The 123,697-nt window shown below is 35.5% G+C and overlaps 1 protein-coding gene across 1 annotated transcript; it reads left to right on the plus strand.

Annotated features, from left to right (window-relative positions):
* Positions 1-13,774: 13,774 nt before the first annotated feature.
* Positions 13,775-115,929, plus strand: POF1B (POF1B actin binding protein). The gene is made up of 17 exons (XM_007992193.3): positions 13,775-13,801; positions 13,945-14,267; positions 29,281-29,355; positions 36,704-36,784; positions 44,177-44,278; positions 49,097-49,279; positions 64,037-64,167; positions 75,534-75,561; positions 76,765-76,839; positions 88,879-88,971; positions 89,814-89,927; positions 90,758-90,910; positions 91,246-91,365; positions 92,686-92,814; positions 93,667-93,749; positions 115,308-115,471; positions 115,805-115,929. The coding sequence occupies exons 2-16, from the start codon at positions 13,986-13,988 to the stop codon at positions 115,444-115,446; spliced, it is 1,788 nt and encodes a 595-aa protein (XP_007990384.3). The 5' UTR covers positions 13,775-13,801; positions 13,945-13,985; the 3' UTR covers positions 115,447-115,471; positions 115,805-115,929.
* Positions 115,930-123,697: the final 7,768 nt, after the last annotated feature.

A 123,697-nucleotide genomic window follows, 5' to 3' on the forward strand; every position in this document is an offset into this window, starting at 1 on the left:
TCTTCATGCTTTATTTCATTAAGTTGACAAAGACACAATGTACCAGAATCTCTGGGACACAGCTAAAGCAGTGTTTAGAGGGAAATTTATAGCACTAAATGCCCACAAGAGAAAGCAGGAAATATCTAAAATGGACTCCCTAACATCACAATTAAAAGAACTAGAGAAGCAAGAGCAAACAAATTCAAAAGTTAGCAGAAGACAAAAAATAACTAAGATTAGAGCAGAACTGAAGGGATAGAAACATGAAAAACTCTTCAAAAAAATCAAGTAATACAGGAGCTTTGTTTTAAAAGATCAACAAAATAGATAGACTGCTAGCCAGACTAATAAAGAAGAGAGAGAAGAATCAAACAGACACACAAAAAAAAAATGATAAAGGGGATATCACCACTGACCCCACAGAAATACAAACTACCATCAGAGAATACTATAAACACCTCTACGCAAATAAACTAGAAAATCTAGAAGAAATGGATAAATTCCTGGATACATACACCCTCCCAAGACTAAACCAGGAAGAAGTTGATTCCCTGAATAGACCAGTAAAAAGTTCTGAAACTGAGTCAGTAATTAATAGGGTAGCAACCAAAAAAAGCCCAGGACCAGACGGATTCACAGCCAAATTATACCCGAGGTACAAAGAGGAGCTGGTACAATTCTTTCTGAAACTATTCCAAACATTAGAAAAAGAAGGATTCTTCCCTAACTCATTTTATGAGGCCACCATCATCCTGATACCAAAATCTGGCAGAGACACAACAAAAAAAGAAAATTTCAGACCAATATCCCTGATAAACATCGATATGAAAATCCTCAATAAAATACAGGCAAACTGAATCCAGCAACACATCAAAAAGCTTATCCACCACAATCAAGTCGGCTTCATCCCTGGGTTCAACATACACAAATCAATAAACGTAGTGCATCACATAAACAGAACCAATGACAAAAACCACATGATTATCTCAATAGATTCAGAAAAGGACTTTGATAAAATTCAACATTCCTTTATGCTAAAAACTCTCAACAAACTAGGTATTGATGGAACGTATCTCAAAATCATACGAGCTGTTTGTGACAAACCCACAGCCAATATCATACCAAATGGGCAAAAGCTGGAAGCATTCTCTTTGAAAACTGGCACAAGACAAGGCTGCCCTCTCTCACCACTCCTATTCAACATAGTATTGGAAGGTCTGGCAAGGGCAATCAGGCAAGAGAAAGAAATAAAGGGTATTCGGCCGGGTGCGGTGGTTCACACCTGTAATCCCATCACTTTGGGAGGCCAAGACAGGTGGATCATGAGGTCAGGAGAGCCAGACCATCTTGGCTAAGACGGTGAAACCCTGTCTCCACTAAAAATACAAAAATTAGTCGGGCATGGTGGCAGGCACCTGTAGTCCCAGCTATTCTGGAGGCTGAGGCAGAAGAATGGCATGAACCCGGGAGGCAGAGCTTGCAGCAGTGAGCTGAGATCGCACCACTGCACTCCAGCCTGGGCGACAAAGTGAGACTCTGTCACAAACAAACAAACAAAAAACAAAAACAAATAAAGGGTATTCAATTAGGAAAAGAGGAAGTCAAATTGTCTGTTTGCAGATTACATGATTGTATATTTAGAAAACTCCATTGTCTCAGCCCAAAATCTCCTTAAGCTGATAAGCAACTTCAGCAAAGTCTCAGGATACAAAATCAATGTGCAAAAATCACGAGAATTCCTATACACCAGTAATAGACAGAGCCAAATCATGAGTAAACTCCCATTCACAATTGCTAAGAAGAAAATAGAATACCTAGGAATAAAACTTACAAGGGATGTGAAGGACCTCTTCAAGGAGAGCTACAAACCACTGCTCAAGGAAATAAGAGAGGATACAAAGAAATGGAAAAACATTCCACGCTCATGAATAGGAAGAATCAATATCGTGAAAATGGTCATACTGTCCCAAGTAATTTATAGATTCAATGCCAACCCCATCAAGCTACCATTGACTTTCTTCACAGAAAAAAAAAAAAAACTACTTTAAAGTTCATATGAAATCAAAAAAGAGGCCATTTAACCAAGACAATCCTAAGCAAAAGAACAAAGCTGGAGGGATCACGCTACCTGACTTTAAACAATACTACAAGGCTACAATAACCAAAACAACATGGTACTGGTTCAAATTTTTTATTTCCTAATATGATTATTTTGATTCAAAGGCTATTTATCAGTGTTTCTCTTGATTTCCAGGTATATGTGGACATTTATTCATCTTTTTTGCACTGATTTCTAATCATATTTTAGTCACAAGACAGAATCTAAATTATTTCAATTTTTTTTTATTATACTTTACGTTCTAGGGTACATGTGCACAATGTGCAGGTTTGTTACATACGTATACATGTGCCATGTTGGTGTGCTGCACCCATTAACTCGTCATTTACATTAGGTATATCTCCTAATGCTATCCCTCCCCCTTCCCCCCAAATAATTGCTATTTTCTTTATTACCCAATAAACAGTAAATTTTTAAAATTACATATGTCCTTTTAGGAGTGTGGTATTCTGCATATGTGCACTAGCCAGGTGCTAGGGTTTGGATATGATATGTTCGTCCCCCTCAAAGCTCATGTTAAAATTTGATTACCATTGCGACCGTGTTAGAATGTGGGGCCTACTGGGACGTGTTTGGGTTATGGGGCAGATTCTTTATGAGTGGCTTGGTGCTGTTCTAGAGGTAGTGAGTTCTTTTTCTCATGAAACTAGAGGCTGGATTAACTCTTTTGGAAATGGCTTAGTTCCCATGGGAGTGTGCTGTGATAAAACCACAATGTTTCTCATTTGTCCCTCTCCTTGCAGGTGCCCACTTCTTTGACTTTCTCCACCATGCTTCTTGTACAGCCCCCAGAACTGTGAGCTAAATCTCTTTTCTTTATAAACTACCTGGCCTCATGTAGTATTTTATAGTAACACAAAATAGGTTAAGACATCATGTTTATTAATTGTGTTGTTCAAATAATCTATGTCTGTGCTGATTTCTTCCTCCCATATTTGTTATTGAGAGAGATGTTTTAAATACCTTGCACTATGAGTTTGTATTTGACCATGCCATTTTGCCTTGATCAATTTTTGTTTTATATACTTTTAAACAGTATTAAATGAACATAAATTTAAAATTGTCTGTCTACTTTGTGAACTGAAGTTTTGTCCTCATGTAGTGATCACTGGGTCTCTAGCAATGCTTTTTATCTTAAAAATCAATTTTGTCTTATATTAATATAATTACTTCAGCTTTCTTCTGATTTGTATTTGTAACTTTTCTGTATCCTCATATTTAATATAATTCTTTTTAAACAGCATATTCTTGGATTAAAAAAATTCTTTTGGAAAAACTTTTTAACTATATTTTAATAAATTTGTATTTAATATGACTACTGCCATATTTTGTGTTTAAATCCACCATCTTATTTTATGATTTTTACATGTTCCAACTATTCTTTGTTTTCTCATTTTATTTCCTTCTTTGTATTGACATTGTTGTTATGACTTCATTTTTCCCTCTACTAGCTTATTTCACTCTGCTACTGTGTTTCTATTCATTTTGTGGTTATTCTTGAAATTGCAGCATGCACAGGCAACTTGTCAAAATTTAAAAATAACATTTTAAATTTTAAAAATTTAAAAATAACATTTTAATTTTTAAAAGTTTAAAAATTAAAAATTTAAATTTACAGAAAACATTTACCCTTATCCTAGACGGTAAGATATTTGAGAACTCATTTCTGCCTTCTGAAATATATATTACTATTGTCATGTATTTAATTATATTTATATATTACTCATTAACTCTGCTAGACATTATCATTGCTTTATCTAAAGTTCATTTACATGAACTTCAAATACCTACTGATTTGCTCTTCTTTCCTTGTATCAGGCATCACCTCCTTTAGATTATGGTTTATTATTAGTTGGCAATGACCTGTTTTTGTCTGAAAATGTGGCTACACAGATTGTATTTTTCAAAGATGGATGCAACAATATGTCTCATCCCACGTTCTGCTGTTAAAGTGTGATTTTCACACTCTTCCCATAGATTAAGGTCTACTTTTCTTCCCCCTTAACATTGGATGGCTTTTATGTGACCTATTAAAATAAAAACTTCAGACAAATTAAATTTAATAGTTTAATGGAGCAAAGAACAATTTATGACTCAGGCAACCTGCAGAACTGCAATAGGTTCAGAGTGACTCTGGGGCTGCCACATGGTCAGACAATATTTATGAACAGAGAAAGGAAAGTTATGTACAGAAATAGAAATAAGGTATAGAAACAGCTGGACTGGTTACAGCTTGGCATTTGCCTTGTTTGAACAGGGTTTGGATAGTTGGCTGCATGTGATTGGCTACAAGAGCAGGTTATAGTCTGTTTACATATCCAGTTAGGTTATAGTTCATTCTATGGAGAAGTCTTTAGGCCACACTTAACATAAGTAAGGAGGCAGTTTTAACTTAAATTTACAGACCTAAGGAATTTGGTAGAAGTGATATGTAATTTCTGAGGCTAAGTGATAAAAGTTGGCGAAGCTTTATTTTGTTCCCTGTAACTTTCACTCTTGAAGCTCTCAGCCATTAGGGAAGCAGTCTGACTTCCCTGAAACTTCTTTGCTATAAATAAGCACAATCTAGCCTATGTGAAAAAACTTGATGTAGAAGTCCTGACACTTCATGAAGAGAGATGCAAAGTCAGCTCTGACCTGCTCCCACCTCTCATTGTTCCAGTTCCAGCCACTCTGCAACTGCATGAGAAATCTCAACACAGAAATACTCCAAGTTTATCTTACAGAAACTGTGAGACATAATAAAATGATTGGTAGTTTAAGTCCTTAAATTTTGAGGTAATTTTTTACACATCAGTAAGCAATTAAACCAAGTATCTTTCATTCACGAAAGGCATTTTCACTAGGAATAAAACTTCAGGTTGACAGTTATTTTCTCTGAGCACATTGAAAATGTATCTCACGCTTTCCTTTTATTATGTGGCTGTACAGAAGTCAGCTGTCATTCTAACTGTTGATCTTTTATGTGGTTCTGTCTTTTCTCTGAGTGATTTTAATTGTTCTGTCTCTTAGGTTTTCTTCACTTGCACTTTATATCTCAATATTTATTTTTCTGTATGAAATTCACTAGGTGTTTTGATGCAGTAGATTCATGCCTTAAATCAGCTTTGGAAAATGCTAAGTAATATCTTTTTAATATTACTCCTACTCCATTCTCTCTTCTCCTTCTGGGACTCAGAGTAGAAGTTGATTAAAACTTCTCACATTGTCCACCATATTACTTAATCTTTTGTCCATATTTTTCATATTTGTGTCTCTTTCTGATGTGTTCTGAGCAACATTTTCTTGTATATACCCTAGATTATTAGTTCTCTCTTGAGCTGTGTCGAATTTGCTATTAAAGTCATCCACTAAACTTTTCATTTATTTTTATTTTTTACTTTTAGAGCTATATTTGTTCTTCTACAAGTTTGCTATATTGTTTTTCTCTTTCTCTGAAGATGTAATAGTTTGACACAAGCATACAATGTGTAATTATCAAATCTGGGTAATTGGGATATGCATCACCTAAAACATTTATCATTTCTTTGTGTTAGGAACTTTCCAAATCTCTTCTGGCTATTTTGAAATATACAATAAATTATTGCTAACTATAGTCACCCTATTGTTCCATCATACACTAGAACTTATTCCTTCTATCTAACTATATGTATGGATCCATTAAACAACTCCTCATTATTCTCCAATCTCCTAACATTCCCAGTCTCTGGTAACCACCATTCTATTCACTATCTCCATTTTATTAGCTTCCATATATGAGTGAGAGCACGCTATATTTGTTTTTCAGTGCCTGGCTTATTTCACTTAACATAAAGTCCTCCAGTTCCTTCCATATTGTTGTGAATGATAGAATTTCATTCTTTCCTATGAATGAATAGTACTCCATTGTGAATATTTAGCATATTTTCTTTAACCATTTATCTGATGTTTTAAATTTATTTTTAAAAAAATGTGTATCTATCTCGCTTTTTAAAAGCTTTTATTTTAATTTCAAGATCAATTTAAAACTTTTATTTTAAGTACATGTGCAGGTTCGTTATATAAGTAAACTAGTGTCATGGGGGTTTGTTGTACAGATTATTTCATCACCCGGATGCTAAACCTAGTACTCATTAGTTATTTTTCCTGATCCTCTACCTCCTCCCACCCTCCACCCTCTGATAGACCCCTGTGTGTTTTGTTCCCTTGTTCCCATCTGTGTGTTCTCGTCATTTAGCTGCCACTTATAAGTGAAAACATGTGGTATTTGGTTTTCTGTTCCTGAGTTAGTTTGCTAAGGACAACGGCTTCCAGCTCCATCCATGTTCCTGCAAAGAACATGATCTCATTCTTTTTTATGGCTACATAATATTTCATGGTGTATGTGTATCACGTTTTCTTTATTCAGTCTACCACTGATGGGAATTTAGGTTGATTCCATGTCTTTGATATTGTGAATAGTGCTGCAATAAACATGCGTGTACATGTGTCTATAATAGAATGATTTATATTCCATTGGCTATATACTTAGTAATGGGATTGCTGAGTTGAATGATATTTCTGCCTCTAGGTCTTTGAGGAATTGCCACACTGTGTTCCACAATGGCTGAACTAATTTACACCCCCACCGACAGTCTATAAGTGTTCCTTTTTCTCCACAACCTCACCAGCACCTGTTGTTTTTTTAACGTTTTAACCCATTTATGCCTGAGGTTGCAATTTTTTGAATTTTTGCCGTCAGACCTTGGCGATGACTTGAGCAGTTGGATATAAATAACTCCAATAATGGAACGCTAAGCATAAATGTGTTAATAATAGCCATTTTGACTGAGATGTTATCTCACTATGATTTTGATTTGCATTTCTCTGATGATCAGTAATATAAGCATTTTTCATATGCTTTTTATATGCATGTATGTCTTCTTTTGAAAAGGATCTGTTCATGTTCTTTGCCCACTTTTTAATGGCTTTTTTTAAAAAATTCGTTTAATTCCTTATAGATGCTGCATATTAGATTTAGATTTAGATATTAGATTTTTGTAGAATGAATACTTTGAAAAACTTTTCTCCCATTCTGTAGTTTGCCTGTTCACTCTGTTGATAGTTTCCCTTGCTGTGCAGAAGCTCTTTAGCTTAATTGGATCCCATTTGCCAATTTTTGTTTTTGTTGCAATTGCGCTTGGCATCTTCCTCGTTAAATTTTTGCCCATTCCTGTGTTCACAATGGTATGGCCTAGGTTGTCTCCCAAGATTTTTATAGTTTTGTGTTTTACATATAACTCTTTAATCAATCTTGAGTTGATTTTTGCATATAGCGTAAGGAGTGCTCCAGTTTCAATCTTTTGCATATGGCTAGCCAGTTATCCCAGCACCATTTATTGAATAGGAAATCCTTTCCCCATTGATTGCTTTTGAAAACTTGGTCAAAGGTCAGATAGTTATAGGTGTGCGGCCTTATTTCTGGGCTCTCTGTTCTGTTCCATTGGTCTTTGTGTCTGTTCTTGTACCAGTGTCATGCTGTTTTGGTTAGTGTAGCCCTGCACTATAGGCTGAAGTCTAGTAGTGTGATGCCTCCAAGCTTTGTTCTTTTTGCTTAGGATTTCCTTGACTATTCAGCTCATTTTTTGTTTCATATGAATGTTAAAATAGTTTTTTTTTTTAGTTCTCTGAAGAATGTCAATGATAGTTTAATGGGAATAGCATTGAATCTATAAATTGCTTTCGGCAGTAGGGCCATTTTAATAATATTGATTCTTCGTGTCCATGAATATGGAATGTTTTTCCACTGCTTCGTGTCGTCTCTGATTTATTTGAGCAGTGTTTTGTAGTTCTACTTGTACAAATTTTTCATATCCCTGGTTAGTTGTATCCCTAGGGTTTTTTGTTTTGTTTTGTTTGTGTGTGTGTGTATGTGTGTGTGTTTGTGGCAATTATGAATAGGATTGTGTTCCTGATTTGGCTCTTGACTTGACTGTTGTTGGTGTATAGAAATGTTAGTGATCTTTGCACATTGATTTTGTATCCTGAGACTTTGCTGAAGTTGTTTATCAGCTTAAGGAACTTTTGGGCTGAGACTATGAGGTTTTCTAGATATAAGGTTATGCTATCCCCAAAGATGATTTGACTTTCCCTGTAGTATATGAATGCTCTTTATTTCTTCTCTTGCCTGATTGCCCTGTCCAGAACTTCCCAAACTCTGTTGAATATGAGTGGTGAGACAGGGCATCCTTATCTTGTGTCTGTTTTCAAGAAAAATGCTTTCTGCTTTTGCCCACTCTGCATAATTCTGGCTGTGGGCTTGTCATAGACAGCTCTTATTATTTTCAAGTATGTTCCTTCAATACCTAATTTATTAAGAGTTTTCGACATGAAAAAGTGTTGAATTTTATCAAAAGCCTTTTCTGCATCTCTTGAGACAATCATGTGGTTTTTATCTTCAGTTCTGTTTATCTGAGGAATCACATTTATTGATTTGCTTATGTTGAACCAAACTTGTATTCCAGGGATAAAGGCTGTTTGATTATGATGAATAAAGTTTTTGAGGTGCTGCTGTTTTTGGTTTGCCAGTATTGTGTTGAAGATTTTTACATCAATGTTCACCTAGGATATTGGCCTGAAGTTTTCTTTCCTTGTTGTGTCTCTGCCAGGTTTTGGTATGAGGATATTGTTGGCCTCATAGAATGAGTTAGAAATATTTTTTGATATAGTTTCAGCTGGAATATTACCAACCCTTCTTTGTACATCTGGTAGAAATCAGCTGTGAATCCATCTGGTCATGGGCGTTTCATGGTTGTAGTCTATTTATTACTAACTCAATTTCAAAGTTCTTTATTGGTCTGTTCGGGGATTCAATTTCTTCCTGCTTTAGTCTTGGGAAGGTACATGTGTCTAGGAAATAATCCATTTATTCTAGATTTTCCAGTTTACGAGCATAGTGGTTGTTGTTTATAATGTTATCTGATGGTTATTTTTATTCTGTGGCATCTGCGATAATATCTCTCTTGTCATTTCTGACTATGCTTATTTGAACCTTCTCTCTTTTCTTCTTTATTAGTCTAGCTAGTGATCTATTTTATTAATTAAAAAAAAACCCAGCTCCTGGATTTGTTGATCTTTTTAATGCTTTTTTGTGTCTCAATCTCCTTCAGTTCAACCTCTGATTTTGGTTATTTCTTGTCTTCTGCTAGCATTGGGATTTGTTTGGCCTTGGTTCTCTACTACTTTTAGTTGTGATGCTAGGTTGTTAACTTGAGATCTTTCTAAATTTTGATGTGTGCATTTAGGGCTATAAATTTTCTGCTTAACACTGTCTTAAATGTGTCCTAGAAATTCTGCCATATTGTATGCTTCCTCTCATTAGTTTCAAATAACTCCTTGATTTCTGCCTTAATTTCATTATTTACCCAAAAGTAACTCCGAAGAAGATTATTCAATTTCCATGTAATTGTAAGGTTTTGAATGAATTTCTTAGTCTTAATTTCTAATTTGATTGTGCCGTTGTTCAAGAGATTGTTTGTTATGATTTCAGTTAATTTGTATTTACTGAGGAGTGCTTTACTTTGAATTATGTGATCAGTTTTAGAGTATGTCCTATGTGGCAATGAGAAGAATGTATATGAGATTGTTTTTGGATGGAGAGTTCTGTAGTGAACAATAAAGAAACAGAAAGTCAAATGTCGTGTGTTTTCCACTTATAAATGGGACTAAATTATGTATACACATGGACATAGAGTGAAATAACAGACATTGGAGATTTGGAAGGGTGAGAGAGTGGGAGGGAGGTAAGGGATGAGAAATTAATGGATACAATGTACATTATTTGGGTGATGGTTACACTAAAAGCCCAGATTTCGTCACTATGCAGTATATCCATGTAACAAAACTGCACCTGTACCTCTTGAATTTATACAAATTTTAAAAAGAAAATGTATTGTTTTTCCTTAAGTATTTGGTGGAATTCCGCATTTTTCTTCTTGGAAAGTTTATAACTATGAATTCAATCTCTTCTGTTTATATAAGGTTATTAAGTTTATCTATTTCTTCTTGGACGAGTTGTGGTAGTTTGTCTATTTCTCACTATGAATTGGTTCATTTCCTAGTGAAAATGGAATTGGTCCTTTTCATCTAAGTTGTAGGATGTATGTACATAAAATTGTTTATAAGATACTCCATTATCATCTTAATATCTGTGGAGTCCTTTCATTCATGATTTGGTTATATGTATTTTCTCTCTTTTTTGGTCTATCTTGCCAGAGGATTATCAATTTTACTAATTTTTTTCAAAGAACCATCTTTTGGTTTGATTTATTTTCTCTATCACTTTTCTCAATCTCAATTATTTCAGTTCTTATTTTTATTACTTCCTTTCTTCTTGCTTGCTTAGAGTACTTTTGTACATATATTCTAAATTAATGAATTACATTTAAGTTACTCTTTACAATTTTTGTCCATTGCAAAACAGACACCTAAAAGAGATATCACAGGACTTTACCTTCAACTAAAGTCTTCCATCACAGCCAAGCATTTTAAATTATAAATGACTGCCTTTGCCTTTCACTCAAACTTCATTCTACCTTTTCCTTTTTGGTAAATTGATTGAGCCTTTTCTGTGACTATGCCATTGGTCATTTCCCTACCTCTGTTTGTTTTCCCTTTTCACAAGTAAGGCCTTCTTATATGATATGCTCTGCTACAGACACTTTTCTATCTGCAAAATCATGGCAAGCCCTTTCTTCCTTTACCTCAAGGCAGACCTAGAGCATAATGTTAAGAATTTCCATTTGTTGTTCAGCTACTAGGTACTACACACCATGCTAAACACTTCACATGCATTTTATCTAATGGACACACCAAATTCTTTGTTAGGGGCTATTGTCCATTTCATTGAAAAGCAACAGAAGGTCAGGAAAGTAACATAGTTTGTTACGCCATAGAGCTAGTACATGGTAGACCAGAATGTAAATCCAGGTCTATCTGACTGCAAAACTACATTAATTAACACTACAGTGTACAGCTTTCTGGTATACTCCAATAGTATCCTCTTTTATTTTTATTGCCAGAATACCTTATATAGCTATAATGTACTACACTATAGTTCACACCCATTTTTACTTCTCCATATATGTAGAACATGTTGACTCTTATCCAGGGTCCTAGCTCACTTCTACTTGCATGCACACTTCTAGTCAACTATTCTTGAGCTGCTTACAATTTCTTACCTAATAGGAAGTCTATCTTTCTGCCACTACTATCGTCCTCTTTTGTCAAAATCTGCCTCCATTATATTGATATAGTTCAGGGATATCCAAACCTTAGTATACATCAGAATCACCAGGAGAGCTTTTTAAAACAGATCATTGGTCCCCACCCTCAGAATTTCTTACACAGTAGGTCTGGGGTGGGGCTTGAGAATTTGCAATTCTAAAAATTTTCCCGATGAGATTCATGGATCTCTCTTGAGTATCACTAGTATAGTAACGTGGCTGATCAAATGGTCTTTGGTATGTTTTTATTATAGAGGTAGAATTACAAACTAGATATGAATTCTTACTATATGAGTCTAGTCAAAAGCATGCAGAAGAAAAAAATCAGAAAAACACAAAATATGACACACAAAATCTATTTTATCACCAACAAAACTTGAAAAACACTGCATACCATTGATCCATTTAGAAGATCATGGTGCATATCGGCTTAGGAAAGGATAGAAGTATTATAGCAATAAAGCTATTCTCAGATTGTATTTAACCAAGTATTTCCAAATATTTCTTAAACTCATTTGATCACAAACATTTTTTTCCAGGTATAGGATCCTGTAGAACTAGTGTTATTCAGGACACGCTTTGAGAAATGCTGCTTTAAAGTTATCTTTTTTTACAGGAGAGGTCAGTTATCCCTGGGGATTTTCCAGGATCATAGAGGCTTGGTTCCACTGCATTCAAATCATACTGAGGATTTATTTACTCTGTCTAGAATCCAGATACAATTTTATCTACTATGGTTGTTGGAACACAGGGATCAATTAGTTCAGAACAAAACTGTGCCACTGGTAAAATTGACTTTAAGGGAGATATTCAGAGACCATGAAGCAGGGATACCAAAAGTCTTTTGGGGATCACCTATCTCTACTCTTGCTGCATGTATCATCAGACAATTTACAGTCTGATATAGAATTTTGACTTGCATTGATGTCAGACTTAATTACACACTTTGTAAACTCTGCCATTCATTTTTTCCAAATCAAGAGAGATATTTTTTCATATATTATATTCCAAAACATACCCCAGGTGTGTGAGGGTTATTTCCCTACCCAACTAATAAATGATCTAGCTGTAAAATAGAACAATTTGAGAATTTATCTAGCTGTATAATATACCAGATAAGAACTTAGACTCTAATAAGAATCTCCATATGTTAAAATGCCAGGCCCACCATTTACAGGTTATTTAACTTTGGAAAGTTTTCAAACTTTCTATGTCTGTGCCTCAGTTTCTCACCTATAAACCCTCATAAAGTCAATTCAGTGGTGAAATAATGATAATCCACATAAAACCCCTTGAACAGTACCTGACACATAGTAAATAGTAAATCATAACACTTTGTTCACTTGGCAGAAAAAAAACAGAACAAAACAAAACAACAACAACAAAAAACGCTGCTAGCCCCTTGCATGACATTCTCTTTCTCTCTAGAATGGTGGTGGTATGCTAGGTCCTATTGCACATATACACATTAGGAAGATACTTTTCACTAAAGTCACTTTCAATGAGTATTCTGGATTTAAGTGGTGCTGAAGTATATTGCATAGTAAAATCTGAGGGTAAGTAGGCATTATGATCAAAATTTCAAGTAGTAATAAATGTAAGTTGTAAACACATTTAAATCTCATTGTGTCAGTTAAGTCACCTCTCAGGACTTGCAGCTCCCTTACTAACTAGATATTAAAAAGTCAGTCAAACTCAGTGTTTCCTAGGGCACATATAAGGGCAGGAGAAATTCCTTTGCATAAAAGAAAAACAACAGATGTGAATGCCAAAATGCAAAGCATTTGTGGAATCTTTAGGTTTTTCTTGACCATCCGCCTTCCTATACAGCAATTCAATCATTTAGACAGATTTCCTTCAATGTATGATAGAAAAGAATACAAAGCTTTGAGTAAGATAAAGAAGTCCATATATTAGACAAAGTTACTGGAAAGAGACCCCTTAGTAATCTTCCTTAACTGCAATTATCAGATGGGTTTTGCAGAAAATGCAAATTTATCCGTGAAAATTGGGGTATTCCTAGACTAATACTCATTATTTTGGTATGGGAATTTGGAGTGATAATACTTATGCTGGTAACTACCTTTGCTAAACTTATGAACCATAAAAAAGACACTTTCATATAACATTTGTGACTTTTTTTCTCTAGCAAGTTTTTTGCATCTTCATGTCTTTGTGAAGTTTTAAGCCCATGCGCTTGGAAGCTCTGGCTTCATCCCTGACATTCTGCATTTCTGCTCTTCTCAGACTCCTTTACCTACTGGGCAGCCTTGTAGCTATCTCCGTGGCAAGGCAGGGCCTCTCCTGGCATGTAAACCTGCTAGGTGAATCCGCCCCTCAAGGGCGTGTCAGTACCATTTCCTGGAGCAATGTCACAGGGTGGCTCCATTTTCCATTTGAGCTCAAATATTTTGCTGCTTCATCTGCAGCTGCCAGACCTGCTCTTGCTGGGGCTCAGGTAGCTTTCTTCTCTTCCCTGCACCCCTATTGGCAGAGGTTTTTGATAAGTGGTTTCTACACGTGTGTCGTGTGTCTGTATGCCTGCCTGCCTGCCTGCTTGCCTGCCTTTCTTTCCATTATATTTCTCTGTTTGTTCCTTAGGTAGAGCATCTGGGAGGTCCCTTGCTGACCACTGGAAGAAGATGAGCTCGAGCTATTGGAGTGAGACGAGCAGCAGCAGCTGTGGAACCCAGCAGCTTCCAGAGGTGCTGCAGTGCCAACCCCAGCATTACCACTGCTACCATCAGTCAAGCCAAGTCCATCAGCCTCCAGAAAAAAATGTAGTGTATGAACGAGTGAGGACCTACAGTGGGCCCATGAACAAGGTGGTGCAGGCCTTGGACCCCTTCAACTCCCGGGAAGTGCTCTCCCCTCTCAAAACCACCTCCTCCTACCAAAATTTGGTTTGGAGCAACCATTCTCAGGTACGACAAAGACAGTTACGCCAGGCTAGTGGAGAAGAGCAATCTTCAACCTGATTTCTCTTCCTTTCTGCTTCTTTGCCTCTATTCTACAGGATGTCTTTTGGTGAATTGCAGTTATATATGCCTTGGACAGTCACCCAAATTCATCTCTTGGCTGTTATTTCACTTACTAGTGTCTGTGGTTGTTTGTTTCCGGGTTTCAATGATTTTCATAATCTAACCATAATACAGGAAGGCTCATTTTCTGTTTGATCTGACTGAAAGATCTGATCCGAGGAATACCTTTGCCCCTACTGCAAAGCAGTTCTCAACTTGAGTACAGTAGATTTTTATTAGAACAAGTTCCTACTGATTCATTTCATATCAGAAGCAAACAGGATTTTTGGTATCAAATATGGTGATACAGGTACTGTGGTATGTCTGAGTGATAAGCAATTATTTGTGCTCAGCAAAGAGTATAGCTGCTACAGGATAAGTAAGAGGTGTAGATGTCTGAATTGTCATATGTGTTTCATCTTCCAAGAATGACACACTTTTTATTGTACAGCCTAGGTGAATAATTTAAGGAATACTTGTAGAAAGATTACTGAAAGAGTGGATATAGGATTGAGGAAGGCAAGATGTAAGCAAATGTTACATGAAAGCTACAAAAGATGGAACTCTAAGACATCCCATAAAATGAAATACATTGTTTCTTAAGAGTTATTTTTAGCACCAATACCTGTGTTAATAACCTTCCCAATAAATGAAAGGTAATACTGCAAGACTACGTAAAATTAGCAGCCTTATGTGTATTTTCATCCTCTGACACCTTTTACATTAAATTTGCATGTTTTAAGTTTTCTGGAAAATTCTGTCCAAACTGAAATTATGTTTTTAAGATACAAAAATCTCAAAAAGCAGTCATTGGGATATGATGCTATGTTACATTATTATTACCAATCAGGAATAATACATATTATCTTTCTAAAACCCAAAAATTTAAGTAGAATATAAAGTAACATTTCTCAACTGGTTGAGAAAAACTCCACTTATACTGAGGTCAAGGAGAAGAAAAATATAAAGGTCAAAAATACTACTTTGCATGAGTGATAAAAATAATGCAAATGTACATTCCAATATTCATATTGAGATGCTAATGAAGAACAAAATGAATGCCACCTTTGTTTTACTGTCGCTCAAAAACAATAATGTGAAGGTTAAAAACAATTACTATTATCATAGGAATGCTAAAATCATCCTATCTGCCATAGTTATTTAAACATATTTAGACCCTTTTTTGGTTAACTTGCTAGTAAAAGAAAGGTAAATAGACATTTAAAAACTGAAATTTGACAAATTATAAATATTTACTACAGAACAATTTTTAGGAGTATGTTTTATTATTTACTCCTTGGTTCAACTTCCCCTTTCAATAACTCAGGATTAAGTTGGCTGAGCTTTTTACAAGATTTTCCTTATTTTACCCGGCATTTGCCAAAGTGATCCTTAAAAATGGACTATCTCCATCCTAAAATGTAGCTCACCTAGAGGAGTTTATGAAGAACCTAGGGGTAGAAAGTGCAGCTGCAGAAACTGGGATAAAAGATCAGAATGGAGAGCTCTGTGAAGTCTGGAGTTATTTGTGATTGAAAAGAAAGAAAAGTAAGTGCTGTTAGAAAATGAGAAAGGTGAAAGTTAAGCTATGCGGTAAGGGGAAAAAAAGAAGTATTAATTCCTTAGTGAAACAAGAAGAAAGAATATTTGACTATAAATTTTCAAACTGAGTTGGATATCAAAGGGCATTCACAAATCCACTAAAAGAGAATTTGACAAGACAGCTTTTAGATAGCTGCCACAAAGAATATGACTAGGAAACTCTTCTGTTTTATTTTCCTTTCTCCCTGTTTGTTGATGGAATGGCACTGTGGAATCGTGTAAAGTAGGACTTAGATTTGATCTGAAATTACCTTTATGCTAATGAAATGAGTATAATGTGATGGTATGCATAATGTACCATGACAGGCATGAGCAAGCAGTACTTATTACTCAAAAACATTTAATTCACTTTATGTTTAAACAGAGTCTATCCTTAATAAACCATGTGTCAGATGAGTTGATGTGTAGCAATTAGTCTAATACCAGAGTTGGTGACCATGGCAGCTAGAAAAATGGATACTACAATCAATGGTTGATCATCACGAATTCAGTTAAACTTTTACTTTGTTTCTGTTTTGTTTTGTTTTTTGCCTTTTGGTTCTTGGATGACATTCAGGGAATTCATGAGATTTTAAAATAAATATTACCAGTAGTAAAATATGTTGCCTTTGAGAAACCAAACTTGATGCTACTCTGCTTTGCTTCCTGAATCATAATTTTAGGTCATGTAGTAGGCTTTTTCGATTTAATCAAATTTTTTTTGTAGCACTTTAGTAGTTTCCATTTCTAGCTTTTGAGTACATGCTTTTCTTCTCTTAACCTCTTGTGCACTAAAATGGTGTTTATGGATATAAACATATTTTAAATTTCTCCAGACATATAATATTACTTTGTTTCTTTAATTAAACATATTTTATGTTTTTTGGTTATTATTTTGTTTGATTGATAGGGTGTTTCTCAGAGAAAATTAAATGTAGAAACCAGTTGCTGGCGAAATTTTCTAAATTAATGGTAGAATTAAAATTACTGGGTTTATCTACATGAACAGATATAGTCAAACACAGGTATAATCAAGATCTCAGATGTATTTTAGACTGAATGTGGTCTTGCAAATAAATAGAGTTCTAGAAGCTTAAAGTAAAACAACAATTCTTAGTTCAATCTTTTAAAAAGCTTAGCTGTTAACCTACCATCATTAACTCAAAATGAAATGCCTTAAATGAGCAACATTGATATGAATTACTCATTGGGCTTACATTCTTTCCTTCCACTAATTAAGGTTTTCATGAAGTTCAAGATATTTTTCATGTATACAGAGCAGCTGTGTTGTGAGAGAGAAAAAATTGATTAAAATATTTTTAAATACCAGTCATTCACTGAATACATGTTTATTAAGTGCCATTTTTTTAGCAAACACTGTGATTTTCTGGATAAATATCATTGACCTGTCCAGGGAGAGTTCATTTTTAGGACAGACATACAGAGCCTGGTCTGTAGGTATCCCATGTGTCTATCTATATTTCATTTTAAAGGATTATTTTGTGTTGTGACCATCAGTATTTTATCAAGTAAAACATGCTTTTGTGAGAGAAGGATTATTTTAGTGTATATGTTATAAGGGTTGCCATTCTTTTGAATTTGAAACTTGCAAACAAACTCTAGAGAGCAGCCTGGGGGAAAATGTGTGTTTATGAATGACCTTTGTTCTCAACAATTATTCAGTTGGAGCTTACCTTTGTTTATATGATTTTTTTGTGTGCTTTTTCTTTTGTTGCAAAGATTGTGGATAACTCTTCTACTCTTCCAGGATTTCTATACACTATCAGAAAAGTTTCCTGTTCTGTGGGGAGCGGTGCGCTGCTTTGATAAATTGTTGTTCAAGGGCGTAGTCACTAAAGGGAATGATTGTTCAGGGAAGTAAGTTGCCTGAAAAAAGAATGAAGTCATAGGATAAAGGGGCTGAATTTTCAGCTTTGGTCACCTTTTTTGTGCTTACAATTAAATGAAGCTATAGAAATTGGAGAGTGCAACTAATTGCTGAGTGAAAATGCCCATGGCAATTGTATCTTGTTTAAGGGAGGTCTGATAAATTGCTGGGCCTGTTTTCAGTCAAAGGCACTTATAAGCTGTCACGGTGTGTGTGTGGCAAGATACGGGGGTGGCAAGTGGAAGAGAGGGAAACTGTCCTTTCAAGTTTTTTTTCTTGACAATTCATGACAAAACAATTGGGGAATTTGCCATGCTCTTAAGCCCTATTTAAAAGTTAAAACTTTTACAAGTAAATATATTTCAGCCAACATTTTCTTCACACCAGGAGTTATCCCAGTAGAGATCCTTTTTTGATTTTGAATAAAGTATATATACTCATAATTTTTAAAGACAGAAAGCATGCACTGCAAAAAGACTGTATATTTTATTTTCTCTCTGTCTTCTAGTTTTCTTCAGAAAAGGAAGAGAAAGAACCCAGTATGGACCTCTTAAATGAGGGATTTGGGTTGGAGAGAAGGAGAAGCAGGAAGTAGTTCTATTATACATTCGGTTGCTTTCTTTGTATGACAACAGAAGCACAGATTTTATCCTAAATAAAAGAAGTGTTTATTTCATCTAAAGATAGATTATTATAAATAACATGTTTCTTGCTGTATAAGTTCAGTATAACATCTCAACAATAACCTCAGACAGGTGTTTAACTATGTTACATGGCTTTGAAAGATTCTAACAAAAACATCTCCCATAGTATTCAGGGAATGTATTCAAATGGATGTTTGCCTTGGCAAATTCTGTCAGCATGAATGTCAGGTGGTTTTTAAAGATACTGCTTCCTTTGAAACTGTTCAGCCTAGAGTGTTTGTAACTCACTATTATTACCTTCAGTGTTTCTCATAGTCATTGGGAATAACAGGAGCATACACAAGCCTTCCATGGTTTTCCTTTGTGGAATATTATACTGTATATTAGTCTTTACGTAAAGTTTTAAAATTCAAATTAGACAACGTAAAAGATTACACTTTCATGTTAACAAATTTCCAAATATTTAGAAACAAAGCCTGCACTACTTATGTAATATTCTCTATGATCTAATTATCATTGCCCTCAGTCTCTCTTGTATGTCTCTTGTATGAGCTCTTTGACCAGAGCTATCAACAGGAAAATGAAACCAACAGGTCTTGACTGAAGAGGTTCAGACGTTGCAGTCTAAAGACTAATTGCAGAGAAAATTGTATGAAGAAAATGCCCAAACAGGTCTATGTGGAATGTCTCAGGAAGAGCTGTAAATAAATATGCAATGATGAGGTGGACTTTGGCAGAATAGAACTACGAAGCAGTCTAGTTGGAGTCCCTAGGAATGTACGCTTAGGTTTCAAACTTCTTGGGTTTGTTTAATCCTTGCTTTAAGAACTTGCTAGCTGTATGCCTCAGTTGCTTTATTCGTAAAATGGGGCATTAATAATACCTAACTCATAGGATTGTTGCTAGGTCAAATATGATATTACATGGAGGAAAACACATGGCAAAGTGCCTGACATATAGGAAGTGTTAAATAATGTATTTCCTTGAATAAATCACTTGGCCTCTCAGGACCTCAGTTACCATATTTGTAAAGTAGGGATAATAATACCTTCCTTCAAAACTGTTGTGAGTATTGAATGAGTTAACATGTGAAGATGTCCAGCACAATGTCTGGCGTGGAGTTAGCACTCAATTTTCTTTCCTTTACTTGCATTATTGATATCTAAAACTGCAGTCAAAAACTCCCCTTGCTACACAGACAAGATAATAAGCTAAATGAATAGACCCTAAAGTAAAAGTTCCTTTGACACTGGAAAGATTAAGTAAACACATATACTTGAAAGGCTTATTAAGGCTCTACTAGCTAAGAAAGGCTGATGAGGAAAAGCATGAAAGCAATTTTCTAAAACCTGTGGTATGTGATCAAAAGACTGAAATAGTAGGAATGTATTTATAATGTTTATAGGAATAAGTATCTTTAGAAGAGGAATTTGGAAGTTCTTATGCTCTTATAGCCTTTGAAACTGAACCCCAATGTTTGAGATGAAATTTTTAAAATGTGTTTTTTTTTCCTTTTTTAAATGTGAAGTGACACCAAGCATTAAAGCTTGCCTACAGTCTACATCTTCCTTAATTTTTTCTTTGGAGATGCACTTCCGGTATGGTAGTCACTGGCCACATATGGCTATTTGCACTTATATTTAAATTAAAATCAAATAAAATTAAATATTCAGTTCCCCAATCATGCTAGCTTCATTTTAAGTGCTCAGTAACCATATGTGGCTGTGGTTGTATTGAGCAGCACAGAATAGAGCATTTGCACCATTGCAGAGAGTACTATTGGACAGGTCTATACTTGTAACCACTATGCTATAGTGTATATTTCTGGCCTACACAACTGACTCTTATTTATATTACAGTCTCCAAATTGTATTTCATAATCATTTCCTTGTGCACACTCTCATAAACACCCTAAACTCCTTTGGTACATAAGCCAGGCCATAAATAAGTAATATAAAGGAACATTTCAATGTTTTTAAAATATTTTATTTACCAAGAAGGCAGATTATTTTCTGTTCTTCAGAATTTTTAAAATATTTTTCTCATAAATGTTACTGATTATTTTGTATTCTTTTTAAAAATATTTTTCTCATAAATGTTACTGATTATTTTGTGTCAAAACATAATGTTCCAGCACTGGGCAGCAAGTTGATTAATTTTTAGTTATTTAGAGTCATAATGTTTCAAGAGAGATTTGATAGAAATATGACAAAGAAATAAAATTGCTTTGTACCTTATTATGCATGATCTCAGTGTATGATCTCAGCAATAAAATGGCATTTGATTTGTAATTAAAAATCTTTTCTAAAACAGTCATAATTAGGTTCTGATGTTAGGTTCAAACTCCTTATCTTGATGATGTTAAAGGGCCTCCTTAGGACAGTCCAATCCTACTTTTACAATCTATCTCCCATTACCCACCTCCTTCCACCTTGTGTTCCAGACACTACAGCACTCTATTTCTTGAACAAACTGAGCATTTTGCCTCCCTCCCAAACCCTCCTTTTATTCATGCCATCACCCACTCTGGCAACATCCACCCTTCCCTCATATCTTTGTTGGAATCCCACCTATCTCTCAAAATTCATGTGGAAAGTCGTCTTCAAAGTTTTCTCAACCCTGAATCTTCTCACCCTCTCCTCAATGTAGTGCTCCAATCCCACCTCCATTCTGGATATGGTCTCCTTTTAAAGCTAGTATCACTTTGCATTATTTAAATATAAAGTGACACAGGTACTTATAATACTAAGTTGTATGTCAGTGGTGCTTCCTCCACACCACCATGGACTGTACACGTCTTGAGGGTTGAGGTTTTTTTTTTAAATTAAAACAAATGTTTGGGTAATATAATGCAACTGGAAATTACATGTAAGTTTTTCTCTCTCTCTCTCTCTCTCTCTCTCTCTCCCCCCTTTCTCTCCTCCCTTTCTGTGATTATGGCTTCCAAAAATGCTTAAATGTGACAACCAGCAGTGACTTTAGGAAAGATATATGACTTAACTAAGATTGTTTGTTGGTTTCACACTTCTGTGCCCTCTCTTTGAACTGAAAATGGAAAGTAAGACACAAATAGCCTCTGTGAAAAAAGAGAACACATAAAATAAACATAAGGACATTATTTAATAAGTTGATTAGTTTACTATTCTAGTTCTTGGGCCCCATTAGGCATCTTGATCTGACTTATTTTTATTTGACTTATACTTTTTTCCCTTATGGACAAATATTAATCATTAATTACTGTGGCAAATGTTGTTAAAGGAGCAGCTATTCTGATCTGTCATTATATCATTTCCCTGGAATCTTGTGACTTCCTTTAATCAAATTACCTTGAAACTGCTAATTAGTCTGCTTATAGAGATACTCCCTTCACCTCCCATGCTGCTGAATTACTGTCTGTGTGAAGTATTTTTATTTATTGTATCTTACTTAGTTACCTTGTAATTCGTTTAGCGTATCATATATGTGCTTAGAGATTCCTTCATAAAAACTACTGCAGGGTGAGTATTTCTTATCTAAAATGCTTTGAACCAGAAGTGTTTCAAATTTAGGATATTTTTTCAGATTTTGGAACATTTGCATATACATTATGAGCTATCTTAGGGATGGGACCCAGGTCTAAGCACAAAATTTAGTTGTTTCATACGCACCTTATACACACAGATCAAAGGTAATTTTATAAAAATTTTTAGTAATTTTTTGCACAAAACTTTTGACTGCATTTTGACTGGAAACCTGTCAAATGAAGTCAAGTGTGGGATTTTCCACTTGTCGTGTCAAAAACTTGAATATTGGAGCATTTCATATTTTGGATATTTGGATTAGGGATGTAACCTTTACTACTGTTAAATACTCACCCATACACCAAAACAAACACATTTAGAATTTACCAAGGAAAGGGCTGGACATGGTGGTTTACTCCTGTAATCCCAACACTTTGGGAGGTCGAGGCGGGCCGATCACTTGGGGTCAGGAGTTCAAGACCAGCCTGGTTGACATGGTGAACCCGCCCCCATCCCCACTAAAAATGCAAAAATTAGCCTGGCGTGGTGTCTCATGCCTGTAATCCCAGTTACTTGGGAGGCTAAGTCAAGAGAATCACTCAAATCTGGGAGACAGAGTTTGCAGTGAGCCGAGATCGCACCACTGCACTCCCACCTGGGCGACAGAGTGAGTCTCTGTCTCACAAAAAAAAAAAAAAAAAAAGAAAGAAAGAAAGAAAGAAAGAATGAAAAAGAAAGAAAGAAAGAAAGATTTTGGGTTCCTGCATGAATTTATTTTAAAATCTTCACAAATTTAATTACACCTAAGAATATGTTCTCTAGAAAAGTTGCTTAAATTCCCTATACACATCCCATATCACTCCTCTGCTGCAAAAACCTTCAATAACACTAAGCATCTATAAATTGCTTAGTCTGACTTTCAAGACCCTCCATGATAGGGCTCCTGTGGAATTTCCTGGAACTCTCCTTCTGGTGTCCTATGTTTTAGCTAAGTGGAAATCATTGTTCTCTAAATAAAGTCCCCAATTTTCCACAGCTATGTCTTTCACTCCATTGGTTTTACATCTGAAATGCCCCTGCTCCTCACCCTCACCAATCTAGACACGCTGAAATTATACAAATTTTTCAAGCCTTTCCTCAAATGTAACCTTCTGATCCTCTGATCGTCCCAGGTTGAAGTTAGCTCTTAGCCCTCAAAACTCACCTAGTGAACTTCTTATAGGTCTTATGATAGTCTACTTAATTCCTATTTGTACTCATAGTGTTTATCCTCTACATAATTATAACCATGGGAGGGTAGAGATTATATTCTACTCATCATTTATATCTCTTTCAATGTCACTACACAATCAGTAGTGAAGAAACTGCAAGTTAATAACTTAGTCACATATATAATCAATCCAGTAAAAATAATATTTCATATTAATATATGGGTTTTTTATTTTTCACAACTCTTCCATGTATATGAGTATCTAGTAAACAACTTGCTAGAACCTCAAAAATTAGGTAAACAAGCATTGTTATATTTATTGTACAAATTGAACAATGTGTGAATAAAGACAATATTCATCGTGTATTATTTGTCTGTTAAACAAATAAGGAAATTGAGACTCGAATAGCTCAAAATAACTTGTCTATTTAGTACAACTGTTTAGTGGATGCCCTGAGTTTAGAAACCAGCTCCTGATATTTTCATTACATCACCTATCTCCCTTAATTAACTTTAGATATTCATGATTTCAGTTTAAATTAGTTCACATTTTTTATTTCAACAAAACATTTGATGATTACCCTTACTGTATATTTTCCCATTCTAATGTTCTAATATCAGATTGGAAAATAACGAAAATATGTTAGAGGACAAAAATAGTTTTCCCTCTAGTTTTCAAGGTCTTGCTCTGAAATAATCCTAGAATTCGGGGTAAATATTAAGTTTGTAACATTTTCCTTTTATCAAAGGAGAATAACACCTTTCAAGCTTCTGCTTTCCCTTCTTTCTCCACTGCACTGAGCTACTCAAAAGCATTCTCGCTAAAGTAAATAACTGAGACATTTAGGCCATTTGCACATCATCTGATTTAACTCTGAAAACAGCATATATATATATGTGTGTGTGTGTGTGTGTGTGTGTGTGTATACACACACACACACTTTAAGTTCAGGGGTACATGTGCAGAATATGCAGTTTTGTTACATAGGTATACACGTGCCAGGGTGGTTTGCTGCACCCATCAACCCGTCATCTACATTAGGTATTTCTCCTAATGTTATCCGTCCTCTAGCCCCGACCCCAAGACAGGCCCCGGTGTGTGATGTTTCCCTGAAAACAGCTTTTTAAACAAATAGTTGGAAATAAGATATACTTTTGTGAATAATGAAATCTCTAGGGAAACCAGAGTTTCCTAGCTCCGATTTAGGGTGTACAAAGGTATGGACAGTTATCTCAAGAGAGGTAATGAAATTATACCCAAAACAGACTGATTTTAATCTACTTTGGTCTTAAAATTGGTAATGCCCTATGTACTTTATAAAAAGTAAAGAATGAATAGGAGGAAGAGAGCTGTTATAACTTTCCCAAAATTGAAAATCATTACTTGAAGCAGTGCAGGAAAAAAAGGACCTAGATATATTAGAACTAAGCCCACATAATTATAAACCAAATTCTTTTTCTTTTTCTTTTTTCTTTTCTTTCTTTCTTTCTTTCTTTCTTTTTTTTTTTTTTTTTAAAGCTGGAGCCTCACTCTGTCTCCCAGCCTGTAGTGCAGTGGCGGAATCTCAGCTCACTGCAAGCTCCGCCTCCCAGGTTCAGCCATTCTCCTGCCTCTCCTGCCTCAGCCTCCCAAGTAGCTGGGGCTACAGGCGCCCCCACCACACCCGGCTAAAATTTTTTGTATTTTTAGTAGAGACGGGGTTTCACCATATTAGCCAGGATGGTCTGGATCTCCTGACCTCGTGATCCGCCCACCTCGGCCTCCCAAAGTGCTGGGATTACAGGCGTGAGCCACCGCGCCCGGCCCCAAATTCCTTTTCACCAGACTCTACTTAAAGTTGCAATGAGGTATAATGTTTGTGTATATAGCAAGTCTGACCCACAGGAATAAATGACAACAAAATGCTCAATATTTTATGAGAAAAAGTAAGGTCTTCCTGCAAAATTGAAGAGATTAGATGATATGAGTATTAAATAAAAACTCAATGGTTTATTGAGTTTTAGAGGCCTGTGAATACACTCCGTAAATGTATCACGCATTTTACAAACAAATTCTATTGAGTTTATGGAAGCTTAAATTATCTAATCAAGGCTGTTCTCTCACACAGCCACTTTTGGGTGGGTGTCTTATTTTCAGGCCTCCAAAGTTGCTTTTGACAGTGAATAATTTTAAAAATCCCAGTATTTGACCTGTTATATGCACTAGTCAAACCTAACCATATAATTAGGTTACACAACTTGAAAAACAGAAAATATAATGAGACAAGCAATAAAAGTGGCAAAGTATAGTGATTAAGAGAATGAGTTCTGGAGTCATGCTAACTGAGTTGGAATTCCAGCACCTTAGCATTAGCTATGTAATCTCCATCTGGTTACCTATCCTACCTCTGTCTAACTTTACTTCTGTATATAATGGGGTCATAATAGTATCGTCTTTATGGGGTTATTTTGAGTGTTAAAGAGAATGATCTATGTAACATGTTTGGCATAGAAAGCTATTAATAGGTGTTAGTTATCATTATAATCATCATCAAAGGAAAACAAGACTGACAAGTTTTAAATTTTTGAAATTGTTTTGTTTGTGTGGAAAAATAAGCTGGGAATGGTCTCTTATACTCACAGAATGTCAGAAATAGAAACAAGCTTAAAGATCCTCTAATCCACACTCGCCCACACCCATGTCCCATTTCTCACACGAGGAAAAAATCTCAGAGAGAGAACACGAGTTGACCAATATTACAAAAGTGGCTAGTAGTATAAATGGGAATAAAATCCAGGGCTCCTGGCTCCAAGTCTAGCACTTTTTCCACTATGTCATGATAGCCACCACCACCCCATTATCGCCTTCAATTATTTGGTCATCAGGAATGTGGGGTTTTGTCACAAAAGGCATAAAAACAAAAAAAAAGTGACTGTTCATTGAATTTAATAGTTTCAACATGAAAGATTTAGGTAAGCGATATACAGATGAGTAACAAAATTAAACACTGACTGATACAGGTTATTAAGAGGGAGATTTGGATTGTTATTCCTGGAGTGCTTTTAAAACTAAGATCTCCTTTTCATTCATTCATTCAAAAATACTTTGGATCACTTTCTATGGAATTGTCAATTGCTATTTATGGGATGCCTTGCTGCAATCTTGCCTGGATCTTGATGCCATTGGAAGTACCTTTCAACATCAAGATTTTGTTTATTTTGGACATTTACTCACACCATATTACCTAATTTTGTAGACTTCCAGGGAAAAGGGTTTTTCTTTAGCAAGTCTTTCTGGAATTAATAAACCTATGTTCAGAGAGGTTTTCCCCCTTGTGATCAGCCTAAATCCATGCTGATGCAATTTAAATTCATGCTGGTCAATACCATATGTCTAAATATCTTTGATTCATGTTAAGCTACATCTTAATGTTGTAATTTTTGAACGTCCTACATTTGTTATCTAATGTTTCCATGAGGGTTGTATGGGAAAGTCACATTTGTCTAGATGATCAATTCTAATAATGAAGGATGAAGTAGGGCTAAAAATAATTGAGTATATTATAATCTATGGAATTGATGTTCCACCTTTCCACATATAAGAAGATTAAAGAATTCCTTCATTTTAGGGCAAGACTAGTCTTTGCTCAAATACAACCATTTGCCCTTTAAATATCTATTATCTCAGCATTTGAATAAAGTAATTCTGACTATGCTAGCATAAATAAATGTCTTTATCTGTGATGTGTGATATGTGTGTATTCCTATTTGTTTAAATTTCTGCAGATTTATAAAACTTCTTAGTACACTTTTGTATCTTAAAAGATAGTCCAGTTGGCTAGTAAGGTTTGCTATGTTTCATTTGCTAATGCCATCATATTTGAATTGGTTACAAGAAGGAGGAGAGAGGTATCATTTCTACAACAGCTACCAGATACTAGCCATGTACGTAATTGTCTTCTCAGAATGATACTAGCATAATATTATTAGCCCCAGCCTAAACAGACCAAACATCCTCTAGTCATGAATACCTTCACACACTGCTGGTGGATGTATAATTATCATAGTCAAATTTGGGAAATTAATTGGGCAGTATCTGTTCAAATGAGTAACACACATACTCTATGTCCCAGCAATCCCAATTCTGTGTGGAATTCTAAAGAAACATGTTGCACAAGGATGCTCATTGCGGCATAGTGGAAACCTGGAAATAATCTGAATGTTAATCGGTAGGAAAACATATAAACAAGCTGAATACTATTAATTTAAAATAATGAGTCAAAACATGTATCTAGTTCATAATACAAGAGATACTGTTTGGTTTAAGTTGTAGAACAACAAAAGCAATAATATTACTATTTATACATAGGTATTTATGTAGACACCTTAACTGACAACAATGGTAACTTCTGGGTAAGTGAGTGGAGGGAAGATGGTCAAGAGAAGGTCTTTAACCTTATCTATATAAATGTTTATATTAAGAATGTGTTCGTGTATTATTTCATAACTAAAGAGCACCCCTCTTTTTTCTTGTCTTCTTGAATCTGCTCCTCTTGGGTCTGTGGGCAAAACCTGCCTGCACATGGTTGTATTTATAACCATTTTCCTAAACTGGATAATGTGTACCTGTTTTGTCTAATATCTGTAATTCTCTGCATTTGTCTGAGCAAGTCTTCTCAATTATTAGCAGAAAATTTGGGAACATATGCAAAAGATTCCTAGAAATACTGAGCCTGCAGTACTGCTGTTGATATAAAGGGTGGGGGAGGATGAAAATGTTATAAGTTTGATAAGAACAACAACAAGAAAGAATGCAGAACATTTGACAGTTTGAGTAAATGCATAGTCCTGTTTTAAGAACACATGTAATACCTACATTATAGCCATAGTTCTGTATGTGTCTGACAGTGCTTCCCTTGTAAATTAATGATTCTGATTTTTAATAGTCCCATTGTTCTAAAGAAGAAATATTTATACTTTTGTAGGAAAATATCTTGGAGTTGTGCCAATTGATTGTAAATTATGGTAAGGTATGGGGAGATTGTGTAATGCCATCAATTCTTTGCACACTAATGAAGTGATTGCAGTTTTGTTGGTTTTGAGGAAATATGTAAACAATGCCAGTGTGATGGATAGATTGATCATTTTATTGGACCATTTAAAAAATTATATTATTTCACTTTTACAGATTATTTTTAACAATACAGCCTACTCTTTGAAATTAGACTAGAAGCAGAATAGACAAAGCATAATTAAGAGTGAACTTGAATTGATTTAAAATGAGTTACTCTTAGTTGAGTTTTCAAAGGTAGTTTGAAATTTACTCAAGTTTATTGTTCAAACTACCTTCTTCAAAGGTACTTTAAAATTTATTCTTAAAATTACTCTTAGTTGAGTTTTCAAAGGTAGTTTCTTATATTGGTTTGAGAACTATTTTTTCTAAGTTTTATTTTATTTTTAAAATTTTGGGCACATAGTAAATGTATATATTTATAGGGTGCATAAGATATTTTGATACAGGCATGCAATGTGAAATAAGTACATCATGGAGAATGGGGTGTCTGTCTCTTGGTTTGATCATTATTAAAGTTTACATCATTTGATGAGAAATTATTTGATGAGTACAATGTACACTATTCGGTTGATGGTCACTCTAAGAGCCCAGACTTCATCACTATGCAAAATATCCATGTAACAAAACTGTACTTGTACCCCTTAAATTTGTATGAATTTTTAAAAATAAATAAAACAAATACTGAAAGAAAAATTTTGTTTGATAAAATATTATATCTTGTTAATTGCAAACATATAATAATAATAACATTGGGGTGTATATGAATGCAGAGTTCTTGAAGCAGAAACAAAAAGAATGCAACCTAACAGTACAAGTAGAATGTATTGCTATGAAAGCACTCTAGAAACTCTTTTATCATTGGATTATGTGAGAAGACAACAAAGTAATTTAGTTCTTTGGAAAGATGGACATTATCTAAGAAAGCACTAAATAATGCTCTTATTTCGTACTAATCAGATTATTATAAAAATAAAGAAAAAATACCATGAGAACTTAAGACTTTCAAATAATTTCTGAACTCCCTTTTGTTTCTCTTAACAGGAACTCCATTCTCCAACTTTAAAAATATCTACATGTGGCCCAAGTACTCTACATATAACCCAAAATACTGAACAGGTAAAAGAAGTTGTGAATTACATTAGATTTGTTCCTCTTTTTTATATGGAAGTCTTCTTCATGTATGTAAGCAATCTTTAGATCCTCATAAGACTTTACACATTCACATCATGTGAGGATCATAAAATATGAAAGAGGATTCTCACATATGAGAATCAGCTCAGCCCAGAAAAAGTAATGTGAAACGAGTACTATGAATCAGATTCTTCTGTTTCATTGCCTATTCAATCTAACTACTTTTAGTTTGAGTGCAGTTTAGTTTAGCCAAGGATCTCCTAGTGAGTGTGGATGAAATACCCAGATCTCAGATTGATTGAAGACTTGGCTTTATGAGTGATTGTATTATGAGTTCATATTCAGAAAGAATAACTTATAGGGTCATAACTAACTCTTCTTATAGGTGTATGATTTGAAAGACACACAAGGGTCTATTTCCTTAGTCTTTATGGCTAATAATCCCACTTTTAGGATTATTCTTGAATCTAGGTATTGTGTATCCAAAAGGTAGCTATAATAATAAACAGAATATTAAAATATATGTTTCATTAAGTAATTGCCATATATAAAAAAGTAAATTCTAAGAAAGTAAAACATAAAGCACACTAAGTTTGTTGTTACATGAAAGAGGAATAAAGGGGTTATGGGATTTAGAAGGTAGGAAGGCGGGAGATGCTGTTTTAAGAAAACAATCTGACCCAGTGTGGGGTCAGGATGTGAACTTGGATAGTGAGGAGACAAATGAACAAAAACTGGTCTTTAGTCCTTGAGTACAGCAAGGAAAATATGATATTATGCAGAAAAATAAGAAGATTTATTAAAGAAAAGTTTCCCTACCACTTCTCAGTTTGGTCTAGATTAGAGTTAGGTCAATTGGAGTAATGCACTTACTCAGCTTACATTTGCTGAACACCAAGTATGTGCCACATATTGCACCAAGATAAATTAGATACAATCACTATTTTCAAGGAGCTCACAGACTAGCACGGGCCACATACATAACAAACCACTGGACAGTGGGATAAAGGTTATAACTGACTTAGAAATGTAGCCCTATAGGATTTTGTTCTCATTGATATATAAGAACTCTCTTTATATGGATGATATTAACTCTTTTCCCTGCCATGGAACCTGTTGCCTGCTCATTACCAGGCAGGGAACCCCCGGCTTAGGCCTACAGCACAGAACCTCCATCCCGGGCTGATAGCACTGAGTGATTGCTGACCTGTATCTCCCTGGGTGGAGCCCCCGGGAGACAAGTAAAAGACCTTTGACCACAACCGCTGCTGCCTCCAAGTTGAGGAGAAAACAAACACTGATATCACCATAGAGCTGTAATGGCCATCCCTGGAGTGCCAAGCCACAATTTACAGCCAGCACTCAAGTGGGAGAGGAGCCCACACTTTCAGGGCATTGAGAGGAAGCATAGCTGCAACCGTGAGGAAATAACAGAGGAGCAACGGGACTGCAGAAGAGACTACCAACAGATTGCTATGCCTAAGCGCCACGTATCGGATCACAACCCAAAGCTTCAACAACAATACCTCACTAACATAACTCCCTGTGAAACCAAAGACAAGAAGTCAGCTATTTAGACCCTGCACAAAATCTCAGCCCTGTGAAAACATCCAAAAAAGAAGTCTACTGACTGTGTTCAACCTACACTGCAGTTAAAGGAACACCCACACACAGAGGTAAGAAAGAACCAATGCAAGAACACTGGCAACTCAAAAGGACAGAGTGGCTTATGTCCTCCAAATGATCACACTTGTTCTCCAACAAAGGTTCTTAACCAGGTTGAACTGGCTGAAATAACAGAAACAGAATTCAGAATATGGATAGAAATAAAGATCATTGAGATTTAGGAGAATGGCAAACCCAATCTGAGAAAACTAATAATCACAATAAAATGATACAAGAGCCGACACATGGAATAGCTAGTGAAAAAAGAACCTAACTGATCTGATAGAGCTGAAAAAACACACTAGAAGAATTTCACAATGCAATCACAAGTATTAAAAGAAGAATACATCAAGCCAAGGAAAGAATCTCAGAACTTGAAGACTGACTCTTTGAAATAAGACAGTCAGACAAAAATAAAGAAAAAAAGAATTAAAAAGAATGAACAAAATCTCTGAGGAATATGAGATTATGTAAACAAGCTAAATCTATGAATTATTGGCAACTCTGAAAGGGACAGGGAGAAAGCAAAACCTTGGAAAAACATTTTAGGATACAGTCCATGAAAACTTCCCTAGCCTTGCTAGAGAGGCCAACAGTCAAATTTAGAAAATACAGAGAACCATGCAAGGTTCTACACAAGAAGATAATCCTCAAGACACATAATCAGCAGATTTTTCAAGGTTGAAATGAAACAAAGTATGTTAATGGCAACTAGAGAGAAAGGGCAGGTCACTTACAAAGGAAAACCCATCAGGCTAACAGTGGACTTTTCAGCAAAAACCCTCAAACCAGGAGAGATTAGAGGCCTGTAATCAATACTATTAAAGAAAAAAATCATCAAACAAGGATTTCATATCCAGTCAAACTAAGCTGCTTAAGCAAAGGATAAATAAGATTATTTTCAGATAAACAAATGATAAGGGAGTTTGTTACCATCAGACCTGCCTTACAAGAGATCTTGAAAGGCGCACTAAACATGGAAAGTAAAGATCATTACCAGTCAATAGAAAAACACACTTAACTGCACAGATCGGTTACATTATAAAGCAGCCACACAAACAAGCCAGTACAATAACCCGTTAACAAAATAATAACAGAATTAAATGCACACACTTCAATACCAACCTTGAATGTAAATGGCTAAACACCCCAGTTAAAAGGCACAGAATGGCAAGCTGGATGAAGAACCTAGACTCCCCCCAAAAAATGCTGTCTTCAAGAGACCTATCTCACATACAATGATATTCGTAGTCTAAAAATAAAGGGATGGAGAAAAATCTACAAGAAAATGAAAAAAGAAAAAAGCATGGGTTGCAATACTAATTTCAGACAAAACAGACTTTAAGAAAGATTAAAAAAAAAAAAAAAGACAAAGAAAGGCATTACCTAATGGTAAATATTTCAATTTAACAGGAAGACTTAACTATCCTAAATATATATGCACCCATCACAGGAGTACCAAGATTCATAAAGCAAGTTCTTAGAGACTTACAAAGAGATGTAGACTCCCATGCAATAACAGTGGGAGACATCAACACTCCACTGAAAGTATTAGACAGCTCATCAAGGCAGAAACTTAACAAAGATACTCAGGTCCTGAACTCAAGATTTGACCAAATAGATCAAATAGACCTCTATGGAACTTCTCCTCCCCAAAACAACATACTATACATTCTTCTCATCATCACATAGCACATGCTCTAAAATCCACCAAACAATCAGATATAAAACAATCCTCAGGAAATGCAAAAGAACTGAAATCATACCAAACACCTTCTTGGACCAAAGCGCAATAAAAATAGAAGTCAAATTTTTAAAAATCCCTCAAAATCATGCATTTACGTGGAAATTAAACAACATGCTCTTGAGTGACTTTTGGGTAAATAATGACATTAAGGCAGAAATCAAGAAGTTCTTTGAAACTAGTGAGAACAAAGACACAATATGCCAGAATCTCTGGTACACAGCTAAGGCAGTGTTAACAGGGAAATTTATAGCATTAAACACCCACAACCAGAAGTTAGAAAGATCTCAAATTAACAACCTAACATCACAACAGTAAGAATTAGAAAATGAAGAGCAAACTAACCCCAAAGCTAGCAGAAGACAAGAAATAACCAAAATCATTACTGAACTAAAGGAAATTGAGACACAAAAAAACATTCAAAAGATCAACAAATCCAGGAGTTCGTTTTCTCAAAAAATTAATAAGGCACATATGCTACTGGTTAGACTAATAAAGAAGAAGAGAGAGAAGATCCAAATAAACACACTTAGAAATGACAAAGAGGATGTTACCACTGATCTCACAGAAATAAAAATAACCATTAGAAACTGCTACAAACACCTCTATGCATACAAACTGAAAAACCTAGTAGAGATGAATGAATTCCTGGACACATTTTTCCTCCCAAGATGGAAGCAGGAAAAAATTGAATCTCTGAGCAGACCAATAATGAGCTCCAAAATTGAATCAATAATAAATAACCTAACAACAACAACAAAAAGCCCAAGACCAGATGGATTCACTGCCAAATTCTACCAGATGTACAAAGAAGAGTTGGTACCATTCATATTGAAAATACTTCAAAAAAAATGAAGAGGTGGGATTCTTCCCCAAATCATTCTATGAGACCAGCATCACCTTGATACCAAAACCTGGCAGAGACACAACAAAAAAAAGAGAAAGCTTCAGGCCAATATCCCTGATGAGCATTGATACAAAAATCCTCCACCAAATACTTGCAAACTTAATCCAGCAGCACATTAAAAAGCCAATCCACCACCATCAGATAGGTTTCACTTCTGGGATGCAACACTGGTTCAGTATTCACGAATCAATAAATGCAATGCATCACATAAACAGAACTATAGACAAAACCACATGATTATCTCAATAAATGCAAAAAGGCTTTTGATAAAATTTAACATTGCTTCATGTTAAAAAGTCTCAATAAACTAGGTATTGAAGGAACATACTTTAAAATAATAAGAGCCATATATGACAAACCTACAACCAACACCATAGTGAAAGGGAAAAAGCTGGAAGCATTCCCCTTGAAACCCTGCACAAGACAAGGATGCCCCCTCTCTCCACTCCTATTCAACATAGTATTGGGAGTACTGGTCAGAGCAAACAGGTAAGAGAAAGAAATAAAGAACATTAAAATAGAAAGAGAGGAAGCCAAGCTATCCCTGTTTGCAGTTGACATGATTCTATATCTAGAAACCCCCATAGTCTTAGCCAAAAACTACCTTAAGCTGATCAACAACTTCAGCCAAATTTCAGGATACCAAATCAATGTGCAAAATCACTAACATTCTTATACACAGACAACAACTATGCCGAGAGCAAAATCAGAAATGCAATCCCTTTCACAATTGCCACACACACACACACACACACACACACACGAAATACCTAGGAATACAGCTAACTAGTGAGGTGAAAGATCTCTACAATGAGAATTACAAAACACTGCTCAAAGAAATCAGAGATGACACAAACATGGAGAAACATTCCATGCTCGTGGATAGGAAGAATCAATATTGTTAAAATGATCATGCTGCCCAAAGTAATTTATAGATTCAATGCTATTCCTATTAAACTACCAAGGACATTCTTCACAGAACTAGAAATAAAACTATTTTAAAATTCATATGGAATGAGAAAAAGAGCCCAAATAGCCAAGATAATCTTAAGCAAAAAGAACAAAGCTGGAGACATCACGCTACCCAACTTCAAACTACTACAGGGCTATAGTAACCAAAACAGCATGGTACTGGTACAAGAACAGACACATAGACCAATGGAACAGAATAGAGAGTGCAGAAATGAAGCCACACACCTTACAACTATCAGATTTTTGACCAAGCTGTCAAAAACAAGCAATGGGGAAAGGACTCCCTATTCAGTAAATGGAGCTGGGATAACCAGCTAGCCATATGCAGAAGATTGAAACTGGACCCCTTCCTTACACCATATACAAAAATCAACTCAGGATTGATTGATTACAGTCTTAAATGTAAAACCCCAAACTCTAAAAACCCTAGAAGACAACCTAAGCAATACCATTCTGGACATAGAAACAAAATGTGAAAAGCAATCCCAATAAAAGCAAAATTGACAAACAGAATCTAATTTAACTAAAGAGCTTCTGCACATTAAAGGAAACTATCAATAGAGTGAAAGGACAACCTATAGAATGGGATAAAATATTTGTCAACTACACATTTGACAAGTCTAATATCTAGCATCTATAAGGAACTTGAACAAATTTACAAGAGAAAAACAAACAACCCGATTAAAAAGTGGGCAAAGGACATGAACAGACACTTCTCAAAAGAAGCCATACATGTAACCAACAAGCATATGAAAAGAAGCTCAATATTACTGATCATTAGAGAAATGCAAGTCAAAACCACAATGAGTTTCCATCTGATAACAGTCAGAATGACTATTATTAAAAAGTCAGAAGAAAATAAAACCTAACAGATGCTGGTGAGACTGTGGAGAAAAGGGAAAGCTTATACATTGTTGGTGGGAGTGTAAATTAGTGTGGCAATTCCTCAAAGGACCAAAAATAGAACTACCCTTTTACCAGAAACCCCCTTACTGGGTATACAACTCAGCAATCCCATTACTGGGTATATATCCTAAGGAATATAAATCATTCTACCATAAAGACACATGTACATGAATGTTCATTGCAGCATTGTTCACAAAGGCAAAGATATGAAATCACTATGCCCATTAATGACAGATTGGATAAAGAAAATGTGAGAGATATATATATGCACCATGGAATAGTAGGCAGCCATAAAATAGAATGAGATCATGTCTTTTGTGGGAACATGGATGGAGCTGTAGGCCATTACACAGCAAACTTACACAGGAACAGAAAACCAAATACCGCTTGTTCTCACTTGTAAGTGGGAGCTAAATAATGAGAAATCCTGGACACAAAAAGGGGAACAATACACATTGGCCCACACTTGAGGATGGAGGGTGGGAGGAGGGAGACGATTAGTAAAAATAACTACTGGGTACTGGGCTTAGTCCCTGGGTGATGAAATAATCTGTACAACAAACCCCTGTATCATGAATTTACCTATATAACAAACCTGCATATGTCCTCCCGAACCTATAATAAAAGTTAAAAATAATAAATAAATTTACATGAACCCCCTAAAAAAACTCTTTTCCCATCAACATTTTACAATAATATCTATGGTCCTCTCTTTCCAGTACACTGAAGATTTATATGTTTAACTACGCACACATACACGTTTTTCTCTTTGTGTCTCTTTTCATTTTTTTTAAGATAAGATGTCTTTTCCAAACCAGAGGTTTAATTCATCACTATTGAGGTATTATTTTCTTGTAATCATTTATAATGAAACAAGCATTTTAAAATACTTGTCAAATATAGTTTGGAATGTGGGTGAAATACCATGAAATGAGTATAATACAAGTACCCAGTAAAATGCTGGGCACAGAACACATGCTTTTATACATGTTTCTGAAATTAAAATTAACTAAATCATACATCATCATTCATGCAAATAACTAAAAATATCACACTGGAAATTGTTCCCTATTGTTATTGATAGCTCCAAGGTAATTAAATAACTATGATTATATCCAGCTTTTATCTTTTCTTTACAGGAACTTCATTCTCCAACAGTGAAAGTTACTACTTATCCACAGACCACTATTAGGAAATATGTAGTACAAAATCCTGAACAGGTAAGACACAAACTTTTCCCAAGATATAATTCTTTAGAAGTTAATTGCTTAAACAAAAAGGCTTAATCAGTTACCAGATCCTTAAGATCAGATTGTTGGACTTTCTTACAGTTACAAAGTAAATTGCTGATTATCAGTATCAATAAATGTCATCTTTAATGCCAGACAACCAGGCGTCTATATATTCTGACTCAGAGATGCAATACTTCCAAGCAGGTTGGAAATTCTTGGGTTGTAAACATTTTCCTCTTCTATAGTACCACCCTTATGCTACAAAAGACTTTTATGCACTTTGAACGAAAGAAAAAAGGGACAAAGTTCTTTTACAGGCTTCACATAAAAGCTCTGTCAATTGCTACACCAGGGGTTGGAGTTTTCAGGCTATTTACCTTTGCCATGGAGATATGGACTAGGAAGATGAAAATTAAAGGTCAAAAGTTAAATAGTGCCCCTATGCCTGTATTGCCTGTGGTGTGTGAACTTTTGTGCCCAGAAATGAGTTTTTTAGAAAATTACATTATTATTGTTTACTGAGATATAAATCCTTACATTTCACAAACTGAGATTCCACTATAATAAGCCATCTTCAACACATGCATTTACATTCATGCACACACACCCCTTTTTTAGCTGCAACAGGAGGCTCTAGGAGGTTGTAAGGACATCGGTTTCACAATTGGCAACAGTATGATCCAGAGAGGACTACAATAATTCTTTGCTTTGCTCTATTTTTCTGCCATGATGTGAAGCCATCCTGCCCTTCCCTTGTAAGATAAACTATTTACCTCAGCTGTGGAAAGGAAAGGGTTAGATTAGGGTCCTGCTTCCTACTATTCTAAGTGAGTGAGGAAGATGTACTAAGCTTCTACTAATATCTAAACCCTTTCTTCTTCATTTACTTATTTATTAAAAATAATCTCATGGCTCCTTAGCTAGGCAGGCTGCTAGTTGTGCATGTGTGTCGGTATGAACCTACGAGGCTCTGAGTCGAGGAGTGATTGTTTTGGACATTTGCTTGAGTTTTCATACATCCATGTAAATATTGAAAGGGCATGTTATTACAGCTAAATCAGTTGCCTGTTCCTCCTTTTGCAGAATCAAATATTTATGCAATGAATCTGAAAATGATGGAGGTAGGGAGGGAGAGGTAGGGAGGGGGAGATGGAAAGGGCCTGGGAGAGGATAGCATATCTTTTTCTGTTACTTGGCCAGTCACTACACACATTCCTCTTCTTCCTTTCCCTCTCTCTTTTTCTTTCTTTTTATACATAATCTGGGGGATATGCATACTTGGATGCATATTGCACTTGATACTCCTGGCTTTCAGAGTTAGTTCTAGATACCCATTATTTTCATAGTGTGAGAATTGCTGTGCTTGCCTAGGATATATCCAGAGAGATTTAAAATGTCCAATCATTTGGATTCCAATCCACTTTGCCAGCAACTCTTACATGACTTTGGATGAATCCTTATTCTTTAGTTAATAGGGAAAAAAAAGAATTAGTAACTATTGGGTATATACTCTGTGCTGGGCAATTTCAATATTATATCCTGGTTAATCCTAAAAAGGTGAAAAAAAAATGGAAGCAGAGAGAAATTCAGTCATTTACTCAATAAATATTTATTGATTGCCTATTGCATTCCAGAAATTGCCCTAAGAACTGGAGGATAAAGCAGTAAACAAAACAAGGTCCCAACCTTCTTCAACTTAAGTTCCTAGCTAGTGCAAAACCATTCAATTACAAAGGAGCAAAATTGGAACTGAAATTGAACAGTAGAGAGATGGGAGTGAAACATTTGCAAATGAAGGACAATTGATGACGGAGGTGAATTAGGATCTAATACTCACTTATGCACCCCCTTACCCACATGTAGTTACAAGAACGGAGAAATTAGAAGTATATATGCAAATACCTAACATATTGGAAAAACTGAGCCTACCCCTGTAAGACCTCATCAACATGATTGTGTTCAACTACAAACTTGTTCAACTTGTAGTTGAATACAGTCATATCGATTTTTCTCTCAGGACAAAGTCCCAGCAGAAGGTTGAAGAAAATGGTCATTTTAAATCATTTAACTCTTTCCATTATTGAGGAATGAAGCAAATTTCAAGTTTCATGATGCTTTGTAAATGAAAAGTAATCTAACTTGTTTTACAAAATAGCTTGAAAATCCTGTTTAGCTATATGCCCCATTTTATTTATCTAAGTAGATTCTTTTTTTGTTTGCTCCTTTAAATCCCCTCAGGAGAAGATTCTAGTTTAATTACAATATTTATAATAAGCTGAGCCTTCTAAACAGCAATTTCATCCTCTTTCACCTCCCAGCTTGTCTAATCTTTATTTCTTTTTCCTGTAATTAAAATAATCTCAATCCACATGTTCCATTATGGTTTTTTCTATCTCTGTTGAGTCTGTTTATTTTTTGTTGTTCCTGATCTCCATTTGTCATCATTTAATCTAAGGATTTATGCATTCTGGTTAACATCTGATCCAGAAATGAAGGAAATACATTTGTTCCATTAGTGGATATAATCCCATTAATACTAATCAATTTCATTAATTTTCCAGTTGTGAAACTCCTGCTATGGGGAAGACACTATACAGTCTCTCAACAGAAAGGGAAATAAGACATGTTTCCCAAATTAAAGGAGCATACAGCTCTTATCAGGGAAAGAAATAAGACAGGTCCACAAATAGCTATGTAGAATACATGATGAGATGTGGGATAGATGCCATGAAAGGACTACAGATAAATTATTATTGGAGTTCAGATGTCAGAGATAATATATTTGTTTGGAGGAAATCAGGGAAGGATTTATTGTGGTATTTAAGGTATTAGTATGATTAATCTTGTTGTTAGCATTATTTTACTACTAAGGAAATGAAAGTTTGAGTAAGTATAACTTGCTCAGGTCTTCTGTTGCTAATTCATCACTCTATATCCTTTCCGACAGCTATTTTAGATGGTAGCTTTAACAAGATTTGATGACTTATTGGATACGGAGAAAAGTCAATATGACCCTAAGCTTTTTAGCTTGAGACACTGAGAGTAAGGTGACCCACTTAAAGTGATTGAAATGTGAGTGGGAGGAGAAGTAGATTTAGAAAAGGGTGAAATTTTGAGTTTTATTTGAACCAGTAGCATTTTAGGTGCATAGAAACAGAAAGACAACTAACAGGCAGTTAAAAAACGACTCAAAAGTCACATTTGACAGAGATGTGGGAATCATTCCTCTTAAAGGTATCGTTGAAGCTATGGGAATGAGTGAGATCACTAAGAGGTAATAGAGAAGATTGGGTCAGAACTTTGAGAAATGTCTACTTTAAGTGAACAGAAGGAAGGAGCCACTTTCACAGACAGAGAGGTTATCAGCAAGGGATGTGAACACACCATAACTGAAGCAAATGCAAACATGGGGTACTCAACCATCTCAAATGACCAAAAGGCCTAAGAAGATGAGGTTGGAGAAATAGAGTTTGACCATTAACAGTAATAAGAAAGGCTAAAGATGCAACAGAGAAAGTAGACAAATGGGATAATATTCTGGAAGACATAAGAAGGAATGGGATTCCAGGTACAGATGGAGAAATGACTTCAGGAAAAAAGAGAAAGAGAGAGAGAATGCATCTTTTTCCTTAAAGCAGAAAAGAGAGATTTTTGAGATGTACAGGAAAATAGATCTAATTAGATAGATTATCTTGGTTTTCATTGTAAATAGGAGGAGAAAGATGGAGTATAAGCACAGGAGTTGAGGAAAATGAAAATATTATCAACGTTATAAAGAATTTGATGAATACAAATATAACCACAAAGGTTGGAGGGTCTACTTGAAGTTGGATATCTTCAAATTGTAACTAGCCAAATCAGCAAATCTTTTTTTAAAAGTTTTCCACTAAGGTTTTGGGGCCTGGGAACAGTAAAGTAGATGTTGGGGATTATATATTTTGTTAGATGTGAGAATTACTGCCAGAGGTTCTAGCTCTTACAATTAAAATTATAAGATCTGCCACTTTGAAAACACCTATTAATTTTTAGGGTGGATCTGGCACCAATTCAAATGGACAGGTTGAGAAAAAGAAGGTGCCAAAATAGTAGAGTTGTCTAGCAGCTCATTTGTTGAGAAATCTAAAACTTCTGATTGAATTTATTTTGTTGACTTATTTTCACAGAATTGTTTATTTATATCAGTTTTTGATTTACTTTCTTACAGATTTGGGGGAAATAATAGTCCCCTAAATTTGGAAGTGTTTTTTTCAGTAAGTCATTCAAGTAATATGACCAAAATATTCGAGACAGAATCAACATCGTTTGTGCCTAGACCATCTTTTGTCTTGTAAAAAAAATGATTGTTCATCGTTTACAGTGAACTTCATTTCACAGAAAAAAATTTTCATGCTTTTGCTAAATTTGTTTTCCCTCTCTTAGAGGATGGTTACATTCCTAAGATGAAGGGTCATATCATTCCTTCTCACTCAGTCATCTATTCACTCACTATGTGGTACTCAAGACAGTCAAAGTCCCTGCCTTCAGTAAGCCTACTTGTGTATATTTTTGTAGAAAAGTTATAAGGGAATTATCAATATTATTTAAAACACAGTATGGATTTTAAATATTATATTACAATATTATTTAAAACAAATGTAATTTTTACATTAAAATTATAGATTAAGGGTACTTTAAAACACATGATATTACTTAATATTCTGCATTACCCTCCCTATGCTAAGAAAACTGAGCCTCTGATAAGGTTAATGGCCTACCTGATTTTCTGCAGCACATAGGAGAAGGAAGAACTGAAATATAGGTTTCATGACTCAATGATTTCTCTCCCATTATACTTTCTTCCACTGATTTTAGTAGTCAAACCCAATGGATTTGTAGTAATCCAAATCCAATCCACTTTATAATTCTCATCTGTTGGCCACTTTGAAACATTTTTACCTTTGACTTCCTACTGCTTCTTGAAAATTACTCTTCCCTTAAATTACAATATTTTGTCTTCTAAGACCTCTTGGGACATGTCTAGTTCTATATTTGCTCTTCATTTGACTATTCAGCAATTGCCTGGCTTAATCTAGCACTAGTGAGCAGGTGATCTTGATATATATAATAGATCTGTAGCCTTGCACTCCCCACTTAGTTCCAGACCTGCATTTTCACCTATGTGTTAAACATCTATATCTGAGTGTCTATCCAGACATTTTTTTGTAAAAGAGTCTCTTTGGGAGCTATTTGCAATCATTTGCCACATGTTAAAGGGATTACTATGCACTATGTAGTTTGCTAAGTGTTCTGGGGAATAAAAACATAATCAGACCTAGATTCTTATTGGGAGCACATAAAATGTCTCAACATTTTCATTTTTGGTACCATGTAGTAGACTTCTCAGATTCAAGATCTCAGAGTCATCTTTGAACAGTACCATCTTTGATTATTGGGATAATCTTACCAGTCTCCTAATCTGTACTCTTCCTCTAATTAATCTCCCTGAAGTAAACTTCACCTCATACCCCTGTTTAAAAGCACATAAAGACTTCTCACTGCTTGAAGAACCAAGCTCTATCTACTAAGTGTGTCCTAGACATATGACTTACACTTTTCCAAACTTGGTGACTTTAATTGTTTTGTTTCCTTCACTTGGAATACCATTTTCTTCCGTTTTCTCATATTCAAAGACCACTTTAATCTTCTTTCAAGTGCCACCTAATCCAGGTACCCTACTAGAGCACCATCAGATGGAACTCAGTTTTTTTCCTCTGAACTCCATCCCGTAAGTTATTTCTCTGTACATGTAAGGGCATTTGTCTCTTTCTACCTTGCATACATGTTTGTGTTCATATATTATCTAGATCAGGGATTGGCATAATTTTTCTGTAAAGAAACAGATAACAAATATTTTACGTTTTCCTGGCCACATAGGGCCTTGGCCTTTGTTTTTTATTTATAGTCCTTTAAAATCTAACTTCCATTCTTAGCTTGAGGACAGAATAAAAATAGGCTATATACCATAGTTTGATGAATACTGATCAATATTAAATGATCTTGGTAATAAAATAAGTCAGACTTATATTTTTATGCCTCAAAGCATGTAGCAAAGTATACTGCGTATAGCAAGCACTTAAGCATGTGTTTCATGATTGCACATAACTACCATAGGGGCTCTTCTACAAAAACAAACACACACAAAATAGCTTCTAGTAAAACCTTTCTAAATATATTCAGCTTTAGATTTAATACTTCATCACCTAGACAGATTTGGTCACTTATATATTTGTTTTACCAAAGTCTCCAAGGAACAGTTGGTTAAAAACACCTTTTGCTCAAACTTAAATACAGTAAGTATGTAACTTTTGATTCGATAGCATCTTGCCTTTTAAACAATCAGCGTTTTGGTCCAGCTGCTCTATGAGTATTTACAACAGCAGACTACAAAAATCCTAGTACGTTTTGTTGATTTTGAAATGTTCTTAAATACATTAACCAGTAACAGGCTTGCCTATGTGGTCTTCTATAGTATTCCCCTATATCATAAAATAAATGAATGCAAATTGTGTTTCATAGAAAAACAACAAACAAAACAACCCCAGATCTCCCTACACAAGTAGACTTGAAATGAAAATGAAAGGAAGGGAAAAGAACATGGTGCATATGACATTTATTTTAGACTCCTGGTCTGATTCTTATTAGCTCTTCCCCAGTTTCTTTCAGATTTTGGACATGTCACCAGCCTATGTTTCATTGGCTGACGTCTTCTAGGCACTCAGCTAATCTTACAGCATTTTAGTTGAATATATGGAGATAAAGTGGCTCTTAAAGCCTCTACTCTGCTCTTAATATTCAAAACATATGTTGTTCTGAGAGTCTTAGCCTTGATTATAATCACAATTAAGAATTGTACATTTCAAGGGCACCCAATTGAGTTGCAGAAAAAAATCTTTAATATATTTCTACCTACTTTGTGGCCTAGTCATACTGAAATATGTTTATTTTGCATTTCTCCAACAATTTTTGCATAGAAAGAAATCTTCCAGTGAACCCAATTTAAATGAGATTGACCTCCTGCTTGCATACCTCAAAGGAAACTCATTATATCTTGCCTTAGGAACAGAGAGAAAATTATCTTTTCCACTCTCCACCAATCTCCACAAAAGACGTTATTAGGCCTAGTAAAATGTAATAGGAGAAATCCAGATTGTTCTTTTTGATAAAGGGAACTACTTTTATTATTATTTCCTTGCATCTACCAATATTACTGGGATGTCATTCCACTCTTCCTAAGGACGGCCACTACCTCGGAGCCTATTAGACACTGGATATTTGCCTAATTTAACGTTACTCTGAAAAGACAACTTTCAAAACAAAACATATAATTTACTATCATTTCAGGAACCACTGTCTCAATTCCTAAGAGGAAGCCATTTCTTCCCAGGAAACAACGTTATTTATGAAAAAACAATAAGAAAAGTGGAGAAGCTAAATACTGACCAGGTAAGTAATGTTTGTTTAAAAACTTGTTTTTAAGTGTATAATTTTGAATTGTGAGTATTTTAATAGAGCTCAAGTGACATTCAACTGTGAAGTGCAAGGCAAGACCACCATGACTTATAATATGCTATGATATCTAGAACCCTTCATACCATCCTTAATACTTTCATATCCATTTTTCATGTGAAGTATTATTGTCCCCTTTTTACTGAAAGAAAATTGAAACCAGGATATGTGAAGTCACATAGAAAATTAATGGCAGAATCTGAACTTAATATAGATATCCCAATGCCTTGTATGTTTTTCTTTAAACAGGTCCAACAAAAATCATAATTTAAAACATAATTTTGTTCTAATTCTTTTAATATAGAATGAATTTTAAATGAACAATATATAGGAACAGATATGTGAAATACCATATACTGTAAAAGATCTAGAAAACTAAAGCTTCTAGTACATTTAAAAAATTCTGTTACGCTCAAATCGACAGACCAAGTATAAAACTGCAGCAAGGCCACAGTAATTCCATGGCATCCAGAGCCACAAGTCCTTCATGCAGAGTTGTTACTATAACAAACTGAGGTTTCATATTGCTCTTCTCAGTTCATACAAGCATGTCCAGTCCAATGTCCAGGACTTGTCTGTTGGACATTCTTGAACTAGGGCAGTGTATTAGTTTCTTAGAGCTGCTGCAACAAAGTACCACAAACTGTGTGGTTTAAAACAACAGAAATTTATTGTCTCACAGTTCTGGAGGCCAGAAGTCTGAACTTACTGTGTTGGCAGGGCTATGTTCTCTCTGAAGCTGCCAGAGAAGGAACTCTTCCATTCCTGTCTCCTTGCTTTTGGTAGCCTCAGACATTCCTCGGCTTGTAGATGCATCACTGCAGTACTTTGTCTTCCTATGGAAACTTTCCTGTGTGTCTTCACATCATCTTCCGTCTGTGCATGTTTGTTTCTGTGTCCAAATTTGCATTTTTATAAGGACACCAGTCATATTGTACTAGGGCCATCCTAATGACTTGATTATCTCTATAAAGACTCTGTCTCTAAATAGAGTCACATTCTGAGTTACTGGAGTTAGGACTTCAGCATATCTTGGCTGTGGGAGGGTACAATTCGACCCATAATAGGCAGTTAAAACACTATCAAATCAGTTTTGATAACAAAATCATTTTTTTATATGCAAATCAAACTGACTAAAAATTGTATCTTTCCCTTTTTGAACTTTTTGGCATAAGAACACATTTTATTTTTATGAGCACTTGTGGACATACCAGATTCATAGGAACTAATACATTATTACTTATTTGTGTTCAGTTAAAATGAAGCGAACTTTCAGAATCATAAACATGCAAATCTTTAACATTTTGGTTTGCTTGGATAGCTGGATATAGTCTGAAGGGTTTGCTATGATCTGTATTGAACACATATCTTACAGAGGAGCAGCAGAATATTTCTGGACATTATGATACCAAGTAGAAAAAATTTCATGAAATGTACCTATTCTTCAAGGAGTGTTTTCCTTTATAACAAATCAAATTATAACATCTGTCCTTTATCCACCTGGGCTACAGAAAATAAGTTTGACACGTTTTAAATAATAAGGAATGTTAGAGGCAAATCATTTCATGCTGTTCCTAGCTTCTTATTTTCAAGAGAACAAATAGTGTTTCTAATTATTGACTCTAGAGTAAAAGATTGAATATCTTGTGCATTGTTGCTGTGCAGCTGGAACAACTAAAGACTAGCTCCTTTAAGAGAATACTGCAGCTATTTACTGTTCTTGAGTATTTACTTGTTTATGCCCACTTTTTCTTATTAATTACTTAAACAGTTTGGAGTTTGGGAACCGCCATGAAAGCTACCCAATGTAAAAGGAACCATGCAGATAGAGCAAACTTCAATTGCTTTGTCCTAGTAGTTTCCTCAGTGATGGAGATCAACTAGGACAATCTGAGTAAAGCCAAAGTCTGGATGAACCTGTTTACCGTCACATGTGACCAAATCAAATAGGACTAGCTCTTAGGAGATGAGAACTGTTCAAGAAAAAAGAGATCTTTGTAGTGGAAAGGTGGTAAAGTGGTGCCAGGTGCAAGATAACTATCCAGTTCATATGATTTGTACTCATCATAATTCTTTTTACTCTGTCAAAAAGGAAAAACAATATGACAAATCAGAAATGTTTGATCTTTTTGTACTTTAAAAATTCAGCTTATTATATATTTTAAAAATATGATGAATATATGAACATTTTGCTTTAGAAAAAGAACTTTAGTAGTCAGGTGTAAGAATTAAAAACTGAAAACCTGCTAAGACCTCAGTGGTACCAGTAAATGGTTCATAGGCCAAATGGGCTCAGGTAACCTGCAAGGCACCACAGATGACGGGAATGTCAGTGTTCTTCTATTCAAGAGACAACTGGACAACTGATACACTAACAAAGGAATTTTTTTTTTTTTTTTTTTTTTTTTAGACAGAGTCTCACTCTGTCCCCCAGGCTGGAGTGCAGTGGCGGGATCTCGGCTCACTGCAACCTCCGCCTCCTGGGTTCATGCCATTCTCCTGCCTCAGTCTCCCGAGTAGCTGGGACTGCAGGCGCCCGCCACCACGCCCGGCTAATTTTTGGTATTTTTTAGTAGAGACGGGGTTTCACCATGTTAGCCAGGATGGTCTCGATCTCCTGACCTCGTGATCCACCCGCCTCGGCCTCACAAAGTGCTGGGATTACAGGCATGAGCCACCGTGCCTGGCCAGGAAGATTTTTAAGAAACAAGTTTTGTTTTCTTTATTGCCCTCTAGTGATGTGTGCTTTCCAAGAGTTTCCTAACTTGCTTTGTGAGGAACATACTGTTTTGTTTTGTTTTGTTCCTTCAGGAGAGGTTCTATTTCAATAGCCTACAGGCTCTCCAATGAGTGATAGTCATCTCAGACTAACAGTGTAATTTTACCTCATTCCAATATATGAAGATATTTTGTAACATAAAAGATAATAATAATGTAACATACATTCACCCCCAAAATTCCTACACTGTAAAGATTTTAGTGCTAGTATATGTACAAAGTGTGTAATATTTGAAAAGAGTCTAGAGAAAATGATACCATGAACTTATTCTATGACCTTTATTATCTTTATATCTACCAAGGCAACTTCTATTTGTAAAATGTGTTTGTTAGGTATATTTCATTTTTTTCAAAATATTTTTTGTATACATGAAAAGGTAGTTTTTATTCATGGAAAAATTTTAAAGTATAAAAAAATTGAGAGGCATAAAAAGACCATTGAAAGGTATACGGTGACAAATAAACCTCCTTATCCAGACACTTTTGTCCCCAGTTTCTCCTCCCAGAAGCAGTTACTCTTAAAACTCTTTTGGTCTATGCATTTCAAAGCAGTTATATATATTTGTAAATGTATATGTCACTTAAAAAAAAGTTACAGCAGAAAGAGTATACTATTTCATTCTTTTGCACTTTGTTTTTTTTCATTTAATATAGCTTGAAAATTATTTCATATAAAAATTTAAAATATGAAGTGCTTTACTGTATTAATATAGGTCAACTTTCCATAGTCAAAAGGATATAGTGCATTGCATTTATACTTTCAAAATTAATTGTATGTGCATACATATAGCACTGTGATTCAAAATACAGTATGTATCTTTTGAAAACAGGCTTCCAGATGTCTCTTATCGAAGTAGAATAATCACAAGATAAGAAAGCAAATTCAAGTATGCCTGAAATTCCCCAAACTAAAATAACTAGATATCTTTTCTTAGTCCATGCTCTATACTTACCAGAAAAAAAGCCATGACAAATAAGCAGATAACAACGATTTAGTTTAAAAACAACAAATTCCAGAATATCTTGGGGTCAGTGCAAATTCAGCCTAATATCCTAAAAGAAGTCTAAGCTGGAAATCATGAGTTCCAGTCCCAAGTTTGCCATTAATTAATTGTGTTATTATGAGCAAATTCTCTTACTTTTCTAGACCTCAGAGTTTTTTTTCCATCTGCAAAATTATTAGGGTAAATGATAAAGTTGATGATGATTATGAAAATTATGATGATGTGATCATAATAATAATGTTTGTTACTCACCTACTTTGTAGTAATCAACTTATAGACATTAGTTTATTTACTCCTCATAGCACCCCAATGGAATATGTACCATCTTCACTTTTATAAATGGGAAAACAGAGGCTCATAAAGGTTGCATACACAGTTTCTCAAGATCAGAGTTAGTGATAAAATCAGAGTTAGAATCCATGTTTTCTAGGTCTGAAGTTTCAGTGGCTGGCTTTTTTTATCTTTTTAAGAAATTTATCCTTAAGTTTCATAAGGATAAGAACTTTGCTCCCCACCCACTGTGACTCTAATATGCTTCCTGACATTGAAAATCACTATACTATATTATTTTTTCATTTTAAATTTATCTATATCTTCAGTATTATCGTGTTTTATGTAATTAGATTCTGAAGTGCCTACTGAATCATCAAAGTAATACTAATATTAATATTCATTATGATTTTAGTGTTAAGTATAGCTGGAATATTAATTTAATTAGAACATGCAATGCCTTGGCCAATCTAGATAAGTATTTGGATGGTCACGACAACTTGATCAAATAAAAGCAGAATTCAATACAAATTTTCCCAATGAAAAAAATCGAAAAAATATCACTAGTTAAAACTATAAATCCTAGGGTTTGAATTGTAGTGAAAGAAAACATTAAGTTTAAAAAAAAAATGGTTTCAGATGTTTTTCTTGATTAATAATGTTTATCCTAAGTGGTTGTTTTTGGCATGTGTATGTGTCTTAGGAGTGCCATCCTCAGGCTCAATGCCATCATCACATTGTCCAACAGCCCCAGGTCATCCACTCTGCACACTGGCAACAATCTGATTCTAGCCAGCAAATCCAAGCCATCACAGGAAATGATCCAATTTCTACACATACTGGAAATGAACTGTGCCATAGTGGATCAAGCCAGATTTGTGAGCAGGTAAGATCAATCAACTGATTCCTTAACAAACTGAAATAACATTCTTGAACTCTTCTCATACCACTGTGCAGGTGCTCCCATTAAATTTTCATCAAAATACTGGGAAGTTATACCACTGGTATTTGTGCCTTGTCATAGCGTATTTAGAACAAATCTTCCCATCTTCTCTCAGAAGACAAAACAATTTAGGTCCACTAAGACATTAAATCTATGAGGTTAGTTATGAACTGGTTAATGAATACCTAATTTGTAGCGGATCTTCAGTTCTAAAATGGCCCCAATAGTTGTGCAATGTTAAATATTTTCATGAGGTATCATATTTAAATGAACAATAAATTGGCAGTTATATTATCTAAGATGATTTCAATGGTCACATTTCACAAACTGGTATTTACTTCCTGTATGTCTTCTTTGAGAATATATACATACTTTCTGTATGTCTTCTTTGAGAATATATTATTTGACTTGAGAATCAAGTCAAAATATGTATAGATTTTATTATGTATCACATTGACAAAATAGAAACTAGAACTTAGTTGCTAAGGAGAAATCTCATGTAATACAATTCTTGGTAATTTATGTTATGAAGACTTTGGAATCTTGTAAACATCTGCTATACAAGTGTTGAAGGAAAAATATTTTCTTGTATCTTGGTAAAACTAACATTAATAACTAGAATGATAGGGAATCATCCATTACTTGTATTTTTCTAGATCTCCAATTGACCTCTTTTATAGGCACCTCTTACTAAAAGACAAAAGAATATAAGAAAAAATAAAGAAGGAGCCAGTCCACATAAGAATTTGATTGTTGTATATTAAATATACATGAGATTATTTCTAAGAACTGAAATTTTGAAATATACATTCTGGCCACATTAGTCAAAAAGAACTACAAAAGATTTAAAATCCATGTTTTGTCAATCTAAGAAAAGCCTAGAGCCAGGTCCAGTGACTCACATCTGCATTCCCAGGACTTTGGTATGCCAAGGCTGGAGGATCTATTGAAGCCAGCAGTTCAAGACAAGCCTGGTCAACATAGTGAGACCCTTGTCTCTACATTTTTTAAAGTTTTCTAATTTAAAAAAAGCCTAAAAATGTCTTTCTTCTGTATAAGAAACATTGGCCTCTAGGATAACTCATAGAATATAATCCAGAAGGTATTGAATATTTACCTTAAGTGAATTAGATACAACTATAAAAAAAACCATTTTATTAGATTAGATCATTTGAAATTGTCATTTTTGTAGGTTGAAACTGGCATAATAGCAACAATTTTATACAGTTCAACCTGATCCTTAACTTTGCTTTGCCTTAGTTTCCTCTAATAGGGGAAAGTGGCAGGCACATATAAAAGCATAATACAAACCAAAGCGTTTTCAGTCATAAAAGAGAAAGAAGCAACACACTTTGGGAACAAAAGAGTGAAGAAATTAATTTTGGCTGAGAAATCGAGGAAGGCTGTGTTGAGGAGGAAGTAATTAACCTGGGCTTTGAAAAACGGGCAAAATTTCCATATACGGTATTGATATTGCATGGAAATAATATCCTAGGCAGAGGGAACCACATAAACAAAGTTACAGATTTGGGGAAGTAAATTCTGGGTTTCAGAAAAAGTTAGGGATTTGATTTTTATGGCATGAAAGACATGTGACAAGGAGTATTACGGTGTAGTGTTAATATGATGCATTAAGGCCAGGTCATGAGATTCTCAAGTGTTAATTTAAAAACTTTGGGCTTTCTTTAGTAGGCAATGGAGGATGAGTGAAGGTTGCTGAGTAGGAAAATACTAATAGATACTATGGCTAGCATATTAATTTTCTTCTTACAACGATCAGATTAGGAAGGTGCTAGTGTTGTCCTTATTGCTCATATAAGGTAACCGAGTTTCAAAGAGTTTAAAATATGTGCAAAGGCTTACACAGCTAGCATGCGGTAGAGCCAAGATTTATACATATGTAGGCTGACTCCAGAGCCCATTGATAGTTCCTCCTTGAATTTGGGTCTTTTATGTGGAGAGTCCTTAAGCAATAGTATAAAAATAAAGAAAGCACTTGGTTAAGAAGAGTCTGACACAGGGAAGGTATTGGTGATAGAAAGCAGACTAGTTTCAGGATATGGAGACCTGAGTTCTTGTCCTAACTCTGTTCCTCTCAAACTATATGTTCTTAGTAATACAAAATCTCTCAGCAACATCCTCATCCATAAAATACTAAATAAAAATATGTGCTGGAAATTTTTTATAAACTACAAAGTCTACAACTTGAAAAAAATCAATGGGGAAAACTTTGCAAAGAAAATATTATTAGAAGCTATTTCAATAGTCTAGGTGTAAAACAAAGTAGAATAATGACAATAGAAATGGTAGGAGGGACAATTATCAGAGATGGGAACTGTATGACAGGATTAAGAGTTTGTCCAGTGGCAACAGTAATGTTATGATATTCTTTTCCCAGCTTAGTACATCTAATAATACATTTGACTAGACTATATGTTGTCTACTCAGTAAAGGGGCAGAATTGGGTAACTAATATATCACTTTTTATTATTCATACTGTAGTTTGAGATTTTTATGTAGCTTTTGTAAAGGCTGGAGGATTTTTTTCTTTAATTTTATTAAATTCTGCTTTTTTCCATTTTAGATAATCTCTTTTTTTATTGTACTTTAAGTTCTCTGATACATGTACAGAATGTGCAGGTTTGTTTACATAGATATAAATGTGCCATGGTGGTTTGCTGCACCCATCAACCTGTCATCTACGTTAGGTATTTCTCCTAATGCTATCCCTCCACAGCCCCCAACCCCCAGTTTTTTCAATATTTTATTAGGATGAAGTTGAAGTGCTGCTGAAAATAGAATAGGCCCTTGGAAGCACTAGTCTGTTGGAAGCTTAGAGTTAGTAATTTCACTTGTATAGATTACATTGGATTGGGTCCATTCCTGCTCAGAGCGATGACAGGGTAACCTGGTTGTGCAGATCCCATGGACAAAGGAGGGAGTTCTCCCATCTAGGCTCCTTGGTGTTTACATGTCCCCTGTCGTGATATGTGGGTAGAAGAGTGTCTTTAAAGAGTAATATGCAGACATAGGTTAGGCTGTTTTAAAACTAAAGTAGGACCCATTTTCCCCATTTTCACAGTTTGTGTTTAGAGTTAAATTGTAGTTTGGAAGGAGCGTGGTAAAGAGGAATAGAATACAAGCATTCAATTTAATTATCTGAATTTATAAAACCTGATCGTGCTGAGCTGTATGAACTTCAGCAATAGACTTAGCTGGACTGAACCTCAGTTTCTACATCTCTAAAAGGGGAAGAATCATACTTTAATGTACAATATATCCTACAAGAGGATTAAATGAGGTAAAATATGTAAAGCATCTATCTTAGTGTCAAGTCCATAGCAGATGCTGAAATTAATCTTTGATTATTGATCTTCTTCCCACAAATGTTTCAAATCACCAATATAAGAAATTAGTTTCACTGTAAGACTAATTTTAGATGAAATTAGATCATCTTTAAAGTACTTTCCCCAAAGTGAAAGGCATTAAAAATATTTTTCAAAATCAGATATCTAAAAACGTGGCTTTAAAATATTCTATAAAATAAATTTATGTACATTTTCCATGGTCCTCCCTAGTAATATCACCCTTCTGATTTCAAATTCAAAATATTACAAGTCACCTATACTTTCCTGAAGAAATTAAGCATAGCATACTGTGATCATTTTCCCGTCATTAGCAAGGAACAAATAATTTTACACCTGTTGATGACAGGGAAAAGCTCAGCTGAACTTATTTTACAAGTTGTCATATAGGTGGCGTTTGTAAGAAATAGTCAAATAAGTGTATATAGTGTGTGTACAACTCTCTTCCACTTGGCTTGAGGATTCAGGGAATTCTTTTGTAGTCATGGGAAGATGTAAAGGGAACACTCCTGATAACCTGGATTGTGCTATTGCCAATGAAAAACACTCCAATTTGTGATGTGATGCCTTTAATAAATTGACAAAAAACATCATATCTTAGTGTCAGGTGCTTTTTCTGGCACGTCTCTGGGAAGCTCGCTATAATGTTTATTTAACATGTCATTCACCAATGATAGAATTTCAGGGCTGGTTAGTTCAATAAACTCAGCAGTTCTGTCTATCCCCTCACTCATTAACAGGTGGCTCAAGTTTCTCTCCATGTTTATTGCCCTCTTCAACCCCATTATTGAAAATGAGTGCCTTTCATGTAAACGTCTATTCCCTGCTGTTGCTTCCACAAATTTAATTAGTGTCCATTTGGGGCCTATCTTTTTCCCAACACTACCTTATCTGTCTTCTGCAACCTCTGCAACCTCTTGTTATGAAACCTTTTTGAACTACTGTTTTATGGCAAACTCAATTTTATTTTTAACACATTGTTACTTATTTGCTGTTTTAGAAATCAGTTTTTTTAATTAAAGTAATATATGTGTGTAGTTTAAAAGGCCAAATAGCAGTAAAAGGCATATAACAAACAGCAATTCCCTGTCCCTACCCTCTTCACCACCCAGAGCTGATCCCCAGAGGCAACCATTTTCAATTGTTAGCTTTGTCTTGTGATATTTACTTGCATTTAGTTAAATTGCTATATATAAAGCTAAATGATATGCATGTATTTTTAGTATGCATAAACTTATAGTATGCATATACTTAATGCTGCTATGTCTTGATTTATCAGTGTTATATATTATCTGTTGATAATTCTGACACACAAAGGTTTAATTCTATTAATCTCTCATCCAACTGTTGTCATCCCTTCCATCATCCCAATATAGTTAAATCTCCATTTATTTTTGGTAAATTAGTGTTCAGTGTTTATATTATTATTGCTATAAAATATCATTCACTGCTGAACCAAATTGTGTATTATTTTGCTTCTTTTATTAGCACAACTTTTTGCTGGTGTTAATAATTCTCTAATTTTTTTCATTTGCTTGTTTTTTGTGTATCTATTGTTAATTCCTTTCTCAATACACAAATGTTCTGGTTCCTATTGATCAATTATCCCTTACTAACCTTCAACTCTCTTTGAAACTCTGTAATCCATATACACCACCCGCCTTGGTTTGAATTATCACTCTCTACTGACATTTTGGTCACTCTCTTAACAGTTTCATCAGCCAATTTACAATCTTCTCTCCACTTCCTACTGAATCTAGAATCATCTATAAGAATTTCACCACCCACATCAGTACCCTTTCCCACACTGTCTTCAAGGTTCTTCCTCGCTCTCAATTTCTTCATTTCTACGTCTTCAGTTCACATAGCCTTTGGCCAGTCTTTGAATTTATATCTTCACTTGAAACTGTTTAACCTGGGATTCTGAATGTCTCTTTCTCTTGCCATCACATTCTTATTTTATCTCTTACTCTCTCATTTCTGTTTAACGTCACCTTCACCAAACTCTCCAGCCCTCAATTCTAAGCCACACTGGTTTCCATTGTCAGCCAGTTCAGCAATGATCTTGCTAGAAGCCCTTCTCCTTTTACTGTCATCACTTTGCTGATCCTTTGCTTTGTATAGACTGCCATCAACCTTCTGTGCCCCTAGATTTTGACTTCTTTGTTTCCTAGAGAAAGTCTTCAGACTAAACCAATTTAGTCTAGTACAGATTGTCTCGGTCTTTCTGGACTCCCACCATTGTTAAACAGCCTTTTTAATAGTTTCTAATCAAATCATTACCAGTCTTCAATGTCTAATTCTTATCTTTCCCACCCTGCTCATACTCCAAGTCTCACTGCTGCTGTCTCCCTCTCTGCAGGTAGCCTTGCCTTCTACTAACAATAGATGGTGGAACTCGAACTTTAGTGTGCACCAGAATCAATTGGAAGAATTATTTAAGGAGAGATTACGGGGGTGTGATAATCTGCATTTTCAAGTTCCCTGGTTATCCTAACGCTATTTTACTGGTACAGGGACCACAATTTTGGTTCACCACATGAATTCCTTCAATGCTCCACTTTACTGAAAAATTTTTCTATACCATCAGCAAACTTCTGATTCTTTTGATCTTCAAGAATTAAGACTCTAACTTTGTGATCAGGGTGACTCCCTTTGTGACCCTACAATTCTATTGACTTATCTCATCTCTTTTGTTCCCTTCATCTGAAAAATTTCCAAAGGGGGGAGGCATACTCTCAGATGCCATTTTCTCACTATTCACACATTCCTCAACATTGCAAACCAGATTCTAGCTTCACTATTTTCCTGAAAGTGCTTTTATTGACCTCCAAGTTGCCAAATTCCACTTACTTTTCTTGACTCTAATTTTGTTTCAGTTCTACTGCATTTAGTACTGCTTATCTGTTCTATTCTTGATATATTTCTTTCCATTATACTGTACTGCTGCTTCTATGACTTCTTCTCAGGCACTTCTTCCTTCTTTCATCAGGACCTCTTCTCCAAGGACCCATTCTTGGCCCCTGATACGGTTTGGCTGTGTACCCAACAAAATCTCATCTTGAATGCTCATGTGTTGTGGGAGGGACCAGGTAGGAGGTAATTGTATCATGGGGGCAGGTCTTTCTCATGCTGATCTTGTGATAGTGAGTCAGTCTCTGAGATCTGACGGTTTTATAAGAGGGAGTTTCCCTGCACAAGCTCTCCTTTTGCCTGCTGCCATCCATGTAAGACATGGCTTGGTCTTCCTTGTCTCCCACCATGATTGTGAGGCCTTCCAAGCCCTGTGGAAGTGTAAGTCCATTAAATCTCTTCCTTTTAAAAATTGTCCATTCTCAAGTATATCTTTATCAGTAGCATGAGAACAGACTAATACAGGCCCCCTTCTTTTTTTCTACCTTCTGTTCGTTGACAACATGATATAAAATCTTGACCTTTGCTACTACTTTTGTATGGACAATACCCCAGACTTTCTCAGCTCCAATGCATCATTTTTAATTGCCTACCTGACATCTCTACTTGACTGTCCCACAGTCATTTCAAACGAATCATATCAGCTTTTCACTCTGTCTCATCTATTAATGATACATCCAGTGCTTTATTTACTTGTCTTAATATTTAACATCGTTTTTTACTGTTCTCTCTACTTTGCCACTCCACACCTAATCAGTTGTCATAGTTTGATGATTCTTTCTTCATACAACCTCTCTCATACAGTTGAAAGTTAGGTTTTGTTCTTGGAACTCTTAGCATTTGATCTGTAGCTCTCATTAGAGCCCTTGTTGCAGAATTTCCATTGTTTATGAGAAAAAGGTTTGCAAATTCTTGATACTCACTTTGTAGTACAAGAAAATATCATAAATTTTATTTTCTGATGAGAAAGAATAATTTAAACTGTTAGAAATGTTATTATTCAATCACTTATACCCATTATAAAATTACAACCCAAAACACCTACATTGTTTTTAATTGGTTGGGAAAAGAAGAATGTCAAACTGGAAACACACACACATGCGCGCACACACACACACACACCCCAAAAGGAAGTGAGAATAGTTTTGAATAAGTTTCACTAAGTCCATTTCAGTGTGATTTGTTAAAGCACCTCTTACAACTAGTGCTTTTCCCTCTATTCTGCTTAATATGTAGCTCCAATTTTATTGTTTATTATAAGCAACTTTTTCACTACTTACTTACCTTGAAATATTAGGCTGTTAAAAGGGATGTCCTTAATATTTCTTTTGATGAACAAGATGAGTTGATGCAGAATCAGCATTATTATTATTTTTATGGTGATAAAAATACTTTTAGATAACAAATGTTTACTTAGGACTTATTATATCCAGGTACTATGCTGGGCACTAGAACTTAAAAAAACAACAGTATCTCTACTCCCAGGTAGTTGAGAGTCTTGTAGAAAATGAGACAATTGTCTTTCATTTCTTCTGTCATTCCAGTAGCAAACTGTACATATGCCTTAAATTAAAGAAAATTATTTGCACAATTGTTTAAAAATGTACTGAGCACTTTTCCCTTATTTAATTTTATTTGATGCCTCCTGCAATACTAAATTGCCTACATAATGCAGTTGAAAAAAAACAGGTACAGAGAAGATAAGCAATTTACTTAACTCACAAATGGGAAATGGAAGCTCCACATTTGTTCTCAAATTCAATTATTTTTTCATTACAACATTTTACTATCTATATTTCTTCACGTAGAAAGTTAAATTAGTTCTTTATTTCAAGTACAGAACTGTTATGGTTAAATAAGTCTTCATTTTAGAATTGTGACTATTGTACAGTACATTCAATTCAGTGACAACATGTGTTGAAAATCTAATATGAACCAGGAGGTGGGGCAAGATGGACAAAGAGAAGCTTCCACCAATTGTCCTCCCTGCAGGAACACCAAAACTAACAACTAGCTACATACACAAAAAAGTATTTTAATAAGAACCAAAAATTAGGTGAGTGATCACAGTACCTGAATGTAACTTCATATCACTGAAAGAGGCACTGATGAGGGTAGGAAAAACAGTCTTGAATTGCTGATGCCACCCTAACAGAGGCTGTGTGGCAGGGAGAGAAAATCTGTGTGCTTGAGGGAGGGAGAACATGGTAAGTGTGGGACTTTGCATTGGAACTCAGTGTTGCTAAAATTGGGAAGAATTCAAACGACTTCAAATTTGTACTGCAGAGTTACACTAACCTGGTAAAATAGCCTTGTAATGGCATAAAACAGACACATAGATAAATGGAATAGAATAGAGAACCCAGAGAGAAATTCATGCATCTATAGTGAACTCATTTTCAACCAAGGTGCCATGAGCACGCATCGGGAAAATGACAGTCTCTTCCACAAACTGTGCTGGGAAAACTGGGTATCCATATGCAAAAGAATGAAATTAAGCCTCTATCTCTCACCATATACAAGAATAAAATCAAAATGGACTAAAGACATAAATCTAATACCTCAAACTATGAAACTACTACAAGAAAACATTGAGAAAACTGTCCAGGACATTGGGCTGGGCAAAGATTTCTTGAGTAATAACCCAGAAGCACAAACAACTGAAGCAAAAATGAACAAATGGGATTACATCAAGTTAAAATCTTCTGTACAGCTTTTAACTTGTGAAGAGACAACCCACAGAATGAAAGAAAATATTTGCATACTACCCATCTGACAAGGAGGTAATAACCAGAATATATGAGGAGCTCAAACAATAGGAAAAAAAATCTAATAATTTAATTTTTAAAAATGGGCCAAATATCTGAGTAGAGATTTCTCACTAGAAGGTGCACAAATGGCAAACAGGATGTGTAAAAATGTGCTCAGCATCATTGATCATCAGAGAAATGCAAATCAAAACTACAGTGAGAGATTATCTCACCCCAGTTAAAATGGATTTTATCCAAAAGGCAATAACACATGCTGGTGAGTATATGGAGAAAAGGGAACCATAGTACACTGCTGGTGGGAATGTAAATTAGTGCAACCACTATGTAGAACAGTTTGGCGGTTCCTCAAAAAATTAAAAATAGAGCTACCATATGATCTAGCAATTCCACTGCTGGGTATATACACAAAAGAAAGGAAATAACCAACATTTGGAAGGAATCTGAAAATTTTATTTATCCAACAGTCTAATGGATAAAGAAAATTTGGTATATATACACAATGAAGTACTATTCAGCCATAAAAAGAATGATATCCTGTCAGTTAACAGCAACATGGGTGGAAAAGGAGGACATTATGTTAAGTGAAATAAGCCAGGCACAGAAAAACAAGTATCACATGTTTTCACTTATTTGTGGAAACTAAAATAACTCATGGAGATAGAGAGTAGAATGATGGTAACCAGAGGTTGAGAAGGGTAGTGGGGCGGGGGTGAGAGAGTATTAGGGACTGTTAATGGGCACAAAAAGAATTAGAAAGAATAAGATCTAGTATTTGATAGAAAAATAGTATAACTATAGTCAACAATAATTTAATTGTACATTTAAAAATAACTAAAAGAGCATTATGAGTTGTTTGTAACACAGAGAAAGGATAAATACTTAAGGCGATGGATACCCCATTTACCCTGATGTGATTATTACATATTGTATGCCTGTATCAAAATATCTCATATATCCCATAATTATGTACATCTGCTATATATGCACAAAAATTAAAAATTAAAGAAAAAGAAAAAAGAATATAAAAGATAATCTAATATGCACTAGGTAGCATCATTTCTTTATTAAAATATGTATATAGATTAAAATAATAGTGAGGATTTTCAGAACCTAAAATTATTTTACTTTTTCTCTTGTCAGAATTGCTACTTCTGGCATAAAATAGGGAGAGACCAATTATTTATTTTTACCTCATTAGCCAAATGGCATTGTATCTGAAATGCATTTAATTTCATCAGGGATTAATACCCACTGGATTAACTATATTTGAATCAGTCCAATAGATATTAAATGTTTCAAATCAAAGCAAAATCAAGTAGTAATCTTATACATCCAAAACTGTCACCACATCCTTATAATTTTTGCTGGACATATATGTATAATCTATATGTTATATAACCTTTTACTAATAGTGAGGTTTTCCATTGCCATGCAAGAGTTCAGAACTCACTATCCAGTTGGATCTTAATACAGCAGATCTTATTACTCAATATTTTAATGACCTTTTGGGAGTTTAGTTCCTTAGATACAATTGCTTTTATATAATATGGCATTTTAAGAGCTTTATAATCTGCTAAACTACCCTTCTAAGTAGGTGAAATGTGCACACATTTAAGCCAGTTACCTAGTAGGAATAAATTTAATTAAGCCAAGACTGTTCTACTGGATTGTCATTTGTTCCTTGATTACAAACTATCCCTACCCCTGAGAAGCCTTCTCACAAATATTTGTTCTTAAGCTGAAGGGAAACCAGGCAAGAGAATATAGATAGCTCAGTTGAAATCAGCAACTATTGATTGTACCTTATAATCACTACCACTGAACTATGTAACTACGGTTGGTTAAGTGTGTTGCCTTTGAATATGAAAGTTTATAAAGTGTGGAGGCTAGCAACAAAAGTCCACCTACTACTCCTAGAGTTTCACAGACTACAAATATGAAACAACACCCCAAATTGGAACCAGGTCAAGAACTTCCAAGGCAGTAGTGAGGTGAGGTCCATAATTTCTCTTTAGAAATTATTTTCTTTTGAAATTACTTCCTTCCTACAGACTTTTTCTGGAAAATGGACACTAATTTGCCTCTGGTTGCACACTTAAGCATTGTTGCTTTGCCTTGAGTTTGCTAAAGCAATTATCATCATGGGCTTCTCACCTAGAATTAGAGACAAGGAATTAGACTGTTTGGCAATTATTATAGTCAAATAGTGATCTGATTAAACGTACTTCATTGATGCATGCTCATGAATCTAACAATTTTTGTAATTTTTTAGAAAAATATCATGTTTTGTATATCTGTATATATTTATATTCTTCAGCACAGTCTGTATTCCTTCCTTGATTATAGGTAAACAACTAAAGTAATTATCCAAGATTAACATTTGAAATAGCTCCCATTCATCAGGAAGATGAGTATATATGAGGTGCAGCTATATTTCAAGTCAGTATTGTAACAGGGAGAAAACTTCTATCCATTACTGCTACCATTATTCTGGCCCAAGGCACACATGTATCCTTGGGACGACTTCTATCTTGGCTTTCTCAAGGCAACAAAAAAGATGGCTTTGAGCCACTTCTAAAAGCTATGTCAAAACAGACCAACAAATAGTTCCATTAAAATTAAGAAGCTCCAAAGAGCTGTGATTTAATAATGGAAAATATTGCTAACTAGCACAACACAGTTTACAGTTAGGAAAATTTCACCTTGGTCTTGAGTAATAGTCCTGACTTAACAATAGATGAGAATTTTAATTTCCTCAGTCCTCTCCCCTCCCAAATTTGAACCCAAAAGGATTATGGATTCCGAAAGGGCTGGTTCTGTCCTTATATTATGATTTTCCTAAACATATTGACTCTTTAAATGAGACATAGTTCTGAATAGCGACTTGCCTGCTTTCGACCTTCATTTCCTGAGAGGAGTCAATCACTGAGAAGCTGATGGACATTATCCAGAAGTCTATGTAGAACTCAAATACCAGCCTCCAACTCTACAAGGAGTTCAGTTTAGTTGCTCCAATTAGACTGTGTGATGATACTGACTCTTCCTAGTAAGGAAGGTACAAGGGATCACCATGATATTCCTAAGGAAGGGCTGCCTATACTTTTTCTGACTTTGTTAACCGTTTGTTGGTGGTGTTGTTGGCGGCGGCTTTAAGAGAGAAACCTATAAAAAAATTATTTCCAGAATCACTAGCACTTGGGGGCATTTCTAATCAGGTAGATGACTTCTTTCAATGCAACAAGTTTTAGTGAGCAGCTGTAGAGTATTTAATCAGTACTGTATTAGATACTATCAAATATACCAAAAAATATGACTCATTCTTGTTTATTTCTTTTGTGGTAAAAAGAGGGTGCTGAGAGAACAAGACTTACATCTGTATAATAGTATAAAAACAATTCAAGATAACTGAGCACAAAGAGTTGAATTGAATTAGCTTGTTGGTTGGCATAGTTTTAGTTTTCATGGATATGGTAGATTTTGAGATGAGTTTCAAAGGATGGGTAAGATTTGGATATACAACAAGAAGGACAGAGGGTATTTAAGCAGAAAACAATGTGAGTAAAATCCTAGAGGCAGGAATGTATGGTGTGTGCCCCAGAGAGTGAAATCTACTATGGCTAAAGGAAAGAACATACTGGGAAAAAAATAAATTTATGTTTATGTAAGCATTTAAAGGTTTTATATAGAATATATAAATATAGACATATGAAACTATGTCTATTTTCATATATTATCTACATCTCTATATATGCACTACTTGTTAATTCTATGATATTTAAACGTACTATGTGATAATATTGACTTTACAGGTTTACCCATCTACTAATGCCTTCATGCATGAGACTTTATTCTTTTTAGGAGATAATCATTATTTACTCAGGAAAGCAACTCCAAAGTGTACATGGACAAGATAACTAACATTGTGGTATATTCATCTAGACTTAACAAAAATGTGATGATACTACGCTGTATTTTGTGTCTCACTTTTTTTCACTGACCAATATTTTATAAACTGATTTTTGTGTCACAGATGTAATTATGAAAAATTATCTTTGCTTACTTTGCAATTCTTCCATTTGCTTTAGAATGTACAGTGTTTTAAGGTCTGCATTCAGAGGAGAGGTTGAAAAGGAAGTATCAGTAGTCAAATTCAAATCCATTTACCATCTATATGCTTAAGAATAAATGTGTTTTTAGGGTACTTGGTTTCACATGCAATATTAAAAGTAGTATGGAGTGTAACCTAAGTTATTATCCTCCAGGCAGTGTGTTTTGGGGATGGGAGCCACAGCGCCCAATAATATTGAAAGGATTGATACCCAAGAATAGGAAGCCAATAGAATGGTCTTATTTAGGACACTGTTCATAGTAATTTACGTCTAGGATTTCAAATGTCTCTGAAGTCTATGAGTTCTCTACAGTTGGCTCTGAGCTACTCTTTCCAATGTGAGATTGACTAAATATTCGCTTTAAATAATAAATGGGGGAAGTCAAACAAGAAATACTTTAAAACACATTGAATTGAGTAGGTTTATTTAATCTACCTTTAAGATATACTAACAAATTAGACTGACTTTCACTTAGAATATGCAAGTCCAACTGGAAGTAATTCTACTATAGTCAGTATAACTCAAAAATCAGTATGTTGAAGAAATATCTGCACTCCCATGTTGATTGCAGCACTATTAACAATATCCAAGATATGAAATCAACCTAAGTGTCCATCAACGGGTAAGTGGATAAAGAAAATATGGTGTGTATATACACAATGTACACAATGGAGTATATTCAGTCATAAAAAGGAATAAAATCCTGTCATTTGAGGCAACATTGATAAGTCTAGAGGACATTATGTAAACTGAAATAAGCCCAGCACAGAAAGATAAATATCACATGTTCTCACTTATATGGGGGAGCTAAATATATAAATATATTGATGTCATGCAAGTAGAAAGTAGAATAGTTGTAGCAAGAGGCTTAGAAGGGAGGGGGAAGAAAGTATAGGAAGAGATTGGTTAACAAATCCAAAACTACCACTATGTAGAAAAAATAAGTTCCAGTGTTCTATAACACTGTAGGGAGACTATAGCTAATAGAAATTTACTCTATACTTTCAAATATCTAGAAGAGAGGATTTTAAATGCTCTCACTGTGAAGAAATGATTATTGTTTGAGATGATGAGTATGCTATTACCCTGATTTGATTATTACAGATTGTATGCAGGTATTGAAATAGTACACTAAAACTCATAAATATGTACTTTTATTATGTGTCAATTAATTTTTAATTTTAAAAATTAATAAAAAGTATATTCATATTTTCTTTTTTCCACAGGAGACATATGAATAAGCCATGTGATTTAATTTGCTCATTTTGCCGTTTTATTTAATGCCTATATTCAAGAATGTTTATGTTATTCAAGTTTCTCATTCATTCGAACACTTAGACTTGAGTGAAATGAAGTTGAAATTGCCATCGCAATGTTGATTTTTCTTTAAATTTCTCCCATGCTAAAAAATGTATCTCTGAAAAAATGGCTTGATTTGTGTGATGACTTTAATAGGTTATCTTGCTTTCACTTAACATAAAAATATCTGTGAACTTAGAAAAACTTAATGTTGCTTACAATTGTGATTGATGTTTGCTTCAGGTGATAATTCAGGACGATGGCCCTGAAAAATTGGACCCCAGATATTTTGGAGAGTTGCTTGCTGATCTGAGTCGAAAGAATACGGATCTATATCACTGCTTATTAGAACATTTGCAGAGAATTGGAGGAAGGTACTGTAAACATATTATTTGCCTTCATGTTGTAGCTACTAAACATTTTACAACATTTTAATATTTTAAAAATAGACTTTATTTTTACCAGCAGTTTTAGGTTCACAGCAAAACTCTAGTACTTTCAATAGGTAACAGGGCAGATACGAGCGAATGTCTCATTTTAAGAGTTAATGTAGATTATGAAAATCATCAGACAAAAAACAAAAAACACAAGCCCTTTTAGGATTAGTAAAGAATTCCATGTACCCTCCTTTGTGATGTAATTTCATGGCAAAAGCAACCTCTTGGGCAAGGAGCTAAAAAATGCACGGCATACTATAACTCTTTTTAAGATATTATATTGATGATACTAGGTACCATCCTATTGCCAACACACCACTGTTTGTCTTCCACTTATGTGCGTTCAACATATGTAGGCCAGAGTTTAAAATATATTTGATATGTCATATATTATATATAAACTTTGTATATTATATTATCTATTACATTAAATTAAAAATATATCAATGGATATAAACATAATTTTATATAATACAATATAAAATTATAGATTTAAATAGATATGTATTAAAAATTTATCAACTGTTCATGTGTAGATGAGACCATATTTTGTCATGAAATGAATTCTATAAGCTACACCCCAAAAGGTGCCTTCTACTATATAGTTACAGCATATCTGTGGCCATCTGTCAGGCAAAATCTAGGAAAGCTCCACAAATTCAAAATAATCTGGAAGATAAAGGAAACTCAATAGAATTTTTTCTAATTCAGACTTTTCACTAACTAGATTCTTCTACTTCTTAGATTTTAAATAATATATAATTTTATATAATATATAGGTTAATGTAAATGGGATGACATCATATATACTATTTTGTACGTTTTCTCACTCAAATATATATAGTATATATTTTTCCATGTCAACATTCTGGTGTCTGTGATGTATTCTCTCTTAATCTCTTGCACAGCTTGTCTTTTCCCCATGTATTAGCTCCCTCCCACCTGACTTTTCTTGCTTTCATATTAGTGACTACAACCATTATCTTACTGTCACTGCTTTGCCTCCTTGTTGAACTGCCCTTCCCACTTAGCAAAACCCCAACTCTGGATTACTCTAACTCTCTGCCTTATTCTCTTTTTTTAAAAAACCACCAACACCTCCTTCATCCAACACCCACTATCTTTACAATGCAGAGGGCTCCATGAGGGCTGCTTTATTTACCTTGGTGTCCTTGGTGCATAGTGTGGTGGCTGGTTTACTGTGGTGCCCAACAGATATTTGCTAAATGAACAAAGGCCTTAATTGTGCAGCTGATCACTGCTAGATAAAAGCAGAGCCATTTATTTGAACTGGTGCCATTATAAATGCATGATTTCTATCTTCAACTTGACCTTCATCATAGTTTTATCCTAATCAACACCATCTCCACTACCCATTATACAAACAAGTCTCCTTCTTTCCCATTACCCAAACAACTATTTCATCTCTTTACACATGTTCATTATTTTAAAATATTTCCCTTAATGTAATAATCAGTTGTATGTTAAGCATCCACCATGTGCCAGGCATTATCTATATTACCTAATTTGCATGATAACCTTACAAAGTTTCAGATGAAGACCCAAAGAGAATAAGTTATTAAGATCACACAGCTACTAAGTGCCTGAGATAGATTCAAACATTTTTGAGTACTCCTTTACCTATAATCTATGAACTTTTCTGCAAAGCCTTCCCTAAATCTTCAGTTTGGTCTAGGTGCTCTACTTCTGTGCATTAACCATGACCTGTGAATATTTCTATTAAAGTATCACATTGTAAAATTCAGAAGTATATAGGACATAGTCTTAAGTACCCTTGTTGTAGATCCAGAGTTCATATCCTGGGTTCATGTCACAGTTTTTTTTTATATATACATACTAAATGCATAGTATCAGGCAAGTAAAAATACATATTCATTTGTTAAAGCAATAAATTAGTTAAGATATTTAGTTACAAGTGGCATCTGCATCATGTGAACATTTAGAAATAGACCTAAAGAATCAGAAATTCTGTGGGGAGGGCTCAGCAACACGCTTTTCAGAGGATTCTGATACATGATCAAGTTTGAGGACCACTAAACTGAGGCTGCAAAAGTGGCAAAATCTGGGACTAGAACCCACACTCTGAGAACCAATTTTCCTTAGGAAAATCACTTAACCTTGCAACACTAGATGTGTAATATTAGGCAAATTGTTTAAGATTGTGCATACAGGGAGTGTCACTCTGTTCCTTTTTCTGCCCAATGTAATTCTAGCCACCATCTTCCAGTGTTGAATGAAGATATACTCCCCACTGACTTTTCCACCTCCCTAATCTGCTCTCTTTGCTTCCACGTTCTCCATCTTTCCCTCCTCTTTTGTATCCACTTTTCATATTATTCCAAAGTGCAATTCAGCAATTAGTGGGCTGCAAAGTAAAAATTAAAGAAGTTTGTCACATGAAACCATTCTGGTGACTTTTTAAAATTCTGATATTAAGTGCTATTTATTGTTCCTTGTTTTGTTTCTTTGTTTTGTTTTCTTATTTATAGAAAGAAAAGTGACTAGGGACGTGTATATCAGGTTGGCATTTGAATTGGAAGAAGTAAGGATTAGTATCTTTTAAATGCAAAGGTCTATTAATATTATCATAATTCCAGTTAAGAGTAATGCAAGACTACTAAAACTGCATTGTGATTCATATTTTTAACTTGCTTTAGCTTTGCATCTATACACGTAGTTACTTTAGTAAAGCATTAAAAAACAAGAAACTGTTTCTACTTTTGCTAGGGCCTCCCTATAAATTCTATTTTGGGCAACACAGGAAATACCACATAGGTACATGCAGACAATTGCACATATGTAGTCATGCCTTGGAAAAGGGAACCTTCAGTTCTCTTTCTACTCACTAGTTCATATAGTTTTATAAGTGTGTGTAAGAGCTTTTGCACAGTAAGTGACCCACTTGTCTCTGTAGGCAATATATTACTCATAAGCCGTTACAAAGAAAGTAGTGGTAGGAGTTAACACACTAAAACTATTTTACTGTAAAATAAATATTATGGGGGCTGAAGAGGAAAGAAGCTGGGAACCCTGAACGGGGCTACCCACACACTGGGGCTCCTTTCTAGGTCCCAACAACTCCTCGGGAAGGAGTGAGTTGAGCAGGTAAAGAGCAACCTGCACTTGGCATGGGCCTCTGGAAACCTGCCAGCAGGAGACTCCACAACTCCCATGAACACGTGAGTTGGCAGGGAGACATGCTTAGAGAAGTGGTAGGGGCAGAATTCCAGTCAGTGTGGAGCCTAGAGGGTTGGTGTGGGAGCCTCTGTAGTGGAACACAGCCAAGGATGCCCATCCCTAAGACACTTTAGCCCTAGGGAAACTGTTGGACCTAAACATTGCAGGGCAGTCTTGCCCATGAGAAGAAGCCAGAACACCCCTCAGTCTACTGCCCTCTCCTGCAGCCCCAGACTGGCTCTGCCTGCTTGTAGTGCAGCCTCAGATGCCCAGATGGGGTGTGTCCTGGGGGCCCTCATCATACCTCCTGCACTGACAGGCACTACTTGATCAGTGAAGAGCTCTAGTGGGCAGGGGAGCAGCCCCCGTGGGCATGCACCAGTCTGCCCGTGTCCTTCCCCATAACAGTCTCCCTCGTGCCACTTTGTTGCACGCACTCTCCCATGGCCACCCCCATCCTCCACATCGTTTTGACAGTGCGTGTGTGCAGACGGGCCTTGCCTCCCCTTTCCCACTAGCATGAATGTGCGCATGCATCTTGCTGTGCCACAGCTGCCAGTGTCGGTGCATCCCGCCCCCCAGTCCCCTGCTGTGCCGCCATTATCATCAGAGTATTCGTCGGCTCAGAGACCACTAGTCCACCACCCACCAGCGCCCTGCACCTGCACTGACACTGCTGTCTATGTGAAAGTATGTGGGGAGACCAGTGGACCCGCCCCCACTCCCAGCAGTAGCTGCCGCCTCTGTGAACGCGCACACAAAGGGCGCGCACAGTTCAGTGCTACCAGTGCTCCACCCCTGTGCTAACACCACTGCCGGGCAAACGCATGCAGGGACACTGGCGGAACCTGATGCCTCCCCCACCTTCACCATGCTGCCACAGCTGCCACTGTGAACACTACCACAGAGGCCGGCACGCCTGCACCTGCAATCTCCATGTTGCAGTCAATGAATGTGCACCCCACCATACTGCCACTGCTGTTGGCATGTGGAAACGAAGGTGGATCACACTGCCACCACTCTATAGAGTATGGTGGCTGGCACCACCCATAAGAGTGTTGTGACCAGCGGTCTGGGAAGAATTCAACCTCTCCAGTGTGGCAAGTTCCTAACATTCAGGGGCCATATATCAAAGTCTGGCCCAATACCACCCCCCAGAATTCAAGCATGCAGTTCAGGAGTCCGTAGCTGAGCCTTGGCCCCCTAAAATCCTCCAGAAACGAAGCCAGTCGACCGTACTCACCTTGTACTACAACCAAATCTCCAAGGACACCAAACAGGATAAAAGAAAAAAAATAACCAACTAAAGGTCAGCAGCTTCAAAGATTGGAGGAACATCAGCCCACAAAGATGAGAGAGAACCAGTGCAAGAACTCTGGCAACTCAAAAAGCCAGAGTGCCTTCCTACCTCAAAAGGATTGCACTAGTGCCCCAGCAATGGTTCCTAACCAGGATGAGATGGCTGAAATGACAGAAATAGAATTCAGAATATGGATAAGAACAAAGATCATTGACACAGAGGAGAAAATTGAAACCCAATACAAGGAGTTTAAGGATTACAATAAAACAATGCAGGAGCTGATAGACAAAATGGCTTATTATAAGAAAGAACCAAACTGATTTAATAGAGCTGAAAAACGTGCTACAAGAATTTCATAATGTAATTGCAAGTTTTAACAGCAGAATTGACAAATTCTGGGGAAATTTGTGGGGAAAAAAATCTCAGAGCTTGAAGACTGGCTCAACAAAATAACTCAGAGAAAAAGAACAAACAACAAAGAAGGATGAACAAAACTTCTGAGAAATAAGGGATTATGTAAAGAGACCCTCTATGACACCTGGGCATGCCTGAGAGGCAGAAAAATGAAGCAACTTGGAAAACATATTTCAGGATATTGTCTATGAAAATCGCCCCAACCTCACTAGAGAGGCCAATATTCAAATTCAGGAAATGCAGAGAACTTCTGCAAAATACTTCACAAGAAGACCACCCAAGACACATAGTCATCAGATTCTCGAAATGAAAGAAAAAAATGTAAAAGGCAGTTGGAAAGAAAGGGCAGGTCACCTACAAAGAGAACCTCATTGAGTCAGCAACAGATCTGTCAGTAGAAACCCTACAAGCCAAAAGAGAATGGGGGTCTATATTCAGCACTCTTAAAGAAAATAATATTCAACCAAAAATTTCACATCTGGCCAAACTAAGTTTTATAAGCAAAGGAGAAATAAGATCATTTTCAGAGAAGCAAATGCTTAGGGAATTTGGTAGCACCAAACATACCTTACAAGAAGTCCTGAAGGAATTGCTAAATATGGAAAGGAAGATCATTATTAAACACTATAAAAACACACTTAAGTACACAGGACAGTGATACTATATGCGGGCAAATGCATGCAGGGACACTGGCGGAGCCTGTGTTACTATAAAGTAACCACACCAACAAGTCTACATAATAATCAGCTAACAACATGATGACAGGATCAATACTAACCTTGAATACAAATGGGCTAAATGCCCCAATTAAAAGGCAGAGGGTGGCTAGTTGGATAAAGAAGCAAAACTCAAAGGTATCCTATCTTCAAGAGACTCATGTGACATAAAATGACACCCATAGGCTCAAAGTAAAGAGATGGAGAAAAATCAACGAAGCAAATGGAAAACAGAAAAAAGCAGGTGTTGCAACCCTAATTTCAGAGAAAATAGACTTTAAACTAACAAAAATCAAATAAGACAAAGGGCATTACATAATGGTAAAGGGCTCAATATGAGACCTAATAATCCCACATACATATGCACCCAGCACAGGCACACCAAGATACATAAAGAAAGTTCATAGAGAGCTATGAAGAGATTTAGATAACAATACAATAACAGTGGGAGACTGTTACACTCCACTGACAGTATTAGACATACCAGCAAGACAGAAAACTAACAAAGATATTCGGAACCTTAACTCAACACTTGACAAAATGGACCTAAGAGATAGCTACAGAACTCTCCACCTCAAAACAACAGACTATACATTCTTCTCATCTGCACATGGCACATATTCCAAAATTGAGCATAAAACAATCATCAGCAAATACAAACAAACAAACAAACAAACATGAAATAACAACAACTACACCCTTGAACCACAGTACAATAAAAATAGAAATTGATGCTAAGAAAATCACTCAAAACCATATAATTAAATGGAAATGAAACAACTTTAATTTCATTATTTACCCAATGACTTCTGGGTAAATAATGAAATTAAGCCAGAAATCAAGAAATTCTTTGAAACGAATCACAACAAAGATACAATGTATCAGAATCTCTGGGATACAAACAAAGCAGTGTTAAAAGGGAAGTTTATAGTACTAACCTCCCATATCAAAAAGTTAGAAAGATCTCAAATTAACAACCCAAAAACACATCTAGAGGAACTATAGAAACAAGAGAAAACTAACCCCAAAGACAGTAGAAGACAAGAAATAACCAAATTCAAGCTGAACTGAAGGAAATTGAGACATGAAAAACTGTACAAAAGAGTGATGAATCCAGAAGCTGTTTCCTTGAAAGAAGTAATGAGAAAGATAGACCTTTAGCTAGACTAATAAAGAGAAAAAGTGAGAAGATACAAATAAATGCAATCAGAAATGAAAAGGGGATAGAAATACAAAAATCCCTCAGAGACTATTACAAACACCCTTATACACACAAGCTAGAAAACCTAAAGCAAATACATTCCTGAAAACATACAACTTCTGAAGATTGAACCAGGAAGAGATTGAATCCCTGAACAGACCAGTAATGAGTTCTGAAACTGAGTCAGTAATAATGAGCCTAGCAAATAGCAAAAGCCCAAAACCAGATGGATTCACAACCAAATTCTACCAAATGTATAAAGAAGGGTTGGTATCATTTCTACTGAAACTCTTCTGAAAAAATAAGAAAGAGGGACTCCTTTCTAACTCATTCTATAAGACCAGCATCATCCTGATACCAAAACCTGGCATGGGCACAACAAAAAATAAAAATTAAGGCCAATATACTTGATGAACATTGATGAAAAAATCCCCAATAAAATACTAGCAAACCAAATTAAGCAGCACATCAAAAAGCTAATCCACACCACAATCAAGTAGGCTTTATTTCTGGGAGGCAAGGTAGGTTTAACATATGCAAATCAATAAATGCTAGTACAGAACTGAAAACAAAAACCACATGATCACTCCATAGATACAGAAAAGGTTTTCTGATGAAATGTAAGATCCCTTCATGTTAAAAACTTTCAAGAAACTAAGAATTGAAGAAACATACTTCAAAATAATAAGAGCCATCTCTAACAAGCCCATAGGCAACATCATACTAAATGGGCAAAAGATGGAAGCATTCTTCTTGAAACCAGAACAAGATAAGAATGTTCTCTCTCACCACTTCTATGCAACATAGCACTGGAAGTCCCAGCCAGAGCTATCAGGCAAGAGAAAGAAATAAAGGACATTCAAGCAGGAAGAAAGGAAGTCAAACTATCCCTGTGTGCAGACAATACGATTCTATACCTAGAAAACCCCATAGTCTCTGCCCAAAAGTTCCTTGATTTGATACACCACTTAAACAAAGTTTTAGGATGTGAAATCAATGTACAAAAATCAGCTACATTTCGATACACCAACAATATCCAAGCTGAAAGCCAAATCAAAAACACAATCTCATTCACAATTGCTACAAAAAGAGTAAAATACTTAGGAATACAGCTAACCCAGGGAGTAAAAGACCTCTACAATAAGAATTACAAAACACTGCTCACAGAAATCAGAGATGACACCAACAAATGGAAAAACATTCCATGCTAGTGGATAAGAATAATCAGTATTATCAAAATGACAATACGGCTGCCCAAAGCCATTTACAGATTCAATGCTATTCCTATCAAACTAACAATGTCATTCTTCACAGAATTAAAGAAAACTATTTTGAAATTCATATGGAACCATAAACGACTGGAATAGCAAGACAATCCTAAGCAAAGTAACAAAGTTGAAGGCATCAAATTACCCAACTTAAAACTCTACTACAAGGCAACAATAACCAAAACAGCATGGTATTGCTACAAAAACAGACACATAGACCCATGGAACAGAATAGAGATCCCAGAAATATTGCCAAATACCTACAATTATCTGACTTTTGACAAAATCTTCAAAAATAAGCAATGGGGAAAGGACTCCTTATTCAATAGATGGTGCTGGGATAACTGGTTAGCCATAGGCAGAATATTGAAAGTGGAACCCTCCTTACACGATATACAAAAATTAACTCAAGTTTGATTAAAGTCTTAAACCTGAAACCAAAATCTATAAAAACTCTCAAGGATAACCTAAGAAATACCATTCTAGACCTAAGACTTGACAAAGACTTCATGGACAAAGATGCCAAAAGCAATTACAACAAAAACAAAAACGGACAAATGGGACCTAATTGAACTGAAGATCTTCTGCACAGCAAAACAAACTATCAACAGACTTAAAAGACAATCTACAGAATAAGAGAAGAAAATATTTGCAAACTATACAGCTAACACAGGTCTAATATCCAGAATCTATAAGGAATTTAAACATTTTTTTAAAGTTCAGGAGTACAAGTACAGGCTTGTTACATAGGTAAACTTGTGTTACGGGGGTTTGTTGTACAGATTATTTCATCACACATGTATTAAGCCTAGTACCCATTAGTTATTTTTCCTGATCCTCTTCCTCCTCCCACCCTCCACCTTTTAATAGGCCCCAGTATGTGTTGTTCCCCCTCTACGTGTCCATGTGTTCTCATCATTTAGCTCCCACTTATAAGAGAGAACATGCAGTATTTGGTTTTCTGTTCCTGTGTTAGTTTGCTAAGAATAATGGCCTCCAGCTCCATCCATGTCCCTGCAAAGGGCATGATCTTGTTGTTTTTTATGGGTACGTAGTATTCCATGGTGTATATGTACCACATTTTCTTTATCCAGTCTATCACTGATGGCATTTAGGTTGATTCCACGTCTTTGCTATTGTGAATAGTGCTGCAATGAACTTACACAAGCATGTGTCTTTACAGTAGAATTATTTATATTCTTTTGTGTATATGCACAGTTATGGGATTGCTGGGTAGAATGGTATCTCTGTCTTTAGGTCTTTGAAAAATTGTCACACTTCTTTTTGACAACTTACAAGCCAAAAACAACCTCATTAAAAAGTGGGCAAATGACATGAACAGACACTTTTCAAAAGAAGACATACATGTAGCTGACAAGCACATGAAAAAATCCTCAACATCACTGAACATTAGAAAAATGCAAATCAAAACCACAATGAAATACCTTCTCACACCAGTCAGAATGGTTGTTATTAAAAAGTCAAAAAATGACAGATTCTGGTATGGTTGTGGAGAAAAGGTAATGCATATGCACTGCTGGTGGGAATCTAAACTAGTTCAGCCATTGTGAAAAGCAGTTTGGCAATTTGTCCAACAACTTAAAACAGAATCACCATTTGACCCAGAAATTCTTTGAATCAAATGCTGATTCTGTTTTAAGTTCTTGGACTAATTGCCAAACTGTTTTCAACAATACGCAAAGGAATATAAATCGTTCTACCATACAGACATTTGCACATCTATGTTCATCACAGCACTATTCACAATAACAATGACGTGGAATCAACCTAAATGCCCACTGATGGTATTTAGACTGGATAATGGAAATGTGGTTCATCTATACCATGGAATAGTATATAGCCATATAAAAGAATGAGATCATGTTCTTTGCAGGGACATGGACGGAGCTGGAGGCTGTTATTCTTAGCAAACTAATGCAGAAACAGAAAGCCAAATACTGCATGTTCTTACTTATAAGTGGGAGCTAAACATTGAGTACATACAGACACAAAGAAGGGAACAACAGACCTACTTGAGGGTGGAGGGTGGGAGGAGGATGAGGATCAAAAAACTACCTATTGGGTACTGTGCTTATTACCTCAGCGATGAAATCATTTGTACACCAAATCACCACAAAATGCAATTTACCTATATAACAAACCTGTACATGTACCCCTCAACTTAATATAAAAGTTAAAAAAAAGAAGACACAAATCAATCTTGAAATGTTTTTCATGATAAAATTCTATTAGGCAATAAAGTCAAGTTAATTATTTTAAAATAAAAAAAAATTATGCCTTGCTGTCAGAACCCATGTTTACTGTTTTCTGTTCATTTGTTTGAGAAGTATGTTTATCATATATATTTTGGGCCTAATTCTTCCATCAAGAGGAGTGGGAACAAGTTGGCAAAAATGAAGGCCTGTGTCTTGCCCCAGACAACACTATCAATGTATCCTTTCCAGTTTTCAACATTCCCAAAGGAGCAAGTGCCAGTCTGGTATAACCAGAAACAAATCTTCTTCAGCATTTTCCTACCTATCATGGCTCCACAAAGGGTCTTTCAAGCCCTGTGACCAAATCCTCATTATGATGCTGGAAATTCTATTACCCCACTAGAATTTTGATCATTTTGCTTAATGCTTTGTCCCTATGTAAATATTCAAATATCCTTCAAGCCAGTCATTGCCAAATATACTCTAGTATAGATTAAATGAGTTATTCAGGCTTTTCTTGCAAGCTTTGATTTTATTAAATAGGGTATGAAGAACTTGAAAACACTGTGGAGAGAAGATGGAATCAGCACTGAAAGATACAAGAAGGAGAAAATGAAAGTGGAAATAGAGAGAGAAAAGCCATTTTTGTTATTTCTTCACCCAAGTAGCATTTATTGCCAAGCACAGGGGACTTCTAATCTAGCCACAATTAAACTGGTGCTAACGGATGGTACTAACCACTTCTGTATATTTTAGTATTTTGTTATTCAGATGTTCATTTTTAATAGATCTGCTAATTCCAGAAAAAATATTTTAGTCAAACTAAGTAAAAGTGCCATTTTAGTTTTAACATTTTCACTTGTGCTTATAAATTGAATAAGTCCTCTTATATTTCAAAAAGCAAGATACAATTAATAGAAAACTAGCATTTATATATGATCAGTGAATATACTTTCCTAAAGTTGTCTATCTTTTTTTTTGTTCTTGCAGCAAACAAGACTTTGAGTCTACAGATGAGGTAAGTGCAAAAATAGTTGAAAATCGAATATAGTGTAATAAGAGATTCTGATATCTGCAATAATAATATTCTTTTAGTTAAGTACCTTTACTAGACTGAAAATGCAGGTAAGTGAAAAAATTTGTGGCCATTTTGCCTTTAAAATTATATAAACACTACATATTTATAATAACTATAAAACTACTAATCATTCACAAAAAAGTTTTATCAACTGTCACTTTGTGATTTGTCTATGCTTATTGCAATATTTATTTGAAATGTTCTATTTTTCATTTCTGTGTGTACATAGTAGGTGCATTTATTTATGGGGTACAAGACTTATTTCACTGACCACATATTCTCTGCTTTAGAAAACTGAAATCTATATGATTAATTAAATAGCAAATTTAGTTTTAATATGCTTCAAAACCTTGTATGTGCCATGCCAGTCAGCAACTTAAAGTAAAAATATTTTCAAGTATTAATCTAGTACATATGCATATTATCTTAATAATTGCTTTTAATAGAATAATCAAAAAGAGAAAAACCTATTTCAATGCAATAAAAAGCACAGTTCCCTCTTTTGTGATTTTAATCGTTTTTTCCAGTGTACTGGTATACTGCATTCATTACAATTATTCAGTAATTCCTAAATTACCTTTAAGAAATACTTCCCTTCAGCTCCTCACTTAAAATTAGTTGAAGCTGTTTCAGTGTTGTGGTGGCAACATCACAATCTTTCAAAAGTCACCACAGCTCTATGTAAATTCTCAGTAAAACCTGTAACACCCTTAATTTTTATTTCCCAAAGTTTTCATTATTTCAAAAATGAACTTCTAGAATGTCATATCTATCACCCAAAAAAATTTCCAGTTTTTAAAAATATACAATGAATAAAGTGTATAAAGGTATTTAATAGACCATTTTGCTTTTGTTTTAATTTCATCTTTTTAAAAATAGAAATGGAACTTCTCATTGGTTGCCCAAAGGTTTTCCCTCGAATGCGTGGAATTCAGGATTATTTTTATACTATTTGTAATATAATTGATTTTTTTAAAATAAGAACTGATAAGGCTAGAAATTAAACTCATAGAAACTGTTTCTCAAAAAGTGAATTAATCTTTTAATATTCCTAAAATATGTCCCATTACACAAAAGTCTGTGGATTGCTTTTCTTAAGATTGACATGTATCTGTTCCATGGATAAGCCTTTTTTTCTTACAGTCGGAAGACATTGAATCATTGATTCCTAAAGGATTATCAGAGTTTACAAAACAGCAAATTCGCTACATTCTGCAGGTGAGATGGGGTCAAGTGTGGATGTGTGAAATCAACACTAACAAACAGCTTTCTAGGTTGCTTCCCTTGATTAAGAACAGAAAGTCCCAAATTAAAATCCTCTTTCCTAAGAGTTGATGATTCTTTGATTAGACTAGGGTTATATTTCAGTTTAGTGAGATCACCAAAAAGTATATTGAATGACTAGCATCTGGGAACACATTCTGGAAATATTATTCCCTTCTATAGAATGCCCTTATTTACCCCTCAGCACTTTAGTACAATCTGACTCTATCTCATAGTTTTTGCCTTCCTCTTCTCCATTCCACCCTCTTTCCTACCACACACACCCTATCTCATCATTGGCAAGGAGAAATGGAAAGGCCAATTCCTTACTTTTCCAGAATTGTGGAAGACTAGAGACCACTGGAACAGTAAATTCCCCATGAGGAAGGGAGAGACCACAGATCAAGACAGATAATAAGGACTGGGCGCGGTGGCTCACGCCTGTAATCCCAGCACTTTGGGAGGCTGAGGTGGGCGGATCCCTTGATGTCAGGAGTTTGAGACCAGCCTGGTCAGCATGGTAAAACCCCGTCTCTCTACTAAAAATACAAAAATAAGCCGGGCATGTTGGCGCATGCCTGTAATCCCAGCTACTTGGGAGGCTGAAGCAGAAGAATCGCTTGAATACAGGAGGTGGAGATTGCAGTGAGCTGAGATCGCACCACTGTACTGCAGCCTGGGCAACAAAGCAAGATTCCATCTAAAAAAAAAAAAAAAAAAGATAGAATAGATGCTAAGAAAATATGACTAAAAAGAAGAGTACATGTTTTTCCAACAAATGAACCTAAAGATAATCTAGTTTTGTCTGGTGATGCCAATTTCTAAGTTTGATATTTGGTCTCAGGTCTTTGTTGATCACCAAAGTATTGAACCTGGTATAATGTTTATGAAAATTAAATGAAATATTGTTTTCAGTGACAAACAGTCTGTATTATAGATGGTGGTTTGAGGAACACATATGCTCCTCAAAACCTGAATCTGGGAGCCATTCTTGATATTATCTCTGGTGGTGGGATGTCCATCCAACGTGCATTCCAGGTCTATTTTTTTTTTTGAAAACTCTTTCTGAGGATCTTTGCATCTAAGTTCATGAGACACATTGGTTTGTAGGTTTGTAGTTTTCTTTTCTTTCTTTTTTTCGGTACTCTCTTTGGTTTTGATATCAGGGTAATACAAGTTTCATAAAATGAGTTAGGAAATGTTTCTTCCATTTCTATTTTCTAGAAGATTCTGAATATTTGTTGCTAATTCCTTTTTAACATTTGATAGAATTATCCAGTGAAAATATCTGGGCCTGGAGATTTGGTTTAGGGGAATAAAAAAACTAAATTCAATTCCTTAATAGTTACAGGGCTCTTCAAATGATTTATTTTATATTGGGTGAGTTATGGTATCTTGTGTTTATCAAAGAAGTAGTTCATTCCATCTAAGTTGTCAAATCTGTGCATGTATAGTTGTTCATGTTGTTTATAGTATTTTATCCCTTTGATGGCTGTACTGCTATTCTCTATTTAATTCCTGATATTAATAATTAGTGTCTTCTGTTTTTCTTCTTTGTCAATCTTGTCAGAGGCTTATCAATTTTATTGACTTTTTCAAATAAGCAGATTTTAGTTTCCTTAGTCTTCGCTATTGTTTTTCTGTTTTCAGTTTCATTGATTTCTGTTTTAAAAGAATGAATTTTAATGGTCTCACCACAAAAATGATAAGTTTCTATTCTTACCTGTATTACTCCCTATCTTTGCTTGCTTTTGGTATATTTTGCTCTTATTTGTCTAAGTGCTTGACATAGGAACTTAGGTTATTGATTTGGAACCTCTCTTGTTTTCTAATATAAGCATTTAGTGCTACAATTTCCCTTTTAGCATGGCTTTAACTTTCTTTTGATTAATGTTTGTGTGGTTTGATTATTGTCCAACCTTTTACTATCATATATATACATATATATATGCAAAATTTTCATTTTATTTAAAGGGAGTATCTTATAGATACGGGAGTGGGATTTTTTTTCTTTATCCTCTCAGTCAATCTCTGTCGTTTATTTATTTTGTATATTTAGATAAGTTGCAATTATTGTTATGTTAGGGCTAGATCAGTCATTTTGTTTTGTTTCCTGTTTGTTGTCTCTAATTTTTGTTTCCCTGTTTTCTTTGTCCTGCTTTCCCATGGATTACTTGAACATGTTTTAGAATTCCACTTTAATTTGTCTCTAGTACCCTTGCTTGTATCTCTTACTATGGCTTTTTAGTGGCTGCTCTAAGTATTACATTGTATATTATTTTAAACCATTTAAACACTTAGCCCAGTGTACTGGTGTTGATATTTCACCAGTTTCAGTGAAGTGTATAAAATTTTACTTCCTTTACATATCTTTATTATCTGCATTTATAATTGTCTTAAATATTCTCTCTACATACATTGAGAACTACATTAGACAGTGTTACAAAATTTTGCTTCAACCACTTAACATAATTTAGAAAATTCTAGAAAAGTTTCCAGGGCAAGATGGCTGAATAGGAACAGCTCGGGTCTGCACCTCCCAGAGAGATCAATGCAGAAGACAAATCATTTCTGCATTTTGAACTAAGGTACCCAGCTCATTTCATTGGGACTGGTTAGACAGTGGGTGCAGCCCGCAGAGGGCAAGCAGAAGCAGAGTGGGGTGTCACCTCACCCGGGAAGTGCAAGGGGTTGGGGAACTCCTTTCCCTAGCCAAGGGAAGCAGTGAGGGACTGTGCCATGAGGAACTCTGCACTCTGGCCCAGATACAATACATTTCCCATGGTCTTCAAAACCCATAAACCGGGAGATAACCTCGGGTGCCTACACCATCAGGGCCCTGGGTTTCAAGCACAAAACTGGGTGGCCATTTGGGCAGACACTGAGCTAGCTGCAGGAGATTTTTTTTTTTTCATAACCTAGTGGCACCTGGAACACCAGTGAGACAGAACCCTTCACTCCCCCAGAAAGGGGAAAGGGGGCTGAAGCCAGGGAGCCAGGTGGTCTAGCTCAGTGGATCCCACCCCCATGGAGCCCAGCATGCTAAGATCCACTGGCTTGAAATTCTTGCTGCCAGCAGAGCAGTCTGAAGGCAACCTGGGACACTCAAGCTTGGTGCGAGGGAGAGGCATCCACCATTACTAAGGCTTGAGTAGGAGGTTTTCCCCTCCCAGTGTAAACAAACAAAGTTGCCAGGAAGTTCAAACTGGGTGGACCCCATCACAGCTCAGCAAAGCCTCTGTAGCCAGACTGCCTCTCTAGATTCCTCCTCTCTGGGCAGGTCATCTCTGAAAGAAAGGCAGTAGCCCCAGTCAGCGGCTTACAGATAAAAGTCTCATGTCCCTGGGACAGAGCACCTGAGGGAAGGGGCAGCTGTGGGTGCAGCATCAGCATACTTAAACGTTCCTGCCTGATGGCTCTGAAGAGAGCAGCAGATCTCCCAGCACAGTGATCTAGCTCTGCTAAGGGACAGACTGCCTCCTCAACTGGTTCTGACGCCTGAGCCCCCTGACTAGGAGATATCTCCCAGCAGGGGTCTATGGTCACCTCAAACAGGAGAGCTCCAGCTGGCATTGTGTGGGTACCCTTCTGGGATGAAGCTTCCAGAGGAAGGAACAGGCAGCAATCTTTGCTGTTCTGCAGCCTCTGCTGGTGATACCCAGGCAAACAGGGTCTGGAGTGGACCTCCAGGAAACTCCAGCAGACGTGCAGCAGAGGGGCCTATTAGAAGGAAAACTAACAAAAAGAAAGGAATAGCATGAACATCAACAGAAAGGATGTCCACACACAAACCACTTCCGAAGGTCACTGACATCAAAGGCCAAAGGTAGATAAATGCATGCAGATGAGGAAAAAACAGTGGAAAAAGGCTGAAAATTCCAAAAACCAGAATGACTCTTCTCCTCCAAAGGATCTCAACTCCTTGCCAGGAAGGTGAACAAAACTGGATGGGGAATGAGTTTGACGAATTGACAGAAGTAGGCTTCAGAAGGTGGGTAGTAACAAATTCCTCTGAGCTAAAGGAGCATGTTCTAACCCAATGCAAGGAAGCTAAGAACCTTGAAAAAAGGTGAGAGGAATTGCTAACTAGAATAACCAGTTTAGAGAAGAACATAAATGACGTGAAGGAGCTGAAAAACACAGCACGAGAACTTCGTGAAGCATACACAAGTATCAATAGCCAAATTGATCAAGCAGAATAAAGGATATCCCAGATTGAAGATCAATTTATCCAAATAAAGCAAGAAGACAAGATTAGAGAAAAAACAATGAAAAAGAATGAACAAAGCCTCCAAGAAATATGGGACTATGTGAAAAGATCAAATCTACATTTGATTGGTACACCTGAAAGTGATGGGGAGCATTGAACCAAGTTGGAAAGCACTCTTCAGGATATTATCCAGGAGAACTTCCCGAACCTAGCAAGACCAGCCAACATTCAAATTCAGGAAACACAGAGAACACCAAAAAGATACTCCTTGAGAAGAGCAAACCCAAGACAAATAATCGTTAGATTCACCAAGGTTGAAATGAAGGAAAAAATGTCAAGGGCAGCCAGAGAGAAAGGTCGGGTTACCCACAAAGGGAAGCCCATCAGACTAATAGTGGATCTCTCTGCAAAATCCCTACAAGGCAGAAGAGAGTAGGGGCCAATATTCAACATTCTTAAAGAAAAGAATTTTCAACCCAGAATTTCATATCCAGCCAAACTAAACTTCACAAGCAAAGGAGAAATAAAATCCTTTACAAACAAGCAAATACTGAGAGATTTTGTCACAACCAGGCCTGCCTTACAAGAGCTCCTGGAGGAAGCACTAAATATGGAAAGGAAAAACCAATTCCAGCCACTACCAAAATATAAAAAATTGTAAAGACCATCGACACTATGAAGAAACTGCATCAACTAACAGGCAAAGTAACCAGCTGGCATCATAATGACAGGATCAAATTCACACATAACTATGTTAACCTTAAATGTAAAAGGGCTAAATGCCCCAGTTAAAAGGCACAGACTGGCAAACTGGATAAAGAGTGAAGACCCATCAGTGTGCTGTATTCAGGAGACCATCTCACATGCAAAGACACACATAGGTTCAAAATAAAGGGATGGAGGAAGATTTACCAAGCAAATGGAAAGAAAAAAAAAGCAGGGATTGCAATCCTAGTCTGTGATAAAACAGATTTTAAACCAATTAAGATTAAAAAAAGACAGAGAAGGGCATTACATAACGGTAAAGGGATTGATGCAACAAGAAGAGCTACCTATCCTAAATATATATGCACCCAATACAGGAGCACCCAGATTCATAAAGTAAGTTCTTAGAGACCTACAAAGAGACTTAGACTCCCATACAATAATAGTCGGAGACTTTAACAGCCTACTATTAATATTAGACAGATCAATGTGACATAAAATTCAAAAGGATATTCAGGACTTGAACTCTGCCCTAGGCCAAGTAGACCTAATAGACATCTACAGAATTCTCCACCCCAAATCAACAGAATGTACATTATTCTCAGCACTACATCACACTTATTCTAAAATCTACCACACGATTGGAAGTAAAACACTTCTCAGCAAATATAAAGCAACAAAAATCATAAGAAACAGTCTCTCTGACCACAGTGCAATCAAATTAGAACTCGGGATTAATAAACTCACTCAAAACCGCAAAACTACATGGATACTGAACTATCTACTCCTGAATGACTACCGGGTAAATAACGAAATCAAGGTAGAAATAAACAAGTTCTTTGAAATCAATGAGAACAAAGACACAACATACCAGAATCTCTGAGACAGAGCTAAAGCAGTGTTTAGAGGGAAATTTATAGCACTAAATGCCCACAGGAGAAAGTGGAAAAGATCTAAAATCAACATCCTAACATCACAATTAAAAGAACTAGAGAAGCAAGAGCAAACAAATTCAAAATCTAGCAGAAGACAAGAAATAACTAAAATCAGAGCAGAACTGAGGGAGGTACAGACAGGAAATACTCTTCAAAAAAATCAATGAATCCAGGAGCTGGTTTTTTTGAAAATATTAACAAAATAGATAGACCACTAGCCAGACTAATAAAGAAGAAAAGAGAGAAAAATAGACACAATAAAAAATCATAAAGGGGATATCACCACTGATCCCACAGAAATACAAACTACCATCAGAGAATACTATAAACACATCTAAGCAAATAGACCAGAAAAACTAGAAGAAATGGAAAAATTCCTAGAAACATACACCCTCCCAAGGCTAAACCAGGAAGAAGTTGAATCCCTGAATAGACCAATAACAAGTTCTGAAATTGAGGCAGTAATTAATAGCCTACCATCCAAAAACAAAAAACAAAAACAAAAACAAACAAACAAACAAACAAAAAACAAAGAAAGATAAAACAGAAAGCCCAGGACCAGACAGATTCACAGCCAAATTCTACCAGAGGGACAAAGAGGAGCTGGTAATATTCCTTCTGAAACTATTCCAAACAATAGTAAAAGAGAGACTCCTCCCTAACTCATTTTATGAGGCCAGCATCATCCTGATACCAAAACCTGGTAGAGACAGAACAAAAAAAGGAAATTTCAGGCCAATATCCCTTATGAACATCAATGCAAATATCCTCAATAAAATACAGGCAAACTGAATTCAGCAGCATATCAAAAAGCTTATCCACCAAGATCAAGTCAGCTTCATCACCAGAATGCAAGGCTGATTCAACATATGCAAATCAATAAACATAATCCATTACATAAACAGAACCAATGACAAAAATCACATGATTATCTCAATAGAGGCAGAAAAGGCCTTTGATAAAATTCAACACCCCTTCATGCTAAAAACTCTCAATAAACTAGGTATTGATGGAACATATCTCAAAATAATAAGAACCATTTACGACAAACCCACAGCCAATATCATACTGAATGGGCAAAAGCTGGAAGCATTCTCTTTGAAAACTGGCACAAGACAGGGATGCCCTCTTTCACTACTCCTATTCAACACAGTATTGGAAGTTCTGGCCAGGACAACCAAGCAAGTGAAAGAAATAAAGGGTATTCAAATAGCAAGAGAGGAAGTCAAATTGCCTCTGTTTGCAGCTGACATGATTGTATATTTAGAAAACCCATTGTCTCAACCCAAAATCTCCTTAAGGTGATAAGCAACTTCAGCAAAGTCTCAAGATACAAAATCAATGTGCAAAAATCACAGACATTCCTATACACTAATAATAGACAAACAGAGAGCCAAATCATGAGTGAACTCACATTCACAATTGCTACAAAGAGAATAAAATACCTAGGAATACAACTTATAAGGGATGTGAAGGACCTCTTCCAGGAGAGCTACAAACCACTGCTCAAGGAAATAAGAGAGGACACAAACAAATGGAAAAACATTCCATTCTTTTGTATAGGAAGAATCAATATCTTGAAAATGGTCATATTAGTTAAAGTAATTTATAGATTCAGTGTTAACCCTATCAAGCTACCACTGAATTTCTTCACAGAATTAGAAAAAATACTTTAAATTACATATGAAACCAAAAAAAGAGCCCATATATCCAAGAAAATCCTAAGCAAAAAGAACAAAGCTTGGAGGCATCATGCTACCTGACTTCAAACTATACTACAAGGTTACAGTAACTAAAACAGCATAGTACCAGTACCAAAACAGAGAGATAGACCAATGGAACAGAACAGAGGCCTCAGAAATAATGCCACACATTTACAACCACTGGATCTTTGACAAACTGTACAAAAACAAGCAATGGGAAAAGGATTCCCTATTTAATAAATAATGCTGGGAAAACTGGCTAGCCATATGCTGAAAACTGAAACTGGACCCCTTCCTTAAATCTTATACAAAAATTAACTCAAAATGGATTAAAGACTTATATGTAAGACCTAAAACCATAAAACTCTAGAAGAAAACCTAGGCAATACCATTCAGGACATAGGCATGGGAAAGAATTCATGACTAAAACACCAACAGCAATGGCAACAAAAACAAAAATTGACAAATGGGATCTAATTGAACTAAAGAGCTTCTGCACAGCAAAAGAAACTATCATCAGAGTCAACAGGCACCCTACAGAATGGGAGAAAATTTTTGCAATCTATTCATATGACAAAGGACTAATACCCAGAATCTACAAATAACTTAAACAAATTTACAAAACAAAAACAACCCCATCAAAAAGTGGCCAAATGATATGAACAGACATTTCTCAAAATAAGACATTAATGCAGCCAACAAATATAGGAAAAAATGCTCATTATCATTGGTCATTAGAGCAATGCAAATCAGAACCACAATGAGATACCATCTCATGTCAGTTAGAATGGCGATCATCAAAAAGTCAGGAAAAAACAAATGCTTGAGAGCATGTGGAGAAATAGGAACACTTTTAGACTGTTGGTTGGAGTGTGAGTTAGTTTAACCAGTGTGGCGCTTCCTCAAGGATCTAGAACTAAAAATACCATTTGACTCAGCAATCCCATTACTGGGTATATACCCAAAGATTATAAATCATTCTACTATAAAGACACATGCACATGTATGTTTATTGCAGCACTATTCACAATAGCAAAGACTTGGAACCAACCCAAATTGCCCATCAATGATAGACTACATAAAGAAAATGTGGGACATATGTACCATGGAATACTATGCAGCCATAAAAAAGGATGAGTTCATGTCCTTTGCAGGGACATGGATGAGGCTGGAAACCATCATTTGCAGCAAACTGACACAGAAACAGAAAACCAAACACCTCATGTTCTCACTCATAAGTGGGAGTTGAACAGTGAGAACACATGGGAACATCACACACCAGGGCCTGTCATGGGGTGAGGGGTTAGGGGAGGGATAGCATTAGAAGAAACACCTAATGTAGACGACAGTTTGATGGGTGCAGTAAACCACCATAGCACATGCATACCTATGTAAGAAACCTGCACATTCTGCACATGTATCCCAGAACTTAAAGTATAATAAAAAAAAGAAAACTCTAGAAAAGAAGGAAAACCTATTGTATTTACCATATTTTTGCTTGCCATGCTATATCTTCCTTCTTAATGTTCCAAATTCTTTCTTTTATCCTTTTCTTTTCTTTAGACAACTTCTTTTAGCTATTCTTTAAGGGTAGGTCTGCTAGTGACAAATTATTTTCATTTTCCCTCATCCGAAAATGTGATTTTCCCTCCATTCCTAAAGGATAATTTCACTGCATATAGAATTTACAGTTGACAATTATTTTCTTTCAGTACTTAAAAAATAATATGCTAGTTCCTTCTGGGTTTCATGATTTGTAATGAGAAATCTGTTGTCATTTGAATTGTTATTTCCAATAATTAATGTTTTTCTTGCTGCTTTGAAAATTTTTAGTCTTTAGTTTAAAGAAGTTTGACTCTGATTTGCCTGATAATGGATTTCTTTGGGTTTATCCTGTTTGGGATATGCTCAGCTTCTTGAATATGTATGTTACCAGGTTTTACTAATTTGGAAAACTTCTCAGTCATAATTTTTTGAACATTTTTTCAGCTCCATCCTCTTTCTCCTTTCCTTCCAGAACTCTGAACATGAAAACTAGATATGTGGTATACACCCACAGGCCCTTAGGCTCTGTTTAATTTTTTCTAATCTATTTGTTTCTGATATTCAGATTATATACTTTATTTTATTCTATCTTTAAGTTCACTAATTCTTTCCTGAGTTCTCTCTATTCTACTTTTTAGCCTACCTCTTGAGAGTTTTGTTGTTTTGGTTTGGTTTTTGTTTCTTTGTCTTGTTATTGTCCTTTTCAGTTCTAAAATTTCCATTTAGGTATTCTTTATGTCTTCTATTTATTTGCTGAGACTTATTATTTTGTTGTTGAGACAATGTATTTTTACAGTCTCTTTGCAACTTCTTGTTGAAGTATTTATGATGATTGTTTTACACACTTTATCAGATAAGTCTAACATTTCTATTATCTTGATGTTGTCATCAATTAAGTGTTTTTTCTTATTGAGTTATTTGTTGTTCTTGGAATTATGAGTGATTTTCAATTGACCCTGAACATGCCTGATCTTGTTTGATCTCAGAAGCTAAGCAGGATTGAGCCTGGCTAGTACTTGGATAGGAGACCTGGCCATTTTTATGTTGTGGTTCTCTGAGTCTTATTCAAATATTCAAATATCAGAGAAAGTGTGTGCACTACCTATTGTTGCCAGCTGGTGGTGGAAGTGGAGGTTCCCTCACTCAGCTTCTCTTGATGCAATAGGGTGAAAGTCCAAGCTCCCTTCACAGCCTCAACTGACATCACAGTGCATGGAATTTCATTTTTGGCCAGTAGGAATGAAAGCACCATCTCTTCACTCTGCCTTTTCTGACACCATCCCAGTGAATGGTGTTGTGTACCTCCCTAGAGCCTGACAAGGGTGCAGTCTAAGCTCTCTTCTTTGCCGTCGATTGTCTGTGTGGAAGTAGAGTTGCAGTTTCTTCTGTGGTGTTTGGCTAAGATAGAGTGGTTACTATCTAAAAGTTTTCTGTCCTGCTAGGCTGACCCTTTCATGGTCCTTTGGCTAGAGAGAGAATTCTCTTTTCAGGACTTTTGTTGTCCATTGATGTAACTAGATTACCAGCTTCCCCAACACTGATCTAATAATATATGAAGCAAAAAGAAAATCCAGGAACTCACTGCTGTGTCATTTCTCAGGTCCCAAGATTCCTAACGAATCATTTCTCCTGTCACCAATTTGAGTCTTTTTATATTTATTTTATATATAATGTCCAAGGTTTTTAGTTGTACTTAACAGGAAGGCTAGGGAAAAGTAATTTTTTTCTTTCTTTTTTTTATGAAGCAACAAAAGCAGAGATTTATCGAAAACGAAAGCACACTCCACAGGGTGGGAGTGGGCTGAGCAATTGGCTCAAGAGCGCAGTTACAGAATTTTATGTGATTTAAATGCCCTCTAGAGGTTTCCCACTGGCAACTTGGTGTACACTCTATGTAAATGAAGTACTGGCCCGTTATCAGTCGGATTGGTTGCAGAAAGTGACCAATCAGAGGCTAATGTTACAAAGTTATGCCTTAAACAATGTCTGATTGGTTGTGGAAAGTATTTCTACTCCATCTTCCCAGAAGCTGAAGTTGTCTGTTTTTTAAACAATTTTTCTTTAAAAAAATAAGAATAATCTAGTAAAAGAATGTCCTCTCTTTTTAAAATTTGAGATAAGCCAGGTGCAGTGGCTCACACCTGTAATCCCAGCACTTTAGGAGGCCAAGGCTGGTGGATCACTTGAGGTCAGTAGTTTGAGACCAGCCTGGCCAACACAGTGAAACCCGTTCTCTACTCAAAATACAAAAATTCACCGAGTGTTTTGGTGTGTACCTGTAGTCCCAGCTACTTGGGAAGCTGAGGTGGAAGAATTACTTGAACTCAAGGGGCAGAGATTGCAGTCGACTGAGATCATGCCACTACACTCCAGCCTAGGCGACAGAGTGAGACTCTGGTTAAAAAAAAAAAAAAAAAAAAAAAAAAAAAAAAAAAAAAAAAAAAAAAATTGAGATAGCTCTATGCTTTAAAGTTAAACTTAATTATAATTATATTCTTCTCACCTCAGGCAAAATTCAAGCAGTTGGCAATACACTTAGGGAGATTCATTTTATTATTTGATGATTGACTGTCTCATCTCTTCTAATCTTTTAAATAAAGAATAATGTAAAAATTAAATTTTGTTGCTAGGATTCTACTTTGTGACAAAGATGATACTTTATCATGGAAAAAATAATAAATATTTGCTATAAATACATTGCTATCTTCAGAAATATTATTTGGATTACTTACACACACTATTGACAAAATGCCTTGTATCACTATTCTAATTTGCCATATCAAAGTAAAATTATTAATAAGTTTGCTAGTAGGAACAAAAAAAAAGATAACTTTCACTTATATTGCCTATTTTCAAATGTTAATAAAACTAAACCATGAATCCTTTCTTCCTGCAGATGAGGGGTATGTCTGATAAGTCACTCCGACTAGTGCTGTCCACATTTAGCAACATACGGGAGGAGCTTGGACATCTTCAAAATGACTTGACAGTAAGATTTATTTTGATTTTTTCCAAAGCCTTTCTAGTTCCTAGCTTCCTAATACAGAAATAAAGATGTCCAGTATACATTTTTAAAATTTAATATAGCACAATATTATGCTTACTCCGACAAAGCTAAATTATTTTCTTCAAACAGTTAATTGGCATTGAGAGAGGAGAAAAGAGGTATCCAAAATGTAAATGAAAGAATGCTGGATGTGCACTTATCATTTAGTTTACCACTAAGGCAATTTAATGCTTAAAGCCAGAGAGTCATCTTCAGAATTAAAATAATCTGACTCATTGAAGGTAAATCCCCCGTTTTTCATAATTATAAAGCATACTCCGAATTTCCATTCAAATATAACTTGAAAACATTTTTCTCTAAAAAATTAATTTTTCCTATTTTCTATTTTAGTGGTGTTCTTGGTGCCATCCGCTAGATACATTCAGAATACTTTCCACACATTGAATAATGCCTTGAGGACTTTGGAGTAGTTTTGTTGTTTCTGGGTTATGATGAACATATTTAGACTCTAATTTAAAAATTTACCACTTGCTGGGATTAACAAGAACTCTTTGTAGATTGAAGGAAAACATTAAAATATTTCAGAAGGCTTTGCTTCATTTCATGTACAGTTAGTCCATCAAAATGTCTCTTTCAGTGAAGGTTTTGGAAGTTTCAATCACTTCCTATCCCATATTTTCTTAACTTTTAAGAATTCTGCTTTATTAAGCAAGTACAAATGAAACAAGTACTTATTTAAATCTTCCAAGGTAAACAAGTCTTTGTATTATGTGACTGTTAAGTTTCTGTAATTCTGAATCATAATAAATAATTTATGCTTCTAGTCACTGGAAAATGACAAGATGAGACTTGAGAAAGATTTATCATTCAAAGAAACTCAAATAAAAGAGTATGAAGAACTCTTGGCATCAGTGAGAGCAAATAATCACCAGCAGAAGGTAAATTGATGCTTTTGTTGATGTTAATCTAGATGGATAGCTTTTCATATGCACAATTACTGGCACACTGGAGTTATGAGATATAATCAAGACAGAATGAAAATATGATGGAAAAATTTGTTCATATGAGGATTGAGTGGCTTCGAGTATTTCCAATGGCTGAAAGCCCTCTCAGAAAAACAGAAAATCTTATCTATTTGAGATATAAAGCACATATGGGACACAATTATTTGTCTTGTTGGGTGACCAGAATTGTATAAATACTAAAAATTTAGGTTCATGCATTTATTTAATCTACTAACATGTCAATGAAAAAAAGCTGTTGTAGACCTTAACACATGTTTGTGCAATAAATATATGACTGAAAAAACCCTAGATGAGTTCTCTGGATGTCTGAGCAGAGAGAATTCCTAGGAAATTGTAAGTAGTCTCTAAGGATTACCCTCTTCCTGACCTTTACTCCTATGGCTGTCCCAAATTCTTGCTCAGTTACTAGTTGTCACATAAATAATCAGGCATATAGTTGTTTTTGTGCCTACTAGAAAGCAGGGTAGTATTGTCACAGAGTAGCAAGAGTCTGATTGTTAAATTGAGACATTATAAATTCATCTACTCATGATTTCCTGTCACACAAAATAGGCAAGTGAGACTAGAGGCACCACTATAATATCTTACATGGCTGACTTACAAGTACCATCTAAGACCAAGAGTATAAGAAAACTGGGCATAGGAAAATATTTACTTGATTCAATTGAATGAATCAATAAAAAGAACACTCCCTCACCAAAAACAAAATGCATCTATCTTATGTACTTGTGTCTTCTTTACAGCAAGGACTTCAAGACTCAAGTTCAAAATGCCAGGCACTGGAAGAAAACAATCTCTCTCTTCGACATACACTATCAGACATGGAATACAGACTAAAAGAACTGGAATATTGTAAACGTAATTTAGAGCAAGAGAATCAAAACCTTAGAATGCAGGTATTAAAACTTCCTTTTAAATATACAGTATTACCTTAGTTACATCTTTGTAATCCTAGCACTGGTAATAATAAATATATATATATTATATATATATTAATATATATAAATATATATTTATTAATCTTGAGAAAATATATGGACTGTTTTCCCTCACATACTGTTAGATCTTAATGACTGACATTTGAACTTTATAATGCAGTTCCGGAAAATTACTTTCATTATTTCAATGTCTTACTTAATGATGTGGTTTTCATATAATAATAATCCTTGTAACGTAACACATATTTTCTTCAAAACAATCCAATTACAGATAGTTATTTTGCCTTCTGTAGGTTTCTGAGACTTGCACAGGCCCAATGCTGCAGGCTAAAATGGATGAGATTGGCAACCATTACACGGAGATGGTAAAAAACTTGAGAATGGAGAAAGACAGAGAGATCTGCAGGCTGAGGGTATGTTGATCCTACACTGCATAAATACACAGGTCAGCACAAACTTTCTAGCAAGATAATGATGGATTCAAGTTTAAAGCTACAAGAAAAAAATAGCTGAAGGTAGAGTTTTAGAAATATGTCATGTATCCTTTTGTTTTAACAACACATTACTGTGTCTAAAATATAACTGTTAAATTATTTTCTAATTTAGTTTAATCTCTTCCAGGAAAGTGAAATAAGACATTCATTTCAGTGTTTTGGTTTTTATTAATTTATTTTTTGGGATAAGTGGATAACTCTTTATGATCTTGCCTAAAGCATGCTTGTGTAGACAAAAGCAATATTTGAGATTACTCAACAGAGCTACAGTTAGATTTGTAAAAATTCTCACTTAATTTCGAGGGATGGTAAATAGCAAGGACTTTGTCAAGCATGAGGAGGAAAACAGCGTTAAGTTTTATGTACCTACAGTTGACATCAAAATTAAGGTGATATTTGTAAGTATATATTACCTTATCTTGTAATTCTAGGTTGAATTTACTTAATTTAACCCTTATTTTACTGATTCCTAAATGTAGTAAAATATAGTTAAATGTTTTCATAAACAAAATAATCACAAATTTGTCTCTCCAAACATCACTGTGTAATTTTTTTACCAAAAATCAAAATGAAACAAAATATAATTTGTTATAAAAACCTACCAATACTTCTAGCAGATTTCCTCCACTGATTTCTTTTCCATCCCAACATTACTAATAGCACTTCTACCTAAGCTATACACATATGAGGTAAAGAGGGAAATGGACAATATTTGTAGTCAGAAGATCTGTCTTGGAGTTGCAGCTATGTTACTGCCTGACTGTGTCATTTAACCTCTCTGGAGTCCACTATCTGTTTTGTAAATGAAGATTATAATAATGCTTATTTCACAGGACTGCTGTGAGAACTGAGATAATTCAAGGAGGAGGAATATTTTGTGAACTGAAAATCAGAATATAATAGTAGTTATTGGTATTGCATTTTCGTGAATTATCATTTCAAGGACTCTAAAATGCCTGTTTTCTTAGCTTTACTTTAAATCTTGTGGCCTAAGACTGTTACATAGATAATGTTTAGTCCTACATAGCAAAGACACCTTAAAAAAAGGAGAAATTTGTAATTGGCATTTCATTTCATATTATATACTCATGAAATTCTGTGAAAGTTTATGACTATTGGTATTTTACTTTCATTTCATAACTAATTGTGCGAGTTTGTGTCACTTAACCTCCCTGGAACTCAGTTACATATTTTCTATATGAATATTATACTAATACTTACTTCTTTTTAAATCCTTAGTCCCAATTAAACCAGTACCATAAAGATGTTTCAAAGAGGGATGGAAGTTGTAGTGACTTCCAATTTAAGCTTCATGAACTGACAAGCTTGCTGGAAGAGAAGGATTCCCTTATAAAACGTCAGTCAGAGGTATAAAAGGAAGGGGTGGGGATGGAGAAAAGTAATACAACTTAGTACTGTAGTACTGTAGGATAAATACTTCCCGTGGACTAGAAAAGGACACATATCCAGGAGTCACTTTATTTCATGAAATAAAATGTAGGTGCAAGTGAGGAAGTAGAATATACATATTTCAGGAGAAATAATTCAAATGAAATTTAGAATTGAAGCAAAAAATAAGTGCTGTTGTACATTTGATATTTTTAAGACATTGATTTTATATTTCATTAGCAGTGAAATTCCCAGTAGACTGTGACCTCCTTACTACATTATGAGCTGCTTCATTAAAGCATGTGTTATATTCCTCCTTGTATCTGTAGCATGTAGTCCACGACCTCGCATTCAATAGGTACTGAAGGAATTATCAAAAATTATAGGTAATATTGTATTGCTGTTATGGAGCAAATGGTGCTGGTAGTAACATTCATTGATAATATCTTGTTAGAAACTATATCTGCTTATATATTAAAGTTTCAGTACTTTTCTTCTATGGATATACTTTTCAGGCTTTTCAGAGCAAAAACTTTCACATCCTCATCTTGAGAACCACGCCCATTCAATCTCAAGTTATCTTCCAAATTTAGATATCCTGTATCAGTTGCAGGTTCCTGCACAGGCATATAATATAACTTATTAGGTATTGTGAAGCAACACTAGATGATATTCAACAAGTGGGATTAGAACATTATTACCTCAAGGCTAAAAAGGAGTAAAAGGGAGGGGGTATAATCATTGTTAGTAACCCTTCTAAATGATTAAATGTATTTATTATCTCATGTTTCTACTTTCCGTCAAATGATTATATTATCTTTTATTTGTAAGGAACTCTCAAAGTTGCGACAAGAAATATATTCCTCTCATAACCAACCCTCCACTGGTGGAAGGACTACTATTACCACTAAAAAGTAATGTATTTTGAAATGAAATTTGAATATAAAAATTATGATCATACAATTCATGTTATTTCATGTTTAATTGATACATACATGCTAGACAGAATTTGGTGCTTTCTGCTGGCCAATTATTCTACTGAAGAATGAATATTCACAAAAAGACATCACTATTTCAGTCAAAAAAAATCCTGAAGCACATCTTTCCTGAATTTACAATATATTAATTACCCTGGAAGTGAAAAACAAATAATTTTTTTTTAACCAACCGCATTAGTTAGGACTCTTTCTGTTTCATGTAACAAAAGACCCAACATAAACTGGGACTTTTTAAATTAATTTAACTGGGATTACTTGATATCCAGACGGATTTGTGTGTTCAAAATATGCCCTTATACATCTTTCTTTTCTTTTCTTTTCTTCTTTTTTCTTCTCTTTTCTTCTTCTTCTTTTTTTTTTTTTTTTTTTTTTTTTTTTTTTTTTTTTTTGAGACGAGTCTTGCTCTGTCGCCCAGGCTGGAGGCTGGAGTGCAGTTATGCGAACTCTGCTCACTGCAAGCTCCGCCTCCCGGGTTCACGCCGTTCTCCTGTCTCAGCCAGTAGCTGGGACTAAAGGCGCCCGCCATCACGACGGGCTAATTTTTTTTTTTTTTTTTTTTTTTTTTTTTTGTATTTTTTTAGTAGAAACGGGGTTTCACCGTGTTAGCCAGGATGGTCTCCATCTCCTGACCTCAAATGATCCGCCCGCCTCGACCTTCCAAAGTGCTGGAATTACAGGCGTGAGCCACCGCGCTCGGCCTAAATCTGTCTTTATATCTTGGCTCTGCTCTTTCCTGTGTAGATATCTTCCTCAGGTAAGGTCTACCCTCATGGTAGAAATATGACCACAAATTACATTCCAGCCTTTTAGCAAAACCAAATATAAAGTAATTATGAATACCTTCAGCAGAAGTCTATTTTGGATATTTCATATAAATGAAATAATACAATATGTAGTCTTTTGTGTCTGGATTTTTCATTTTGCATAATCTTTGCAGAATGCAACCATGATTTAGCATGAGTCAAGACTTCATTCCTTTTTTTTGCTAAATAATATTCAATTGTATGGATATACATTTTATTTATTGATTAATCAGTTGGACATTTGGGTTGTTTTCAATTTTTGGCTATTGTGAATAATGCTGCTGTTAACATCTGTGTACAAGTGTGTAAGGTACATGTATTCATTTCTTTTGAGTATACACGTAGGAGTGGAATTGATACGTCACATGGTAACTCTATGCTTAAGGAATTGCCATACTGTTTTCCAAAGCAAAAGCACCATCATACATTTCTAGTAGTGTATGAAGGTTCCACTTTCTCCCCATCCTCACTGCCATTTGTTATTGTTCATCTCTTGGATTATGGCCATCCTAGGTGGTGGAAAGTGGTATCCAATTGGAGTTTTGATTTGTATTTCCCTAATAACGAATGTTGTTTAGCAGTTTTTATGTGCTTATTGGCCATTTATACATCTTATTTGAAGAAATGTCCATTCAAATTTTTTTTTCCATCTAAGTGGATTGTCTTTTTATAGTTGAATTGCAAGAGATGTTCACATGTTCTCATACAAGTTCCTTATCAGGGACAAGATTTGCAAATGTTTTCATCAATTCCATGGGTTGTCTTTTCATTATCTTGAGAGTATAATATGTAGCATAAGTATTTAATATAGAAAAAATCTAATTCATCTATATTTTTTCTTGCTTGTATTATATGAAAGAAACTATTGGTTTTATATAAAAGAAACTATTGACAAACCTAAGGTCATAAAGTTTTATACTCATATGTATTTTGTCTTGTATTAATACAAACTCTCTTCTGGTTACTTATTGTATGAAATATCTTTTTCTGTCCTTTCCTTTTTTACGTATTTGTGTATTTGAATTTAAATTGTGACTCTTGTAAACCACACATAGTTGTATCTTTTTATACATTCTGCCAATTTCTGCTTTTAGTTGGAATATTTCATGCACTTACATTTAATGTAATTTATAAGTTAGGATTTACATTAGCTATTTTGCTATTTGTTTCTATGTCTTACATGTTTTTTGTTCTTCTGTTCCTCCATTCTTGTCTTCTTCTGTGTAAAATATTTTATACAGTAACATTTTGTTACTTTTAGTTACTTTTACTGCATTTTCTGAGTTTTTCCCCTCAGGTTTACTCCAGACATTTAATTAATATTTACCTGTATAGTTACCTTTACTGGTGATCTTTATTTCTTCATAGGGATTTGGGATGCTGTATAGAGTCCTTAAATTCCAGCCTGAAGGACTCCTTTAGTATTTCTTGTAGGACTTCCTTAGGTATTTCTTGTAGAACAGGTTTTGTAGTGACAAATTCTTTGAGTTTTTCCTTGTATGGGAAAATATTGCTTTTCCTTCATTTTTGAAGAATAGTTTTGCTGGATAAAATATTTCTCAGGTGACAGTGTTTTTTTTTGTTGTTGTTGTTACTTTGAATATGTCATCCCATTGCCTTCTGGCCTCTATAATTTCTGATGAGAAATCAGTTGATAATTTTTAATTGAGGATCCCTCTGACATGTTTCTTTTTTACAGCTTTCAAGATTATTTTTTTCTATGGCCCTTGACAGTTTGATTATTATGTGTCAAGGTTTGGATCTCTTTTTTTTTTTTTTTTCTTTTCCACTATTTGGCATTTGTTGAGCTTCTTTGATGTGCAGGTTGATATTTTTAATCAAATTTAGGAAGTTTTCAGACATTTCTTCAGCTATTATTCCTGCCACTTTCCTCCCTCTCCTTGTGGAGAGGGAGGAAACTCACAGTTATCTGAGGCCCTGTTTATTTTTCTTCATTCTTTTTTCTTTCTGTTCCTCAGACTAGATAAACTCAATGAACCTTCTTCACAATTTGTTGATTCTTTCTTCCATTTGCTCACATCAGCTGCTGAGAAATTTTTAAATGTAGTTATCTTTTTTACCTCAGAATTACTGTAGTTTCTCTTAAAATTAATTTTCTATAATGTTCTTTATTCCGTAAGGCACACCTCTAATCTTTTCCTTTAGTTCTTTAGGCATGGTTTCTTTAGTTCTTTGAACATACTTAAAATAGCCAATTTAAAGACTATGTAAATGCAACATCTGGCTTCTTAATGGACTGTTTCAAGTTATTTTTTCCATGATAGGCAATATTTTCTTGTTTCTTTGTATGTCTTATAATTTTTTACTGAAAATTTGACGTTGAAAATAATATAATGTGGTAACTCTGGAAATTAGATACTCCCCCCTCTCAAGGTGTTCGTTGATGATATTGTTTACTATTGATGTTATTGTCTTTTGCTTAGTGGCTTTTCTGATTTAATTCTGCAAAGTCTGTATTCTTTTCAAATGTGGTCACTGAAGTCTCTGCTCATTTATCTTAGTGGTCAGTTAACATTTAAACAGAGGTTTCGTTACAAACATGAAACTAGTAAGTCTCCTAGTTTTCACTGAAAGTCTCTTTGTCTGTGTTTGGACACCTCTTCAATGTTCTGGTAGGCAATTTATAGCTCGTCCTTAGCCCCCATTTCCTGCTTACACAGAGTTTTAAGATTAGCCAGTAGTGAGGGCTCAGGGTTTTCTCAGGCCTTTCCTTCACATGCGTACAGCCTTGGGCATGTACAAAGTCCTGCACATGCTTGTGGCTTTCTAGATTCCCGGGAACAATTAACAACTTTTCAAAGCCCACTATGGACAATTTATTCCTCAGTTTTTCCTTTTATCATTTTTGGTCAATTTCTTGTCTGCCTGAACTATTATAGCCACCTCAAGTAGTTCTGATATTCAACAATTTCCGCACATTATTTTTGACAAATGTTCCCGGGAAAAAGAATTTTCAAATTGGTTGAGCTACAAGTCAAGTTTTAAAAGACATCCTTGCAAGTGGAGTTTTCCACAGAATCAACAGACAAATCAAACAATGACAATTATAATAATGACAATGTGACTCTGAAGGAGCTCTAACCTTGTTTTGTCTTGTAGTGGCTGCCAGGCTTCTGGGTTTTACCAAGATTGTTTTAAAATTCTATTGCATAGTTGGAGAGACAGAGATGAGAATAGGACAATTTCAGATGTCACAAAGCTTGTTTATTTAACCAAGATTTAACTGTTTTTCCTAAATAAATGCTCTCTGGAGACTGTAAAACTTTATTAATTTTGAGAGTTCTGATAAAGTTAGTTTTGATTTTTATTGGCCAGATTTCCTTTTTCTTTTACGACATAGAGCATTTCTGGAGGTTGTTATACATTTTCACTGACATCGTCTTCCATTACTTCCTTAAGCACGGTTTTTTTCAGTTCTTTGTATTCTCACTATGTTGCCCAGGCTGGCCTCAAATTCCCGGTCTCAAGCAATCATCCTATGATGGCCTCGCAAAGTGTTGGGGTTACAGGCATGAGCCACTAAGCCCAGCCCTAAAAACATATTTATTATAGCTTCTTTGAAGTCTTTGTCTTCTAACTACACCATCTGGTCCTCTTTAAAAGTAGTTTCTGGAGGGAGGAGCAAGACGGTCAAGTATACACATCCAGGAAGCACTTCTCTCACCACAAGAGACCAAAATATCCAATAAACAAACCAGTAAATTCTCCACTATCTGTTTGTACTTTAAAAAGATCTTTGGAGAGAAAACACGGAGAGAAAACACTGAGATTTGATAGGTAACACAGATGCTAAGGCTGAATAGGGAAAAAGCTGGGAAAACTGCATTGGTGTGCCAAGCACCAGGATTAGTTCCTGGTCCTAAACACCTTCTAAGGAATGGGTGAGTTAAGTGACAGCAGGGCAACCCACTCTCACCATGGACCTCTGGCATCCTAGCTACAAGAGATCCCACGACTCTTGTAGTCATTTCAATTGTCAGGAGGATCTGCCCAAAGAATAGACAAAGACAGAGCTCTAGCCTGCATGGATCCCAGGGGGTTTTACATGTGGAGCAGCTACAACAAAATGTGGCCATAGGTGCCCATTCCCCCAAGGTTGTCTGGACACATCTGTTCTGTATGTCTTTCTGTCCACAATCCCTCCAAAGTTTTTGCCTGGCTGATTCTGCAAGTGTGTTCACGCAGCACAGCCTCCACTGCTTGGTCTGACTGTCTTGCCAGTGGCCCTGCTGGAGTGCTTTCCCCACAGCCTGGGAACACTTCAGCTCTTCCAGCACAACAGGCGCCTGATCCCAAGGAGGTAGAGGACAAAGCCACAGGCATGGTTCCAATGCCCCAAGGTTGTAGCACACAGCTCAGGAGTTCTGAGTTGAGATTTTTGCCAGAACTCAACCTGGGGAGGAACCCCCAATCTCAATACACTGAGTGTGAGGTGTGAGTTCATAGGCCAGTGCAGAAGCAGGGCACACATCCGTCTGCAGGGCCTGTCCAGGAAGAGTGAAGCCTGTCTGCTAGACACAGTCTCTGCCTGAGAGAGCCCCATGGCCAAGAACATCTAACAAATGAAATGTGGATGCAGTGCCAGTGATCAAGGGGGGCTACCCTGAGGCCTGGGAATAGACCTGGCTAGGGGGTCATCTCTCTCCCCCGGTCCCCACAGAGTACCATTGCAAATGTGCAGAAATATAAAAAAGCCACAGAGCAGAGTAAGACTCTCTGCCAACCATTACTCTTAACTGCAATCTACTGCATTACTGCCCAAATTACAACACCAAAAGTATTCTGCCAATACACATTGCCTGTGAAAACCAAGGTAAGAATCTAGCCACCAATAAAGATCCCATACAGAGCCTTGGCACCCTGGAAGCACCTAGAAACAAAGCTAATTAACTATACTCAACTTGCACCACAGTTAAACTGTAAAGGGAAATAAAGAATATCAAAACAAAAAGCCTCATAGAAATTACAGCAAATCCAAAACACAAAGGAGCACGTGCCTGCTCAGATGAGAAAGAATCAGTGCTAGAACTCTGGCAATTAAAAAAGTCAGAGTTTCCCTTTATCTTCAAACAAGGCAACTTCTCTGCAGTGGTTCTTAACCAGATTGAAATGACTTAAAGCCATAAAGTTCAGAATCTGGATGACAAAGAAACTGATCAAGATTCAGGTAACAGGTGAAACCCAATCCAGGATATACAGTGAAAATCTCCAAAAGTTGAAAGAAGACAAAATAGCCACTTTAAGAAAGAACCACATGAAATTTCTAGAATTGAAAAAAATTACTACAAAAATTACCTGATATATTTTGAAGCATTAACAACAGAATAGACCAAGCCAAGGAAAGAATCTTGGAGCTTGAAGACAGAATCTTATAATCAACTTAGACAAAAATAAAGAAAAAAACATTTAAATTATGACAAAACCTCTGACAAATATGGGATTATGTAATGAGACTAACCTAAAACTAATTGATATTCCTGACAGGAGAGAGAAGAAATAACTTGGAAAACATATTTGAGGATATGGTCCATGAAACTTTCCTCAATCTCATTAGAGAGGTTGACATGCAAATTCAAGAAATATGGAGAACCTCTGTGAGATACTATACAAGACAAATATCCCCAAGACACATAGTCAACAGATTCATGAAGGTCAGTGTGAAAGAAAAAATTATTAAAGGCTACAGGAGAGAAGGCCCTAGTCATTTACAAAGGAAACTCCATCAGGCTAGAAGAAGACCTCTCAGCAGAAAACTTACAAGCCAGAAGAGACTGTGGTTCTATATTCAGCAATCTTAAAGAAAAGAAATTCCAACCAAGAATTTCATATCCCACCAAACTGCTTCATAAGCGAAGGAGAAATAAACTTCCAAAACAAGCAAACACTAAGGGAATTTATTATCACTAAACCAACTATACAAGAGGTTCTTAGGGAAATGATAAACACGGAAATGAAAGAATTATATCTTCTACCATGAAAGCACACTTAAGCACATATCCCTCCCACAGACACTATGAAGCAACTACACAACCAAAGCTACACAACAAACAGCTAACAACAAGATGACATGTTCAAAATCTTACATATCAGTACTAACCTGGAATGTAAAAAAGTCAAAATGCCCCACTTAAAAGCCATAGAGTAGCAAGTTCAATAAAAAGACAAGACCCAACTGTCTGCTGTCTTCAAGAGACCCATCTCCCAGGCAGTGACACTCACAGACTCAAAGTAGAGGGATAGAGAAAGATCTATCATGCAAATGGCAAACAAAAAAGAGCAGGGGTTATTATTCTCATATCATATAAAATGAGTTTAAACTCACAACAATCAAGAAAGACAAAGAAGGGCATTACATAATAATAATGGGTTCAATTCAACAAGAAGACTTAACTGTCCTAAATATGTATGCATACAATATTGGAGCATAACATCTGCATACAAACAGATTTGTAAAAGAAGTTCTTTTGGACCTATGAAAAGACTTAGGCAACCACAAAATAACAATGGGAGACTGCAACACCCCACTGACAGCATGAGAGAGATCATTAAGGCAGGAAACTGACAAAGGAATTTGGGGCTTAAATTTGACACTCAACCAACTGGACCTAATAGACACCTACAGAATAATCCACCCAAACATATTCTAATATTGAGCATATGCTTGACCATAAAGTAAACCTCTATAAATTTTTAAAAATCAAAATTATACCAAGCATATGCTCAGACCACAGTGCAATAAAAATAGAAATCAATACCAAGAAGATATCCCAAAACTGTGCAATTACATGGAAATTAAACAACTTGCTCCCAAATGACTTTTGGGTGAACAACAAAATCAAGAAAGAAATAAAAAATAATTTTGTTGAAATTAATTAAAATAGAGAAATAACATATCAAAATAATTGGGATGCATCCAAAGCAGTGTTAAGAGGAAGTTTACATCACTCAACACCTACAACAAAAGTTAGAAAGTTCTCAAGTTAACAATATTACACTTAACAGAACTAGAAAAATAAGAACAAACCAAATCCAAAGATAGCAGATGAAAATAACTAAAATTAGAAAAGAACTAAATGAAATTGAGATGCAAAATTCATACCAAAGATCAATGAAACCAAAAGTTGGTACTTTGAAAGAATAAAAAAGACCAATTGAACACTAGCTAGATTAACAAAGAAAAAGATAAGTTTCAACTAAGCACAATCAGAAATAAAAAAGATGGCTTTACAACCAATCCTACAGAAATACAAAAGGTCCTCAGACTATGATGAAAACCTCTATAACACAAATTGGAAAATCTAGAGGAAATGGATAAATTCATGCAAACATATACCCTTCCAAGATTGAACCAGGAAGAAAGTGAAAACTTGAACTGAAAAATAATGAATTCTAAAATTGAATTAGTAATTTAAAAATCCTTACAAAACAACAACAAAAAAAGCCCTGGACCACAAGGATTCACAGGTAAATACTACCAGACATACAAGGAAGAATTGTTATCAATCCTACCATTAACTATTCCAAAAATAGAAGAGGAAGGAGTCCTCCTTAACTCATTCTATGAAGCCAGCATTATCCTGATACCAAAATCTGGCATAGACACAATGAAAAAAGAAAATTTCATGCCAATAACCATGACAAACATGAACACAAAAATCACCAACAAAATACTTGCAAGCCCAATCCAGCAGTACAACAAACAGTTAATTAACCACATTCAAGTAGGCTTTATTCTTGGGATTCAAGGTTGGTTCAACATATGCAAATCAATAAATGTGATTCACCACATAAGCAAAATTGAAAACAAAAGAGCATGTGATTATCTTAAGTGATGCAGAAATAGCTATCAATAAAGTCCAACATCCCTTCATGATAAAAACCCTCAAGAAACTAGGTGTCAAAGAAACATACCTCAAAATAATAATAGCCATCTATGAGAAACCCACAGTCAATAGCATACTGAACACACAAAAGCTAATCAAAATTACTATTCTCATATCATATAAAACGAGTTTAAACCCACAATAATCAAGAAAGACAAAGAAGGGCATTACATAATGATAATGGGTTCAATTCAACAAGAAGACTTAACTGTCCTAAATATGTATGCATCCAACATTGGAACATAACATCTGCATACAAACAGATTTGTAAAAGAAGTTCTTTTGGACCCATGAAAAGACTTAGGTAACCATAAAATAACAATGGGAGACTGCAACACCCCACTGACAGCATGAGAGAAACATTCTTCTTCAGAACGGGAACAAGAGGAAGATGTTCTCTCTAACCCTCCCATTCAACGTAGTATGGGAAGTCCTAGCCAGAGCAATCAGACAAGAGCAAGAAATAAAAGACATCCAATTAAGAAAAGAAGTCAAACCCTCTCTCCTTGCTGATAGGATTCTATACTTAGAAAAGACTAAAGACTCCACCAAAAGCCTCCTAGACCTAGTAAATGTCTTCAGTAAAGTTTCAGAACACAAAACTAATGTAAAAATTCAGTAGTATTTTCTCTTTTTTTCTTTTTCTTTTCTTTTTTTTTTTTTTTTTTTTTGAGATGCAGTCTGGCTCTGTCGCCCAGGCTGGAGTGCAGTGGCCGGATCTCAGCTCACTGCAAGCTCTGCCTCCTGGGTTTATGCCATTCTCCTGCTTCAGCCTCCCGAGTAGCTGGGACTACAGGTACCCGCCACCGCGCCCAGCTAGTTTTTTGTATTTTTTTAGTAGAGACGGGGTTTCACCTTGTTAGCCAGGATGGTCTCGATCTCCTGACCACGTGATCCGCCCGTCTGGGCCTCCCAAAGTGCTACGATTACAGGCTTGAGCCACCGCGCCTGGCCAGTATTTTCTTTAATTCTTTTTAATAATTCTTCTTCTTCTTCTTCCTCTTCTTCTTCTTCTTCCTCTTCTTCTTCTTATTCTTCTTCTTCCTCTTCCTCTTCCTCTTCCTCTTCTTCATTTTTTTGATGGAGTCTTGCTCTGTCACCCAGCCTGGAGTGCAGTGGCATGATTTCAGCTCACTGCAACTATTGATTCCCAGATTCAAGTGATTCTCCTGCATCAGCCTCCAGAGTATCTGGGATTACAGGCATGCACCACCACTCCTTGCTAATTTTTGTATTTTTAGTACAGACAGGGTTTCACCATGTTGGCCAGTCTGCCCCTTGGCCTCTCAAAGTGCTGGGATTACAGGCATGAGTCACCATGCCTGTTTTTTTCTTCTTTAACTTTTATTTTATGTTCAGTGGTACAAGTGAAGATTTGTTACACAGGTAAACTTGAGTCACAGAGGTTTGTTGTACAGATTATTTTGTCACCCATGTATTAAGCTTAGTATCCATTAGTTATTCTTCCTGATCCTCTCGCTCCTCCCACCTTCCACCTTCTGAAAGGCCAAGTGTGTGTTGCTCCTCTCTACATGTCCATGTGTTCTCATCATTTAGCTCCCACTTATAAGTGAGAACATGCAATATTTGGTTTTCTGGTCCTGTGTTAGTTTGCTAAGAATAATGGCCTCCAGCTCCATCCATGTCCCTGAAAATGATATGATCTTGTTCTTTTTTATGTGTGCATAGTATTCCATGGTGTAAATGTACCATATTTTCTTTATCCAGCCTATCATTGATGGGCATTAGGTTGACTCCATGTCTTTGCTATAGTGAATAGTGCTGCAATGAACATACACATGTATGCATCTTTACAATTGAATGATTTATTTTGCTTTAGGTATACACCCAGTAATGAGATTGCTGGGTTGAATGGTATCTCTGTCTTTAGGTCTTTAAGGAGTTGCTACACTTTCATAATGGCTGAACTAATTTACACACCTCCAACAGTGTATAAGTGTTCATGTTACTCCACAACCTCACCAGCATCTGTCATTTTTGACTTTTTAATAATAGTCAATCTGACTGGTGTGAGATGGTATCTCATTGTGGTTTTCATTTGCATTTCTCTAATGATCAGTGATGTTAAGCTTTTCATAATATGCTTGTTGGTCACATATACATCTTCTTTTGAAAAGTGTCTGTTCATGTCCTTTGCCCACTTTTTTTTAAGGGTTTGTTTGTTTTTTTCTTGTAAATTTGTTTAAGTTCCTTACAGAAGCTGGATATTAGACCTTTGTCAGATGCATAGTTTGCAAAAAATTTTTGCCCATTCTATAGGTTGTCTGTTTACTCTGTTGATGGTTTCTTTTGCTGTGTCCAGGATTAACTCCTGGACACATACACCCTCCCAAGAGTGAACCAGGAAGAGATTTAATCCTTTAACAGACCAATAATGAGTTTTGAAATTGAGGCAGTAATAAATAGCGTGCCAAACAACAACAACAAAAAGGCCTGGACTAGGCGGATTCACAGCTGAATTCTACCAAAGATACAAAGAAGAGCTGGGACCATTCCTGCTGAAACTATTCTACAAGACAGAGGAAGAAGGACTCCTCCCTAGCTCGTTATATGAGGCCAGCATCATCCTGATATCAAAACCTGGCAGAGATACAAAAACAAAATGAAAATTTCAGGTCAATACCCTTGATGAACATCAATGCAAAAATCCTCAACAAATACTGGCAAACCAAATCCAGCAGTTCATCAAAAAGCTTACCCACCATAATCAAGTAGGCTTCATCCCTGGAACACAAGGTTGGTTAGACATATACAAATTAATAACTGATTTATCACATAAACACAACTAAAGACAAAAAACACATGATTATCTCAATAGATGCAGAAAAGGCTTTCTATAAAATTCAACATCCATTTATGTTAAAATTTCTCAATAAACTAGGTATGGAAGGAACATACCTCAAAATAATACGAGTCGTGTGTGAAAAAGCCACGGCCAACATCATACTGAATGGACAAAAGCTGGAAGCATTCCCACTGAAAACCAGCACAAGAAAAGGATGCCCTCTCTCACCACTCCTACTGAACATAGTATTGAATGTTGAACATTCAAGTACTGAACAGGGCAATCAGGCAAGAGAAAGAAATAAAGGCATCCAAATAGGAAGAGAGGAAGTCAAACTATCCCTGTTTGCAGATGACATGATCCTATATCTAGAAAACTCCACAGTCTCAGTCCAAAAGTTTCTTAAGCTGATAAACAACTTCAGCAAAGTCTCAGGATACAAAATCAATGTGAAAACGTCACTAGCATTCCTATCCACCAACAAATATCAAGCAGAGAGCCAAATCAGAAAGGACCTCCTATTCACAATTGTCACAAAAAAGAATACAGCTAACTAGGGAGGTGAAAGATCTCTACAAGTAGAACTACAAAACACGGCTCAAAAAAAAAAAAAAAAAACATCAGAGATGCTTCAAAGAAATGGAAAATGATTCCATGCTTATGGATAGGAAGAATCAATATTGTTAAAATGACCATACTGCCCAAAGCAATTTATAGATTCAATACTATTTCCACTTAACTATCTTTGACATTCTTCACAGAACTACAAAAAAAGACTTTTAAAATTCATATGGAACCAAAAAAGAGCCCGTACAGCCAAGGCAATCCAAAACAAAAAGAACAAAGCTTGGGGGCATCACACTACTCAACTTTAATTTATACTACAGGGCTGTATTAACCAAAACAGCATGGTACTGGTACAAGAACAGACACGTAGACCAATGGAACAGAATAGAGAACCCAGAAATAAGGCCACACACCTATAATTATCTGATCTTTGACCAAGGTTTCAAAAACAAGTAATGGGGAAATAATTCCCTATTCAATAAATGGTGCCAGGATAACTGGCTAGCCATATGCAGAAGATTGAAACTGGACCCCTCCTTACACTATATGCAAAAATTAACTCAAGATGAACTAAAGACTTAAATGTAAACTCCAAAACTATAAAATTCCTGGAAGACAATCTAGGCATTACCATTCAGGACACAGGCACAGACAAAGATGTAATGACGAAGATGTCAAAAGCAATGACAACAAAAGCGAAAATTGACAAACGATATCTAATTAAACTAAAGAACTTCTGCTGAGTAAGAGAAAATATCAAGGGAGTAAACAGACAACCTACAAAATGGGAGAAAATATGCACTAACTCTGTATCTGACAAAGTTCTAATATGCAGAATTTGTAAGGAACTTAAAATCAACAAGCAAAAAAAAATCATTAAAAAGGGGCAATGGATATGAATGTACACTTCTCAAATGAAGACATACAAGAAACCACCAAACATGAATAAAATGCTTAGCATCACTAATGATCAGAGAAATAAAAGTAAAACCACAATGAGATAACATTTCACACCAGTTAGAATGGCCATTATTAAAAAGTCGATAAACAACAGGTGCTGATGAGGGTGCAGATCAAAGGGAATGCTTATGCACTGTTGGTAGGAATGTAAATTAGTTCAGCCACTGTGGAAAGCGGTTTGGAGATTCCTCAAAGAACTATGAGTTTACCATTTGACCCAGCATTCTCATTTCTGGGTATATACCCAAAGTAAAAAAAATCATTCTACCCAAAGACACATGCACCTGCATGTTCATTGCAGTGTTATTTCAAAATAGCAAAAACATGGAATCAACCCAGGTGCCCATCAATGTTGGACTGGAAGAAGATAATGTGGTATATATGCACCATGTAATACCGTGCAGCCATAAAAAAAATCATGTATTTTGAAGTAAAATGAATGCACCTGGAGGCCATTATCCTATATAAAACTAACAGAAGCAGAAAACCAGGTAGTGCATGTTCTCACTTAAATGTGGGAGCTAAACATGGGATACTCATGGGCATAAAGATTGGAACAGTAGACACTGGGGACTACTGGAGGGTGGAGAGATGGCAGCAGGCAAGGGCTGAAAAACTATGGGTACCATGTTCAATACTTGGGTGACAGGGTCATTCATACCACAAACCTCAGCATCATGTAAACTTTTGTAACAGACTTGCACTTGTACTCCCTTTTCTGAAATATAAGTTGAAAAATAAACAAAATACAAAAATTTTCTGTTACCTGCTTTCTTCCCTCCTTTTATGTGTCAGTATTTCTTCTTTATTTGCATGTTTTATAATTTTCTTTTGAAAATTAGACATTTTGAAGAATATGCTGTAGCAACTCTGGATACTGATCCCTGTTCCCACACCCCCACCTCTTGCTAGGGGTTGTTTGCATGATTATGTACTTAGTACTTTCCCTAAACTAATTCTTCAAAGTCTTTTGTTTTCTCCAAATTGTTTATCTTCTAATGTCCCTGTTCAGATTTTTTTCTATTGTTTTTTTTTGTGTGTGTGTGTATGTGTGTGTTTGTTGTGTTTTTTTTTGCTTTTTCCCTTCTGACTGAACTACCCAGAGGATGCCCCCAAGCTTGAATAAGCCACCTAGTGGTAAAAAGTTGTGCTTATGATACCTTACCCAGTTATATTTTTACATTATTGGATATATGTGTGGCTTGGGAGCTGCAATCACAGTTCAGGATATTTGCATTTTTTTGACCCACATACAGCCAGAGACTAGTGTATTGGAAGCTCCCTCCTTGATTGCACATGAGAGCGTGCAGCCTTGGGCATGCACATAGTTGGCCCGACTGCCATGTATGAACCTGATTTTATTTGTAGCTTGGCTTCCTAGGAATTGCCCCTGGACCAGAGCAACTTTTTGTTCAACAATTTGTTAGAGGTTACATTTAAGCCCCTTGCGCCAGTGAGTCATGTGACCTGTGTTGATGGTATGTCCACCTTGTGACATGCTTTCATTTCTTCCCCCAATTTCTGCTCTGCATGCGCCTGAGTGGTTGTGGCCTAGCATATGTGCGTAGCTTTCTTGACTCCCATAAATGACTGTGATCCCAGGAGGACTCTTTTTAGCCATCTCTTTTCCTATTTATCTTCAGGCTGCTCTGCCATTTTGCTTGCATTCTAGAGCCTCCAGCCTTCTCTTAATTGCTCTCCACAAAGTCCATCGGTATTTTCAACAACGTTCTTAGATGTGGAATTTTTACATTATCTGTTTCAAATGAAGTCGGTCCCATCTCACAGAGCTGCATAGCATTTGTACTTATAGACAGCCTGTATTAGTTCGTTTTCTGCTGCTGATAAACATATATCTGAAACTGAGAACAAAAAGAGGTTTAATTGAACTTAACAGTTCCACATGGCAGGAGAGGCCTGAGAATTATGGCAGGATGTGAAAGGCATTTCCTACATGGCAGTGGCAAGAGAAAATGAGAAAGATGCAAAAACAGAAACCCCTGATAAACCCATAAGATCTCATGAGAGTTACTCACTATCAAGAGAATAGCATGGGAAAGACCAGCCCCCATGATTTCATTACCTCCCCTGGATCTCTCCAACAACACGTGAGAATTCTGGTAGATACAATTCAAGTTGAGATCTTGGTGGGGAGACAGTCAAACCATATCATTGCCTTTCAACCTGGGAAGAATCCCTGTGCCACTGCACCAGAACTGGAGCAGGTACCCACTTTTTCCAGTGACAATCTGTTCTGTCAGTGGACATTGAGGGGAGGTGGCAGCCTGTGGTCTCCTTGGCTTGCTTCTCTCATTGTGGAATCTCTGACCAAGGAGTATGTTGGATAGAGTTGATCTGGAACCCAATATTTTCAGCCTGCCATGTCTGCTATAGAGTTTCCATTCTACAAGTGGGGGACAGGGTAGAAGAAGAGAGTACGACTTCTCAACCACTCTTGCCCGAAACAGGAGCTTAGGGATAGGAGGTAGTTGGACGAAGCAGGTCATGGCTCAAATATCATAGTCTTTCAATGTTCTTAACAAGGTTTAGTAGATTTTCTTGAATATTTTTCTATTTGCTGTCCTCCATTAAATGAGTTCCAGAGACTTAAAATGATTAATTTTTTTAAATATGTAGTTTATTTTAACCAGTGAAATCATCAAATAATTGTTTTATTGTAGGGAGGATCTGTCAAACTCCTTACTCCTCTATTCTTAAAATCCCAAACCCAAATGTAAGTTTTTATTGTTTGATCTGTTAAAATGATGAATTGCTGATTTTTGAATATTAAACCAACCTTTTGTTACTGGGATAAATTGTGCTAGATTAATGTAGTATCCTTTTTATAAATTGCTAGATCCAATTTGCTCAAATTTTGTTAAGGATCTGACACCTGTATTCACTAGTGATATTAGCCTGTACATTTCTTTTCTCATGATGCCTCTGACTGCTTTGTCACCAGAGTAATGCTGACCTCATACAATGAGTTGAGAAGTATGCCCTACTATTTTATATTTTGGAAGAGTTTATGTAAGATTGATATCATTTATTTGTTAATTTTTTGGTAGAGATAACTAGTAAAGTCATCCTGGACTGGAGTTGACTTTGTGTGAAAGCATCTAATTGCAAATTCAATTTTAACAATTGACCCATACTTATTCAGATTATCTATTTCTTCTTTAGTTAGCTTTTTTAGTTTGTAGCTCTCGAGGAATTTGTGCATTTCATCTAAATTGCCAAGTTTTGGCATAAAATTGCCATAATATTTCTTTATTATTCTTTCAAAGACTGTAGGACCTATAGGGATATCCCTTCTTTCTTGATATTGGTAAACTGTATGTTCTTTTTCTTTGCTAACCAGTCTGACTAGAGTTGTGTTAATTTAAGTTGATATTCTTGAAGAATCAGCTTTCAATTTAATTGATTTTCCTATACTGTTTCTCTCTTTCCTATTTCACTGATTTCTTCTCCTATCTTTGTTTTTTCTTATGTTATTTTCCACTTACTTTTCTGTTTCTTTTCCAGTTTCAAAACCTGGAAACATAGGATATTGATTTTAGACCATTCTTCTTTCGTAATATAAACTTTGAATGCTATAAATTTCTACTTAAGCACTATTTTAGCTGCATCCCACAATTTTGATAAGTTATATTTTCATTTGCATTCAGTTCAAAATATTTTCTAACTTTCCTTTTAATTTGTACTTGGATCTACCAGTTTTTCAGATTTGTATTTTTTGGTTTCCACATATTTGGGGATTTCATCTATATATTTACTAATTTTCTTTCTACTTATATCAATTATCTTGAAAGACATGCCAAAATCTCCAACTCTAATTGTGGATTTGCTTATTTCTCCTTTCAGTTCTATCAGTATTTGCTTCATGTATTTTGAATTTCTGCTGGGAGGTACATAAACATTTAGGATTGTTATGTTTTATTGATGAATGAACATTTAGGATTGCTACATCTTGTTGATGAATTGACACTTTTATCATTATAAAATCACCCTTTATCTGCACTAATGCTTCTTGTTCTGAAGGCTACTTCATCTGATATTTATATAACCACTCCAACTTTCTTTTGATTAGAAATTGCATGGTACATATGTTTCCATCCTTTTACACTAATCTATTAGTTTGCTTGTATGTAAAGTGCTAAGGATTGTATGGTTTTTGTAAATAGCACATGTAGTTGAGTCTTGAGTTTTTATCTAATTTAACAATCTTTGCTTTTTAATTGGAGTGTTTAGGCCATACATATCTATATGGAGAGATTTAAATTTACTTTCTTGCTATTTGTTTTCTATTTACCTCACATTTTCGTTCTTTCTCTTTTCCTCTCTTCTTTTGGATTATTTCTTCATGTTTCATTTAATCTATTTTATTAGCTTATTAGGTATACTTCTTTCTTTTGATTGCTGTAGGGTTTATAATATTCTTCTTTAAGTGATCACTGCTTATTTTCCAATAATATTAGATCCCATCACATGTAGCATAACAACTTTGTAATAATCAACTTCCATTTCCCCTTCATATGACTAATATGACTTTTACTATTTTTATCATATATACTTATTTTACATATATCATTAGCCCCTAAATACATTATTATTTTTGTTTTCAACAGTCAATTATCTTTTAAAGAAATATTAACAATAAGAAAAACAATATTTTAAATTCACCTACATATTAATCTTTTCTGGTACTATGTATTACTTTGGTCAAATTCAAATTTCTATCTTGTATCATTTTCCCTTTGCCTTAAAAACTTCTTTTAACATTTCTTATCATGCTTCTTTTCTGCTGAATACTTCTTTTGGCCTTTTAAGTCTGAAAACAGTCTTTATCAATTCTTCATTATTCAAAAATATTTTTGTTATGTATAGACGAGTAAGTTGGTCTTTTTTTTATTTTTATTATACTTTAAGTTCTAGGGTACATGTGCACAATGTGCAGGTTTGTTACATATGTATACATGTGCCATGTTGGTGTGCCGAACCCATTAACTCGTCATTTATATTATGTATATCTCCTAATGCTATCCCTTCCCCCTCTGGGCACCCCATGACAGGCCCTGGTGTGTGATGTTCCCCACCATGTCCAAGTGTTCTCATTGTTTAATTCCCACCTGTGAGTAAGAACATGGGGTATTTGGTTTTCTGTCCTTGGAATAGTTTGCTCAGAATTATGGTTTCCAGCTTCATCCACGTCACTACAAAGGACATGAACTCATCCTTTTTTATGGCTGCATAGTATTCGATGGTGTATATATCCCACATTTTCTTAATCCAGTCTATCATTGATAGACATTTGGGTTGGTTCCAAGTCTTTGCTATTGTGAATAGTGACACAATAAACATACCTGTGCATGTGTCTTTATAGCAGCATGATTTATAATCCATTGGGCATATACCCAGTAATGGGATGGATGGGTCAAATGGTATTTCTAGTTCTAGATCCTTGAGGAATTGCCACACTGTCTTCCACAATGGTTGAACTAGTTTACAGTCCCACCAACAGTGTAAAAGTGTTCCTAATTCTCCACATCTTCTCCAGCACCTATTGTTTCCTTTTTAATGATCACCATTCTAACTAGTGTGAGATGGTATCTCATTGTGGTTTTGATGTGCATTTCTCTGATGACCAGTGATGATGAACATCTTTTCATGTGTCTGTTGCCTGCATAAATGTCTTCTTTTGAGAAGTGTCTGTTCATGTCCTTTGCCTACTTTTTGATGGGGTTGTTTGATTTTTTCTAGTAAATTTGTTTAAGTTCTTTGTAGATTCTGGATATTAGCCCTTTGTCAGATGGGTAGATTACAAAAATTTTCTCCCATTCTGTAGGTTGCCTGTTCACTCCCATGGTGCTTTCTTTTGCTGTGCAGAAGCTCTTTAGTTTAATTAGATCCCATTTGTCAATTCTGGCTTTTGTTGTCATTGCTTTTGATGTTTTAGTCATGAAATCCTTGCCCATGCCTATGGCCTGAATGGTATTGCCTAGGTTTTCTTCTAGGGTTTTTATGGTTTTAGGTCTAACATTTAAGTCCTTAATCCATCTCGAATTAATTTTTGTATAAGGTGTAAGGAAGGGATCCAGTTTCAGCTTTCTACATATGGCTAGCCAGTTTTCCCAGCACTATTTATTAAATAGGGAATCCTTTCCCCATTTCTTGTTTTTGTCAGGTTTGTCAAAGATCAGATGGTTGCAGATGTGTGGTATTATTTCTGAGGGCTCTGTTCTGTTCCGTTGGTCTATATATCTGTTTTGGTACCAGTACCATGCTGTTTTGGTTACTGTAGCCTTGTATATAGTTTGAAGTCAGGTAGCGTGATGCCTCCAACTTTTTTCTTTTGACTTTGGATTTTCTTGGAAATGCGGGCTCTTTTTTGGTTCCATATGAACTTTAAAGTAGTTTTTTCCAATTCCGTGAAGAAAGTCATTGGTAGCTTGATGGGGATGGCATTGAATCTATAAACTACCTTGGGCACTATGACCATTTTCCGATATTGATTCTTCCTATCCATGAGCATGGACTGTTCTTCCATTTGTTTGTGTCTTCCTTTATTTCACTGAGCAGTGGTTTGTAGTTTTCCTTGAAGAGGTCCTTCACATCCCTTGTAAGTTGGATTCCTAGGTATTTCATTCTCTTTGAAGCAACTGTGAATGAGAGTTCACTCATGATTTGACTCTCTGTTTTTCTGTTTATTGGTGTATAAGAATGCTTGTGATTTTTGCACATTGATTTTGTATCCTGAGAGTTTGCTGAAGTTGCTTATCAGCTTAAGGAGATTTTTTTTTTTACATTTTTTTAAAAAAGTAATTTAACAATGTTGCTCTTCTGTCTTCTGACTTTCATTGTGACTGATAAGTTTTTTGTTAATCTTATGATTTTTGTTCTTTGAATAATGTCCTTTCTTCTCTGAGACTGTTTTTAAGATTCTCTTTCACTGGTTTTCAGCAATTTGATAATGATGTGCCTCTCTGTAGTTTTCTTCATGTTTCTTTTTTTCACATTCACTGAGCTTCTTGGATACATGTGTTTATAGCTTTACATCACACTTGGAAATAATTTGGTCATTATGTCTTCAATTATTTTTTTCTGCTGCCAATTCTGCAGGACTTTAATTATACATATATAAGGACATTTGATATTTTCCACAGTTATTTCATGCTTCGTTCATTTTTTTTCCATTTTCTTTTGTTTTATTTTAGATTATTTCTCTTGATGTATTCAAATTTATTGGTCTTTATTTTTAATGCAATGCCTAATCTGCTGTTAATTTATTGGTCTTTTTTTAAGGCAGTGCCTAATCTGCTGTTAATGCCATCTATATTTTTAATCTTTAGAAGTCCATTGTGGATCTTTTTTATATTCTCTATTTCTCTCCTCATTGTGTTCATGCTTTCCTCTAACTTCTTGAATATACATTGTATATTTTGCATGTTTGTAATAAATGCACATCTGCCTACTAATTTTTTATCAGTATTGTCTCTTGGTCTGTTTCTACTAATTTATATTTCTCTTCATTATTAGTCATATCTTCCATTGCATGACTATTCATTTTTCATTGAATGCCATGAATTGTGATTTTATATTGTTGAATTTTAGATTTTTGCTAGGGTATTACTTAAAATATTTGGGGTTTTGTTCTGAGAGGAAATTACTTGGAAACAATTTCATACATTCAAGCCTTGCTTTTAAGCTTTTTGAGAATAACCTGTACTTTGAGGCTAATTTTATCCCACTACTAAGGCAATATTCTGTGGTATCTATCTGATGGCCTCTATATCGGGAGAGTTTTTCACTCTGCTTAGTGGAACACAAAACATTACCAACCCTATGAGAGCTCCAAAAATTGCCAGCCTGCTCTTTTCTAGTCATTATTTCCTAAGTCTTGGTAGCTTCTCCACATATAGACACACTGATCGGTACTCACCCAAAGGTTCTTGGGAAAACCCCTACAGCTGTCCTGACCTCTGCCTATGTAGCTCTCTTCTGTCTGCTCCTGTGCCGCACAAACTCAGGGTGCCTTTGCCTATATTTATTCTAAACTTTATCATCTCATCTTGGTGAGACTGCTGGGATCTGTTTAGCTTCCTTTTCCTTATCCTGTGACCAAGAAAATCTCTCCAGGCAGTGAGCTAGGCACTTGTAGGGCCCATATCATTTGCTTCCCTTTTCTGGGGTCACTGTCCTGTGCTGCCAGTGGTCCATCATGGCCAGAAACAGAAGTCTCTCTATTTTATTTTCTTGAAAATAATGGTTGTACATCTTTGTCCATTGAAATTGGATTTTTTTTTTTTTTTTCAGTAACAGTTAAAAAGTCATTCAGAGCCAAATTGGCTTAATAAGGGCAATCAAACTAGGAGTGACTAAAAAGGAATGTAAGTTATTTTCTCATGCAGCCTGTAAACTCTTTTCTTGTCTACAGGTACAGGACACAATATCCAATCCTAGGCCTCCTGTATGATGACTACGAATATATACCACCGGGTAGTGAAACACAGACTATTGTGATTGAGAAAACAGAAGACAAATACACTTGTGTAAGTTCACTTGGACATTTTTAGCCCTATTTTGATTATATATGTACAGGTTTTTTTTTTTTTTTTTTTTTTTTTTTTTTTTTGAGATGGAGTCTCCCTCTGCGGCCCAGGCTGGAGTGCAGTGGCGCGATCTCGGCTCACTGCAAGCTCCGCCTCCTGGGTTCACGCCATCCTCATGCCTCAGCCTCCCGAGTAGCTGAGACTACAGGTGCCCGCTACTATGCCCGGTTAATTTTTTTTGTATTTTTAGTAGAGACGGGGTTTCACTGTGTTAGTCAGGATGGTCTCGATCTCCTGACCTCGTGATCTGCATGCCTCGGCCTCCCAAAGTGTTGGGATTACAAGCGTGAGCCACCGCGCCCGACCGATTATATATGTACAGCTTTTTAAAATTGATGTAAAAAATCAAATGAACCAAAAACTTTTGAGTATTTTTTTCTCTTGGGATTTTCTGTTTCCATTATTGATATATAGTGGGAATTAAGAAATTTTGGAAAGATTCATACATAGGGCAATATAATTGATTATTTAAGCTATAATATAAATATAATTTTTGCCCCACAAAAGGAAGATAAACATTAGTGATATACTAATTTTATTTATTTTCTTGCCTAGCTCAGTAGTTATTGAATGGGTTCCATCCAAATTTTCCAAAAAAGTTTCCCTTTTTCTAAAGCAGGTAGCAAATGTCATAGACAATTATGAAGGCAACTGGAAAATGGAGAAGAGGCATGTTTCAATAGAATTGTCTTGCAATCTTGCATGTGGTACTTATTCTTGTGGATTTTACATATATATATACACACATGTATATACGTGTGTGTGTATATATATGTGTGTGTGTATATATATATAAAATTAGGATTTAGAAAGAAGAGATGCTTCTAGCTTCCTCACTAGATTGTAACATCCTCCAGCTTTAAATCCCACAGTTATAGTGAGGCTGCTGAAGAATACTTTAAACATCATATACTCCAATATTTACTTTACCTTCTACAACATCCTCCAAAATGGCCAGGTGACATGGATCTTAGCATCTTTTAGGTGGTCCAATCCATTGCTAAGGGGACTGATTATTGAAACCTTCTTATAAAGGAATGAGAGCTACTTCTCTAAAACTTTCACATATTGCTCTATTAAGTTTTAAAGTAATGATCATCAAACAGGGGGTAGATAGTTGTCCTTCAATATCCATGAGAGATTGGTTCCAGGATCCCCTGCAGATATCAAAATCTGTAAATGCTCAAGTCCCTTATACAAAATGGCATAATATTTGCATATAACCTATGCACATCTTACTGTATACTTTAAGTCATTTCTAGCTTACGATACCTAATTCAATGTAGATTCTAAGTACATGTTATACTGTATTGTTTAGGCGGTAATAACAGTAAAAAAAAGTCTGTACATGTTCATTACAGAAGTGATATTTTTCCTGAATATTTTCAACCCATCATTGGTGGAGAACCCATGGATACCAAGGGCCAACTATATATTCCCTAGCACAGTTGCTCTCTGCAGCAGCAATTTTGTACCTTAGGGGACATTTAGCAATGTCTGGAGACATTTTTGGTTTTCACAACCAGAGGGGTGGGTATTATTGGCATCTGGTGGTTAGAGAACTAGGATGCTGCTGAACATAATACAGTGTGAAGGACAGTCTCCCACAACAAAGAATTGTCCAGCCCCTAGTAAATAGTGTTGAGGTTGAAAAACTGCTAACAGAATGTTCTTGGGTTTTTTTTCCTAATTATATACTCCTACACTGGTTCAAGAGATTCTAATAGTAAGCCACTGGTAGGGATCATAGGAATGTGTGATATCCTTCTGGTGAAATGAACAGAGAAAAGTTTGAGGATTCTAGTTCTCAAATCATACCGATCTGACTTAAAACATTGTGAAAATGACAGCTTTTGACTTCTTATGATAAATTATCTACCTGTCAAACTACTGAGGTACTAAAAGTAGGCAAAACTAAATCTATGACTGTTAAATGAAGAAATGGTTATCCTTGTGGGGTGGATACTGATTAAAAGGAAGCATAAGGAGGGATTCAGGGTCTTAATAATGTTCTGTTTCTTTATCTGGGAGATGGTTGCATATGCATGTTCAGTTTGGGAAAATTCATTTATTTGAATACTTATGTCAATTTTTTCTACATGTTTATTATACTTCAATAAAAGCCTTAAAATGCTTAAGTATACCATGGTGAGCAATAGACAAATATACAAATATCAATCAAGTATTCTGCAGAACCTTTTGAAAAGTATTTAAAAATTACACTTCAGATGTATAGTTAATAAAATTAAACATCTGTTAAATAACTTTTAGAAACATCTTTTGGTTGAACAAGCTCAAATATTTAAGTCAACAAAAAAAATTCAAAAAGTTTCTTTAGCGTTGAAGCCCTTCTTTTACTACAATCCAGCCATCAATCTTTTAAGTATGGTTGTTGTCATCAATGAAAGCAACCAATGTTTAGTAATCCCAAAGTAAAAATAACCGCATTTAAACTCTGAAATGTTGTTTTTGTTAGGTCATTAATTAGCTGAAAATTACTTACTACTAATTATCAACCCATAGAATTTAAAATTTGCCAAAGATAATTTGATGCCGAAAGTTAAGACTGAGAAGCAATTGCTGCTACTAACCCTAACCACATGTGTCCCAGAGGTGGCAATATGAAGACCTGCCAAATAAAGGGTCTACAGAACAGTAGCCGCTACTTCTCTCTCCAGTAAAAATGTGCAGCAGTAAAAATCAAAATTGATATTTGAAGAATCTATAGATACTGATAGCAAGGTCAGAATATATTCAAATGCATTCACAAATGAAAATCCATATTTATTAAGAGACAATTGGACATACTTAAACTCTAAATAATACTAAGAAGGAAATCTACTTAACTCTCTTTCACTCTTAAAGTCATTTGAAACATACCATGACTAAAGTAAGAAAGACAAATCATTGTGTCATTGAATATATGTATAAAACAGTGCTACAAAAGTGCAATGGATGTCCTTTTGTTTTATGCATACCAATTTAAATAATTTTCCATAACTTTGCATACAGTAACATTGACTTTAATTATGAACCAGTTGTAAGATAACTTTTTTTTTCTTTTCTAGCCATGAATGGATCCACTTCAAAGTATTACAACTCAAAGGCGTTTTTGTTTTGTGTGTGTGTCTGCATTAGTACTGTTATTTTTCCATCACTAAAGGCCAATCAGAATTTGGAACCATGCTGCTAACCCAAGAAATCTAATGGAATGAATTAGTTCTGTAGATGACAGCTTCTTCAGCCATTTGTGAGACCTAAATCTTTTCTGTAACACTCATGTATTCAGTATAACAACATACTAATTGAAAGAGGGACCTGCTTGTTTAAAGTTTGATTGCAGACACCGTAGAAGATAGCTCATTATTTTTCAGATAGGGTGCCTCCTAGATATTGAACTAATTTGTTGGGGTAGAGATTTTACAAGTTATGCCATTAGAAGATTTTCTCTGATATTATATGTGCAGTTCAGTCACAAGATGAAATCATGTTTTTTTTTTTTAACAGAAAAAGATAAAATACAATTGAAGCAAAAAATAATAGCTAGTATATAATATGTATCTACTTTGCTTTTCACATTTGCTTTTCACACTAGGCCTTATGACTAAAAGATATGCTTTATTCACACTATTTTCACCTCTTGGAGAGATAGCTAAGTCAAAGGTGATGATTAATTTCATTTAGTAGGGAAGTGGAATAATATCTTTTGAAATAACTAAGTCCACTAAATTATACAGTATGCTATTCTGGTTCTAAGTACATATTAGTCCCTTGGCAAATCTGTTCTTTTAAAGCATACCTTCCCCAAATGAGCCTACCTCTTAAAAAACATATAACACAATATGGTCGTAGTAGGTGGAAGGAAGGTAGGTTTTTTCATAGTGGTATGCAAACATGTCATTGAAATATTACATAGATATAAAGACCTAGGGAATAAAAATAGCAACAGCAAATACTTGATAGATTTATCCTACTTGGGAGAAATATTTTGTAGCAGAGTATTTAGTATGCTTACAAGTTGATTTAGCAATTGGGCTTTAATGACCTTACAAAGTGAACATAATAAGTGAACACAAGCATTTTTTCAATGCAAGATGAGTATGAAAATTTTAAATTTCAACCCATCTGGCTAAAGTTAAGACTTAGCAAAAATTAAAATGTTGCCTTTGTCCAAGTACAGATTAAGGCAACAAACATATTTGGGTATATAATTTGAAGTTTTGAACTGAAATATCTTTGCAAGTATCCACATAAAATTCTGCAATGCCTTATAATTATATTATAATAATTATGCATTATACTAAGAAACCATTAAGAACAGTTGAGGCACTACACTAAATCAAACCATAAATGAGGAAAAAACTTTTAATGTTCTTTTCTGGAAGTATTCAAATAGGTCTTGATATGAAGCTAAAAGCCTCATTTATATTATCTTAATATTTTGGCTAAAATGTTAAGCTCCATAACATTAATTGATACAATTCCAGTTTTATCAATATTTTGTGATGGAAAAATGTTAATATTCTTCATGAGCTATACAGTCCTTACATTTTTTTTTCCCTTGGTGTAGGAACAACAGAGGAGTTTCTCCTCTGCCAATAATTCATATACGTAACTGTAAAAAAAGTGTTCTATGTTATGCACACATTACAAATAATATAAGGGGAAGTTTTATTAGCTTAATAGGAAACTGTTATTATTAAGGTTTAAAAATGAGAACAGGTGTGAGTTTTCCAAAATACTTAGAAAAAAAAACAGTGTCCAAAATTCGGGGGCAGTTAAGGAGTCATGGATGGAACTAGAGGTCACTATCTTAAGTGACATAAGCCAGAAACAGAAAGACAAACATTGCATGTTCTCAATTATTTGTCGGATCTAAAAGTCAAAACAGTTGAACTCATGGATATAGAGAGTAGAAGGATGGTTACCAGAAGTTGGGAAAAGGGGTGTGCGAGGGGAACTGGGGATGCTTAATGTGTACAAAAACTATATGGTTAGAAAGTATTGGCCGGGCGCGGTGGCTCAAGCCTGTAATCCCAGCACTTAGGGAGGCCGAGACGGGTGGATCACGAGGTCAGGAGATCGAGACCATCCTGGCTAACACGGTGAAACCCTGTCTCTACTAAAAATACAAAAAACTAGCCGGGCGAGGTGGCGGGCGCCTGTAGTCCCAGCTACTCTGGAGGCTGAGGCAGGAGAATGGCGGGAACCCGGGAGGCGGAGCTTGCAGTGAGCTGAGATCCGGCCACTGCACTCCAGCCCGGGCTACAGAGCAAGACTCCGTCTCAAAAAAAAAAGAAAGTATGAATAAGACCTAGTATTTGATAGCACAACAGGGTGAGTATAGTCAATAATATCTTAATTGTACATTTTAAAATAACTAAGAGTATAATTGGATTGTTTGTAACACCAATAAATACTTAAGTGGATGGACACCCAATTCTCCATGATGTGATTATTTCACATTGCATGCCTGTATCAAAATATCTCATGTACTTCATAAATATGTACACCTATTATATATCCACAAAGATTTTAAAAAGTAAGAAGTCAGCACTTTATTGGCTCACTTGAATCATGAATAGTGAATTGGGGTCATAACAACGTCCTTATCATACTTAACAGTTTTTTCAATTGTAATACAAAATGTGATGATATAAAGAGCTGTTCTGTATATTTAAATGACAAATATATATCTTTTCCAATTTGTGATTAAGATCAATAGAGGTAGTAGTGATAAATTTCCCTCTCATAAGTTTCACACTGCTTATCTCTGAAAACTTCAAAGTTGTCAGGTGAGGAGTGCCTATTTATCTAATTTATATTCCAGTATGTTTTCACTTTAGATTTGTCACATACAATGGAGACTGCGCAATGACATGCAAAGTAATCTGTTTATGTGTCTAAATAAAATATGTGAAGTATTTACATGGTTTGTGTGAAAGTCCAAGTAGGAAATATGCAGAAGGATTTTTAGTTTAGCTGTATATTTTTGTCAGGAAATTATCATCATGTGAATGTTTATGTTGGAGCTAACAAGCATCACTCTCATTAAAAACAAAAGCAGAAAATTTCCTTATGTGGACTACTTTAACATAGTTCAACCTCCAGTTGAAGCAAATTTCTTCTTTAAATTAGAATTTCTTTGCTTTCAAACTTAGATTTCTAAGTTCCATAACTCACTTGTTCCATAAAGCATTCTTCCCATCCTTGTAATAGTGCTTTTGCTGCCTTACTCCTTCTTAACATAAAGGAACAAAATAAAGCTTTAAAAAACTTTCCATCTCACCGCCCAATTTAGATCACCTTAACAAAAAGCCATCATCACACCTTTCCCATTATTGCAATCTACAAAGATGACATGTTTCTTTTGAAAATATTAATTCTTTTGAAAGTAAATAATATGTTGTGAAAAAGTTTCCTTATGAGGTACATCTTCCCCACCACATGCCAAAACCAAATTGACTGGATTTCCATAGTACTTTTTGTCCAGTTAAAAAAATATGAAGTATTTCACACACAACTTAGGATATATGAAATAGTACATAGAAAACATTTAAATAAAGGAAGTAATAAACAAGTGCATCTTTCTTAATAAATCATTTAACAATATTTAGTCCTGAAGAAGACATACCTCAGAATTGTTTTATGAGAAAATTAGATAGCTAGGCAGTCTTGGTAATCTTAGATTGGCCTGTGACAGACAATGAGATGTTGTTAAGTTCATAGCCTTTATGCTTGGTTTCCCATCCTACCACATTAAAATAATTTTTTCAAATTGAAGTATATGTTCCAGAGATCCTTTATGTTGGAACAGTGTTTCCAATGTAATGCTTTGAATCTGTAGTTTGTTTGCTAACAGTGTTGAATACTTATTAATTCATATGTGCCAAGATCCAATAAGACAGACAAATGTCTTTAAATGGGAGAAAATATAGGCTTTTTGATCTAGTTCCCTAAAAGAGTCTGATGAGCCAGCCATGTCATGATGGGTGAGTGGCACTGGAATCTAGGACAAGAGGGTTTTCGAATCAGATGGGAGGTGACTAGGACTTACATTATAGGTTAAATGAGATAGTGTCAATATTGTCAATTGGTCCAGATTTTAAAATGGAGGAGAGTTCCCTTTGGAGTAGTTACTTGGGTAATGCTCAAAGAGAAAGGCATAACTGAAACAGGCAAGCGACACATTTTTAGTTTGGGACATCTAATGCTATACCCTTGAAGTTACAAATTAGCCAAGTTCTTCTGCAGGACCTTTAGGAATCTAAAGACCCCTCATAACAATATCCAGTTCTTATCCAGGATCCAAGACAATAAGAGATCTTTCTCAATCAGTTCCAAATTTACAAGTTATAATTCTTTTGGAAGGACAGGGTGGAGTTGAACAAAGTTGGAAGATTGGGAATGGTCTCAAACCAATTATATTCTAAGGTTCTAATCTAGTCCTGCAGCTTCTCTAAAGCCTTATTAGTTCAAAAAAATCATACTGTATGAAATACCAAGTCTAGTCAGCTTTTTCTTGGTTCTCACAAGGGGAAGTTGAAAGAGTTAAATGAGATGATTATTTTGTCCCTCTGCCTTCATAGAAGACTAGTCATTTCCCCCTTGGAAGTAAGTATGTTAAGAATTGTGCTGTATCCTTCAAAAGTTGTTGCAAAGATGTCTGGGATTTGCTACAAATTAAACCAGTGGGGGAAGGAAGCATCAAAATAAGCTAATCAGGGGTAAGTGGATGAAGGGATAAGTGAGAAAGAATACAAATGAAACAAGATTGGCCAAAAAGTGATCATTATTGAAGCTGGGTGATGGCTATATAGAGGTTCATTATATTTTTCTATATGGTTTTCTGCAATTAAAGGGATATGTATCTTTAAAGAAAGTTCAAGGTTCAAACTAAACTTGTGGTTGTCCTGTAAGAGACATGAGCAGTTGAATTTAAGGGCCCTATCTGGGTAAGAGTTCCCAAATACTATCTTCTCCTTCATGGCATAAGCAATTTAAAAGTGACAATTGGATAAATCTATCTACACATATGACCCTGAACTGTTCTAGAAAAATGTTTTTTCAGTAATTCCCAATTTTTTCTTTGTCTTGTGAAGGTACTTTGACTTACAGATTTACATTTTTAGGTGGAATCTGTTCTGGTATGTAGGAAAGCATTATGCCAGGAAAATCCATATTTTAAAGACAATATTTTGTTTGTAACATGGGC

Source organism: Chlorocebus sabaeus, chromosome X, assembly GCF_047675955.1.
Source record: "Chlorocebus sabaeus isolate Y175 chromosome X, mChlSab1.0.hap1, whole genome shotgun sequence".
Taxonomy (NCBI): domain Eukaryota; kingdom Metazoa; phylum Chordata; class Mammalia; order Primates; family Cercopithecidae; genus Chlorocebus; species Chlorocebus sabaeus.

Excerpts from the sequence above, each read along its gene's own strand:
- POF1B (XM_007992193.3), top strand. The coding sequence starts at position 13,986 with ATGAGCTCGAGCTATTGGAGTGAGACGAGCAGCAGCAGCTGTGGAACC. Across the intron at positions 91,366-92,685 it reads GAGAGATCTGCAGGCTGAGG|TCCCAATTAAACCAGTACCA; the intron begins GTATGTTGATCC and ends TTAAATCCTTAG. Across the intron at positions 92,815-93,666 it reads TTATAAAACGTCAGTCAGAG|GAACTCTCAAAGTTGCGACA; the intron begins GTATAAAAGGAA and ends TTTATTTGTAAG.